The following is a 116,160-nucleotide window of genomic DNA, read 5'->3' as shown; positions in this document are numbered from 1 at the left end:
GCTGGAGACTCATTGCTCCTGCCCCAATTTGTCTCTGGACCAGCGGGTCTCTGGTCCTACACGGCTGTCCGCTTCCCCAGTAGGGGCTCTATACACCCACTTACTACTAATATTGCGGCCAGGCGCATTGTCCTGGCTGCACCTTTTATTAGAATGACTGGAGACCTACAGCTGCAACAGTGGGTCTTCGGTCCCACGCGGCCGATTGCGTCCTCACTGCACGCACACAGCCCGCTTACTACAATTATGTTGCGGTTAGGCGCAGTGTCCTGGCCACGTTCTTTATAGGCTGACCAGAGACCTACAACTGCAGGCAGCAGGTTTTCGGTCCCACGTGGCCGACCGCGTTCTTTACTGCGGGCACACCAACCCGCTTACTGCTCGATCCCTTAGAACCTATCAGGGATATATTCAGTGACTGTTCTCCCCTACCACTGAGTGCCATACCATGCCTGTCTTGCCCACGGCCGACTTCCACTCCCTCCCTTCCGAGACAAGATGCTGGTCGAGAGCCCTTGTAGAGCTTTTGCATCCTGGCGGACGCTCTGTCAGGTTTGCCGATCATCCATCAAGGGGTGTTCTTGGCGTCTCATAAACTATGATTCCTCCTCCACAGAATGCCGCGGCTAGTGCTCCAGATCCCAACGTCTAGTGCAAGGTCTTCGTGGAAGTGTCCCTGCGTGGGCATGGATTGCACCTGATATCATTATGCCAGACTGTAGTCTCATCTGTCACTCAGGCACTCCGATACCCCACTGCTAGTGCAAGGTGTCCACTGTAGTGACCCATTGTCTACTATGAACCCATACCAGTAAGCCAGACAGTGGTCTGTGTGATTCCTCCACCACCTGTCACTTATCACATTGCTGATGTATCTGCGGATGGAGTTCTGGTACCCCACTGCTGTGCGAGGTATCCGAAGGAGTGACCGTTGTATACTATGGACCCATACTAGTAAGCCAGACAGTGGTCTGCTTGGTTTCCTCTGTCGCCTGTCACTCATCTCATGGCTGATGTATCTGCGGCTGGAGTTCCGGTACCCCACTGCTGTGCGAGGCGTACGAAGAAGTAACCCAGGGTGTCTTATACAGAGTAACTGGGGATACAATCCACAGCTACTTGGCCTCCCCCGATCTCCCAGGGTGGCAGGGATACTATCCATGGCTCCTAGGCCTCTTTTTCCCTCCCACAGGCGACAGAGGGGCACAGTGATCGCTTATCTGGCTGTCCCCTTTTGCCAGCGCCTGGAGGTGTACTTAGCCAGCCAGACTGTTGTCTGCATGGTCACCGCCGTTGGTCTCCCATCTCTGGTCTGTCACAGGCATGGTTAGGTTTCCCGTACCTCCCTGCTGGTGTAAGGAATCTGACTTAGGGTCCCTGCAGATCCTCGGGACTGATGCCAGTCAGCCGGACTTTTGTCTGCTGGGTCTCCTGCACCGCCAGATCGCCAGTTAGTTCAGTCACACTCCTGTACCTCGCTGTCCGTATGAGGTTTTGAATTTGTGACCATGAGTGTTCAGGAACTCTTTACCAGTCAACCAGATGGTTGTCTGCATGGTTTACTACTATGTCGGGTCAACTACCATACACTTCCCACACCGTGGACGGAAGTTATGGTAACTCACTACCAAGGTGCAATTCCAAGCGAGTCTCCCCATGTTGCTCCATGGGCCCTATTCAATGCTCCTTATACTGGTTTGCAGGGTTCCCTCCTTTACCAGGTCCCATTCTACATGCTGGCCGCTCTCTCGACTGAAAGCTGGTAACTCACTTTCTGTGTGTGGTTCTGAATGCAGGACCCGGTGTGGCCATGGTCCCTATGCCAGATAGCCAGACTGTGTCTGCATGGTTTTCTGATCCACCAGGTCACCTTCCCCATTCTTGTCGCTCCCACGACTGCAGTCCGGTGACTCATTTTCCACGTGAAGTTCCAACAGTGTGTCTCGGTGGGTTCATTGGACCTTTTATACCTGTCTGTCAGACTGTGTCTGCATGTTTCCTTTCCCACGTACTGTACATCCTTCATCTCTTACGTCTGCTACCACAGTCCTGGTGTGTGCACCATTAGGAGATGGGGTGTGGGTGTTTCCAGCAGGTTCCAGGGACTTTCACAGCAACAGCAGCACTCTGTTCCCCTTTCCAAGGGTGCAAGGTTGGTCTGCTAGGGGCATGGTTGCGACACACCTTTGGGTGCTGAGCCGGTCTTCCATACTGCCGGACTTTTTTCTTTCGCATCTGCAGCCTGGGTTCCCCACTACTCTTGTGCCGTAATAATGTCTGTGTCCCTACGTGTTCTAGGCCACTCTGCATGTGTAGAGCCCACCTTATCTCTGGCGGTTGAGCACCTCTGTTTTGGCATGGGGCCTGATGGGGCAACTCAGTTGGTTCAGCCCCTCCCCTATTCCTCCAGGTATCTGTCCTGGGTTCCTGTGCATGGTGGTTCAGTCACTGGCTCTGTTGCCTTAGACAACAACCAGGATGGCTTCATTGTGGCCCATCTGGTCCAGGGTTTCACAATGTTGGGGTGTTCCTCTCAAGGCTTTGGTTGCTGTGTGTGTGCTTCTTACTTGTATTCGCAGTCACGTCTTTGTACCTTTTGCCCAGCGCCACTGTCAATGGGGACACAACTTGGCCTCTCCGTACCTCAATATGTTGTTGCAGGGTTCCTGGGGGCTTCATCCACCCAGCTGGTCAGGCACGTCTGTGTTTTGGTTCCTGCCATTGCTTTCCTCCGTGCTTTCTCTCTGGAGGGGTGTGTTCATCTTTCCCTTTGTCAGTGTTGGCTGTGCTACACTGACTCTACGGTCTTCTGGAGCAAGACTGGATGCTGCTTCGGTCCACTCATGAATGGTTAGTCTCCTTGTCTTGGACACTATCCCAGTATGCTGTGGAATGCCTTCTTTTCTAGGTAGGCCCTTCTGGTTGTTTGGGCCTTAGTGATGGTTGAGGTCTGGGGGAGGTTAGCCCTCCTGCTCAGACTTCTCCACGATCCCATTTTTGGGGCAGTCTTTCTGTACCGCGCTTCTTCTTGTCTCGACATAGAAGTTTGACACCTGGAGCGTTTTGCGGACTTTGGGTTTACTTCCCATACAGATGTTAATCTTCCAGGCGACTCGGGAACCTCCAGTTCCCATGTCGGTCGCCCCGAGGTTCTGGTATGCCCCTTTTCAGGCCGTTCCGCTCCCTTTTTGCCCGTTATTCCTCCCGTCTCCTCCTTCTGGGTCCATGTTTTTCCGAGGTGGAGGGTGTTCCGGTCTTCTGGATCACGCTACTTGAGCATCTTTCGCCTCCCAGGTTTTCGGGCCCCTGGGACAGGGGTTTTGGGGCAGCTGTTTTTGGGCACAAGCCCTCTAGAGCTGATCTCCCATTTTTAATTTTTTTTTTCCCCCAGTGGTTTTCTGGTCTCCACCTCTTGTGTTTGCCTTTTTCTCGGTGTACGCTGCTCTCCCTGATGTTGTTTCCGCCATGTTCTCTTGAATCGGTTGAATCTGGATGGGGCTCTCTTGTGCCCTTTTCCATTTTAGTTTCTCAGCCGGACTAGCCCCCTGTCTGGTTCTCTGTTCCTTGGAGTTGATTTCCTACCTCCTGCCGTGATGGTTCTGGTCCATCTGACTTCCTAGTCCCCTTTTTCTTGTATCTCTATGAACCATAGGTTTAGAGTATCTACATAGGACGGTATCTTCCTTTTTGGCGTCCTAGTCCATTTCCATGGACGGGGGTTCTTCTGGGAGCTCAGTTTCTGGGCCTCTGTTGTCTCTGACCCGGGATCTCATCCGCGGGCCTTATGGTCGAGCGGGTTTGGTCTCTGGACTGTTTCCCTTTCTCTGGTGGTTGTTTTTCCCACCCTAGTCCACTGCTTTCCGTCCCATCAGTATGGTGTCCCCCAATGAAGAGCGACAGAGAAAAGGAGATTTTTTTTGGACCGTAAAATCTTTCTCGTAGCCTTCATTTGGGGACACCGCATCCACTCAATTCTTCATTTTTTGTCTGGATTATCTTTTTCTGTTTTTTTTTTTTTTATCTGGGATTCTTTCTGGGGTCCTTCTGATATGTTATTTGTTGGCTTCTCCTACTGCTTTGTGACAAAACTGGTTACCTTACTTCCAGTGGGCGGGTATATCCTGCCAGGGAGGAGCTGACTTTTTATCCTTGTGTCAGCGCCTCCTAGTGGCAAGAGCATATACCAATCAGTAAGGTTTCCCCCAATGAAGGCTACGAGAGAGATATTACGGTACTAAAAGAAAAACTCCTTATTGTTTGGACATTTACTCACGCGGCAATACCAAATATGTAATTTTTTGTAAAATGGGAAAATACGGGTAATTTAGTTTATTAGGGGAGGCTTTTTTTTAATATAATTTTAGAAACTTTACTTCATTTTAATTATTTAAACTTAAGTCCCCATAGGGGACTTTGATATGCAATCATTGGATTGCATTTAATGTACAATGCTATGCCTATGGTATAGCATTATACAGTGTGATCGCGATCCACTAAGAGTCTGGCTACATCTGTGAATCGGCGGCAGGAGGTGGGTGAGGGTACCCTCATTCGCCATTTTAGCTCACAACCCCCACGTTCACGTTGCTGGGGTTCCGTGAGCCCATCTGAGTTACTGCAGATGTTTCACTTTCACCTTAGATGTCGTGATTAGCATTGAGTGCCGCTGTGTGTCATTAGCAGTGAGTGTCTGGCTACTGATAGTAGCAGACACTCACTGTTCTGAAGCAAGCACAGCTCCTGCACTCAACACTTCAAAGCTGCTTAACCCCTTAGGGACTCAGCCCATTTTCACCTTAAAGGGTTACTCCGCTCCCCAGCGTCCGGAACGCAATGTTCCGAACGCTGGGTGCGGGCTTCCATGTTCACGCCCGCCCCCTCGTGACACACTTTCTGCCCTGTGATGTCACAGCCCGTCACCTCAGTGAAAGTCTATGGGAAGGGGCGCGACGGCAGTCATGCCCTTTCCCATAGACTTGCATTGAGGGGGCGGGATGTGACGTCACTTGGCGTGATGTCATGAGGGGGCGGGCGTCAACACAGAAGCCCGCACCCAGCGTTTGGAACATTTAGTTCCGGACGCTGGGGAGTGGAATAACTCTTTAAGCACTCAGGCCATTTTTTACCTTAAGGACTCAGCCCTTTTTTGCAATTTTGACCACTGTCACTTTATGCATTAATAACTCTGAGATGCTTTTATCTTTTTATTCTGATGCCGAGAGAGGTTTTTTGTGACATTCTACTTTAACATAGTGGGAAATTTTCGTCGTTGCTTGCATCCTTTCTTGGTGAAAAATCCCCACATTTCATGAAAATTTAAAAAATTTTACCTTTTTCCCCAAAATTTTGAAACTTTCTGCTTGTAAGGAAATTAGACATTCCAAATAAATTATATAGTGATTCACAAATACAATATGTCTACTTTATGTTGGCATCATAAAGTTGATATGTTTTTACTTTTTGAGGACATTAGAGGGCTTCAAAGTATGCAGCAATTTTTTCAAAATTTTCACAAAAAATTAAAAATCTGAATTTTTCAGGGACCAGTTAAGTTTGAAGTGGATTTGAGGGGTCTTTCTGTGAGAAATGCACCATAAATGACCCAATTATAAAAACTGCACCCCTCAAAGTATTCAAAATAACATTCAGAAAGTTTAACCCTTTAGGTGTTTCACAGGAATAGCAGCAAGCTGGTGGAGAAAAATCTAAATCTTCATTTTTTACACTCGCATGTTCTTGTAGAACCATTTTTTTTTACATTTTTACAAGGGGTAAAAACCCAATTTTTTTTCCATTAAAATGCAGTTTTTTTAATCCCAAATTTTTAATATTTACAAGGGATAATAGAAGAAATTAAGTTACAAATTTTGGAAGGCATTTTCTCCTATTACCCCTTGTAAAAATGTAAAATTTGGGGAAAAAACAGCATTTAAAAAAAAAAAAAAAAAAAACATTTATTTTACACATCCGACTTTAACAAAAAGTCATCAAACACCTGTGGGGCATTAAGGCTTACTGTACCCCTTGTTACTTTCCTTGAGGGGGGTGTAGTTTTGCTGTTCTGGCACCATAGGGGCTTACTAAATGGCACACGCCTCCCAAATACCATTTCAGCAAAATTTGCTTTCCAAAATCCAAATGTGACGACTCCTCTTCTGAGCATTGTACTGTGCCTGCAGTGCACTTGACGTCCACACATGGGGTATTTCCATACTGAGAAGAGATGGGGTTACAAATTTTGTGGGGCAATTTTGTATGGAAATACTCCATGGGGGACATGTATGAAAGATTTTACCCGTTATGTGTATTTTTTTGTGCAAAATTTTGCACAAGCCCTTTTTTTTTGCGCACGTTTTGGTAGAGCATGTCCTCCAGATGTGGCCGAATTGGGGTACCTTGGAGTGACATCTATAGTAAACATGGATTTATTAACTGCGTACTTTTCCTTTACACCAAAAATTTTGCCGCAGGGGCTGGTTTTTTTTGCGCAAATATAAGCCATCTTGGACTTAACGTAGCAAGATGCTCTAAATCATCTATTCTATTTTCCAAAGAGTGGATTGAGGAGATTACTATATTTACCCGCAATTTATGAAGCTCATTGCACTTGATTGATAAATTTAGCGCTTCTGCGCATAATTTAGAATTTGGGAAAAGGGGTAAACTGCTTCTACCATACACAAATAATGATACATGTACCCCATGTGTGGATGTCAAGTGCTCTGCTGGCGAACTACAATGCTCAGAAGAAAAGGAGTCACATTCGGCTTTTGGAAAGCAAATTTTGCTGAAATGGCTTTTGGGGGGTATGTCACATTTAGGAAGCCCCTATGGTGCCAGAACAGCAAAAAACAAACAAACACATGACTACTATTTTGTAGTGAGCCTTAACACCCCACAGGTGTTAAACGAAAAGTTGTCAAAGTCGGATATATATATTTTTTTTTTTTTACTAAAATGCAGTTTTTTTCCCCAAATTGTAAATTTTTACAAGGGGAATAGAAGAAATGATTTTACAAATTTTGGGGGACATTTTCTCCTGAGTATGGAAATACACCATATGTGAATGTAAAGTGCTCTGTGGGCAAACTACAATGCTCAGAAGAGGAGCGCCATTCAGCTTTTGGAGAGAGAATTTGTTTGGAATAGAAGTCGGGGGCCAGAACAGTGAACACATGTGACCCCATTTTGGAAACTACACCCCTCTCAGACTTTAATAAGGGGTGCAGTGAGCATTTACACCACACTGGCATTTGACAGATTTTTGGAACAGTGGGCTGCACAAATGAAAAATTACATTTTTTCATTTTCACGGATCACTGTTCCAAAAATCTGTCAGACACCTGTGGGACGTAAATGCTCACTGTACCCCTTATTACATTACGTGAGGGGTGTAGTTTCCAAAATGGGGTCACATGTGGGGGGTCCATTGTTCTGGCACCATGGGGGCTTTGTAAACACACATGGCCTTCAAGGGTGTAAGGGTGCGGGTATATGCAGTGTTTTACCCTTTATTTTGTGTAGTGTTTTTAGGGTATATTCGCACTGGCGGGGGTTTACGGTGAGTTACCCCACTAGGAGTTTGAGCTGCAGCGGAAAATTTGCCGCAGCTCAAACTTGAAGCAGGAAACTCACTGTAAACCCTTGCCCCTGTGAATGTACCCTGTACATTCACATATGGGGGAGGGGGCAAAACTTGTTGCTAGGCAACTACTCAGCAGCAGGATCACCGCACCATCTGAAGGATCTGATCGCCGCTGATTGGTAAGTGATTTCTGCTCACAGCACAGTTATCCCGCTCTGCCAGGACTACCGGGGGTGGGAAGGGTGGGGGAACCAAACTTTAACCCCCGATCTGCTATTGGTCGGTCGCTTCTGACCGACCAATAGGAGGGGTGGCACCCCTGCCACCTCACTCTTATCCTTTCAGGGGGATTGGGGCTGTCTTGGACAGCCCCAATCCTCCTTATTTTCTGGGTCTCCGGAGACCCGTATGAGCCGGAATCGCCGCAGATCACTGGTCTGAATTGCCCACAGGTGTTGGCACGGGATGCCTGCTAAATGATTTCAGCAGGCATCCTGGTCCGGTCTGCGAGCGGTGGGGACCAAAATTCCCACGGGCATACATGTATACCCTGGGTCCTTTAAGGATCGGGGGGATGCAGGGCGTACCTGTATGCCCTGCATCCCCAAGAGGTTAAGGATTTAGGGCGTTCAGGTATGCCCATGTTCTTTTAGTACCAGGACACAAGTGTGCACACCCTTTTAGAACGGGTTGTGGCTATGTTCAGAATTAACCAAATGCATTCAAACTTTTGAAAATATGGCATACCAGAGACATTACCAAGATGTGCACATCTCTCTAAGATGGGTGAATAAAGAGATGAAAACTGATTAGAGAGGCTTCCAAGAGGCATACGGCAACATTAAGGGTCTACTCATATGTACAGTATTCTGCACAGATTTGATGCGCAGGATTTCAAGCTATGTTCAGTCTTTAGTTTACATTGAAATCTGTACAGACTACTGTACGTGTGAATAGACCATAAAGGTACTGCAGGAGTTTCTGGAAACAATCGCTGTGATACGTACGACAACAATGAATGGCCCATGGGGTAGGGTCTGCAAAAACATCAAGCACTTTGGAAAATGTGTCAGGGTTGCAATACTATGCAAGTCTGGCACAAAACCTTTAGGAGTCGTTAGAAGAAAATGTTCATCTTTCAGCACAACAACCCAAAGCACGCATCCAAATCCACAAAAGCATGGCTTCACCAGCAGAAGATTAAAGTTCAGGAATGGCTCAGACCTTAATCTGGTTGAACATCTGTTGGGTGATCTGAAGCACAGGAGATGTCCTCACAATCTGACAGATTTGGATCGCTTTTGCTTGGTAGAGGGGGTAAATATTTCCACGTGAAGATGTCCCATGGTAATAGATTCTTACCCAAAAAGGTACTTCAACAAAGTATTAGCTTAAAGAGGCACTTCGGTGGAAAACTATATATATATATATATATATATATATTTTTTTTTTTTCATATCAACTGGCTCCAGAAAATTTGTAAATTACTTCTATTAAAAATCTTAATCCTTCCAGTACTTATAAGCTGCTACATACTACAGGGGAAGTTGAGTTATTATCTGTCTGACCACGGTGCTCTCTGCTGACACCGCTGTCTATGTCAGGAACTGTCCAGAGTAGGAGCAAATCCTCATAGCAAACCTCTCCTGCTCTGGACAGTTCCTGACATGGACAGAGGTATTAGCAGAGAGCACTGTGGTCAGACAGAAAATAACGACTCTGGAGCATACAGCAGCTGGAAGGGTTAAGATTTCTTAATGGAAGTAATTTACAAGTCTCGCCCCCTCCCATAGGCTTGCATTGAGGGGGCGGAGCCGTGACATCACAATGCTCCGGCCCCGTGATCGACAGTAATCAGACCCGGAGCGAACATGCTCTGGGGACTGATTATAACGGGGGTCTGTGTGCAAGATCACGGGGGTCCCGCCGCTGGGGATCAGGCATCTTATCCCCTATCCTTTGGATAAGATGTCTTGGCGCCGGAGTACCCCTTTAAGTATGATATCTGAAAGCTTCATAGGCATTTTATTACATCCTGAAACTGCTTTTCTGGATCTTAGCAGAATAATTGAAAATACAGCTTTATTTCCTGCTACAGTGGAGTCTTGCATACCTCGTGCACTATGTAAGACAATGGGGTTTATTTACTAAGAGTGGAGTGTAGTTTTCTTTGTGGGTTTTTCCTCTGAAATCCACCACATTTTCTGTGGAAACCTTAGTAAATATGTTGGGATTTTTCAAAACTGTCGGGGACACGCCCCCTTTTGTCAGGACCACGCCCACTTTCTCCTGTGACCACTTCCCCCTTTTCGGGTTTTTCATGTAAAATGGAGGGTTTTGTTTTCTTTGGTCGCAAATTGTGCGGCATGGAACGTGTGACACAATTTGGGCGCAAAACCCGAGAACAAAGAGTCCGGATCACGTTAGTAAATAAATCCCAGTGTCCTCATCTTTATAATGTAAAAATTTGACTAGATTAAGTTTAGCACCTACCGTGCACTAGCACTGTATGTACCCTCAACAAACGGTGAAGTACATTTCTCTTTGGCATACAGTATCTGTCTTGCAGCCAGGAGTAAAGTAAGATGGGATTTTCTACATTTTTTTTCTGGGACATCTACAACTGCATTTATTTTTTTTTATTTTTTTGTGCAATCTATTTTCTAAATCATTCATTTTGGCCAGAAAATGTAATTATCGCTTAGGGAATCTCATTGTATAGGTGGCAGTTGGTCTCCTAGATCACAGACTTGTTCTACTGCAGTGAAAACTTTTTGCAAACTTTTGGTCAAAGACATCTTAACCCCTATCCAAAGAATAAGGGATAAGATGTCTGATCGCTGTGCGCGATGTTCGTGCAGCACCCGCATTCTATGTGGGGCTGCGTCTCCAGTCCCAGAAACAAAGAGCTTTCCATGACTGGAGACGCAGCCCCGCACAGAATGAGGGTGCTGCTCTTTGGCAAGATAACTCCTTCAGTGAAGTCTTTCAAAACCCCAACTTGTATGTTCAAGGAGAATAGGGCTTCATTACATTGGTTAATGGCCTCAAACACACAAAGCTGCATGCCTGGGGTTGCAATATTTTTGACTTAAAGGGTAGCTCCCACCATCCTATTTTTTTTTCTGTCCCTGCCTATTGCCAATCTATCCCTCACCCCCTCCCTGCTTTTAATTTTTATTTTTACTATATTAAAAATAACTTTTTTTCTGCCTGGTAGTGTGCTCACTACCAGGTAGACTTCCCCAGCAGGTACCACGTCACTGATGCCTGCTGGGGGGGGGGGGGACTTCCGCCCTTAGTTTATCTACACAGGGTGCCTCCAGCTGTTTCACCACTACAACTCCCAGCTTGCCCTGACATCTATTGGCTGTCAGGGCATGCTAGGAGTTGTAGTAGTGAAACAGCTGGAGGCACCCTGTGTAGATAAACTATAAGTTAGTGCCATGCGGCACTACGGCACTAGCCCGTTCCCTCCATCAAACCCCCTCCCCGCCATACCCCGTTCCCTCCATCTCAACCCCCCCCCCCCGCCCGCATAAACCCTGTTCCCTCCATCACAAACCCCCGCCCGCATACCTCGTTCCCTACGTTATACTTACCGGCAGCTGGCGTGCAGGGAAAGCGGCGGCGACGAGGCGGTGGCGATGTACGGGAGGAGTGGCCGGGGAGCCAATACACTCGCTCCCGCTTGTCTGATTGACAGGCAGGGAGCGAGAGCAGCCTAAATGAAAAAGGACTGATTGCCAGGCCAAAATCAGTCCTTTTTCAGGCATGACGTCACACCAGGCTGCAGCCGGCCACTAGGAGGGAGACCCCCTAGTGGCCGGTTTTTAAATGTAAATTACACCTTTATAATAAAAATAAATAAATAATGAAACTATGTTAGAGATATGTTGTAGTACATATGTACTACAACATATCAAAAGAAAAAAAAAAGTAGGTGACAGTGCCCATTTAAGGCTTAATTGTGGTGCAGGGTTGAAGAGATTTTTACAAGACTGCTTAAGGGAATTCCTGGGTAGATTCACAATAGTCTCTTTAAAGAGAATCTGACATCCTGTTCACCCACAGTAAACTCAATATACCTGGTTATAGTGCAAGCGAACAACTTTACAAAGGGGTCACTTACTTAATTCCGTTGAGTATATGCAGAGTTATTGCATTGTAATCTTGCTGCTGCATTGCACCTCGACACGCAATTGAGGCAGGGAGCTGGCTCACTCAGCTCCCCTGTCTCCTCCATATTCTGCCATCTGCAGAAGGGGTGATGAATTCCCCTTAAAAATGTTATGTTACATGGCTGTATATTTTTAGGTGTAATAATAAATGTAAGTTGCTGTGAGGATCTGAGTAGCACCATTTCTATTATTTGAACGGCCAAGAATCGGGACCTTTTCATTGGTCCTCCATATTCTCAGTCTGCCCCTGTAATTAATATGCTAATGGAACCCCCCCCCCCCCCCCCCAAAAAAAAAGGCCAAAAAGCCCCGCAAATGCTGCACAGTGTTTTTTGGTGAAAAAAATGCCATGGCCAGATATAAGCTGCAACTCAATAGGGATTTATGAAATGCCAAACCCAATTTGGCATTTTTCAGTGGTTTTGGGCTCAGGGGCAGTTTTCCAAAATTGCAGCGTGCTAAGACTTCGGCTTTTTTCAGGCAATATCTTGTCAATGGTGTGGGTTTAGCATTGGTTTTTTGTTCTGCTATTTTCCCCCCATTTCTTAAATAGAAATTCTTAAATCGCATGATTAAAGAATCACATGACTTTTCATGATAACAAAAGCAGTGAAAAGAACGCCAAGACTAAAACCCACTATTTTTGAAAAAAACTTAAGAACTTCATCTTGAGAGTACAAAATAACGGATGGATGCTCTAAAGCAGAAAATCTAAAGTAGAACATTGCAGTGTTTTGGTACAAAAACATTGTGAATTTTCTGTCGCAGAAAATACGCAGCATATACGCATATGTAAGAATACCCTTAACTTTGATGAAAGCCCCATTAAACCTATGGTTTAAGACAAAAAATAGTAGATATTAAAAAAAGAATAGGCAAATGTTACTGTATATCAGGTGTTCTCACAGCATGTGCGTCTGCATATCGCCAGCCAACTGTTTATGTACACTCATGGCCGTAAATGTTGGCACAGTTTCAATAGTGAGAAAAGAGAGAATTCTAGAGATGTTTTTGAGGTACAGGTGACAAGAACATGAAAGGGACTGAATATACAGTCATGGCCGTAAATGTTGGCACCCCTGAAATTTTTCTAGAAAATGAACTATTTTTCACAGAAAAGGATTGCAGTAACACACGTTTTGCTATACACATGTTTATTCCCTTTGTGTGTATTGGAACTAAACCAAAATAGGGAGGAAAAAAAGCAAATTGGACATAATGTCACAACAAACTCCAAAAATGGGCTGGACAAAATTATTGGCACCCTTTCAAAATTGGGAAAAAATAAGATTGTTTCAGGCATGTGATGCTCCTTTAAACTCCCCTGGGGCAAGTAACAGGTGTGGGCAATATAAAAAGCACACCTGAAAGCAGATATAAAGGAGAGAAGTTCACTTAGTCTTTGCATTGTGTGTCTGTGTGTGCCACACCAAGCATTGACAACAGAAAGAGGAGAAGAGAACTGTCTGAGGACTTGAGAACCAAAATTGTTGAAAAATATAAACAATCTCAAGGTTACAAGTCTATCTTCAGAGATCTAGATTTGCCTTTGTCCACAGTGCGCAACATTATCAAGAAGTTTGCAACCCATGGCACTGTAGCTAATCTCCCTGGGTGTGGATGTAAGAGAAAAATTGATGAAAGGTGTCAATGCAGGATAGTCCGGATGATGGATAAGCAGCCCCAAACAAGTTCCAAATATATTCAAGCTGTCCTGCAGGCTCAGGGAGGATCAGTGTCAGCGCAAACTATCTGTCGACATTTAAATGAAATGAAATGCTATGGCAGGAGACCCAGGAGGACCCCACTGCTGACACAGAGACATAAAAAAGCAAGACTACATTTTGCCAAAATGAACTTGAGTAAGCCAAAATCCTTCTGGAAATACATCTTGTGGACAGATAAGACCAAGATAGAGCTTTTTGGTAAAACGCATCATTCTACTGTTTACCAAAAACAGAATGAGGCCTACAAAGAAAAGAACACAGTGCCTACAGTGAAATATGGTGGAGGATCAATGATGTTTTGCTGCCTCTGGCACTGGGTACCTTGAATGTGTGCAAGGCATCATGAAATCTGAGGATAACCAACGGATTTTGGGTTGTTCAGAAAGCTGGGTTTACGTCCGAGATCTCCCAGCAGGACAATGACCCCAAACATATGTCAAAAAGCACCCAGAAATGGATGGCAACAAAGCGCTAGAGAGTTCTGAAGTGGCAGCAATGAGTCCAGATCTAAATCCCATCGAACACCTGTGGAGAGATTTTTCCAAAGGGTGTGCAACCAAATATTAAGGGTGCCAATTTTGTCCAGCCCATTTTGGAGTTTGGTGTGACATTAAGTCCAATTAGCTTTTTTTCCCTCCCTTTTTTGGTTTAGATCCAATACACACAAAGGGAATAAACATGTGTATAGCAAAACATGTGTTACTGCAATCCTTTTCTGTGAGAAATACTTCATTTTCTTGAAAAATTTCAGGGGTGCCAACATTTACCGCCATGACGGTATAAGTGTAATATTTACTAATGTTAAAAGGGGTGTCCTACAAGTTTCCTTTCATGTCACAATTGTGCCATCTACCTGTCACTTTTTGATCACATTGAAGATGATTTGATTATTGTTTTACATATTATATTTAATTTTCCTATGACTTGACAAAAGGGCTGGAGTGCTAGACCACATATTCCTAATGGAACAGGAGCAAGACGTTTCCACAATTTTAGCTACTCCTGGGTCCAGATTAAAAGGGGCTTTTCCACAATGGGGTTTTACTAAATATCACTGGAGGGATCAGGACTCAGTCGGACCACCACCATTGTGCCAGCTTTCTCTCTGACTGCCTGTGTGGAGCAGATGGTCATTCTCTATTCTTTATATGTCAGAAATATGTTTTAAACTCTGCCCAGCAGTACAATGTCATGTGCGATTTCCTATTAAGAACCCACAAAATACAATAAGACTTGGAAAGAGGTTAGAACAATTTTACCATCAAAAGAACTTGGCTAATAAATATATATAGAGGTGTTTCATTATAGAATGAGCGGCATCTTAATATTCTTCATGTCAGAGGGATTTTTAATATATAAAAGCCAAATATAATTAGAAATGTGTCCTAGAGGTAAAAGTATTAGTTTCTTGGCATTAGCATGAGCATAGATTCCAGGCTGCACACATCCTGTCCACAGATGTTACTTCTTCGGAGCAATAATTCCTTCTAACTGTGCCTGCAATAGTAAACAATATTTCAGTCAATCCTGAATGCATGGATATGCCAATGAAAAGGATTAGTAGTCTTCACATATAAGTCGATAAAACACTGGATTTAAGAGGTACTTTGGAGGAAAAATTATTTACAAATCAACTGGTGCCAGAAAGCTATACACATTTGTAAATTACTTCTATCTAAAAATCTTTCAGTACTTATCAGCTGCTGTATGCTCCAAAGGAAGTTGAATTGTTCTTTTCTGTCTGACCACAGTGCTCTCTGCTGACAGCTCTGTTCATGTCAGGAACTGTCCAGTGCAGGAGAGGTTTGCTATAGGGATTTGTGGCAGCTACACAACTTTCTCTGAGGCATACAGAAGTACTGGAAGGCTTAAAGTGTACCTGTTAGCAAACATTTTTATATAATGTAGATAATACCATTATATGTATGTTTGTAATTGGTTTAAACGTGTATAATTTGGGGTGAAACAATGCTGTCCCTGCAGCTATAGCCTGTGTGTCTCTGTGAGGAGACCAAATACAGGAAGTGAGGGCAGGACAAGCATATCACATATCGCAAGCATATCACAGAGACTCACTGTACAGAGCCCTGCTTGTCTTCAGTGCGCAGAGCCCTGCTTGTCCTCAGTGCGCAGAGCCCTGCTTGTCCTCAGTGCGCAGAGCCCTGCTTGTCCTCAGTGCGCAGAGCCCTGCTTGTCCTCAGTGAGCAGAGCCCTGCTTGTCCTCATTGTGCAGAGCCCTGCTTGTCCTCAGTGCGCAGAGCCCTGCTTGTCCTCACTGCCCAGAGCCCTGCTTGTCCTCACTGCCCAGAGCCCTGCTTGTCCTCACTGCCCAGAGCCCTGCTTGTCCTCACTGCCCAGAGCCCTGCTTGTCCTCACTGCCCAGAGCCCTGCTTGTCCTCACTGCCCAGAGCCCTGCTTGTCCTCACTACCCAGAGCCCTGCTTGTCCTCACTGCCCAGAGCCCTGCTTGTCCTCACTGCCCAGAGCCCTGCTTGTCCACCCACACTTTTGGTCACCTCACAGAGACACACGGACAATAGCTGCAGGGACCAAAATATACATTTTTTTTAAATTTTTTTTACCTATGTATATTACAAATATACTTATAATGTTATTTTTTACATTATATAAAAAGTTTTTGCTGATGACAGGTACATTAAGATTTTTTAATAGAAGTAGTTCAAATATCTGTAACTTTTTAGCACCAACTGATTTAAAAGCATTTTTTTCCTTTTCCTCTGGAGCACCCCTTTAATGATGGATACATCAGATTCTATTAGGACTTTTTTTTTATATACCCTGCAGATATGGTAAGTATTTTACATCACAACTCTTAAATGGGCACTGTCAGATTCAAAAGATTTTACCTTTTTAATATACTTCATAAGAAAAGGTTATTTCCTTTTTATAGAAATCATGGCTTATAAAAAACACTACTAGTGTTCCCCATACCATCCAGAACATAAGCCTATCCAGCTGCAGCATCATTTTTGTTCAAGCTGAAGCACAGGCATTGACAAAGTCCAGTAAGTGAGGGTGGGACTAGCACTCTGTGCTTACAAACAGAGAGGAGGGGGTTACAGAGCAGCCTTCAGTGATTGGATGAAGAGTCTCAGCCTCAGCACAGCACAGCACAGCACACTCAGGAAAGAAGATTAGTCATGCAGAGTGTGGGGACATGCCCCCTCCAGAGCACAGAATGACAAACCAAGCAAACAACCAATAGAAGGTATTTGTGAGAGACATATAGTTGCTGGGCACGTAAACATTATATGAACATATTTAGGATTAGGTAATGAGCAACAAAATTAGATGTGAATGCAAAGAATAATAACCTTTCCATAATTTTTCCCCATCAAGGGTGCATATTTGTGCAGCTAGACCCAGCGGGAGACTGCAGCCGTATCCCTGGTGGATCTGTGCCGTACCCCAAACAATCCAATGGTTAGGGTCCAACAGAGTCAGTTCGGTCAAAAGCCGGATAAGGTTGGAAAATGAGCCGACCGGAGTCACTAGCTGACTTTGTTCCGCTCATAGGATTGAATGGGGTATGGAACAGATCTGGAAGGGATACAGCAGGTGGTTTTGAAATTCTCTTCCGGATACACAAAACATGATGTGCATGCATGCATCTCTGTTTGGATGTACTAGTTTTTGTTTACAAAACGTATAACTGATTTAAAATACTGACCAAATCTGTGTACAGTAAAAACTAAGCTATACTGTAGCTAAAATTTACACAAACTCATAGCTGGTGAAAAATGTTATTTGTGGTGCACAGACAGCACTAATAAGAAAAATGTATTACGATGTAAATGCATACACATTGGACATGTTTTGGCTAAACCCACAATTTTCACTGGGTCAGATGGACACCCTTAATGTTTGAGGGCCTTCTGACTCCTCCATAGTGGCAGATGTCAGGGGAGATAAAGATCAGACATGTTGAATTTCAGCTGCTTCATCCATTTGTTCTGAGAGATATGCCACCACAAGAGGTGTCTGGCAGTGGCTCTTTCCCCTCTACACATTCAGAAAACATGCATGCTTGGCCGAGGTGAACATGCATGTATATGTGCTGATCAGAGAAGATAGCTGTTGCCCAAATGAGCTGACAGATATTTTGTGTGTATGTCCAGCTTTACTTTCAAATATTTTACCTTGAGCCAAGATATAAAACGCCAGCCTTTAGTGAATTCCCCTCTTTGTATTGTATACTGCTCTATGCCCTTTAGTTCATACAAAACATCTGGAGCGGTGATAACTAGGTTGTGATTCCCTGCCTTTTAGTAAACACAGGGTGAAATCTACCCATAAATATAGAACATCATTCTTTATTATATTAGGCTATGCCCTTAGCTGAATCTAATTAATGGAAGTTAAATGCTTGGCATTTTATTTTTAAAAAAGGCAGATGGTGAGTTGGCTTGTTGCTTATTTCATGGAATAAGTTGACTTTGTTCTAGGTTTAAGGTATTTTTGTATATCTTGCTTATTTGATATTCAACACCACAGATCTGTACATTCATTATTGAATGATTTATCACAGTCCTGTTTGTTTGATAGAAACACTTATTGGCAGCTGCACCTGCAGTAGCTTTAGGCTATGTTCACACGACGGAATGTCCGCATTCCACAAACTGTGGGGCGCCAGCATAATATGCCAGCATTAGAACCGCACAGGAATGCACCATCTCATAGATGGCTATGCATTTCATGGATGAATGGAATTTCCATGCCGGAAACATCTGGCGCGGAAATTCCGCCCTGTGCACAGTGCAGCAGAGTCTGCCAGGGCCCTGTACGGGAGATCGCGGGGGTCCTAGCGGTCTGACCCCCTGTGATCTGAAACTTATCCCCTATCCTTAGGATAGGGGATACATTTTCCAGTTCTGGAGTACTCCTTTAATACACCAACAGTCCACATTTCAAATTTTTTGTAAGTAGTAATGACTGCTACAATGTAAAGAAGTGGGTGCACAGCCTATATAAAATAACTCAACACAGACATTAATGTCTAAACCTTGGCAACAAAAGTAAGTACACCTCTAAGTGGATAGGGGATACCGTAATTTATTTTTGGCTGGATAACCCAGTCAATAAAAAAATACAAAAAAAATACCACCAAAGTGCTTCTGTAAATGGGTATTCTGGGTATGTAACATTTTTGATATGTTGATTGGCGGAGAGGACCATCACTGCTGAGGCGAGTAATATTAAAAGAGACAAGCTCTCGGATGTAATATTAAAAGAGACAAGCTGAGAGCACTAGGATATTCCAGGTGCCAGTTTTTCCACCAAGCCTTAGAACTCTAGCAGACACAGTAGCCGGCACTACTAATATAACATACGGTTGGGGTACTCTGTTCCAGTATAAGTCCACGATAACTCCAAACATATAGAAAAAGAATGAGCAAGCACTAACCACTCCTGTAGTCTTCTGTTCATTTTACTCAAACTGACAAGGAGGTTGGCATGAACATGCAGCGGAGCTCCGAGGCAAACGTCCGTTTTTGTGCACAGCCGTGCACTTCTTTTGAGCGCTCTTGCATGTCTACGCCAGCCTCCCTGCCGGTTCAAGGGAAATGACCAGAAGACTACAAGAGTGGTGAGTGCTTGCTCATTCTTTTTCTATATGTTTGGAGCCATCTAGGAAGTAGATGGCAGATCAGTGAATGGGGGACTGAATAATTTCAGTGGGAGCTGCGGTGGACCCAGCTAGCTGACTATGACTTTTTATTATTTTTATAGCAGCCGAAAAAACACATAAAAATTCTATAAACCCAGAATACTTCTTTAAGGGTCTATTCACGTGCACAGTATTTTGCTCAGATTTGATGTGCAGGATTTCAAGCTGTATTCAGTTAGGCTGGGTTCACACCACGTTTTTCAAATACGGTTACCTTATACGGATTTCAGCTAAAAAACGTATGGCAAAAACCGTATGCAACCGTATACAACCGTATGACTCCAAGTTAAAACGTATACGGTTTTTCCCCGTACGGTTCTATCCGTTTGCATCAGTTTTTGCCAACGGTTTTGCTATTTTGTTGGAATTAGTTTTCCAGCAATTTAATAAAGTTACTATTGTTCTATTGAAATTCTAATCTGCGCATGTGTCAACTCCAAAAACGGATTAGAAAAACTGTGTGCAACCGTATTCTGAAATTCTGTGTACGGTTCTCATAGACAACAATGTTAAAAGAACCGCATACGGTTCGCATACGGTTTTCCAACCGGAGGCAAAAACGTGGTCGACAGCGTTTTTGCCTACGGTTGAAAAATTGGCAAAACCGTATCCGAGGCAAAACGGATGCAACCGTAAACAACATTTGGAATACGGTTTACAATGCATTCTCTATGCATGCGGTTTCGGATACAGTCGCATATGTTTTTTTGCGGAAAACCGTATACGGTTATCGTATTTGAAAAACGTGGTGTGAACTTGAAATCTGCAGCAGAAAATCCTGCGCATCAAATCGGTGCAGAATACTGTACGTGTGAATAGACCATGAAGGTAAAAACTGACCTTAAATCATACAATAAACACATGAATGGAAAAAAAAATCTAGTACCAGAAGAAAACTGAAAAATTGATATTTCTTACCTTCAGTTGCTGGTTAGTCCGCTTCAAGAACTGTATTTCCTCTGCATGCTTTTTCTCTTCTACTTGCCGCCTCTCTGCTTCTCGCTTTTCAATGGCCTCACACTTGGCTTTCTGTTCATTAATCTGTCTTTCTAGATCCTTCTTCTCTTGCTCTAAATCTGCAATCTAAAGACAATAAAAAACAAGCAAAATAAATGATAACATTCTTACAACATGGAGATAAAGACAGAGAAATAATAAAATACCATGCCATTATTCACATTGAGAAAGATACGTGCCACTATCCACTATCTGTATTTGGCTACATAAATGTCTTGCTTTTATTTTTAACCACATTTTCATTGACACTATATATACGGTTGGTAGCTTACTTTTTCACCTCCACTGTAAATGTTATCGGCCAGGAAGCTTCTGCGGTGCTGACACCGGGAAGGTAGCACCACCACCATTTGATATATTTGATGTAACCATAAGTCATTGTGTCTGTAACACAATGCTACAAGGTGAGCAACATACCATTTGAACTTCACCAATGCCATGCCAGAATGGTATTACCCTATGGGAAGCTTTATCTTTTAAAGTGCAACTGTCATGAAATCTGGGTGCACTAACCTGCATACAGCCTTTGTACTGTGTGCAGGTGGTGGGTATAGCAATGTTTTTACCTAATATTTGCAGGCTTTCATCACCCCAAAAAATGCTTTTGATCAAAGCCACTGATGGTCAGATAGGCATGGTATGAGGTAAGCGATGCCCTGCTGCTGCTGCCATGCCCACCCCCTGTATGTCAGCGCTGGGACCGCTGTGTGATTGACACACAGGTCCCAGAGCATGCGCCCTTCAGCTCACCTTTTTTGGCTGGTTATTATACTCATGCCCGTTATTTTCTTTCTTCTCTATGGTGGAGACGCACGCGCAAGCAGGACAGTTCCTGATACTAGGGGCAGAGAGGAAGCACGCTCTCTGCACCTAGCACTGCGCAGGCGCACTGAGGAGGAAGACTGCGGCGGGAGAGAACACTCGCTGGGGGAGCACACGTTAGATTAGCTGAAGGGCGCATGCACTGGGACCTGTGTGTCAATCACACAGCGGTCCCAGCGCTGACATACAGGGGGTGGGCGTGGCGGCGGTGGGGCATAACTTACCTTGCACCATGCCTATCCGACAGTCAGTGGCTTTGATCAAAAGCATTTTTTGGGGTCCTGAAAGCCTGCAAAAACATTGCTGTACACACCACCTGCACACAGTACACAGGCTGTATGCTGTTTATTGCTCCCAGATTTCATGACAATTGCGCTTTAAGTACTATGGAGGAGATTTATCAAAACCTGTCCAGAGGAAAAGTTGTTGAGTTGCCCATAGCAACCAATCAGATCACTTCTTTCATTTTTGAAAAGGCCTCTGAAAAATGAAAGAAGCGATCTGATTGGTTGCTATGGGCAACTCAGCAACTTTTCCTCTGCACAGCTTTTGATAAATCTTCCCCCATATTTCTTCAGAGTTATCACTTGAAAAGGTATAATAAAATATTTACAAAAATGTGAGGGGTGGACTCACTTATGTTAGATACTGTACATATCAAACAAATGTCATATTAGTAGCACATATCTGCTTTTCCGATTTACATTTTTCTGAATTTCCATATGGCACTGTTGCTTGACTTCAGCAGACTTTAAAGTGTACCCGTTAGATCCAACAAATTTTTTTTTTAATACATCATTCAGTACCTAATCCTGACCATGTACATCTAATTTTTAGGTGTCTAGCACCTTTTATTTATTTTTTTATTACACTTTTTATTTAGCTCATTAGTCTGAATTCCTCTCAAAGGGAGGGGGAGTGGCCTCACTGTGCAGGTCTCCGCCCCCTCCCTCAGTATGCTGTCTGCTCACATCTCCCCTAGCATTAGCAAAACTACAACTCCCAGCTTGTCCTCACTGACAGTAGCGGGACACAAGCTGACAGTGGGAGGATTTTTCTTCCAGCTGTGAGCCCTGCACTCACAGCTGTCAATCAAGGAAGTGTGTCCATGACATGGTGATGATGCATGGACACAGCAGGACTAGTATGTGTTCAAGCAGGCAGGGGGGCAGTTGTTTGACTTTTTTTCAGTATGAAACACTGAATATTATCCAATGAAAGCAATTGCAAAACCTATTGGTTATACATGCTTTACAACATATCAAAAGTTTTTGTATCTGACAGTGCCCATTTAATGGCTAAAAATAAATGCCCCCCCCCCCCCCCCCCCCCAGTTACTGAAGTTCAGGATGATATCTGTCTGAAGGACAATTATTGGTTTTCCCCAACACACAAGAAAAATTCCTTAAACATTACTTCCGTCTACAACAGGGTTTTCCAACCAGGGTGCCTCCAGCGGTTGCAAAACTAAAACTCCCAGCATGCCTGGACAGCCAAAGGCTGTCCAGGCATGCTGGGAGTTGTAGTTTTGCAACAACTGTTGGCACCCTGGTTGGGAAACACCAGTCTACAGGTAAAGGCACCTCAATGAAAAGCTGTGTCACTATTCCCTCACAATACCATAAAATATAGCATTATCTGTAGCTTGGGCACAATTGGTTGTACAAAGGATTCTGAAGGTGTTATTCCAAAATTAAAAGCTATCCCCTTTCTAGGTTAGGGTATATCTAGCTGATAGGTGAGGGTCTGACTGCTGGAACCCCCACTGATCCCAAGAACAGAGATCAACTGTCACCCCAGTTAATGGAGTGACAGCACACATGCTTCACTGCTGCTCCATTCACACATTTATGTTCCTTGTTTAACCCCTTAAGGTCTCAGGGTTTTTCCGTTTTTGCACTTTCGTTTTTTCCTCCTTACCTTTAAAAAATCATAATTCTTTAAATTTAGCACCTAAAAATCCAAATCTTATTTGCACCACCAATTCTACTTTCTAATGACATCAGTCAATTTACCCAAAAATCTACGGCGAAACGGGAACAAAAATCATTTGTGTGCCAAATTGAAGAAAAAACACCATTTTGTACATTTTGGGGGATTACGTTTCTACGCAGTACATTTTTCGGTAAAAATTACACTTCATCTTTATTCTGAAGCTCCATACGATTAAAATGATACCCTACTTATATAGGTTGGATTTTGTCGTACTTCGGGAAAAAATCATAACTACATGCAGGAAAATTAATACGTTTAAAATTGTCATCTTCTGACCCCTATAACTTTTTTATTTTTCTGTGTGTGGGGCGCATTTTGTTGTGTCGTGATCTGAAGTTTTTAGCGGTACTGATCAGACTTTGATATGCCATTGACAGTGAGGTTTAATTAACAATATATTTTTATAATTCAGACATTTCCGCACGCGGTGATACCACATATGTTTATTTACACAGTTTTTGTATTTTTTTTTAAGGGAAAAGGGGGGTGATTCAAACTTTTATTAAGGAAGGGGTAAATGATCTTTATTAAAAAAAAAAAAAAATTCCACTCTATTTTTTCTTATTTTTTTATGCAATGTTATAGCTCCCATAGGGGGCTATAACACTGCACACATTGATCTTTTACATTGATCATTGTTATCCCATAGGATAACATTGATCAATGATTCTGCCGCTTCACTGCTCATGCCTGGATCTCAGGCATGGAGCAGTCATTTGGCGATCGGACACAGAGGAGGAAGGTAGGGACCCTCTTTGTGTCCTCCAGCTCCAGCGCTTTTGCGCGGCAGTCCCGAACAGCCCACTGAGCTAGCCGGGAGTAGTTTACTTTCACTTTAGACACGGTGATCAACTTTGAACGCTGTGTCTGCAGGGTTAATAGCGCCGGGGCCCGTTGTTAGAAGCCGGGCCCGACCCGCCGTGGGCCCGTGTTATAGAAAGGGAGTGGACTCAGGGCGTACAGGTGCCTCCATGGTGCCCTACTAGGTAAAAAAACCACCACATGGAACCCTGGTGTAAGTATTTTTTTTTTTTTTATAACAAGTTTTCTAAAGTCTGTAATGTAACATGACCATATTGTGTGAATAAACCCCATGTATAAGAATGGCTTTAGTGAGTGTACACCTAAGGTAGGAAAATAAGAAATCTCAGGTGCGAACACATATATCCTTGGTACATTGTTGCTGATGCTGGAGCAGCATTAATAAATAATCCACCATTACTTTCATATATCATTAACCACACAACCAGCGGGAATAGTGCGCCATTATTTGTCCTTACCATCTGAAGTAAAAGTGGCAGGTAGCACTCGCTACTAGTGTGACTGATAGGATGCCTTAATGCTTTTTATCCACATTTGCTCAGACCCTATTTCTGGATATTGCACTTTAATATTATTATACGGCTAAAAGGAAAATTAACATTCATGGAGACAGTGGCTGTCGTTGTTCCTCTCTAGCAGACAGTTAATGTCATTTCTGTCTTTTAAATCATATTAGGCAAGATTGTGTTTGCGGCATGATAGAAGGAAACACACCCACCACCGTCTATCCAGGATGCAATTTGTTTATAACTGCTGGGCAATTTTCTAAAAAGCTGTTCCAGTGCTGTTCCATATTTATAAAACTTTGATAATGTGATTAAAATCCAAGTTTGTTGACCATGAAATTAGAGATTCAAGTACAAAATCGGTGGAAAAAAAAATAAAACGTGAAATTATCTTTAATGCAATGACCGATCTATGCTAAAGCTATGAAGTCACTGTCGAGATATGAAACGGTTTTAGAGCATGGAAAATGCAATTTCTTTGTGTATTAGCTATGGTTGAAGACGTTACTATTCCAGATCCTGGCTTTGCTTGCAGAGATTCACAGCACTTAACCAGAAAGATTAGACATAGTGGCCGTCCAGCGCTGAAGGCTGAAAAACTGTGTTGTTTGTTCCATAGTGACAGCTGATCATTCATTCTACATGCCATAGCCAAATAATGGATTATGTGGAGAGCTCCATAGTTTCAGAAAAGTTTCCAAATTACCGTATTTTTCGCCGTATAAGACGCACTTTTTCTTCCCCAAAACTGGGGGGGAAAAGTCGGTGCGTCTTATACGGCGAATACACACCGATCGGGTCGGTCCCGCGGCTAATACAGGACATCACTGATCGCGGTGATGCCCTGTATTAACCCTTCAGACGCGGCCATCAAAGCTGACCGCCGCATCTGAAGCGACAGTGATACTAACCCGGCTGCTCAGTCGGGCTGTTCGGGACCACCGCGGTGAAATCGCGGCGTCCCGAACAGCTTACAGGACACCGAGAGGGACCTTACCTGCCTCCTCGGTGTCTGCTCAGAGCTGGGATCCCCTGCATGGACGGCGCTCTCCTTCAACGTCATCGCGCTCGCTGTCCCGTCATCCAATAGAAGCGGCGTGCGTAGCAAAGTGATGATGGCGATGGAGAGCGTGGATCATGGGGAAGAAGACGTCCGGAGCGTCGGGGACACCACGGGGTCGCGGCGACAGTGATGGAGCGACATCCAGGGCAGCGGTGACGAGCGGCGGGGACACGTGAGTATAACTTCCAATACCAGTCAGTGGTCTGCAACCTGCGGACCTCCAGATGTTGCAAAACTACAACTCCCAGCATGCCCGGACAGCCAACGGCTGTCCGGGCATGTTGGGAGTTGTAGTTTTGCAGCATCTGGAGGTCTGCAGGTTGAAAATCACTGTTGGGTTCAGAATCTTTTTTTTCTAGATTTTGCACCTTTAAAATTGGGTGCGTCTTATATGCCGGTGTGTCCTATAGGGCGAAAAATACGGTAGATGACCTAATCCAACACTGGCGATGCTCACACATTATGGATTTGCTATAGGCAAATCCGACATGTTTTTCTTTTGATGACATGCATCGTAAATCCAAGGATGAATTTGCCGAAGATGCTTCTTGAATCTGCATCCCCGGCTTACCTGCGGAATCTACTGCAAATAATTGAAATCAATGTTTTTTTTTTTCTGTCTCCTGAATGGTAATCCACATGGAAAATTTCCAACAGATATGAATGGGAGCGGTTGTGGAAACTCCATTCACTTGCAATGGAGGTGGAGCTTCATCAGGTTAGATGACTTTGGCGAGGAATCCAAGCCAAAATGTGTCTAATATCCCTCTGGATGTGTTCTGTTCTTCCTTTCCTCTTACTTCTGCTAATCAAATGAAAAACGAAAATTTCACATGGACATAAGTATTCAGACCCTTTTCTATGACACTTGACATTTAGCTCTGGATCCTCCCATTTCTCTCGATCATCTTGATCATTTGTTTCTACACCTTGATCAGAGGCACCTGTGGTAAATTCAGTTCATTGAACATAACTTGAAAAGACACACCCCTGTCTATATTAAGTCTCGCAGCTGACAATATATATCAGAGCAAAAACTAAGCCATGAGGGAGAAAGAACTGCCTGTAGAGCTCAGAGATTGCGTGGAGCCAGATCTGAAGAAGGAAACAAAAAAGACATCTGATGTACTGAAAGTCCTGAAGAGTACAGTGGCCTCCATAATTCTTATATGGATGACGTTTGGAACAACTAGAACTCTCCCCAGAGCTGGCCGTCCCACCAAACTAATATCTGGAGAGAAGGGCCTTGGTAAGAAAGGTAACCAAGAACTCAATACAGAGTAAATGATTAAAGGGTCTGAATACTTAAGTCAATGCAATTTTTCGTTTTTCCTTTTCAATAAACTAGCAAAGATTTCTAACATTCTGTTTTCACTTGATCATTATGGGGTATTGATTACAGAATCATGATAAATTTGAATTTATTTTTTCCCTTGAGCACAAGGCCGTGGACTTCTTAGTGAAGATGGTCAATATTCATAATATACGTGGGGATCAAAGGTGTTTCTTCTTGCGGAGAGCACCATAAAAATGTGTGGAGACTTATGGGCCATTAATGCTCTAATGGGATTCCTGGAAAGAAGGATATGCAAAGCAGCTCTCTGACACAGCTTTTTGGAGGTGGCTTTCCTTTCAGTCAGAGAGCTGTTTTGCTTATCCTTTCCAAAATCTATCTTTGTCACAGGAAATCTGTGTAAAGGGGTGGTCTTCTATGAGAGTAACATTTTTTGGGGATTTGCTGGTTCATTTCTATCTTGCACATTTGCAGTTTGTTTCAATGTATCGGTTCCTGAATGGGGTTGTTTTTCAGCCACAACAAAATTCTGCAACAAATTTAGAAATGTGTGAATGCACCCTAAAGGCCTATGGGGTACACAGTGCAGAACCTTATTTTTTTTTAATCTTCGAAATCTGACTATTGTAACATTAGCCCAGCTTTATGAATCTGTGTGACATAAAAGCACTATCTATACATTTTTGTTTTTAACATGGCCCATGGCTTTTCTACATCCTGGGGTGAAGGACATAGAAAATATCTGTACTGCAGCTGTAGGACATATGGCCCCGTCTCCTTCTGCTGCCGGCGGGGCTGGGATTCGCTTCGCGGGACGCGCCCGCATGCGAATCCCAGCCCGTCACTCACCTCTTGCTCCTCCTGTCTCCTCCTCTGCCTCTCTGCTCCAGCACGCGTGACCCCGTCCTCTAGGGCACGGGCGCGCCGGAGCTCTGAGATTTAAAGGGCCAGTGCACCCATTACTTAAGTAACAACTGTGGCTCAGTTAATACATTCCTCCACCTCCCACACTTCCCTGACGGATCTTTGTTGCCCTAGTTCCTGAGAGAAAGCGTTTCTGAGTATTGCCTTGCTGTGTATCGTACCCTTTGCTCTTTGACCTGACCTTGCTCCTTTGCTGCCTGCCCACTGACTACCTGCTACGTTCCTGACTACGCTATTGTGCCGCCTGCCCTGACCTTCTGCTATCCTGACCACGAGTTGCCGTATCCTAACTGTACCTAGAATTTCCTCACCCGCCTGTGTGGTCGAGCCATGCCAGGGGTAGTGACCTTGGTGCCGCCTGCCACAGCAAGTTCATCCCGCTTTACGGCGGGCATTGGTGAAAACCAGCGGCACCTTAGACTCTGCTCCCTGGTACGGTCCTGTCATCTGCCACACAGGTCCAGCGGATCCACTACCACCAGAGTTCCTGTCTACTGAAACGTGAGTGTTACATATATATTATACTTATGCTGACTGTCACTTGACATCCATAAGCACTATTCTTTAGATAAAATACTTTAGACAGCATCTTGCTGGCAAGCATGCTAAGAGATTAACTCTTTATATTGTACAATGTTTCCCACAATGCACAACTGCAGACCATTCCCTGTGCAGACAGGTCCGTAGCGGGGACACCGATAAGAATGAGATCATGCAGCGAACAATAGCCATAGATATTAGATGTGAGTCAGTAGGTGCTGCCAGTTTTAATAAAGTCCACTGTCATTCTGCTGACAGGGAAAACAAGCAGAGTTTTTCTTTTGTCATCCTATTATTACCCCAGATAGGGATGCCTGGCAGCCAGTCCTCCCTGGTAATATTTTAATAGACTGAATATTTGAGGGAGAAGGACATGCGTAGATACGGAGGAAACAAACACACAATTGGGCGCTCAGATTAAGGAAGGCTATGCAGTTACAACTAAAGAATAAAGCATCACTTTGAGAAGAAGAACTAATTCTACTTCCATTTATTTTATACTAGGTAAATGCTAAGTATCTGCAGCTACTTACCCCTTAGGCTAACTTTCACTTGTTTTTTTTTCTGGCAGTTTTTGGAAAACAGCCACTGCAGTTTTTGAGCCAAAGTCAGAAGTGGATCCATAAGGGAGAAGTGTAAGTCCTTCCTTTATATGTCCTATCCCTTTTGAAAAACTGTTTTCCAAAAACTGCCAGGAAAAAAACCAAGTGGAAACTTAGCCTTAAAGGGGTACTTGCCTTGCAGTGCTGGGGACTTGGGTTCAAATCCCACTAAGGACAACAATAAATAAAGTGTTATTATTATTATAATAACGTCAGCAGAGAAAACTGTGCTCGTGATGTCATCAGAGAGCATTCCAAAAAGAAAAGAATTTCCTCTGTAGTATTCAGCAGCTACAAAATAGTGCATTTTTGGTCACTATCAATGCAAAAATGTTACCGCTAAAAACTTCAGATCACGGCGCAAAAAATGAGCCCTCATACCGCCCCATACGCGGAAAAATAAAAAAGTTATAGGGGTCAGAATATGACAATTTTAAACGTATAAATTTTCCTGCATGAAGTTATGATTTTTTCCAGAAGTACGACAAAATCAAACCTACATAAGTAGGGTATCATTTTAACCATATGGACCTACAGAATAAAGAGAAGGTGGAGAAACGGAAGCCCCCAAAAGTTACAAAATGGCGTTTTTTTTTTTCAATTTTGTCTCACATTGAATTTTTTTTCCGTTTCGCCGTAGATTTTTGGGTAAAATGACTGACGTCATTCCAAAGTAGAATTGGTGGTGCAAAAAATAAGCCATCATATGGATTTTTAGGTGAAAGATTGAAAGAGTTATGATTTTTTAAAGGTAAGGAGGAAAAAACGAAAATGCAAAAACGAAAAAAAACCCCGGTCCTTAAGGGGTTCAAGGGATTTTTCATTTTTACACTTTCGTTGTATCCTCCTCACCTACTAATAGCTAGAACGCTTTCAATTTTCCACCTAGAGAACCCTATGAGGGCCTGTTTTTTTTTTTTTTTTTTGTGCCAGAAATTGTACTTTGTAATGACATCACTCATTTTACTAAATATATCATAAAATAAAAATAAAAATTCTGGGGCAAAATAAAAAAAACTGTATTTTCCAACTTTTTTGGCTTCTGATTCTATGCAGAACACTCAAGTGCAGTCCTATGAAAAAAAAAGTTACACAAAACAGCATACAGTATCATGTACATCACTATCCAAGCAATATAGATATGGACATTGATGCACGTTGAGAGATATGCTGTCTGAGCCTATGCTGTCAAGCTGTTTTGATGTTTTGTGCGCTACCTTATGACATGGGCACCAGAACTCTGCCACCATCTAGTGGACATTATAAGAATTGTAATGTATAATATGTCATTTACTAGATTTCACAGCTAAGCTGAGTGGATTTGTAACTATTTGAGCACTGAAGCATTATTGAGGCTCAGTGATGAGGCCTATCTAACTATTGCCAGGATTGAAGTCTAGGCTCTGTGCAGTCAAGCTCTTCTCAACCAAATTACGACCAAAATTCCATTGCTTCAGGTGCAAGGGATACACTTTTGTAGCCATAGTACAATGCAAGACAATCCGGCACTCAATAAAGAGTAAGTAAAATGTAAAAATCCTTTATTCAATCCATAACAGACTTTACATACGTTTTATATGTGTAGTCCGTCTGGACATTTAACTGTTATGGATTAAATAAAGGATTTTTAAATTTTACTTACTCTCCTTTGTGTGTCGAATCACGTTTGGACTTCCTCCTTCAAGTTTTGCTCCTGATGTGTACGAAAGCCCGCTGACTAGCCTGCAAAATCAGATCTTAAAGGGAAACTCCGGTACATAAGTACTTATCCCCTACCATAGGATCCTGGGTCTGATTGCTGGGGCCCCCCTGCGATCTCCTATCCAGCACCCCAGCTCTCCCCATGCACAGAGAGACCTCCGCTCCGTGCACAGATTACTGTCAACCACCGCACCGAGCAAATAATGCAAATAGTCTTCAAACCCACCTCCATTGAAGTTAAGAGTTCATTTGCATATTACAAGATTGTGCTATATCTTGGGAACGGCTGAATGGATCCAAGTGAGAAATACATAATATTACTCAGGATCATCAACACTAACCTATAAGTCTATTCACAGTTTTTTTATTGTTTCATTGTTTTTGTAAATCTTTAAAAAGTACCTGTCACCAAATAAACTTTTCTAAACTACCTCAGGCTATGTTCCCTAACTACTCCTAACACTCCTCCCACCCTTAAAAAAATGTCAGTGCTTTAAAAAGCTCTGTATCTTACCTTTTATTCTTGCTCACATAGTGCAATCTCCCAGCAGGAGAAAGTGGACATTTCCCAGCAGGCATGACATCACTGAAGCCTGCTGAGGGACCACTTCCGCCCTCACATGGTTGCAGTGCTGTGATGAATAGAAGACCTCAGGTTCTGTGCAGCTTTCAGCGAGGCTTTGTGCATGTTTCAGTGAGGCTTTTTGCAGCTTTCAGTGAGGCTCTTTGCAGCTTTCAGTGAGGCTCTGTGCAGCTGTCAATCTAGCTCAGTGCATAGAGAAGCACTTCCTGAGTTTGGTCTCCTGCCAGTCTGGGAGGAGACTAAACTCACTATATTAATTGTAGGAGGGGGCAGAAAAGCACCACCTAGTGGCCATTTTTTCTGTTATATTTTAAACATATTTTTGTTGATAATTTTCAAAGCAAGTGAATGGGAAAGTGTCTGCTAATTGCACAAGGAATACTATATTAACATTTTTTGGTGACAGGTCCTCTTTAAATATAGTATGGTGATATCCGCATTCCCTCCTAATAATGTAATATAAGGATGGCAGGTCTTTGACCAAGAGATGTGTGGCTACGGAAAGGATGATCTGGGACAAGCAATGCACAAGGGCGTCTGTGGTTGGCATTTATGGGGGTCTCCTTGGAAAACCAAGTATAAAGGCCTCTGAGGCGGGTACACATTTCTTGAATTGTCTACGGTAGAAACACTCTGATGGAGAGCATATGTAACAGGTACATACTATTATGGGAGATGTAATAAGGCTTACCACTGGCGAGGCCAGTAAAAAAAAAAGTTTTAAAACAACCCCACAAATGTTTGAGAATATACACATTTTCCACACATTGTAAAGAATGTTATGAAGCAGACCTAAAAGGCAGCTGATAAGGAAGAAATGAATTAAAATGTCCCAGTGAGCTTCCGATAATTCATTATAGTTAGAGTAATAAAAAGCAGTATTCAGCCACCAACCCTTTTCTCCATGTCCGATTTGCCTTGCTCCGCCTGTAAGGCCTTCCTCATGCCAAAAGCCACACTGCTTTCGTATAGGGTCTGGTATGCAGAGATGGTCATGTGTATTTCATCACGTACTCTCAGGAGAAGGACACCACGCTCAGCACAGTTGATGGTCACCTGTCTGATAATCTCATCTAAAAGGCACAAAAGTAATACATTATATTTATTAGGCACTTTTCTTGGCAGTAACACTTTGTAGAACAAGGTATATGATAGCAAAAAAAAAAAGACAACTAATAAAGCCAATACTGAGTCAAACAATACAAAGAGTTACAGTATGAATAGGGAAGAAGTAGTCAATGACTGGTAAGGTGGCTTCACCCCTCTGTTGAGTTGTTAACAGTATTGGTGAGCAGCAATGACCACTGTAGCAGCAGCAATGGATTGCAGCAAGTTCTGTTTTTTTCCATTTATTTAGTCCAACCTATTTATATATAGAGATAAATAAATATCGCTGTTCAACCCATTTAAGCTGCCACATTTGCTAAAGAATACATACTTCTTCCAGGAGGTTCAGGAACATGTTATAGCTCTCCATGTACAGCGAGGCAAAAAAGTATTTAGTCAGCCACCAATTGTGCAAGTTCTCCCTTTTAAAAAGATGAGAGAGGCCTGTAATTTTCATCATAGGTATACCTCAACTATGAGAGATATAATGAGAAAAAAATCCATAAAATAATTTATTTGCAAATTATGGTGGAAAATAAGTATTTGGTCACCTACAAACAAGCAAGATTTCTGGCTCTCACAGACCTGTAACTTCTTCTGTAAAAGTTTCCTCTGTCCTCCACTCGTTACCTGTATTAATGGCATCTGCTTGAACTTGTTATCAGTATAAAAGGCACCTGTCCACAACCTCAAACAATCACACTCCAAACTCTACTATGGCCAAGACCAAAGAGCTGTAGAGGTACACCAGAAACAAAATTGTAGACCTGCACCAGGCTGGGAAGACTGAATCTGCAATAGGCAAGCAGCTTGGTGTGAAGAAATCAACTGTGGGAGCAATTATTAGAAAATGGAAGACATTCAAGACCACTGATAATCTCCCTCGATCTGGGGCTCCATGCAAGATCTCACCCCGTGGTGTCAAAATGATCACAAGAACGATGAGCAAAAATGCCAGAACCACACGGGGGGACCTAGTGAATGACCTGCAGAGAGCTGGGACCAAAGTAACAAAGGCTACTATCAGTAACACACTACGCTGCCAGGGACTCAAATCATGCAGTGCCAGACGTATCCCCCTGCTTAAGCCAGTACATGCCCGGCCTGCCCAGATGAGTATTGGGAGATTGTCATATGGTCAGATGAAGCCAAAGTAGAACTTTTTGGCAAAAACTTAACTTGTGTTTGGAGGAGAAAGAATGCTGAGTTGCATCCAAAGAACACACCTACTGAAGCATGGGGGTGGAAACATCATTCTTTAGGGCTGTTTTTCTGCTAAGGGACCAGGATGACTGATCTGTGTAAAGGAAAGAATGAATGGGGCCATGTATTGTGAGATTTTGAGTGAAAACCTCCTTCCATCAGCAAGCGCATTGAAGATGAAATGTGGCTGGGTCTTTCAGCATGACAATGATCCCAAACACATTGCCCGGCCAACGAAGGAGTGGCTTTGTAAGAGCATTTCAAGGTCCTGGAGTGGCCTAGCCAGTCTCCAGATCTCAACCCCATAGAAAACCTTTGGAGGGAGTTGAAAGTCGGTGTTATCCAGCAACAGCCCTAAAACATCACTGCTCTAGAGGAAATCTGCATGCAGGGATGGGCCAAAATACCAGCAACAGTGTGTGAAAACCTTGTGAAGACTTACAATAAATGTTTGACCTCTGTCATGCCAACAAAGGGTATATAACAAAGTATTGAGATACATTTTTGTTATTGACCAAATACTTATTTTCCACCATAATTTGCAAATAAATTCTTTAAAAATCAGACAATGTGACTTTATGGATTTTTTTTCTCATTATGTCTCTCATAGTTTAGGTATACCTATGATGAAGATTACAGGCCTCTCTCATCTTTTTAAGTTGGAGAACTTGTACAATTGGTTGCTGACTAAAAAATGTTTTGCTCCACTTGTATCACCATTTGAGTAAAGGGTTTGCTGGGCATTTAACATTATGGCCTATGCAAAGAATAGCCCATCAATGTCTGATCAGCAGGATGCTGACACCCGGAAAAAACTTGCCAATCAGCTATTGGGCAGAGCCATTGGTTCTGGAACATAACGCAAAGAACTGCCAAAATCAGAAGGCTCAGTTCATTGTGCAGTGGTGGCCAACAGTAATTTCGTGCAGCTCTATCTGAAGTGAATGGGAACTGCAGCAACTCAATGCAACTACTACGCAATGAATGGAGTAAACTGCTTTAGGCCATTGGGGGAGATTTATCATTGAGTTTACTCCTTTTTCTTGAGTATTTTTTGTGCAAAAATTTGTGCAGTGACTTTCATTGCATCTTTTTTGATAGAGAACATAGGAAAATATTTTATCTCTACGTGCTCGTGTACCGTAGAAAGAAAAATGCTTTACACACTAATTTACTATTGCGCATTTTTTTTTTAGATATTAAAACTTTGCGCAAAGGCAACAGATTTTGCACAAATATAGAACACCGAAGAGTGCACGTACGAATATGTCGGACGGTAGAAACATGAAGGAATGTCTATGTTTGAGCAAAATTTATCAACAAGCCTGCGCACCCTGCCAATCAGACATTGATGGCCTATCCTTTGAATAAATGCCCAGTATACCCCTTTAATGCCCCATTCCACTTAAATCATAAACTGTCATGGATGACTGCAGTTTTCCTTACAGCCCTCTCCTCACACTCCTTGGGGGAAGATTTATCAAAACCTGTCCATAGGAAAAGTTGCCCAGTTGTCCTTAGCAACCAATCAGATTGCTTCTTTCATTTTTATGAGGCCTTTTCAGAAATGAAAGATGCAATCTGATTGGTTGCTATGGGCAACTCAGTAACATTTCCTCTGGACAGGTTTTGATAAATACGGTATCCCTGATTGTATGCAGTAATAATAAAAATCATTCAACTGTAGAAACATATTCTGCAGAACTTTATTAATACAAAAGGTATACCATATTTTTCGCCGTATAAGACGCACTTTTTCTTCCCCAAAACTGTGGGGAAAAAGTCGGTGCGTCTTATACGGCGAATACACCGATATCGCAGCGGTCCCTGCGGCCATCAACGGCCGGGACCCGCGGCTTATACAGGACATCACCGATCACGGTGATGCCCTGTATTAACCCTTCAGATGCGGCGATCAAAGCTGACCGCCGTGTCTGAAGGGAAAGTGACACTAACCCGGCTGTTCAGTCGGGCTGTTCGGGACCGCCACGATTTCACCGCAGCGGTCCCGAACAGCCCGACTGAATAGCCGGGTTAGTGCTTACAGAACACCGGGAGGGACCTTACCTGCCTCCTCGGTGTCTTCTCCGTTTAGGGATCCCCTGTATGGCCGGCGCTCTCCTTCCTCGTCATCACGTCGTCGCATACGTGCGTTGGCGTGCGTAACGACGTGATGGCGGCGACGGCGAGCGAGGATACCCGGCCGGCAGCAGAGACATTCTGGAGCGACGGGGACAGTGATGGAGCGACATCCAGGGCAGCGGTGACGGGTCCGGAGCGGCGGGGACACGTGAGTATTACCTCCTATGCAGTGGTCTTCAATCTGCGGACCTCCAGATGTTGCAAAACTACAACTCCCAGCATGCCCGGACAGCCAACGGCTGTCCGGGCATGCTGGGAGTTGTAGTTTTGCAACATCAGGAGGTCCGCAGGTTGAAGACCACTATTGGGTTCAAAATCTTTATTTTTTTTAGATTTTGCACCTATAAATTGGGTGCGTCTTATACGCCGGTGCGTCCTATAGGACGAAAAATACGGTATGTACAGATACATTCAGACATTACACAATAACAAATTAATCAACAGTTCAAACAAGAGAACTGAGGGTTCTGTTCACAAGAGCTTACAATCTATGAGGAAATAGGGGTGATGCAAAAGGTAAGAGGGCTTGTTTTGTACAGTGGTGTAGCCATTTAATTATTAGGGCAGTGCACACAATGATGGATGAAACCTTTGGAAGCTTTGTAGCATCAAAATATCATAACCATATTTTCTTTAATGTTGCAAAAATGTTTTCTTCAGAAAAATAACATGACTAATGGTCAATGTTCATCATATGACCAGCTGTAGGTTGACCTTTCCGATGTTGGGGTTAACTCCAGTCAAATCTGAACAGTGGTATACCTACAATAGATACAGATAATGCAACTGGTATGGAACCTGATGTCAGACCGGCCCAGAACTGATTGTTCCCGTACAGTCATATTGTTTGCCAGAAGCTACCATGAGGAGTCGACTGCATATAACTTTTTACAGCTCCCATTATGTTTAAAGGGGTACTCCGCCCCTTGACATCTTGGAATCCCCTAGCCAAAGAATAGGGGATAAGATGTCTGATCCCGGCCGCTGGGGACCCCCCACGATCTCCCGGCTGCACCCAGCATTCTTTAGAGCGTGGGGTGCAGCACAAGAGGTAACGTCATGGCCATGCCCCGCTCGTGACGTCACGGCCACGCCCCCTCTATGCAAGTCTATGGGAGGGGGTGTGACAGCCCCCTCCCATAACTTGCATAGAGGAGGCAAAACCGTGAAGTCACGAGCGGGCCATGATTGTGTCGTCACAAGCCTCCGCCCCTCATCGCCAGTCATCCGGCACGTTCGCTCCGTGCACCGGATGTCTGGGGTGCCGCAGCCAAGATCAGACATCTTATCCCCTATCCTTTGGATAGGGGATAAGATGTCTAGGGGCAGAGTATCCCTTTAATACTAGAGGTATAAGGCAGGGAGTTTCTCCTAAGGGTACGATTTGATGCACAGGATTTTCTGCTTTAGATTTCAATGTAAACTAAATGACTGAGCACAGCTTCTAATCTGCAGTTACAAATCCTGCGCATGAAATCTGCACAGGATCCTGTATGTGTGAATGTACCCTAAGGGTGCGTTCCCACAGGGCGTATACGCAGCGTATTTGACGCTGCGCAAAATTTATGGCAGCAGCGGGAAATACGCTGCGTATCCCTTGCTCACTATACACACAGGGCTTTCCGGCGGCAGCCCTATGTGTGTAGTGAGTTTTGGAGGCGGAGCCGCGCGTCACAGACACGCCGGCATATGGCTCCGCCTCCAAAACTCACTACACACATAGGGCTGCCGCCGGAAAGCCCTGTGTGTATAGTGAGCAAGGGATACGCAGCGTATTTCCCGCTGCTGCCATAAATTTTGCGCAGCGTCAAATACGCTGCGTATACGCCCTGTGGGAACGCACCCTAAGGGAGCATTCACACTACCGAATATACTGTATGAGGAAAAATATTCAGCTCGGAAATTCCGATGCAGCAGCGTCCCAGTGTTTTCAATTGGTTGTTGCTGCACAGTGCATACCACTGACTTTTTTTGTGGTGAAATCTTCAAATTCTGGACTTTAAACTGGTTCATTCTTTCGGCGTATCTGCTCAAATATGCATTTTCGTCAATGGTGCCAACTGAAAAGACAGTGTATGCTGTGCACAGGTTGTCCACCCGGAATTTCTCCGGGCAGACATTCCTTCGTGTGAATGCACTCTAAGGGTATGTTCACATGTGCGTATTTTTGTTGCAGATCTGCAGCAGATTTTGCTTGCCATTGACTTCAAGAAAATCTGCAGCAGATCTGCAACAGAAAATATGCACGTGTGAATGCACCCTATGACTAAGTTTCCACATAAGTTTTTCCTGGTATTTTTTTTTTAACTGCCACTGCAGTTTTTAAGCCAAAGTCAGAAGTGAATCCAGTAGGAGAAAATTAAGTCCTTCTTATACAGTATATTTTCCATTCCCTTTTGAATACACTTCTGCCTTTAGCTCAAAAACTGCAGTGGCAGTTTTCCCCAAAAAATGGCAAAAAATTAATATTTGTGTGGAAACCTGGCCTAAAGGTGGTTGTGGAAGCCAAAATGTAATCATGTAACCCCAGAACTGTGAAAAGATAAGTCCCCTTTCACATTATAAAATCCATCCGTTAAAAGATCCGTTATAAATGTACGTTAGAAAAGCTTTAAGAACGGATGTATATGTCTGCCCCCCCCCGCAGCGCATTTATATATGCGCTGCTGAAAGAATACTTTTCCTTCATAGCGCTGCGAAGGCATATGATTATAGAAGCACTGTGGGGGCCAGACATATGGATATATGTCTGACCCCTGCAGCGCATCTATATACAGATGCCTTTGCAGCGCTATGAATGACAAGTATTCTTTCAGCAGCACATCATGCCGGCCAGATGCGCTGCTGTAGAATACTTTTCATTCATAGCGCTGCTGGGGGGGGGGGGAACATATATAAATGCACTGCGGGGGGAACATATATAAATGCGATGCGGGCGGGTAAGATATATACAAGCACTGTGGGGGCCAGATATATTACCCCCCCAGCGATTCTATATATCTTTCCCCACTGCAGCGCTTCTATTTGAAAACCCAGCCGGGAGCCCTGAATGGCTCCTCAGTATCGGCCATTCAGGGTTCCCGGCGGCAAATTAAAAAATTAAAGTAAATACATCGTACATCGCAGGGGAGTGGAGCATGCCGCCCGCTCCCCTGCTTAACAACTTCTGATCGGATGGGGTCTCAGAAGTGAGACCCGGTGTGATCATTCCCTCAGCCCCTGTACTACAACCCCCATCATGGAACAGAGTCTGTTCCATGATGGGGATTGTAGTACAAACACTAATGTAGGCTCCCCAGCCACCGGCAGACTCCCGCAGCTGGGGAACTACTACCATCATGAAAACAAGTCTGTTCCATGATGGGAGTAGTAGTAGTAGTCCCAGCTGTGGGAGTCTGTAGGCAGAGGTGTTAAAAGGCCATACATGAGGGATGTTATAACGTGTCTTAACGAATGAATATGCCCGTTATTTTGATGGACATTATTCAGCCGTTAGCACCCGTTATTTAATCCGTTGTTATACATCCGTTTTTACACAGAAAACGGATGTTTAATAACGGATGAATACTCATAGTGTGAAAGGAGCCTAAGCATGGGCTTTCGATCTCTATAGAGATTTAAACAAAAATTGTAATAAAAAACAAATACATTTGTCTGAGAGTACTGAGGGAGCATTCTGAGCATTGATGTCAGGTGCTATGATTTCATGTTCTGATTTTAGGTAAAGAAGATTCCTTTTTTTCTCTTTTCCTGGATCAGTTCATGTTTGTGGAATAGTGAAAATGAATATTCAATACCTCTGTTATTTTGAAAGCAGCAAAGGTTTTAAAAGGGGTACTCCGATGGAAAATATTTTTTTTCAAATCCATTGGTTCCAGAAAGTTAAACAGATTTCTTAATAACTTCTATTAAAAAATCTTAATCCTTCCAGTACTTATCATCTGCTGTATACTACAGAGGAAGTTGAGTTGTTCTTTTCAGTCTGATCACAGTGCTCTCTGCTGACACCTCTGTCCATGTCAGGAACTGTCCAGAGCAGGAGCAGATGCCCATAGCAAACCTATCCTGATCTGGATAGTTCCAGACATGGACAGAGGTGGACAGAAAATAACTAAACAACTTCCTCTGTAGCATACAGCAGCTGATAAGTACAGGATGAATTAAAGGGGTTGTCTTGGAATAGAAAAACAGAGCTACTTTCTTTCAAAAACAGCTCCCTGTCTGTCTCCAGGTTGGGTGTGGTTCTGCAGCTCAGTTCCATTAAAGTGCATGGAGCCAAGTTGTAAAACCTCACCCAACCTACCTGGAGACAGACGTGGAGCTGTTTTTGAAATAAAATAAGCTGTGTTTTCCTATTCCTGGATAGCCCCTTTAAGATTTTTTCATTGAAGTAATTTACAAATCGATAACATTTTTTGGCACCAGTTGATTTGAAAAAAATTAAATAAAATTTTTTCCACCGGAGTACCCCTTTAAAGCAGACTAACATACTTAAAGGGGGTACTTCCCATTTAGTTCCGAACACTGTGTGCATGCTGCAGGGGCCATCCACGTCCCCTCGTAACGTCACGCTAGGTCCCCTCAATGCAAGTTTATGGGAGGAGGAGTGTGATGGCTGCCACGCCCCCTCCCATAGACTTGCATTTAGGAGGCGTGGCGTGACATCACGAGGGGGTGTGGCCAGCCCGCACTGTGCGCACACAGTGTTCGGAATTGATTTTGTCTTGTCTGCTTGATTTTCATTTGTTTGGCAATCTGGCATTAGAATAACAGAAAGGAACTGATCTGCTGGTTTCAGTAGGTCGTTTTTAGTATCAGCTCATGTCAGTATAAAAGTGGCATGCACGGAAATTCACATTTTTACGGTGAGATTTATGGTTATGGACGTAAATTAAAGAGTTCTCCTTTTGTGTCTGTTTGCTATGAATTGTTTAAGGATCCATTCATGTAAATGAACATATCTATTCAAAATGGATGACAAAACTCACATGTGAACCTACCCTAATAACAATCCTATACTGTAAAGTAGTTTAGTAGAAAAACTGTAATGACAAACATACCAAAGCATTGTGAATAGAGCTCTCTGCGCACAGGACAGATCCCAGTTTCCCGGGCTTGCCTTTGCTGTAATTTCATATCCAGTTCTTCCTGTAAATGAACAACATCCATCCGAGTACTGGGGGTGCTCGACACCTGCTGGATCCAAAGCTGACTGTTCTCCATCCATTCCCTATGAGAAGCACATAAAAACCATAATAATACAAAGATGTGTACAATGGTGAATCACATGGCAATCATTCTTTAGGCAGACTAAGGATAATATATAAACTCTATAAAATATATTCATAATTTAATAAAATATTATCTCTATATTAAAGTTTTATTCTAGTTAAAACACTACTAAAATCTTGTCCTGTATCCCTTTCTAACACAGCTATAGAACCAACTCCCGAGAGTCCATCTAGCATATACCACTTGCTATGGAGCTGTTTTGGGTTCTATCCTTCATAGACAACAACACAGTGAGGCCATGTTCACACGTTCGGAATCTCCATGCGGAATTCTGCCGAAGATTCCGGAGCAGCAGAGTCCCATTAATTTTAATTGGATTCTGCTGCGCTGAGCACGTGTCTGGAATTTCCGTGCCAGATGTTGCTGGCATAGAAATTCGGTTTTCCGTGCCTGCACAAGGAATGAGCCTGTTCATTCTTTGTGCGGACACAGCACAGAAAGTATAGGTGTCTATGTGACGTGCATTCCTGTGCGGTCCTAATGCCGGCATATTCTGCCGGCGATTACACTCTCCAAAATGTCCACATGAAGATTTCGGACATGTGAACATAACCTTAGAAGCTCTAGCAACACCCTGAGGCAATGTTTCCACAAATTTGGTTCAATTGGATTTAGTTAAAAGGGGTTCTCCAGTGCTTAGACATCTTAACCCCTATCCAAAGGATAGGAGATAAGATGCCTGATCGCGGGAGTCCCGCCGCTGGGGACCCCCGTGATCTTGCACGCGGCACCCTGTTTATAATCAGTCCCTGGAGCGTGTTCGCTCCGGGTCTGATTACCGGCGACCACAGGCTTGCACTGAGGGGCGGAGCCTGACATCACACGGGGGCGGAGGCGTAACGTCACACGCCGTCGGCCCTGTGGTCACCGGTAATCAGACCCGGAGCGAACACGCTACGGGACTGATTATAAACGGGGTGCCGCGTGCAAGATCCCCGGGGTTCCCAGTGGCGGGACTCCCATGATCAGGCATCTTATCCCCTATCCTTTGGATAGGGGATAAGATGTCTAAGCACCGGAGTACCCCTTTAATGGGATTTCACTGTCCCATTCACAAAGCGGAAGCATTCGGCAAAAATATAAAACCTGTCTTTGCAGCTGAATCCCATTAGAGTCAATTGGGCTTTGAATTTCGTCGGAATTCTGTGTTTTGAACGCACAGGAATTCCATCGGAATTCCGTCTAAATGCTGCAAAACTGCCATAAATCTGCAGCCTGCTTATCTGCAGAATTTTGCGTAGAATAGCAGAAATTCTGCCGTGAGAACATAGCCTTATGTTGGAGACATCCTACAATGTGGAGCTCATATGGTATTTAGCCAAACAGGGAGAATTTATAAATAGTTGTGTGTTTAAGAAGGTTTTTTTATTTGTTTTTGTCCCTGTGATTCTGCGCCAAAATTATGAAAAGTCGCACAGGCTTTAATACTTAACTGAGCGTCTCATTTTGTCTGTGTGTGGTGGCTGTTTGCGTCTGATTCGCCTTTTGAAACAGGGATGTTCCCTGAAAGTGCGACATTTCACATCATAAACCACTGCAAAAACACATTGGTGGAGATTCCAAACCTGTGCAGAGGAGAAGTGGAGCAGTTGCCCATAGCAACCTTTCTTTTGTTATTTACCTGGATGACATATCTTACCTTGGTGGTAGAATGGCATTCAAAATCTCTTCTGCTGGCTTAGAGGGGTCTAGAGGAGGAGACTTGGGCTTTGGAGGAGGTGGGACGGGTGCGGATGTAATGGGTTGCTGAGGAATTGCTTTCAAGGCTCGTGACTACAAGAAAAATTATGCAATATTCTTAATTACTTTCTTAACGTTACCTCAATGGTTCCCTAGCAGAATGTACTATAGGAAGTATTAGGCCGGGTTCACACCACGGAATCTCCGGTTGGAATTTCCGCCACAGATCTTGAGGTCGGCACTAGGACAGGGCAAACTGCATTGCCGTTCCCATAGACCGCAAAACATTTCTAAGTGCATCCGCTGAAAGTATGTTCATGTATATAAAATCTTTTGGTGGAGCCGTTCAGAAATACATTGCCGTCTATAGGGAGGGCAATGCAGTCCGTGCGGTACTAGTGCCACCCTTGGGATCTCTGGCGGAAATTCCAGACAGAGGGGGAGATTTATCAAAACCTGTCCAGTGGTAAAGTTGCTGAGTTGCCCATAGCAACCAATCAGATCGCTTCTTTCATTTTTCAGAGGCCTTTTCAAAAATAAAAGAAGTGATCTGATTGGTTGCTATGGGCAACTCAGCAACTTTACCACTGGACATGTTTTGATAAATCTCCCCCAGAGATTCTGTGGTGTGAACCTGCCCCTACTAGTCACTAGGCAAGTTATTATGTATTTACCTCATGCAGCTTTATAATGTCAGCTTTATGCCTGGATCACTCAGTGACCTATGGACTGTGCTATCACACTTTATGTAGCCCTGCACTTTAGCCTCTGATGTTTAAATGCATATGTGGTAACTGGGTGGTGCAGGTAATAGTGTAGGGTATGTTGGTATTAACCCTATGTTGTCGTGACGCCAGGGTGCGGTTTCCTTAGGGCAATGGTCCTACTGCCAACCGTCCCAGAAACGGTAGGGAGAAATAATTGAATGTCCACAGCAGATATTGATGAAAACCGGAATAAACTTTACTGCATATTTTATGCAACTGCAGGAAACAAAACAGTCTTTGTATAGAGTTCCGTAGTTCAGGTTCCTCACAGGTTTGCTGGGACATCTAAGTACAATGAGCTTTGATTTGCTAGCCACTGTGCTACTGGTTGGATTTTAGTAGTTTTGAGCTGGGTAACTCACAGTTTAGTGGCTGCGGAAGATAAGGCTTCAGGCCTAGCTTGAATTGATGATGAGCTATGAGATTAGTGCTGCTTGATAGTCCGGAACTAAGAGCGTGAATTAAGTGGCATTAGCCCCTTATATATTAAGGGGGTGGGACAAAGCTCATTGGCTAAACAAACCTGTCAGTCCTGACCCATGGAACTTTGGGTATAGCACATGACCCAAAGGTCCTTAAACCATAGCATAACATAAATCAAAGGCATGTGACCTCTAAAGTCCTATACAGAGGTATCCTAGATTAATTAAATATATACATTAAATATTACCATATTAAGAGGCAACTAGGGGTTAGCCCATTAGCATGGAGGGACTCTGGCTGAGGGGACTCCAGACAAAGGGACAGGACCAAGTCCTGTACCGGGACACCACACATATCTGCTTACAATTGGGCGTATTGATGCTGTACATTGTTTAGGCCTCCTTTCCCTACTGGGTTATTCCCTCAGCTATACATGTTCATTACATTGGACTATCATTTTCTCATTTCTCTGTGTTTTTAATGCATGTAATTGCATATACGTTAATAAACTTTGATTTCATTTGATTCATATACGCTTGTCCTTGTTGTATTACGTATTTGAGTGCGTATGATCTCATACTTAAAATGGACAGAGGTGTCAGCAGAGAGCACTGTGGTCAGGCAGAAAGGAAATTCAAAAAAGAAAAGAACTTCCTGTGGATCATAACAGCAGCTGATAAGTACTGGAAGGATTAAGATTTTTTTTAATAGAAGAACATTTACAAATCTGTTTTATCTTTCTGGAACCAATTGATTTAAAAATATATATATATGTTTTTCAGTGGAGTACCCCTTTAATAGGTTATAGGTAATCCAACAATATTCCAAAGCTAGCACTTTTGTTTTACATGCAGTTCTACAATCTGTTGCTTTGCAGTTGTTGCGAAACTACAACTCCCAGCATGCCCGGACAGCCGTTGGCTGTCCGGGCACGCTGGGAGTTGTAGTTTCGCAACTTGAAAACCATTGAGAGAAAGGTATTTTTTATATCCTTTCTGCTCACCTGCTTACATAGTAATACACTTTATTAAGCTTACTTTAGGCGATCTTCTTTCTGTGTTCCTGCTGATCAGCACCGGGTTGTCATACTTGAGGAGAGAATCTGCTGGGGGGATCATGGTGACCAGAGCCGCTTTAAAGTTAGGCGAACACAAGGCTTTCACTGTGTCTCTATGTACAGCCGTATCCTAGGCAACAAGACGCTGTCTAGTAGGCCTGCACTGCGCATGCGTCGTTCCTCCTCCCCCTCCCCAGCTAAGTAGGAGACGCGCCACTATGCATTTGTTCTCGTAAAACAAACATACAGCCATTTATTACAAATCCGTGTGGAAACGAAAACTACAATCTCTAACGTGGCGTTATACGAATCACCACCAGCGTTAATGGGTGTGGTTGGCAACACGGAACGTTCGACATCCACAACATGGCCGCTCTCTATTCCTATTGACGTGTCACAGAGGGCGGTCACCTGATGAGCACGTGACGTACCTGAGGGCAGCAATTGGCTGCGCGTTGGCGGCGGATGAGTTTGAATCCTTCTGTTTGGTTTCCGGCTTTGCTGAACGGCTCGGTGAGGTGAGTACCCGGGGTTCTCAAACAGGGTGTCTCCAGCTGTTACAAAACTACAGCTCCCAAAGCCAAAGTCTGTCCGGGCATGCTGGGAGTTGTAGTTTTGAAACAACTGGGGGCACCGTGGTTGGGAAACACTGACATATGTAATGCCAGGGTGTATTGGGACACCATAAAGACATCAAGTGATAGGATAGCAGGGCCGCTATTGGATGTGGGGTCAGCTGACAGAATGGGGGCCCAGAGAGGCATAAAGAGAGAAATATTAGACAAATAAGTTCAGGATCAAGTACAGTACTTCTTTAGTGTCCTGTTCAGTAACCCCTTCCTGCCCAATTTTCATTTCTTGCTTCAATAGTGCCCCTCTGTGGTTGAAGAGTAGGGGTAATCTCTGGCAAAAGGGTGACATGTAAAGTGGGCCATCCTGGTGGTCTACGTCCATCAGTATACCATGTATGTCCTGTGGTCTGTAGACCCTCATAGGTTTTATAAGTACGTCCCAAAGTTCAACATTTTGTAGAAACTGATGGTCTAAATAAAAATAAAATTGCAATGCAATAAAAATAGTCTGTCAGGCGTACAGTAGTATGTTATGTTTCTTGACATTTCAAGACTTTTCTAATGTCTAGAAACCAGATCGAAATAAAGTAATGATTTAAAGGGGTACTCTGGAAAACTTTTTTTTTTAATCAACTGGTGTCAGAAAGTTAAACAGATTTGTAAATTACTTCTATACATTTTTTTTAATCCTTCCAGTACTTATTAGCTGCTGGATACTACAGAGGGCCTTCTTTTCTTTTTGGCACACAGTGCTTTCTGCTGACATCACGACCACAGTGCTCTGACATCTCTGTCCATTTTCGGAACTGTCCAGAGCAGCATATGTTTTCTTTGGGGATTTTCTCCTACTCTGGACAGTTCTTAAAATGAACAGAGATGTCAGCAGATGCGCAGTGTACTCGCACACATCGCTGCCCCTGCTCTATGAGCTAGGCCGAGAGCTGCCGAGATGTGCGTGTATACTGCGCATGTGCACGGCAACTCGCACATGGCAGTGTGTCTGCTTGTAGCGGTGGATTGCCACTCTGAGCAGGCACCTGTAAAGGCAGCATACAACGGTCTTTCAGAGGCAGATCTGCAGCGTAATACGCGCTGGGGATCTGCTCGTGTGAACATACCCTTACTGTTGTCCCTTCTCAATCTCAGCAGATACAGAGAAGAGGGCTTGCTTGGGCTGCCTTCACATCACGTTTGCTGCCTACGGCTGCCGGATCCTGCGGGGGATGGGAAAACCGGGCCTGCCCCAGCCGGACCGGCGCTTAAACCCATTCACTTTAATGAGCCAACCGGAGTCAAACAGTCAATAGGGTCCAGCTGGGGTATGGGAGTGCCCAGTTTTCCCATCCCCCAGCAAGATCCGGCAGCCGTAGCCTGCAAACGTGACGTGAATGCAGCCTTAGCCAGTGCCCTCGCCCAGTCAGCACCCTTTTAGTAGGTGGTAAAACCCAGAGCTTTGTCAGGTGTGAGAGATTTGTTGATTCTGTAATTCTTAGGGACCTTGGTTATCATCATGGCGCCAGGAAAGAAAAGAACCAACCGTGGTCAGAAGACTCGTGCTATGAAAAATGTGAAGCTGGCTTCCTTCATCAAGGACTTTGATAGTCAAGGTAAAGATGGAAAGAGAAAAGCTGTTAGTTTTTATCAAAAACAAAAATCTAGTAGAAAAACATTTTTTGCTGCCCAAATCAACCAACTACACGTTTTCTGAAAGCAGTTTAACAAATAAAAACAGAGTTGTGATGCGATAGGCAACAGAAGGGGTTGTCTGTGTCTCCAGAAGAATAGTGTGCACCGACCCTACTATTGGAGTACAGTGCCATTGCCATTTATCTGTGCCTGGTATTCACCTCGTCCTAGTCACTTGCATAGCAATAGGTTGAAATACCTTCCATTGATAGGAGTGGAGATATTTTTGCCCAGAAAGAAAATTCTGTGCATGACAGGATTATGGGAAAAATGTAGTATTATGTTTTGCAGGTTATTTTCCATCAGTTTTTGTCACAATAGTTTGGCGCAGTCATTTTCTGTGGTAAAAGTGTCTCTTTTCATATAGAAGACTTCCAGAGCTGATGACTATATGGCTGTGTTTGGATAGGCAGTGCAGTGGGAATGTGTTATGTGGGATTTTTGGTAACTGGCCTGCAAACCCACCACATCTCCGACCACACTTAGAAAACTGCCTGTGCTGCCTCCAGGAAGTTATAACAGCCAATGTAACCATATGGCATGCAACAAAATGCTAACTTTGGCGCACAACACACAGAATTCCAACCAGAAAACATGCTAAACACACAGGTTGACAAAAACCTGTTCTAATAAATTCCCCTCAATGTTCTCACAAAACCATTTTTCTTAAATTCCACACCTCTTATGATAGAATTACCCACCCAAAACTGCTTTCCTTTCTCAGACATCACCTTAGCCTTTTGGTCTTTGGCTGCAGTCTTGATTACCTTAGACATAAGAGATTATGGCTTCTCACTGCCATAAGAACCAACCGTGGTCAGAAGGACCCAACTTTATGCTCAAAGTGCTGCAAAGGAATTCTGAAAAACCACAGACTGTAGGACATGCCTTCTATGCACAACTCTAAGGCCATGTTCACACGGCAGAATGTCTTCATGTATGCTGCATGAATCTTACGTACGCGCAGACATTCTGCAGCAGCACAGTCTCTTTGATTTTAATGGGATTCTGCTGCTCTGTTCACATGGCAGGATTTCCGCAGCAGATGTTGCTGATCCTGATTCTGACATCTGCAAAAACATTTAACATGTTCAGTGTTTTTGCAGGTTCCGCAATGCCGTCTATGAAACAACACATTTCCTAGCAGTCCCAGCTGACATGTTCTGTAGGCTATGTTCACATGGTGAAATGTCTGCACGGAAAATTTCAGTGCGGACATTCCATCATGTGAACATAGTCTAAGTTTACCAGATAATATCCGGCATTGTGTGACAACATTTTTTTGAAATGCATGGGCTGTAACTGGTCTTAAAGGACAACTGCAGCGCAATATACACAAGATAGGGGATAATTGTTTGATCGCGGGGGGTCCGACCGTTGGGACCCCCCACCATCTCCTGTACGGGGCCGCGGCTGTGCCGTGGCTCTCCCGTGCTGGGGGCGTGGAGGCGGGGAGGCAGCATTCGTGCCTCCCCGGCTCCCCCATAGAACTGTATGGGGAGGAGACGGGGCACCACCGTCGACCTCTAGGTCGACGCTACGCGCCTTAGCGCTCACTATGAGCGCTAATGGCGGCGCCCCGTTAGGGAGATCTCGGGGTGGTCCCAGCGGTCGGACCCCCCGCGATCAAACACTTATCCCCTATCTTGTAGATAGGGGATAAGTGTATATTGCGCTGCAGTTGTCCTTTAAAGTTTACTTGTTAACAAAAACATTTTATATAATGTAGATAATACCATTTGTACTACAAACGGGGCTCACACAGCAGGATGACGGACAAGCCAGGAGCCTGCTTGTCTCGCCCATATTTGGACTCCTCAAAAAAGGCACACATGCCACAGCTGCAGGGACAAAAAATTTTCACCCAAAAATATAAACATTAGCCCAGATTTATCAAACTGTGTGGGTGAAAAACTGGAGTGATTTCCCCGTAGCAACCAATCACAGCTCAGCTAACGAGCTCTGGTAAAGTGAAAGCTGAGCTGTGATTGGTTGTTATGGGACAATCTCTCCAGTTTTTGTCTCATAGTTTGATAAATCAGGGCCAATTTGTATTCAATGTATATTACAAATATACATATGGTATTATCTACATAATATAAAAAGTTTTTGGTAATGACCGGTACACTTTAAATACTCTGCTGTAAATACTTTGTTTTCCTTTACAGTGAAGAAAATAGTAGAAGAATTAAAAGCCAATGTTGTGAGCACTCTGAAGGAAGTTGATGGCTTGTACAATATTGAACTCATCAAGCTCCCCGTAGCTATCAGAGAGATGTGCTGGCTGGATGTTTTCGGTAAGACTCCGGTCCAAATGATTTTCTTTCTTTTCACACCTCCTTGTAATGTCCAAACTGTGACTTCTGATTCATCTAATGGGGTGCTTAGGTTTGCGTTACAATGTATACTTGTATATATAAGATACTGTTCTTCAGTGGTTTTATGTCTTTACATGTTAAACATCATGCATATGGACTACATGTTCTAACCATAGAAATAATGTTATGATGAAATGTGTTAAAGATGCATGCTTGAGGCAATATTCACACACTTGGAATATAAAATAATCTTTGTTACTTATGGATTTTATACGTTGCTGCATTTATGCCACATCTTTCCCACTGCGTAGGTGTGCTTACCAATCCTCCTGGCTTTTTCTCTGCTTCGTCTTAGTACAGTTTCCCGAAACCTCATTTATATTGTGCAAATTTTTAATATAGCATCTGCATGTAACAGTTTTTAGACATAAGACTTGCTGTTTTACATTGTTAAATACTTGCTGTAAATGCTGTATTTTCATTTTTGTTCAGGCTCATGTCCGTAAAGTACAGTAAAAGTGAATGGAATTTTAACTAATCCTATTCAATTCATCTACTGTGACTGCTTGGCTTCCTGTGGGTTCTTAAATACAGTGCAATCTATAGTGGGAATGTCATAGGTTTAATTCATTGGTATGCAAAGTGTTACAAATGCAGATTTTTAGGTTGTGGAGACTCCACAACTAGGTTTGGCTCACAACACAGTATTTTGGTCCTAATGGAGGTGCGCGTGGTGAGTGACGTCATTGCACGCACCTACGCTGGGACGTCGACACCCTGTGCGGCTCGCAATAGGCTGTAGCACACAGCTGTAGTCTATAAGAGTTTAGTGATGGGGTGAGAATGATTGCCCCCTTATATGTGAATTCCTCAGGTGTTTTGCTCTGCTAGCCCGAAGCAGGGCTAAATGCCTGAAGAATTCACCCGCCCGGCGCCCGGAACTGCATGTCCCGGGCTTCGGGCGATACAATTTCCACATCCCTGTATTGTGATATCGATATGCAATTGCGATATAATAAACAAGGGGTGAAATTACACCATTTCTTGTCCAGTCCCCTGCTTTTTTTATTTTTTTTTTATATTGCTTTTTTTTAGACCCCATAGGACAGTTTTTTCCAAACAGTGTCTCCATTTGTTGCAATACTAAAACTCCCAGCATGCCCGAACAACCAAAGGCTGGCTGCGCATGCTGGGAGTTGTAGTTTTGCAACAGCTGGAGGCACACTGTAAGGTAAAACTGTCATTGGGACTACTACTTGCAATCTTGTGATTGCAGACACTGATCAATGTTCTGCCATAGCAAAGCATTGTGCGGCTTATACCGCGGGTGTCCCGATAAGCTCCACTGAGCTACCGGCATGTGTTTTCGGCATTTTAGACGCTGCAATCAACTTTGAATGTGGCATCTAAAGGGTTAATGCCGGACATCACTCGGATCGGTAATGTCCTGCATTAGCCATTATGAAGCGAGCTCAGCTCCTGGGCTCACTGCATAGATCGCTTTGCCATTTATAAACGGCGAACAGCCGTGGAGGGGTTAACCTCCTCCCAGAACTTGGCACTGTTGGGAGGGGAAACAGTGAGACTCATGCCGGGACAAGAGCCAGGATCGGCAGCTCCCGTGCTGCCCCTCTCATCCCCCTCCTGGCATGAGTCTCACGGTTTCCCCTCCCAGCATAATCGCAATTTTTTTTTATTGTTATATCGCAATCCGGAATTATCGCGATTCTATTGGGATTACGATATATCGTTCAGCCCTAATACTGTCCCACATATGGTCTCAGCCTTAGGCTGAGGATACATACGTATTGAGACTGTGATGTGACCCAAACTATGTTGTCAGTGTGACAGTTTTCGGGATCAGCAGGGTTCCCACCGATTTTCTTGTTTTCCCTTCTGTCAGTAAGGGATGACTTTATAAAATGGGGAAAGTCCCTTTAACATGTCCCCTCTGCTGTTTGACATGGCTAGCGGGTGTGCTACTTTCCACTGCAATATGGGTATATGTATTATCTGTGACCTACTGCAGTGACTACATCATAGTGTGAAAAGAGAAAACTGGTCAAGAAGTGGATATATTTCTTAGTGTGAACAGATCCAGACTTGTGATATACTTCCTGACAAATGAACTTTGATAACTCCTATTTAACCCCTTAAGGACGCAGCTCATTTTCACCTTAAGGACCCGGCCATTTTTTGCACATCTGACCACTGTCACTTTAAACATTAATAACTCTGGGATGCTTTTACTTTTCATTCTGATTACGAGAGAGTTTTTTCGTGACATATTCTACTTTGTTAGTGGTAAAATTTTGTCAATACTTGCTAGGGATCGACCGATTATCGGTATGGCCGATATTATCAGCCGATAATCACGATTTTGGGCATTATCGGTATCGGCAATTACCTTGCCGACATGCGGGGGTCTCGGGACTCCCCCTGGGCATATGCACGGGATGCCTGCTGATAGATATCAGCAGTTATCCCGGTCCGGTCCCCGACCGGCTAGCGGCGGGGACTGGAATTCCCACGGGCATATCCATACGCCCTGCGTCCTGAAGAGGTTAAGTGATGACTTCACATGCACCGCTCAATCCCTGTACAACCACATACAGTTCTTGTTTTTTTTTTTCTTTTCATAATTTTTATAAAGGTTATGAAGTAAGAAAAATGCTTATGCTATACAACTTTCATTTTTTTTTTTTCTTTCTCAGCAAAAGGAGGCAGCCTTAAAGCTCTGGAGGCAGCTGCAATGGTAAGTCAAAGGCAAACTGTAACTCTGATACATAGCTTGTGATTTATTTCTCCCACTATGTAGATTCCTTGCAACAGTTTTTCATGCTGACATTCTTTTTCATAGTTGGTATATATTGTTACAACCCATACTTAGGCAGTAATTGAAAGTTTCTCAAATGCTGACATTAGGGCACCTATATAGAAAGCATATGAATATGATGGTCACAAATGCTAGGTTTGTTAATAGACCTGTACAGAGAAATTAAATGGGCACTGTCATTAAAATTATTTTTCTTGCATATGATTCTGCAGGTAAAATAAATAAGATTTGTAATTTATTCCCTGTTAAAAAAAAAAAAAAAAAAAAAAAAAAAAAAAAAAGTACCGTATATACTCGAGTATAAGCCGACCCGAATATAAGCCGAGGCCCCTAATTTCACCCCAAAAACCCAGGAAAAGTTATTGACTCGATTATAAGCCTAGGGTGGGAAATACATCATCCCCCTCATGTCATCATCCCCCCTGTCATTTCCATCCTCACCCCCGTCATCATCACCCTGTCATCACCCCCCCCCCCCCCCCCACTTCATCATCACTGCCTGCCAATCCCTTCATCAGTGGTCTTCAACCTGTGGACCTCCAGATGTTGCAAAACTACAACTCCCAGCATGCCCGGACAGCCATCGGCTGTCCGGGCATGCTGGGATTTGTAGTTTTGAAACATCTGGAGGTCCGCAGGTTGAAGACCACCGCGGCCTTCGTCATCATCCAGACCCCCTTTAGCTGGTCTGGACCATCTATGCTGCAGGTACCATCCAGTGGGGAGGGTTAGTCATTGCAGGCTGTCCATCTTCACCGGGAGGCCCTCTTCTCCACTCCAGGCCGGCCCCGGACTAGTGACGTTGCCTTGACGATGACACACAGGGACATTCATGCGCAGGGTTGGATGTCCCTGTGTGTTGTTGTCAAGGCAACGTCACTAGTCCAGGGCCGGCCCGGAGAAGAGGGCCTCCCAGTGAAGATGGACAGCCCGGAACGACTAACCCTCCCCACTGGACAGTCCCTGCAGCATAGATGGCACGGAACAGCTCACACTTCCTACCCACCAAGGGGAGGTGAGTAGAAAACTAAAGGGGGTCTGAATGATGACGAAGATCGCAGTGGTCTTCCACCTGCGGACCTCCAGAGGTTTCAAAACGACAACTCCCAGCATGCCCGGACAGTCGATGGCTGTCCGGGCGTGCTGGGAGTTGTAGTTTTGCAACATCTGGAGGTCCGCAGGTTGAAGACCACTGAGAAGGGATTGACAGGCGGAGAGTTCACTCAAGTACAAGCCGAGGGGGGCATTTTCAGCACGAAAAATTGTGTAGAAAAACTAGGCTTATACTTGAGTATATACGGTATATTTGTCGCTTTCATGGCCTTATTAATCTGACCACTAGGTGTCTCCCTACGGGTCCAGACTGCATTCCGTCTCCTGCTGGATAGGCAGGAGACCAAACTCGAAGTGCGGTGTAGACCAGAGGGGAGACCCCCTAGTTGCCAGATTTATAAGGCAATGGAAGTGACAGACACACACACACTCACACAAAAATAATATATTGCTCAAAAAAATTAAGGGAACATTAAGATAACGCAGCCTAGATCTGAATGAATGAACTAGTCATATGAAATACTTTCGTCTTTACATAGTTGAATGTGCTGACAACAAAATCACACAAAAATGATCAATGGAAATCAAATTTATCAACCCATGGAGGTCTGGATATGGAGTCAAACTCAAAATCAAAGTGGAAAACCACCCTACAGGCTGATCCAACTTTGATGTAATGTCCTTAAAACAAGTCAAAATGAGGCTCAGTAGTGTGTGTGGCCTCCACGTGCCCGTATGACCTCCCTACAACGCCTGGGCATGCTCCTGATGAGGTGGCAGATGGTCTCCTGAGCGATGTCCTCCCAGACCTGGACTACAGCATCCGCCAACTCTTGGACAGTCTGTGGTGCAACGTGGTGTTGGTGGATGGAGCGAGACACTGTCCCAGATGTGCTCAACCGGATTCAGGTCTGAGCAACGGGTGGGCCAGTCCATAGCATCAATGCCTTCCTCTTGCAGGAACTGCTGACACACTCTAGCCACATGAGCTAGCATTGTCTTGCATTAGGAGGAACCCAGGGCCAACCGCACCAGCATATGGTCTCACAAGGGGTCTGAGGATCTCATCTCGGTACCTAATGGCAGTCAGGCTACCTCTGGCAAGCACATGGAGGGCTGTGAAGCCGCCCCCCCCCCCCCCAAAGAAATGCCAGCCCACACCATTACTGACCCACTGCCAAAACGGTCATGCTGGAGGATGTTGCAGTCAGCAGAACGTTCTCCACGGCATCTCCACGGCTGTCACATGTGCTCAGTGTGAACCTGCTTTCATCTGTGAAGAGCACAGGGTGCCAGTGGCGAATTTGCCAATCTTGGTGTTCTCTGGCAAAAGCCAAAGGTCCTGCAGGGTGTTGGGCTGTAAGCACAACCCCCACCTGTAGACATCAGGCCCTCATACCACCCTCATGGAGTCTGTTTCTGACAGTTTGAGTGGACACATGAACATCTATGGCCTGCTGGAGGTCATTTTGCAGGGCTCTGGCAGTGCTCCTCCTTGCACAAAGGTAGAGGTAGCGGTCCTGCTGCTGGGTTGCTGCTACGGCCTCCTCTACATTTTCCTATGTACTGGCCTGTCTCCTGGTATACTTTAATTAAAAAATGTGATTTTAAAACAGTTTAAAATCACTTTTAAATTCGGCCACTAGGTGTCGCCCTCCTAGTGGCCGAATGCATTGGGCAGTGACGTCACTAATGAATTTCGACTCGTTGAAGCCTGGCAACGAGTCGGAATTCATTCACTGCGGTGCTCGCTCCTGCCTGTCAATCAGACAGGCGGGAGCGAGTGCTTTGGATGTAGAGGACGAGCGCAGGCTCCCTGGCAGGCCCCGGCGACAGGTAAGATTATCTATGTTGTGTCTGTTACTAAATGTTTTTGCGGGGGGAGGGGAGGGGGGGTAGTGGGTTGTGCGGCGCAGCGGGGCCAGGGGGGTTGCGGGCTGCGCGGCGGGAGCGGCATGGGCCATCACGGTGTGCCTTCAGTTGTTTCCCCACCACAACTCCCAGCATGCCCTGACAGCCAGTAGATGTCAGGGCATGCTTGGAGTTGTAGTGGTGAAACAGCTGGAGACGCCCTGTTAGGAGAACTAAGGGCGGAAGTTGGCCCCCCAGCAGGCATCAGTGACGTGGTGCCTGGTGGGGAAGTCTGCCTGGTAGTGAGCACACTACCAGGCAGACTAAATGCCATTTTTAAAATGGTAACAAAAAAAAAAAAAAAAAGACAGGGAGGGTGTTAGGGATAGAAGGGCAATAGGCAGGGACAGAAAGAAATAAAAATAAAACATGATGGTGGGGGCTACCCTTTAAGTGTTCCCTTTATTTTTTGAGCAGTGTGCGTATATAATATATATATATATATATATATATATATATATATATATATATATATATATATATATATATATATATATATATATATATATATATTTTTTTTTTTAACAGGGAACAAATCTTATTAATTTTAACCTGCTGTATCATATGTAAGAAAATTTTAATGACAGTGCCCATTTAAGTTTGTTCAGCGGGCAGCCAGTATGTCTGATCTTTCCATTTTGAGCAGTGATTTGTGCTCTTATATTCTGCATAACTTGATTCAGAATTCAGTCTGTCCGTTTCCATTTAAAAGGCTTAACAGAGCATGAGCACGTGCCCAAACAGTAAGTACATAAGTGATACAATATGCTGTCCTCAATCAATATGGTCCTGGATATAAATACCGTATTTATCGGCGTATAACACGCACTTTTTAGGCTAAAATTTTTAGCCTAAAGTCTGTGTGCGTGTTATACGCCGATACACCCCCAGGAAAGGCAGGGGGAGAGAGGCCGTCGCTGCCCGCTTCTCTCCCCCTGCCTTTCCTGGGGTCTAGAGCGCTGCTGTCGGCCCTTCTCACCCCCTGGCTATCGGCGCCGCTGCCCGTTCTGTCCCCCTGACTATCGGTGCCGGCGCCCCATTGCCGGCACCGATAGCCAGGGGGAGAGAAGCGGCGCCGACAGCCAGGGGGAGAGAAGGAGCAGCGGCACCCATTGCCGGCGCCGCTGCCCCGTTGCCTCCCCCCATCCCCGGTGGCATAATTACCTGAGTCGGGTCCGCGCTGCTGCAGGCCTCCGGCGTGCGTCCCCGGCGTCGTTGCTATGCGCTGAACGGCGCGGCGCATGGCGTCAGTGCGCCGCGCCGTGCATACCAACGACGCAGGGGACGCGCGCCGGAGGCCTGCAGCAGTGCGGACCCGACTCGGGTAATTATGCCACCGGGGATGGGGGGAGGCAACGGGGCAGCGGCACCGGCAATGGGTGCCGCTGCCCCTTCTCTCCCCCTGGCTGTCGGCGCCGCTTCTCTCCCCCTGGCTATCGGTGCCGGCAATGGGGCGCCGGCACCGATAGTCAGGGGGACAGAACGGGCAGCGGCGCCGATAGCCAGGGGGGTGAGAAGGGCAGACAGCAGCGCTCTAGACCCCAGGAAAGGCAGGGGGAGAGAAGCGGGCAGCGACGGCCTCTCTCCCCCTGCCTTTCCTGGGGGTATATCGGGGTAGACACGCGCACACAAGCACCCTCATTTTACCATGGATATTTTTAGGTAAAAAACTTTTTTTACCCAAATATCCTTGGTAAAATGAGGGTGCCTGTTATAGGCCGGTGCGTGGTATACCCCGATAAATACGGTAGTCAATGCATAAACAGTAAAGTTAGCTAAATATTCAAAAAACAGCAGCAACAACATGCACAATAGGCTATTAGATTAGTGAATGAGGAGCAAAATCGGAAAATTTTGTGGTACACAAAATAATTTTAACCAAATTAGTCTGTAAAAAAGGTCTTTATTAGTTTTTTTTAGTTTTTGCACTTTTGTTTATTCTTCCTCGTCCTATTATAGCCATAACGCCTATTTTTACAGACCCATATGAGGGCTTGTTTTTTGCGGGACCAACTGTACTTTGTAATGACACCTTTCATTTTTCCATAATGTATGTTCCAAAAAAAAATTTGTTTGCAAATTTGTGTTTTTCGATCAAACCCGCGGTACAGTGATACCTTCCATTGTACAGGAAGTGCCTCTATTAAAAGTTTAGTGTAGCTGGAATTCTGTTGTGGGTTATTGAATAGAAAATGCCGTCGGTAGCAGATTGTCCTAACTTCCTTCTGTAACTCCCAGCCCCTCCCCCGTGCAGGCTTTTACACAGTGCGGTATGAGGTTTGACAATAATTAAGGTTGATACCGGCCAATTATGAGCTATTATGATGTGGGCAGCTAATCTTAGTTCCTGCTAATAATGGATATAATGTTCCCTGGCATGCTCAGGACAGATCTTAAGTTATAATGTAGCTGCCTTAGAAGCTATTACAATCACACATTACTTGTCTGAAGTAATTAGCCTTCTTTAGATAATCCTGGTATCCTTGTACTAGAAAATGCTGTGTGCGCCAAGCATAGCCAATTAAATGTCTTTTTCGTTGGACTCTATATTGAGATTTTGGGTAATAGTTTATTTTTTGTACTCTTTATTGAAACCTTTTGAACTGCTGGATTGCTATGAAGTAGCATATCTAGCAAATAGTTTAAATAAACACTAAATTGTCTTGGTCTCTTTGGAATAGGTCAATGCTGACATGGAGCAAGTTACAACAAGTGTTTCTCAAACACCTTTCAAGCCTGCCAAAAAAGGTCAGTCTATTATTTTCTGTGCATGCTGGTATCTCTGGTGGAGAGAGATCAAAACCGGAGGGGAGCAATTGCCCAGAGCAACCAATTCCATTTTGTCAGGGATATCTTTGACACTAGGGCCTAATATGTAGGAGATATCATCTCCCTAAGGCATCCATTTTGTCAGAAGATATATCAAAACTCTTATGAATTATTTATGGTCAACAACAATATTTAAAATATTATGACCATTTTGAATTGCCAAAAATAGCCAAACAATGCAATTCACCATACTTGGGCCCGACCATTTTCCCAGATAAGAGTTCTATGAAGTAGTGGTAGAAGGTTACTAATAACTAGAGATGAGCGAACTTACAGTAAATTCGATTCGTCACGAACTTCTCGGCTCGGCAGTTGATACTTATCCTGCATAAATTAGTTCAGCCTTCAGGTGCTCCCATGGGCTGGAAAAGGTGGATACAGTCCTAGGAAAGAGTCTCCTAGGACTGTATCCACCTTTTCCAGCCCATCGGAGCACCTGAAAGCTGAACTATTTTATGCAGGATAAGTAATCAACTGCCGAGCTGAGAAGTTCGTGACGAATCGAATTTACTGTAAGTTCGCTCATCTCTACTAATAACATAACAAACATTATTAAAAAAAATATGCAGGTTTATTGGTCATATTTGATTAACATAAAAGAGTCATATAAACACACCATGATATATATCAAGTAATATAAAGGACAGATGGCTGCCCGTGGTCCATGGAAATGCCTTTAGTTATGACCAGTCATCAGAGAAGAGGGAACTATGGGAAACCTTTTTCCCCCTGACTTTTCATGGCTCCAGCCCTTCAGGATGCTTCTAGGGACTTCTGTGAGGAATCTTGTGATGATCTTATGATGTTTTCTCGAGCTCTTCCCTGTGTCTACCTTACACGTGCTTTTAGCGTGTTCCTTATCTTAAAGGGGTACTCCGCTGCTCAGCACGCGCTCCAGGCTCTAGCGTTCGGAACAAATTGTTCCGAAACACTGAACAGCGGAGTAGCCCTTTAAACATCCACCCAAACAAGTATGCCGTCCAATGATGGTATGTTGGTGTTGACTATGTAGATCAGGGTCTAGTCACATGACATGATGGCTAAACATGAATTCACTATAATAGCTATATGGATATGAATGTCATGTGACTATATTATGGCTTTTATAATCACCCGTACCATCATTAAATGTCTTTTAATCCAGTATAATCATAGACTACCTTCTCAGCCATCTCAAATAGACAAATACTAGTCACAATAGACCAATAAAACCCAAGTGTTATCTACACACATGTATCCAGACTGTTAAGTCAGTCGCTTAGTATGCCTAAGCTATATAAATCACTACAATAGTATTATAACATAATATTGCATAGCCATACCAATGGCTTCTAACTATTTAAAAAGTGTAAGACACAGATATCTTTAAGTATCTGACTATACTAACATTCCGCTGCAAGTTTGTATGGGACACATGGAGACTTCTCTTGGTTTACAGCGCAGACCCCCCTTCTATTGGAGTCATATAATGATAACAGTGAGTATCACACTCACACCTGTTCACTTAGGTACTTGAGACCTATTTTCTTAAGCCTCATTCACATTGCCGTTGGACTTTGCTATTCGGAGTCCCGTCGGCAATCCTGCCAGAGGGATTTTAGCAGGAGTTTAGTGGAGAAAACAATAGTTCAAGCTCTTTTTTTTTTTTTGTCCTGCTAGAATCCTGTAAAATTACCTGGTCACCGATTGACCCCATGTCAGTGAATGGGGTCCGTCATGATCCGGTGGTAGCCATTTGCATTCGACCCGTTTCAGTGTCTGATCAGCTAAAAAAATTAAAAAATCTGACCCTTAACGGGTTGGATGCAAACGGGTGTGTGAACCTAGCCTTATGTGTGTCCTGTCTAATCCACTTTCTGTTTCTCAAACATACCACACTTTATGGCCATGTTTTGACTCTTTCTAGTAGTGGAATTAAGAATCATTTTGATTCAAAATGGAAGCCATATATACCAGCCTAGTAGATTATTTTAGTACTTATGCATTCTATCATTTCAGTGTGTCCCCTTTTGAGTATTTCTAACCTCTTCCTGGAGAATGAACTGTCCTGACATTTAAATGTATGGCTGCACTACCATAAACGACCACTGGAGGTCACTTTTGCATCACTCGTAGGAAATTGCATTTGTTTCAAAGAACTTCCAACTATCCCCTTTGTGTTGAGAAGACTTGGGCTATGTTCAGTTTGTTTTTAATGGCAGTTATCGAAAACAAAGCCAGAAATGGTTTCGAGAGGAGGAAAAAAGCCTCTTTCTATTAATAATTGTCCTTACGGTATGATCTGTTCCTGGCTTTGTATTCAATAAATGCAATAAAAAGCCTTAACATGTGAATACTTTTTAACAGTTTAACCAGTCCAATTTCAAAGAAAAGGGCACACAAGGAAGCAAAATATTCAATACTCTAGGACTCTGACACTGAGCTAACAGCCCGGCTTGCATCACATTAAACTTACTGCCGACCTTCTCAGGAATATGTTAGTTTCCTTGCCTAGGGACATTAAAGGAGAAGTAACGTGCACAAAAACATATTCCTATTCAGAGGATTGGGGAGAAGTTGTAGAACGCAGGTGGCCTGGTGGTCCCTCCTGCATGGGACCCTGGCTCTTCCAGGGAACGGAGCATGTCGACCTGGCATGAAGCCACGGCTGACATGTCCCTCCATGTATCTCCACGGCAGAGATAGCCGAATGGTCTGTCCCAGTGGTTGGCCCCCCCCACAATCTAAAACTTATGCCCTATCCTTTGCTTAGGTGATAAGTTTTTGTGCATGATGGTAGACCAGTGCCAGGGCTGAAACTGTCACCCTGCCGCTCAGCTTATTGCTGGCCGAGGCAGGGCTTTGCTGTGACCGGTGATTGGCTGAGTGCAGTATGACTCACCGACAACCAGGAACAGGATCACGGGGGAGGCATTGGGTGAGTGGCGGCAGGTATGTATTTTATTTATTTATTTAACTGCTGGCAGTCTGAAACAAAATTTTACATCCCGGAGTAATCTAAGTATAAATGGGGAGTTCCCCTGATTGTAAGTAATTGTTACATGCAATGGAGTTAACTATGCGATCACCTCCCTTGAAGATGGGAATTGAGGTGTAACACAAGAGTGGAAAACAACCTTCATGGTCATGAATGTGAGACACGATTCCCTGTTAAGTGCTGCAGTGGTATGCCCATGTTTTCTTATACCCCATAAGGACCTAGTCCCTTTTGGTGGTGTTAGTATCGGGTGGCTCTCTCCTAAGGGGGCTTCTGCCTCCTTTTTTATGTGATTTTTTTTTTTTTATATATATATTAAAAAGTGACTACATTTTTGTTTTAGATTTTGTTGACTGTATAGCATGCGTTGCGATGCCTTGTTCTGCAGAGCAATGCCTGGAAAACTCTCCAGAGGGCAAGTTGCGCCTGCTGTTTGTGCCCTGTAATGCTGTCCAGTCAGAACCCACTTTTAAGATTAATGTGCCATCTCCATAATGGCAATTAATTGCAGAAGTTTCTGCCAGGACAATAACCTGCACTATCCTGATTTAGAAACTAACCAACCACTTGGCACATTATCCAAAGCCAAAAAGGAATATGTAATATTTTAAGTTTTGATTTTCTTAAACATTTAATGGATTTAAATTGGTCAGACCTGATAATTTATATCTAGGTCCTTCGATTTTATGTGTCTTTTCTTTCCACTATTTTGCTACTTACAGCAAAGAAAGCAAAGGCCAGCTCTATTGAGGAAATGGTGGAAAATATCCCAGTGACTAGTGCACTCCGACAAAGAACAAATGTGAGTTTGAAATGTTTTTTGCTTTCTTTGTTCTGCACAATAAAGATTTCCTTATCAGAAAGCATAATGACATGGGACATAGGGAGAGATTTATCAAATGCAAGGCACATGAAAATAGGAAACGTGTAAACTCCTATATATTTTAGACCGCAATTGACCAGGGCCGCCTTCCCAAAGAGGGGTCCACTGCAGCTATTATGCTTGTTAGTAGGAACAGGGGCTCACTAGCAGCATTCTGCCCCATCTAAAAGTGAACCACGCTGCAACTTATTATCTATATTCTAAAAAATCCTGGCATTGCTGTTTCCATTCTGGCCACTAGGCCTAAAACTAAGCTGGAATTTCCTGTTCTGTACAGCTCGCCTCCCAGCAGTGCTCTTCTTAACACACGGGCGTACAGTGGAAAGTAACACACTCTAAATTGATAACAGGGGTACAAAATTGCTGTTGCTCTCAACCATGCTCCCCTTCCCTGTAGAATGCCTCTGAGAAAGACAGAGCACAACTTGACCCCTTTCCCATTCATCTGATTGGGGGCACTTTCAGTCCTTTGTTGCTTATGTCCATGGAACCTGCTGCAAGGCATATCTGGCAGACCCTATAATGTACAAAAATGAATTGACATGGGGCCCTCCTAGATGATATTATAATTAATACCCATTTAAAATCTTAGGATTCCTGTAGTCTAGGGGTGTATTTACTTTAATTCATGCCCCCATTCCCATACAAGTATAGTGGATGATGGGTGTAGTAGTACCTGCCAAATCCTCTGCTCTTCAGATCCCTCATGTTGTGTTATAGGGGTACTCTGCTGGAAAACTTTATTTTTTTTTAATCTAGTGGTGCCAGAAAGTTAAACAGATATGTAAATTACTTCTATTTAAAAATCTTCATCCTTCCAGTAATTATCAGTTGCTGATACTACAGAGGAAATTTTCTTTTTGAATTTCCTTTCAGTCTGACCACAGTGCTCTCTGCTGACACCTCTGTCCATGTCAGGAACAGGCCAGAGTAGGAGCAAATCCCCATAGCAAACCTCTCCTGCTCTGGACAGTTCCTGACAATGGCAGAGGTGTCAGCAGAGAGCACTGTGGTCAGACAGAAAGGAAATTCAAAAAGAAAAGAACTTCCTCTGTAATATGCAGGAGCTGATCAGTACTGGAAGAATTAAGATTTTGAAATGGAATTAATTTACAAATCTTTTTAACTTTCTGACATCAGTTGATTTGACATCTTTTGGCATCAGTTGGTGGGGGGAAAGAAAAAAAAAGTTTTCCAGCAGAGTACCCCTTTTAGCTTCCCAGAGACGAGCAAGTGCAGCACCAAATTCACGCTCACAGTTCAGTGCTAAAATAGCTCTGTGCTGCCAGGACCTTAGGGACTTGTAGTGTAAAGGTCCTGACAGTACAAATCTGACATTGTGTACATTTCAGTGCACAGCTATTGCACTTGCTCTGCGCACCTACAAGGACCTGCAGCCCTCTACACTACATTCCTCTCTTAGCACAGGATTGTGAGCTGGTATCTGATGCTGCACTCTTGTCTCTGGGTTGCTGAAACATCATGGGAGATCTGAAGAGCAAAGGATTCTGCATGTACTACTACCCCTATCATTTACACTTGCAGGATGGTATGAGAGGTTTCATACCATCCTGCTGCCTGAGATCCCACAGCCAGCTCCAGCACGTCCCTTAGTAAATCACAGCAGCATCTTCACACAGTAGTATAATAAAGGTCTTCTGACCGATGGGGTAGAAACACTTTCATTTCTCAGGAATGGGAGGAGGGGGGGATTATTTAAAATAATAATTTCTGGGGAGGCCCCATGTCCTCTTTAAGAATATTTTCTCCCCCCTCGACTCATTGGAGCCTCTGGTTGAAGTGTCTGAGTAGGTTTCTGTCACCTCAACAGATAGTATGGTGGTTTGGCGAATATGCCTGCAGGTACGTAAGGCCCCCAGTCTAACCTCTGCCACCACCGTCAGCATAATCACCCTGTGGGTTTTGCACCTATGGTCAAAATCTACACTGCACCCAGCTAGTTATCATAAAAAGAAAAGTATATTTAGGTGTAAAGTGAAAAGGTGTGTCTGATGTGTTTTAAGGTCTTTTGTTAATGTAGTCTAATTTTTAATTGGATAATTTTGTATGGCAAGTGAATGATCTTATGCATATCCAAATGGCCCTTGGTAGAAAAAAAGGTTCCCCACCCCTGTTATACATTTGTATTATATATTTTTGGGGTTGACAGGGGGTAGGTAGAGATGAGCGAACAGTATTTCAATTAATCACAAACCTCACGGCTCGGCAGTTGCTGACTTTAGCCTGCATAAATTAGTCCAGCTTTCAGGTGCTCCGGTAGGCTGGAAAAGATGGATACTGTCCAAGGAGACTCTCTCCTAGGACTGTATCCACCTTTTCCAGACCACCGGAGCACCCTAAAGCTGAACTAATTTATGCAGACTAAAGTCAGCAACCGCCGAGCTGAGAAGTTTGTGACGAATCGAATCACTGTATGTTCGATCATCTCTAGTGGTAGGTGTGTAGAGTATTTTCTTCCCCTGTCTGAGCACATTTAATTCTAAATAATTTGCCATACATATACAGTCATGGCCATAAATGTTGGCATCCCTGAAATTTTTCTAGAAAATGAAGTATTTCTCACAGAAAAGGATTGCAGCAATGCATGTTTTGCTATACACATGTTTTAGTCCCTTTTGTGTTTATTGGAACTAAACAAAAAAAGGGGGGGGGAAGCAAATTGGACATAATGTCACACCAAACTCCAAAAAATGGGCTAGACAAAATTTTGTGAAAAAAATAAGATTGTTTCAAGCATGTGATGGTCCTATAAACTCAACTGGGGCAGGTAACAGGTGTGGGCAATATAAAAATCACACCTGAAAGCAGATAAAAAGGAGAGAAGTTCACTTAGTCTTTGCATTGTGTGTCTGTGTGTGCCACACTAAGCATGGAACACAGAAAGAGAAGAGAACTGTCTGAGGACTTGAGAACCAAAATTGTGGAAAAATATCAACAATCTCAAGGTTACAAGCCCATCTCCAGACGTCTAGATTTGCCTTTGTCCACAGTGCGCAACATTGTCAAGAAGTTTGCAACTCATGGCACTGTAGCTAATCTCCCTGGGCATGGACGGAAGAGAAGAATTAATGAAAGTTGTGAACGCAGGATAGTCCGGATGGTGGAGAAGCAGCCCCAAACAAGTTCCAAAGATATACAAGCTGTCCTGCAGGCTCAGGGAGCATCAGTGTCAGTGCAAACTATCCATCGACATTTAAATGAAACGCTATGGCAGGAGACCCAGGAGGACCCCACTGCTGACACAGAGACTACATTTTGCCAAAATGGTGGAGGTTCAATGATGTTTTGGGGTTGTTTTGCTGTCTCTGACACTGGGTGCCTTGAATGTGTGCAAGGCATTATGTAATCTGAGGATTACATACGGGATTTGTGTCGCACTGTACAGTCCAGTGTCAGAAAGCTGGGTTTCCGTCCGAGATCTTGGGTCTTCCAGCAGGACAATAACGCCAAACATATGTCAAAAAGCACCCAGATATGGATGGCAACAAAGCGCTGGAGAGTTCTGAAGTGGCCAGCAATGAGTCCAGATCTAAATCCCATTGAACACCCTGGGAGAGATCTTAAAATTGCTGTTGGGAAAAGGCGCCTTCCAATAAGAGAGACCTGGAGCAGTTTGCAAAGGAAGAGTGGTCCAACATTCCGGCTGAGAGGCGTAAGAAACTTAGGGATGGTTACAGGAAGCGACTGATTGAATTTTTCCCAAAGGGTGTGTAACCAAATATTAAGCTAAGGGTGCCAATAATTTTGTCCAGCTCATTTTTGGAGTTTGGTGTGACATTATGTCCAATTAGCTTTTTTTTTGCTTCCTTTTTTTTGGTTAAGTTCCAATACACACAAAGGGAATAAACATGTATATAGCAAAACATGTGTTACTGCAATCCTTTTCTGTGAGAGATACTTCATTTTCTAGAAAAATTTCAGGGGTGCCAACATTTACGGCCATGACTGTATATGTTGCCTACCTGGAGCACTGAATAATGGTGCATTATTCCAGTACATTATACAGTACTCCAGTTTTTTTTTCTGTATCTTGGTATTTATCATGAGGTTTATTCATGCAAGTCACTTGTTTTTTTTTTCTGTGCTTTTGTCAGAGTAAGGTTTCCACTAAAAAACTTGGTACTGCAAGGAAAGCCAGAGTTTCTGCTGCAAGTACCACTACCAAGAGGTAAGTGTTTTAACAATGTTCCTTTTAAAAATCCACATATCTAATAATTATGTTTTAGAGATTAATGGGTTTTCTGGGTCCACAGTTTGGTGGTTTGTGTTTTTATTTTCATTTTTTTTGCATGTTTAGTAAAAATACTCACCTGCCTACATTAAATGCTGCTGACATTTTGATGGTCCCTGCTGGTTTCTGATAGACATGTCAAAATAGTTTTATAGTGACAAAGGCTTTAACCCCTTAAGGACGCAGGACATAAATGTACGTCCTGGTGAGGTGGAACTTAACGCACCAGGACGTACATTTACGTCCTGTACATAACCGCGGGCATCGGAGCGATGCCCGTGTCATGCGCGGCTGATCCCGGCTGCTGATCGCAGCCAGGGACCCGCCGGCAATGGCGGACGCCCGCGATCTCGCGGGCGTCCGCCATTAACCCCTCAGGTGCCGGGATCAATACAGATCCCGGCATCTGCGGCAGTGCGCGATTTGAATGAATGATCGGATCGCCCCCAGCGCTGCTGCGGGGATCCGATCATTCATAACGCCGCACGGAGGTCCCCTCTCCTTCCTCCGTCCGGCTCCCGGCGTCTCCTGCTCTGGTCTGTGATAGAGATCGCCGATAACACTGATCTGTTCTATGTCCTATACATAGAACAGATCAGTATTAGCAATCATGGTATTGTTATGAATAGTCCCCTATGGGGACTATTCAAGTGTAAAAAAAAAAAAAAAATGTAAAAGTAAAAGTATAAAAAAAGTGAAAAATCCCCTCCCCCAATAAAAAAGTAAAACGTCTGTTTTTTCCTATTTTACCCCCAAAAAGCGTAAAAAATTTTTTTAGAGACATATTTGGTATCGCCGCGTGCGTAAATGTCCGAACTATTAAAATAAAATGTTAATGATCCCGTACGGTGAACGGCGTGAACGAAAAAAAAAAAGTCCAAAATTCCTACTTTTTTAATACATTTTATTTAAAAAAAAATTATAAAAAATGTATTAAGTTTTTTATATGCAAATGTGGTATCAAAAAAAAGTACAGATCATGGCGCAAAAAATGAGCCCCCATACCGCCGCTTATACGGAAAAATAAAAAAGTTATAGGTCATCAAAATAAAGGGATTATAAACGTACTAATTTGGTTAAAAAGTTTGTGATTTTTTTTTAAGCGCAACAATAATAGCAAAGTATGTAATAATGGGTATCATTTTAATCGTATTGACCCTCAGAATAAAGAACACACGTCATTTTTACCATAAATTGTACGGCGTGAAAACAAAACCTTCCAAAATTAGCCAAATTGCGTTTTTCGTTTTAATTTCCCCACAAAAATAGTGTTTTTTGGTTGCGCCATACATTTTATGATATAATGAGTTATGTAATTACAAAGGACAACTGGTCGCGCAAAAAACAAGCCCTCATACTAGTCTGTGGATGAAAATATAAAAGAGTTATGATTTTTAGAAGGCGAGGAGGAAAAAATGAAAACGTAAAAATTAAGGCCAAAATGGGCTGAGTCCTTAAGGGGTTAAAATTGCAGGTGAAAGTACACTTTTGAAGTTTTAGGGAAACATGCAGACCGCTGGGCCCAGCGGTCAGACCCCCTGAGATCATACACGTTTATGGTGGGAAAACACTAATAGTTTAAATATTTTGACTGTATTTTTATTTTTATATTTTTCAGAACAAGCAAAAGGACCCGTGCAACCCCCTCCAACAGCAGATTGGCAGATTCTTCAATGGTGGGCTACACTCCTTTATTAACACCAAAAATTGATACCAGGTAAATAACAAGCATGAAAGCATAATTTACTTTGATCGCCGCATCTAAAGTAAAAAAAGGAAGCACGAGGAGGGTCCCTTACCTGCCTCCTGTGCGTCCAATCGCCGATTGATTGCTCCAAGCCTGAGATCCAGGCTTGAGCAATCAACCGCCGATAACACTGATCTATGCTATGGCATAGCAGTGATCAGTGCCTGCAATCAATGTACTGCATGTTATAGTCCCCTATGGGGGATATAACATTGCAAAAAAAATTCCCTAATAAGTTTGAGTCACCCCATTTTCCCATAAAAAAAAATTTGGGATCTTTGCGTGCGTAAATGTCCAAACTATAAAAATATATCATTAATTAAACTGCACGGCCAATGGCGTGCACGTAAAATTTTTTTTTCAAAAGTACAAAATAGCGTATTTTTGGTCACTTTTTATACCATAAAAAATTTGTAAAAAATGATCAAAACAAACATTTTACTGATAAAAACTTCAGATCACGGTACAAAAAATTAGCCCTCATACATTCCTGTATGCGGAAAAATAAGTTATAGGGGTCAGAAGAGGACATTTTTTAAACGTATAATTTTCCTGCATGTAGTTATGATTTTTTTTTTTCCATAAGGAAGACAAAATCAGTAGGGTATTCTTTTTAATTGTATGGACATAGAGAATAAAGAAAAGGTTGTAATATTTTCCCCAAAAAATTACTGCGCAGAAATGGAAGCCCCCAAAAGTAACAAAATAGCGGTTTTCTTCAATTTTGTCGCACAATTATGTATTTTTTTTTTTTTTTGTTTCGCCATAGATTTTTGGGTAAATTAATTTGTCATTACAAAGTAGAATTGGTGGTGCAAAAAATAAGACCTTATATGGATTTTTAGGTGGAAAATTGAAAGGGTTTGGATTTTTAAAATGTAAGGAGGAAAAAACGTAAATGCAAAAACTGAAACAGAGTCCTTAACCCCTTAAGGACTCAGCCCATTTTGGCCTTAAGGACTCAGACAATTTAATTTTTACGTTTTCATTTTTTCCTCCTCGCCTTCTAAAAATCATAACTCTTTTATATTTTCATCCACAGACTAGTATGAGGGCTTGTTTTTTGCGCGACCAGTTGTCCTTTGTAATTACATAACTCATTATATCATAAAATGTATGGCGCAACCAAAAAACACTATTTTTGTGGGGAAATTAAAACGAAAAACGCAATTTGGCTAATTTTGGAAGGTTTTGTTTTCACGCCGTACAATTTATGGTAAAAATGACGTGTGTTCTTTATTCTGAGGGTCAATACGATTAAAATGATACCCATTATTACATACTTTGCTATTATTGTTGCGCTAAAAAAAAATCACAAACTTTTTAACCAAATTAGTACGTTTATAATCCCTTTATTTTGATGACCTATAACTTTTTTATTTTTCAGTATAAGCGGCGGTATGGGGGCTCATTTTTTGCGCCATGATCTGTACTTTTTTTTGATACCACATTTGCATATAAAAAACTTCTAATACATTTTTTATAATTTTTTTTTTAATAAAATGTATTAAAAAAGTAGGAATTTTGGACTTTTTTTTTTTTTCGTTCACGCCGTTAACCGTACGGGATCATTAACATTTTATTTTAATAGTTCGGACATTTACGCACGCGGCGATACCAAATATGTCTATAAAAAAAAAATTTACGCTTTTTGGGGGTAAAATAGGAAAAAACGGACGTTTTACTTTTTTATTGGGGGAGGGGATTTTTCACTTTTTTTTTTACTTTTACATTTTTTTATATTTTTTTTTACACTTGAATAGTCCCCATAGGGGACTATTCATAGCAATACCATGATTGCTAATACTGATCTGTTCTATGTATAGGACATAGAACAGATCAGTGTTTTCGGTTATCTTCTGCTCTGGTCTGCTCGATCTCAGACCAGAGCAGGAGACGCCGGGAGCCGCACGGAGGAAGGAGAGGGAACCTCCGTGCGGCGCTATGAATGATCGGATCCCCGCAGCAGCGCTGCGGACGATCCGATCATTCATTCAAATCGCGCACTGCCGCAGATGCCGGGATCTGTATTGATCCCGGCACCTGAGGGGTTAATGGCGGACGCCCGCGAGATCGCGGGCGTCGGCCATTGCCGGCGGGTCCCTGGCTGCGATCAGCAGCCGGGATCAGCCGCGCATGACACGGGCATCGCTCCGATGCCCGCGGTTATGCTTAGGACGTAAATGTACGTCCTGGTGCGTTAAGTACCACCGCACCAGGACGTACATTTACGTCCTGCGTCCTTAAGGGGTTAAAGGGGTACTCTGGTGGAAGACAAATATTTTAAAATCAATTGGTGTCAAAATGTTAAACATATTTGTAAATCCTTCAATTAGAAAAATCTTAATACTTCCAGTACTTATCAGCTGCTGTATGTTCCAGAGGAAGTTGTATTGTTCTTTTCTGCCTGATCACAATGCTCTCTGCTGACATCTGTCTTTGTCAGGAACTGTCCAGATCAGGAGAGGTTTGCTATGGGAGTTTTTTCCTGCTCTGGACAGTTCCTGCCACAGACAGAGCTGTCAGCAGAGAGCACTGTGATCGGGTAGAAAATAACTATACAACTTCCTCTGGAGCATACAGTAGTCCCTAGCATCTTATCCCCTATCCAAAGGATAGGGGATAAGATGTCAGATCGAGGGCGTCCCACCGCTGGGGACCCCGGGATCTCCGCTGCAGCACCCCCCCGCTATCATTACTTCACAGAGCAAACTTGCTCTGTGCGTAATGATGGGCAATACAGGGGCTGGAGCATCGTTACGTCACTGCTCCGCGCCGTCGCGGCCTGCCCACTCAATACAAGTCTATGGGAGGGGGTGTGACGGCCATCACGAGGGGGCGGAGCTGTGACATCTGCACAGAGCGAGTTTGCTCTGTGCAGTAATGATAGCGGGGTGCTGCAGCCGAGATCCTGGGGGTCCCCAGCAGCGGGACCCCGGCGATCTGACATCTTATCCCCTATTCTTTGGATAGGGGATAAGATGCTAGGAGCGGAGTACCCCTTTAAGGACACAATCTGCTTCGTTTTTTTTTTTTCCTCTTATCTCCTAAGTGTCATAAATTTATTTCTATCATATGCAGGCTTGTTTTTTTGCAAGTATGGAAATTGCAAAGACACCTGATATCTTGCAAATTTTGGAGGGTTTAATTTTTACACAGTAAAACTGACTCTTTATGCTGTGGGGCAATACGATTAAAATGATACCCATGGTTACATTGAGAGGAGCGAAGTTACAGTGATTCGATTCGTCACGAACCTCGCGGCTCGGCAGTTAATGACTTTAGCCTGCATAAATTCAGCTATCAGGTGCTCCGGAGAGTTTCCTAGGACTGTATCCACCTTTTCCAGCCCACCAGAGCACCTGAATGCTGAACTAATTTATGCAGCCTAAAGCCACTGCTGAGCCGAGAAGTTTGTGATGAATCGAATCACTGTAACGTCGCTCATTTCTAGTTTCATTTCTATTATAGTAGTACTTTAACCCCTTAAGGACCAGGCCATTTTACACCTTAAGGACCAGAGCGTTTTTTTCAATTCTGACCACTGTCACTTTAAACATTAATAACTCTGGAATGCTTTTAGTTATCATTCTGATTCTGAGATTGTTTTTTCGTGACATATTCTACTTTAACTTAGTGGTAAAATTTTATGGTAACTTGCATCCTTTCTTGATGAAAAATCCCAAAATTTGATGAAAAAATGAAAATTTAGCATTTTTCTAACTTTGAAGCTCTCTGCTTGTAAGGAAAATGGATATTCAAAATAAAACATTTTTGGGTTCACATATACAATATGTCTACTTTATGTTTGCATCATAAAATTGATGAGTTTTTACTTTTGGAAGACGCCAGAGGGCTTCAAAGTTAAGCAGCAATTTGGAAATTTTTCACAAAATTTTCAAACTCGCTATTTTTCATGGACCAGTTCAGGTTTGAAGTGGATTTGAAGGGTCTTCATATTAGAAATACCCCATTAATAACCCCATTATAAAAACTACACCCCCCAAAGTATTCAAAATGACATTCAATAAGTGTATTAACCCTTTAGGTGTTTCACAGGAATAGCAGAAAAGTGAAGGAGAAAATTCACAATCTTCATTTTTTACACTCGCATGTTCTTGTAGACCCAATTTTTGAATTTTTGCAATTGGTAGAAAGGAGAAAATGTATACTTGTATTTGAAACCCAATTTCTCTCGAGTAAGCACATACCTCATATGTCTATGTTAATTGTTCGGCGGGCGCAGTAGAGGGCTCAGAAGGGAAGGAGCGACAAATGGTTTTTGGGGGGCATGTCACCTTTAGGAAGCCCCTATGGTGCCAGGACAGCAAAAAAAAAACCCACATGGCATACCATTTTGGAAACTAGACCCCTCGGGGAACGTAGCAAGGGGTAAAGTGAACCTTAATACCCCACAGGTGATTCACGACTTTTGCATATGTAAAAAAAAAAAAAAAAAAATGTTTTACCTAAAATGCTTGGTTTCCCAAAAATTTTACATTTTTAAAAAGGATAATAGCAGAAAATACCCCCCAAAATTTGAAGCCCAATTTCTCCCGATTCAGAAAACACCCCATATGGGGGTGAAAAGTGCTCTGCTGGTGCACTACAGGTCTCAGAAGAGAAGGAGTCACATTTGGCTTTTTGAAAGCAAATTTTGCTCTGGGGGCATGCCGCATTTAGGAAGCCCCTATGGTGCCAGGACAGCAAAAAAAAAAAACACATGGCATACCATTTTGGAAACTAGACCCCTCGGGGAACGTAACAAGGGGTAATGTGAACCTTAATACCCCACAGGTGATTCACAACTTTTGCATATGTAAAAAAAAAAAAAAAAATTTTTACCTAAAATGCTTGGTTTCACAAAAATTTTACATTTTTACAAAGGGTAATAGCAGAAAATACCCCCCAAAATTTGTAACACAATTTCTCCCGAGTACGGCGATACCCCATATGTGGCCCTAAACTGTTGCCCTGAAATACGACAGGGCTCCAAAGTGAGAGCGCCATGCTCATTTGAGGCCTAAATTAGGGACTTGCATAGGGGTGGGCATAGGGGTATTCTACGCCAGTGATTCCCAAACAGGGTGCCTCCAGCTGTTGTAAAAGTCCCAGCATGCCTGGACAGTCAGTGGCTGTCTGGTAATACAGGGAGTAGTTGTTTTGCAACAGCTGGAGGCTCCGTTTTGGAAACAGTGGCGTACCAGACGTTTTTCATTTTTATTGGGGAGGGGAGGGGGGCTGTGTAGGGGAATGTGTATATGTAGTGTTTTTTACTTTTTATTTTATTTTGTGGTAGTGTAGTGTAGTGTTTTTATGCTACAGTCACACGGGCCAGTAGTTTCTCGCTGGCAGTTTGAGCTGCGGCAGAAAATTTGCCGCAGCTCAAACTGGCAGTCGGATACTTACTGTAATCCTCCGCCCATGTGAGTGTACCCTGTACATTCACATTGGGGGGAGGGGGGGGGGCATCCAGCTGTTGCAAAACTACAACTCCCAGCATGCACGGTCTATCAGTGCATGCTGGGAGTTGTAGTTTTGCAACAGCTGGAGGCACACTGGTTGTGAAACACAGAGTTTGACAACAAACTCAGTGTTTTGCAACCAGTGTGCCTTCAGCTGTTGCAAAAGATACAACCCCCAGCATGTACGGACAGCGGAAGGGCATGCTGGGTGTTGTAATTATGCAACAGCGGGAGGCTTACTACTTTGGCTGGGGATGCTGGGGATTGTAGTTATGCAACAGCTGGAGACACACTGGTTTGCTACTTAACTCAGTGTGCCTTCAGCTGTTGCAAAACTACAACTTTCAGCAGTGACCGACAGCCTACGGGCATGCTGGGAGTTGTAGTTATGCAACCAGCAGATGCACCACTACAACTCCCAGCATGCACTTTAGCTGCTTGTGCAAGCTGGGAGTTGTAGTTACACAACAGCTGAAGGTACACTTTTCCATAGAAAGAATGTGCCTCCAGCTGTTGCAAAACCATAAGTCCCAGCATGCCCATAAGGGAATGCTGGGAGTTGTGGTGGTCTGCCTCCTCCTGTTGCATAACTACAGCTCCCAGCATGCCCTTTTTGCATGCTGGGAGCTGTTGCTAAGCAACAGCAGGAGGCGGTCACTCACCTCCTGCTGCTGCTGATCGACGCTGCAGGTCAGTCCCGCCGCCGCCGTCGCTCCTGGGGCCCCAATCCCAACATTAACGCTGGGGATCGGGGTGCACGTCCCGCACCCGCTCACGTCCTCCGGAAGAGGAGCGGGTGCGGGAGTGACACCCGCAGCAGGCGCCCTGATTGGTCGGCCGGGAATCCGGCTGACGAATCAGGGCGATCGTGAGGTGGCACCAGTGCCACCTCACCCCTGCAGGCTCTGGCTGTCACAGACGGCCCCGATCAGCCAGTAATTCCGGATCACCGGGTCACTGGAGACCCGATTGACCCGGAATCGCCTCAGATCGCTGGACTGAATTGTCCAGCGATCTGCGGCCATCGCCGACATGTGGGGGCATAATGACCCCCCTGGGCGATATGCCGCGATGCCTGCTGAACGATTTCAGCAGGCATCGGGCACCGGCTCCCCTCTGGCTAGCGGCGGGGGGCCGGGAATGGACAGGACGTACTCCTACGTCCTCGGTCCTTAAGGAATCGGAAACGGGGGCGTAGGAGTACGTCCATTGTCCTTAAGGGGTTAAAAAGAAAAAGCCTATTTTTTTTAAAACAAAATAGGTATGTTTAAAATTGCCTTCTCACCCCTAAAACCTTCAAATTCTTCCGTATACAGCCTCATTTTTGTACCGTAATTTGTTGGTTTTGTTGGTATCACCTTACTATATATATGTGTTTTATTGCATTTAATCCTTTTGGCTGGCCAGCGAGGCATGACTTACCTGTTAACTTTCACATAAGTGTTTTGTTTAATCCCCTTTTTTCTAACCATATCATGACTAATATAGACTTTTTTTCTATATATAAAGGGTATTTAAAACTCCAGCACTGAGGACACCGGCTATGCGAGAACCAGTCTACACCTTCTCAGCTAATGGCAGTCCATTGGCAGGAATGAATGACTTGTTCATCAATTTACCAACAGAAGATGGAAAGGTAAACCTATCTCTAATGTTGGCCAACATGGTCAGTGACTGGAGTTTGAAGAGATCTTTGTTTTAAACACCCAGGTTATAGTCATAGATTTGGGCTTAACACAATATTTCTTTACTTGCAGAATATTCGGCTGACTGCTGATGCCATGGATGGTATAAACATGCGCAATCTTGACCAGAAAGCATTTGAAAATATTAAACTTTTATCAGTAAGTACCCTTTTTTTTCATGTTTCAATAGTTTAATAGATTGTGAAAGAAATGAAACAATTACATGTTATCTTTATAATAAAGAAAATTATTTATTTTTCTTTCAGAGTCGCCTAGAAAAAATCTGTAAGACGCTAAAATAACAAGTCACTTTTTTTTATATATACTTTTTTTATTAGTTTGATTTTATATTTTGGTGCTGTTTTTTTGAGTACTGCTGTAAATACTTTTATTTCCTATATTTTATGACTGTAGAACTATTGTGTTAAGCCACTTTCTGTTGGAATTGAAAATACATTGTTTCGCTTGTAACTGCTTTGCTGTATATCTTAACACTTGTAAACTAATAAAAGCCCACATATCACCTGGGCGAAAGTTTGACTGTAATTCACTGGCTAATACCTTTTGTATGAGGTATATAAAATGTCTAGTTTTGAAAGAAATATTTTGTCTTTTTTCCATCTGATGTCTACAGACATAGGGTTTATAGCCATACAAAAACATTTTAACCCCTTAAAGGGGTACTCCGCACCCCTAGACATCTTATCCCCTATCCAAAGGATTGCCGGGGTCCCGCTGCTGGGGACCCCCGGGATCTCGGCAGCAGCACCCACCTGTGCGGCTTCCACCTCACACCTGCAACGCTGCAGGCTTCGGATCCCGACCACAATGGCAAACGAGCGTGACGTCACGACTCCGCCCCGGTTGACGGACCTCCCATAGACTTGCATTGAGGGGGCGGGGCGTGACGTCACACGGGGCAGAGTCGGGACGTCACACTCGTCCGGTCTTCCTCCTCAGTGCGCCTGCGCAGTGCTAGGTGCAGAGAGCGCGCTTCCTCTCTGCACCTAGTATCGAAAACTAACCTGATTGCGTGCTGCTCTGCGCAGGCGCACTGAGGAGGAAGACGGCGGCGGGAGTGAGTGCTTGCTGGATGACACACAGCGGCCTGCAGGTTAGATTAGTTGAAGGGAGCATGTGCTGGGACCTGTGTGTCAATCACACAGTGGTCCCAGCGCGGACATACATGGTAGGCCAGTGGGTGTGGCGGCGGCGGGGCATCGCGTACCTCGCGCCACGCCTATCCGACCGTCAGTGGCTTTGAATAAAAGCCTTTTTTGCAGTCATGAAAGCCTGAAAATTTCAAGTAAAAATATTGCTATACCCACCACCTGCACACAGTACAAAGGCTGTGTGCAGGTTATTGCACCAAAATTTCGTGACAGTTGCTCTTTAATGATTCATTAATATTTTAATAGTTCAGACAGTTAGCCACGCGGTAGTATCAAATACGTAAAAGAAAAGTATTTTTTTGTATAGCAATAGGAAAAGGGGAGGTAAATGTTATTGGGGGGAGCAGTAAATAAAAAAAAATTTTTCTTTACTTTCTTTTTATATAGCACTCCTATACACGTGTGTGTGTGTGTGTGTGTGTGTGCAGACTGCAGACCATTGCTTTTACAGACCCCCTTTGGACAGCAGGGCCCCCCCCTCCCCTTTGGACAGCAGGGCCCCCCCTCCCCTTTGGACAGCAGGGCCCCCCTCCCCTTTGGACAGCAGCCCCCACCCTTGTAGACAGCTCACCTGCAGCTGTCCTCTGTCGGGGGCTGCCGCTCCGCTGCCCCGTTCTCCCGTCCGCATCACGTTGTGCTATGGAGGACCATGTGACAAACACGTCACTCTGCTTCCTCCGTAACGTTATGCCGGGCGCAGGGGGGAGGTGAAGTGACGTGTATGTAACATGGTCCTCCATAGCACAACGTGATTCTGCCGGGAGAACAGGGCAGCGGAGCAGCAGCACCAGCTGTAGGTGAGCTGTCTACAAGGGTGGGGGCTGCGGTCTAAAGGGGGGCCCTGCTGCCGCCGCCCGACATGTCCCCGCTGCTGCCTTGCTCCTAGTGCGTTCGGAAGTCTCACCTCACACCGGCAGTGCGCTGATTGCACTAGGAGCAGGGCAGCGGCGGAGACATGTCGGCTTCATTCATTCACTGCACTACTGACGGCAGACAACGAATCGGGCGATTATTCTATAACGGGATTCGTCGTCAATGAATCCAGTTATCAATTTTAATCGATTACATCGATTAATCGTTGCAGCCCTAAGATTTATATATATATATTTTTTTTTCACAAAAATGCATTTTTCCCCCCAAAATTTTACATTTTTACAAGGGGTAATAGGAGAAAATGCCCCCCCAAAATTTGTAACCCCATTTCTTCTGAGTAAGAACATACCACATGTGTGGACGTCAAGTGCTCTGCTGGCGGACTACAATGCTCAGAAGAGAAAGGAGCACCATTGAGCTTTTGGAGAGAGAATTTGGTTGAAATAGAAGTCGGAGGCCTTGTGCATTTACAAAGCCCCCGTGGTGCCAGAACAGTGGACACCCCACATTGGGGGGGGGTTCATTGTTCTGGCACTATGGGAGCTTTGTAAACACATGTGGCCTTCAATTCCAGACAAATTTTCTGTTCAAAAGCCCAATGGCGCTCCTTCTCTTCTGAGCATTATAGTGCGCCCGCAGAGCACTTTACATCCACATATGGGGTATGTTCTTACTCAGAAGAAATGGGGTTACAAATTTTGGTGACCTTTTTTTTTCCTATTCTCCCTTGTGAAAATGAAAAATTTTGGGTAACGCCAGCATTTTAGTAATAAAAATATATATTTTTTTTCATTTTCCCATCCAACTTTAACGTAAATACGTCAAACACCTGTATGGTGTTAAGGCTCACTATACCCCTTGTTACGTTCCGTGAGGGTTGTAGTTTCCAAAATGGGGTCACATGTGGGTATTTATTTTTTTGCGTATGTCAGAACCGCTGTAAAATCAGCCACCCCTGTGCAAATCACCAATTTTAGGCCTCAAATGTACATAGTGCGGTCTCGCTCCTGAGCCTTGTTGTGCGCCCGCAGAGCATTTTACGCCCACATATGGGATATTTCCGTACTCAGGAGTTAATGGGTTACAAATTTTGGTGGTCTTTGTTTCCTTTTATCTCTTGTGAAAATATAAAGTATGGGGCAACACCAGCATGTTAGTGTAATTAGAGTAAAAGGGAGAAATTGCACTACAAATTTTGGAGGGCTTTTTCTCAGAGTACGCAAATACCCCATATGTGGCCCTAAACTGTTTCCTTGAAATACGACATGGCTCTGATGTGAGAGAGCGCCATGCCCATATGAGGACTATATAAGGCATTGCATAGGGGTGGACATAGGGGTAGTCTACGCCAGTGATTCCTAAACATGGGGCCTCCAGCTGTTGCTAAACTCCCAATATGCCTGGACAGTCAGTGACTGTCCGGAAATCCTGGGAGTTGTTGCTTTGCAACAGCTGGATGCTCTGTTTTGGAAACACTGCCGTATATTTTTATTGATGGGGGGGGGGGGGGAGAGACAGTGTAAGGGGGTGTATATGTAGTGTTTTACCCTTTATTTTGTGGTAGTGTAGTGGTGTTAGGGTACATTCACATGGGCGGGAGTTTGCGGTGAGTTTCCCGCTAGGAGTTTGCGCCGTGGCGGAAAATTTGCCGCAGCTCAAACTTGAAGCAGGAAACTCGCTGTAAACCCACCCGTGTGAATGTACCCTGTACATTCACATTGGGGGGCAAACCTCCAGCTGTTGCAGAACTACAACTCCCAGCATACACAGACAGCATGTGCATGCTGGGAGTTGTAATTTTGCAACAGCTGGAGGCACACTGGTTGGAAAACCTTTTTAGTTAGGTTCTGTTACCTGATTCAGTATGTTCCAACCAGTGTGCCTCCAGCTGTTGCAAAACTACAACTCACAGCATGTACTGATTGCCGAAGGGCATGCTGGGAGATGTAGTTATGCAACAGCTGGAGGTACGCAACTACAACTCCCAGCATGCCGAGACAGCCTTTGCTGATCGTGCATGCTGGGAGTTGTAGTTTTGCAAGATCTAGAGAGCCACAGTTTGGAGATCACTATGCAGTCGTCTGTAAACTGTACCCCTCTAAATCTTGCAAAACTACAAATCCCAGCATGCCCAAACTGTTCTCTGGGCATGCTGGGAGTTGGTTTTGCAACATCTGGAGGGCTACAGTTTAGAGAACGCTATATAGTGGGCTCTAAACTGTAGCCCTCCAAATGTTGCTAGGCAACTACTCACCGGCTTCCGTAGTCTGTACGAGGAGCCGCATGTCATTGCCGCCTGTCGCCTTGCAGGTAAGTGACCTCCACCACCGGTCACGCTACAGTTCCCCCGTTCTGCCCGGATTATCATTGGTGGGCAGAATGGGGGAACCGAACTTTAACCCCTCCGCCCCCGATCTGCTAGTGGTCGTTTCTGACCAACCAATAGCGGGGATAGAAGGGGTGCCACCTCACTCCTGCCACCTCACTCCTATCCCTTTAAGGGGATCGGGGGTTTCTTGGACACACTGATCCCCCTTATTTTCCGGGTCACTGGAGACCTGTATGACCTGGAATTGCCTAAAATCGCCGGTCTGAATTGACGGGCGTTTTCTGGCGATCGCCGACATGGGGGGGATGTCTGCTGAATGATTTCAGCAGGCACCCCGATCCGGTTCCCGACCGGCTTGCGGTGGGGACCGGAATTCCCATGGGTGTATCCCTACGTCCTTAAGGACTCAGGATGCAGGGCTTATGCGTCCTGAACAGGTTAAAGGGGTATTCTAGCCTACAATTCTCATAAACTTTATAAATACTGTGTTTCTCCGAAAATAAGACCGGGTCTTATATAAATTTTAGTGACAAAAAACACACTAGGGCATATTTTCAGGGTAGGGCTTATTTATTTACGGTATGTACCGTAACAACATACATTGTCCCCCAACATCCCTCCCGTCTACCCCCCCCCCGGACGGTTTATCAGCCCAGCGCTGCACCCCACATCAGGGGACTAATCTTACCGTATGTCACCCACGAGTGCTGCTTCTCTCCCCCCCCCCCCCCCCCCCGCCAAATAATTACCAGCTGCTGCACTGTACTTTGTATTTCTGTGCCCGGGCTGCAAATATTAAAAAACAAACTTTACCTTACCTTTGGCATCTGTTCCCCCGTTGCTAAGGAACCGGCCTCATGGTCCCTCCGCTGTTCTTGCTGCTTCCTGGGGATGGGAACGTCACAGAGCCTTCAGCCCATCACCGGCCGCAGCGATGTCCCACCTCTGCCGATGATAGGCTGAGCCCACTGTCATGTAAGAAGCCGGCCGGCCGGCTCCTTACATGACAATGCGCTCAGCCTATCATTGGCCGAGGTGGGACATCGCTGCGGCCGGTGATGGGCTGAAGGTTCTGTGACGTCCCAACACCAGGAAGCAGCAAGAGCAGCGGAGAACAGTGAGGCCGGTTCTTTAGCAACAGGGGAATGGAGGACGAAGGTAAGCTAAAGTTTGTGCTTTAATATTTGCAACCTGGGCATTGCCTAGGTCTAATTTTGGGGGTAGGGCTTATATTGCAGCCCACCCCGATAATCCAGCTAGGGCTTATTTTTGGGGTAGGGTGTATTTTGTGGGACCTGCATAATATAGAGAGCAGGAACAGGGGATAAGCCATCTGCTTGGGGGGCAAGGGTTAGGTGGCTGGCCTCTGAGACCCTCCCCGACACCCCAGTAATCTGCTGCATGGAGCATCTCCACTCCGTGCCGGATTACAAGGAACCACAGTCTTCACGCCCCCTCCCATAGAGACACTGGGTGGGGCCCCAGGAAGCAAAGTTCGTAAAATCAGGTGGGGGTGAGGACAAGCGAGTAGGTGTGCCAGGTTTGTGGCACCTGAGAAGCTTATCTCCAACTCCTTGCTGAACAAATAAAAAGGTGGTATTATAAGCTTGGCAACTAGATTTAAATTTTTTTTTTTTTTTTAATACACCAATACCTATCATCATATGGGGTTTGCAGCTCTTGGCAGCATATAGGTCACACACAATTCCTTTAAAACTTATGGGTTTATTGGAGGTTTTTCGAAAGTTGGTTTAGGACTCTATCCCCCTTCTTACCCTTTGTCTCTGGTTTATTTCAGTAGCCGGGGGGCTTCCACTAATAGCCAGCATGCCCTGATTAACCCTTTAGATGCTGCTTTCAAAGTTAACAATGGCACTGAAATAATACAGGCATCATAGGTGGTGCATGGTGTCGGAGCTCTTTGCCACAATGCTATTGTTGTCCTGGAGCCAGTGTGCTTACACAAGCTTCCATGACTGCCGAGGATCTTCTGTATCAATTTAGAGCAGATCTGATGGTTAATGCAGGACACACACTCACTGGCCATTTTATTAGGTACACCTGTTCAATTGTTTACATATAGCCAATCATATGGCAGCAATTTAATGCATCTAGACATGTATATGATTAGACAAATTGTTCAAAAAAGTTTAATTGGAGCATCAGAAGCAGGAAGAAAGGGAATTTAAGTGACTTTGAATGTGGAATGGTTGCTAGGCTTCTCTGAGTATTTCAAAAACTGCTGAGCTACTGGGATTTTCACACACAACCATTTCTAGTGTTTACAGAAAATGGGCTTATCAATAAAATATCCAGTGAGGAGCAGTGGTGTGGATGAAAATGCATTGGTGATGTCAAAACAATAGACAGACTGGGTCGAGATGACAGCCAATAGTAATGCAAATAGTTACTATTCTGCATAACTTGGTTGTAGCTAATATCATTTAATGCACAACATTGGTGAACCTTGAAGCAGATGAAGATCACATTGGGGTGCCACTCCTGTCAGCTAAGATCAGAAAACTGCGGCTATTATTCACACAGGCTCACCAACATTGGACAATGGTAGAACATTACCTGGTCTGACGGGTTTAATCCAGCTGCGGCAATCACATGCCAGGGTCAAAATTTATTGTAAACCACATGAAACTGCAGATTTATCTGGCCTTGTATAAACACTTCAGGCTGCTGGTGATGGTGTTATGGTTTACGGGACATTTTTCTTGGCCCTCTTTGGGCCCCCCTTTAGTAATAATTGAGCATTGTTTAAACACCAGGATCTTGTTTAAATACCATGAGTATTGTTGCTGACCATGTCCATCATGTTATGACCAGCATAATGCACCATGTCACATCATCTCAAACTGGTTTCATGAACATGACAAGGAGTTCAATGTACTCCAAAGTCACCAGATCTGCTGCCAAATCTGAGGCAACTGTGATGTGATGCCATAATGTCCACATGAACCAAATTCCCTGAGGAATGTTTCCACCTCCTAGAAGAAAATATGCCAAGAAGAAAAAAAAAAGGGGTCCAACCTTGAACTAGCAAGGTGTTAAAAATAAATGGTCAGGGAGTGTATGCCCTGCATTGTATGCATCAAATGATAGTCCCATAGGCACGAACTCTTCACCCCTTCCAAGTAATAGAAGGATTTATACTTCTCCTTTCTACTCCATCCATTTGTGGCTCAAAAACTGCATTGTCATTGACCCCCCCAAAAAAAAAAAAAACAAGTGCCAGAAAAAAAAATCTGTGTGGAAACTTTGGCTTAGGCTGTTAAAATGCTAAAACACACAAATGAAATTTGTCCCTGGACTGAAGGAGCTAAAACTGCTCCTGAATATCCCACCACTACGGGTCCCCATACCTACTGGGACACTAACCAGTCCTGCTGCAGCAGTAACTGTACGTCCTGGTGAGGTGGTACTTAATGCACCAGGACGTGCATTTATGTCCTGTACATGATCCAGTGCTCGCGTCATGCATGGCAGGTCCAAGCTGCTATCCATAGCCAGGGACCCGCCGGTAATGGCGGACATGTGCTATCGCGTTTATGTCCGCCATTAACCCCTCAGATGCCGTGATCAATACAGATCAGATGCGGCAATGCGGTCAGAAAAATGGATGATCGGATCACCCGCATCGCTGCCATGGGGATCCGGTCATCCATAATGGTGGACTGAGGTCCCCTCAACTTCCTCCGTCCATGTCCCGAGGTCTTCTGGTCTGAGTTCGACCAGAGCAGGAGATGACTGATCAATACTGATCAGTGCTGTGCCCTTTGTATAGCACTGAACAGTACTAGCAATAAAGTGATTGCTATAAATAGTCCCCTATGTGGACATAAAAAGTGTAAAATAAATAAAATCGCCTCCCTATTAAAAATGTAAATTGTCCCTTTTTCCCACTTTACCCCCAAAAAGTGTAAAAAAATAAAAAAATACACATATTTGGTATCGCCTCGTGCATAAATGTCCAAACTATCAAAATGTATAATTTTAATGATCCCGTGTAAACGTAATAAAAAAAGTGCAAAATTTATGTCACATTATATAAAAAAAAAATGTATGTCACATTATATAAAAAAAATTACGTTTTATATACGCAAATGTGGTATCAATAAAGTAAAGATCACTGCGCAAAAAATTGAGCCCTCATACCGCCGCTTATAGGGGAAAATGAAAAAATTATAGGTCGGCAAAATAGAGGGATTTTAAATGTACTACCCTATTTTCCGGTGTATAAGACTACTTTTTAACCTCGTAAAATGTTCTCAAAAGATGTCGGTCATCTTATACACCGGGTGGTGAAGTCAGCCGGGACGCCCGGGGTATGGATTATCTATAACCCGGCCGTCCCGGCTGAGATTAACTATCCCAGTCACATTCGGGACATACCGGATGTCCCGGTTACCTTTCTGCGGCCCCGCGTTAACTTTAAAAGCGTAGGGGCTGCCGGGAGGTAGCGCACGCAGGGACGTCACGTGCGTGTGCCCATAGCAACAGCAGAGCGGAGACTTGCGGGCATGGTAAGTTACCAGCATGTCATCATCGGTGCTCCAACCACTGCTCCTCCGGTCCCGGGACCTACTGCTATGGCCTATAGGCTATAGCAGTAGATCGGAGGACCGGCAGACGGAGCACTGAAGTGGGGCAGTACACAGACATTCAGCCTCCAGCCATACACTGTATATGGCTGAAGGCTGTATGTCTGTGGGGGAACTATACTGCCAACCTACTATTGGGGGAACTATACTGACAACCTACTATTGGGGGAACTATACTGACAACCTAATGTGGGGAAAACTATACTGCCCAACCTAATGTGGGGGAACTATACTGCCAACCTAATGTGGGGGAAACTATACTGCCAACCTAATGTGGGGGAACTACAACCAAATGTGGGGAAAACTATACTGCCAACCTAGTGTGGGGGAACAGTGGTAAGGTACTGTATCGCAGAAGAGGGGTAGAGTCTCCTAGGATTTTATCCACCTTTTCCAGCACACCGGAGCACCTGAAAGCTGAACAAATTTATGCAGACTAAAGTCAGCAACTGCCGAGCCGAGAAGTATGTGACGAATCGAATCACTGTAACTTCACGCATCTCTAAAGGCAGCATCAGGTAAGTTTTGTGGGGACAGGTCTGGTATCGGGACCAGTTTACTACCCATGCTACGTTTAGCAGCTGCCTTACCGGTTCCCCGTCTTTTGTTATGGCGGTGGTTTGCGGAACGCGCGTCTTCCGGTGAATGGTGACTACTTCCGGTTCAACGGCGGGGTGTGCAGGATGTGACGTAGCGCCGGCGGGACTTGATCAGCGCTGGATGAAGGTATTTAGGTCTGGTATTCTGTACGTCTCATCCCAGCCTTGTCGGGTTCGTATCCTTGCCAGCCACCGGGTATGTTTTTCTCCTTATCCAGTATGCAGCAGGTATCCCTGCGACTTATCCTGTGTGGTTTTCGTCAGGGCGTGCTACACTGAGGTGAAGCATATTATATATATATATATATATATATATATATATATATATATAGACAAAGAATATAGGTGCAACATGAATATGCAGTTAAAACATGGAGAGCTATACAGCTATGGTGTAATAGATGCAAATGTGAAACTATGAAATAGTGAGGCACTTAGCTCGCAAATTTGTCTCCGCCGGCGGTCAAATAGCTTGGACCGTCCCACCGCGATAAGGTAGCCTCCTGCGAGCTAAGTGCCTCACTATTTCATAGTTTCACATTTGCATCTATTACACCATAGCTGTATAGCTCTCCATGTTTTAACTGCATATTCATGTTGCACCTATATCCTTGTGCTGGCAGTGTGCTGCTGCATTCTTCTGTTGCTGTATATCTAGCCTAGTAGCGTGCACCTGTAGGCCAGGTCCATATAATAGTTTGGTATCAACTAAAGTGCTGGCTGACTTATTCTTTGTCTGTATTGCACATACGGGGGAGTGGCTACCTCCATGTTGGCCTTGCACCCCACCCACCTCTATCAGGTGTGTATATAAGGTGGCTTGGATGTTCCAGATCCTGCCATGCTTACTGAACTGTTCACACAGAGGCATATTCACAGTGTAGGGTCTGTCCCAGGAGGCTACCTTATCGCGGTGGGACGGTCCAAGCTATTTGACCGCCGGCGGAGACAAATTTGCGAGCTAAGTGCCTCACTATTTCATAGTTTCACATTTGCATCTATTACACTATAGCTGTATAGCTCTCCATGTTTTAACTGCATATTCATGTTTCACCTATATCCTTGTGCTGGCAGTGTGCTGCTGCATTCTTCTGTTGCTGTATATCTAGCCTAGTAGCGTGCACCTGTAGGCCAGGTCCATATAATAGTTTGGTATCAACTAAAGTGCTGGCTGATTTATTCTTTGTCTGTATTGCACATACGGGGGAGTGGCTACCTCCATGTTGGCCTTGCACCCCACCCACCTCTATCAGGTGTGTATATAAGGTGGCTTGGATGTTCCAGATCCTGCCATGCTTACTGAACTGTTCACACAGAGGCATATTCACAGTGTAGGGTCTGTCCCAGGAGGCTACCTTATCGCGGTGGGACGGTCCAAGCTATTTGACCGCCGGCGGAGACAAATTTGCGAGCTAAGTGCCTCACTATTTCATAGTTTCACATTTGCATCTATTACACTATAGCTGTATAGCTCTCCATGTTTTAACTGCATATTCATGTTTCACCTATATCCTTGTGCTGGCAGTGTGCTGCTGCATTCTTCTGTTGCTGTATATATATATATATATATATATATATATATATATATAGCAACAACTTGGAGATAGGAGCAGCACACCATAGAATGTGCGTGTGCAAGCGGGCCCAATCGCAGCCCGGGTCACTGGCAGCAATAGTGAAACACAGAAAAGGGTCCACAGCACTCCAAAATAGTGAACAAACAAAGATTTATTTCCTTATGGTAGGATACAACGTTTCGACTGCCACCACAGTCATTTTCAAGGAGTGACACACTCCTCCCATATTTATATGGGGTACAATAAAAAAACGATTTAGTGCTCAATAAATACAATATTGTAATATTTGGCATAATGATGCAATTACATACAAAATAAACATACCGACAAGTGGTATACAGTGCACAATAATATTCATGGGTGCAGCAGTGATGTACAGTATATACATTTAGACCGATCTAGTATACAGTGTTAATAGCATAACTAGTGTACAGGTGCTAAAACTTTAAAAGCAATCGGGGGACGCTCCATGTGATCAAACACTCACCAGTCTGTTTGCAATGGCTGCCATTCCCTGATGCCGTGTGTGTACACGGCTGTACAGGATTCCGCAGACCAGCCGGAGTGCAGCCAATCACGGGACAGCTAGGTGACAGCTACGTGGCGCGGTCTGCGCACACTTTTTTGTGCTTTCGAATCACACGCACGCCATGGCATTCAAGGGCAAGCAATGCCCGTAGTTTGCGCATGCATATATTGAATTAATGAAGTTACGGCAGCCATATTTGGACCGGGCTATAGCACCAAATGTGTATAATAAAAGGAAGCGGCAAATAGATGTATGTGTCAACTATGAGGGACAATAAATTAGTGGGGATGGGTGTGTTTTAGCATGGAGCAGTGCAGAATTCTGAGGAGTTATGTATGGAACAAAGAAAGAAAGTTTGTGTATGGATAAACTAAAACACTTGAAACACTTTGTCCGTTCTTTATGTGCAATACATTTTTGTTATTTTAACAAACCGTGCCTCTTCCATTCTAATCAGTGGAACAATACCCATTCCAAGGAGAGCGCCCCATTGCATCATTTTGCCGGTGCCACGGCAATTTCTCTGTTGCTCTTCTATTTATCAAATAGTCGCACAGCCTTTATGGCACATAAGCTTTCCCTTATGTTAATAGCTGAAGTTCTTTATCTATCCTTTATTACTAGTAGCGTTGCTAGAGAGTGACTGGGAGGGGGGGGGGGGGGGGGGCGTACTGCATCGGTTGACACCCTGTTTGGCCTGCCTGGCACTAAACAGCTGCACTTCAACTATCGTGCAACAACCCATCCACCCGCCTCAGAAAAAAAAAAATATTAAAAACATACTATGCCGCATCATGAATATCCGTACTCCTGGAGGCTTTTTTTGTTTAAATTTGAGCCCCCATTTTGTGACGTTGACAGGCGGGAGGCAGGAGGGAAGACAGTGCAGCACCAACAGGCACATAAACAATAGTGAAACCACAAAAAAAAAAAAAAAACTGCTCTGTATGTTACCCACCCCAAAATGTGCATGAAGCGGTATTACTATGGATGTTTCTTTTTTTTTTTTTTTTTTTTTTAAGGAAAAATGTTAGTGCCAGATATGGGTTATTCACGTAGTCTGTAAAAATTCTTACACAATTATTTTGTGCCGTATTCTATTTTGGCACAACATTAATTTTAAAATTTGGTGGGTACACCAGCATGTAGGTGTCCTAAAATGAACAAGGTGTGCAGTGTGTATTTTCAACCTTACAATTAAGTTATTAGTTATATAATAATTTTTTTCTATAATTGACATTAATGTAGTAGCTTTTTTTCAAGATGCAGAACAAGAACAGTTGTTAAAGTGGGTATTAATTTCCTTTTCATGCGGACATATGCACTTTCTGTAAGCCAGGTTGGACCTGGAATACATATGCAACTTTTAAATGGAGATGCAAGTAAAGAAAAGTTGCATGTGCAACTTTTTTACGCAAAAAAAAATCAACGGAGCTTGATAAATCTCATTCTATCCGAGTACAGTTTTCAGCTATCAACGATTTTCTTCAAGGATCTCTTTCTAACAATCCCTTAGTGAATAGTTCTGAAGATCCTGATGTCATAATTTTGAGCCTGTTTATGAAGCTAATGTCAAGTTTCTGTCCTTGAAACTTATTTTTCTTGTGGCCATTACTTCGACAAAAAGGGTTTCTGAGCTTGAGGCTTTGTCTATCCAGACTCCTTATTTAAGAGTGCTTCAGGACTGTTTCGTTTTACGCCTGGATCCAACCTTCAGACCTAAGGTCTGTTCAGTGGAGAATTCCAATCAAGAGATATTTTTGCCAGATTTTTTTCCTCAGCCGGAACACTATCTTCAGTCATCATTGCATATGCTGGATGTCAAAAGAGCAGTGCTGTGTTTCATCAACAAGACACAGTTCTTCAGGTTGTCTAAAGCTCTTTTTCTTCAGTTTGTGGGTCCTAATAAAGGAAAACCAGCGTCTAAAGCATCCCTCTCAGTAGCCTTCTGCTATTCTGCCTTGGGTAAAGAATGCCCTATTCAAGTGCATGCCCACTCTACCAGAGCAATGTCCACTTCTTGGGCCAATTTAGCGCAAGTATCCTTGGACCAGATCTGCCGAGCAGCGATGTGGTCATCCTCTGACACCTTCGTCCATCACTATAAGCTGGATCTCATGGCTGGCAAGGAGGTGTCCTTTGGCAGACAAGTGCTGGAAATGGCCCCCTATGGGGGCTATAACATTGCAAAAAAAAAGTGTAAAAAAATAAGTTAATAAATGTGATTTAACCCCTTCCCTAATAAAAGTTTGAATCACCCCCCTTTTCTCATTTAAAAATAAAAACTATGTAAATAAAAAATAAATGTAAACATATGTGGTATTGCCGCGTGTGTAAATGTCCAAACTATAAAAATATATCATTAATTAACCCTTTAGGGACTCAGCCCTTTTTTGCAATTCTGACCACTCTCACTTTATGCATTAATAACTCTGAGATGCTTTTACCTTTTACTCTGATTCTGAGAGTTTTTTGTGACATATTCTACTTTAACATACTGGTAAATTTTGCATCCTTTCTTGGTGAAAAATCCCCAAATTTGATGAAAATTTAGCATTTTTCTAACTTAGAAACTTTTCAAATAAATTATATATTGATTCACAAATACAATATGTCTACTTTATGTTGGCATCATAAAGTTGAAATGTTTTTACTTTTTGAAGACATTAGGGGGCTTCAAAGTATAGCAGCAATTTTCAAAATTTTTACGAAAAATTCAAAATCTGAATTTTCAGGGACCAATTGAGTTTGAAGTGGATTTGAGGGGCTTTTCTGTGAGAAATACCCCATAAATGATACCATTATAGAAACTGCACCCCTCAAAGCATTCAAAATGACATTCAGAAAGTTTAACCCTTTAGGTGTTTCACAGGAATAGCAGCAAAGTGAAGGAGAAAAAAAAAAAAATTTACACTCGCATGATCTTGTAGGGTCATTTTATTTTTTATTTTTACAAGGGGTAAAAGTAGAGGAATCACCCCAAAATTTGTAACCCAATTTCTCTCGTAAAGTGCTCTGTGGGTACACTAGAGGGCTCAGAAGGGAAGGAGCGACAATGTTATTTTGGAGAGTGAATTTAGCTGAAATGGCTTTTGGGGGGGCATGTCGCATTTATGAAGTTCCTATGGTGCCATAACAGCAAAAAAAGAAAAACACACATGGCATTCAACTTTGGAAACTACACCCCTCAAGGAAAGTAAAAAGGGGTACAGTGAGCCTTAACACCCCACAGGTTTTTGATGACTTTTCGTTAAAGTCATATGTGTAAATTTTTTCACTAAAATGCTGGTTTATCCCCAAATTTTTCATTTTTACAAGGGGTAATAGGAGAAAATGCCCTCCAAAATTTGTAACCCCATTTCTTCTGAGTATGGAAATACCCCATGAGTGGACGTCATATGCTCTGCTGGTGCACTACAATGCTCAGAAGGGAAGGAGTCACATTTGGCTTTTGTAAAGCAAATTTTGCTGAAATGGTTTTGGGGGGGGGGGGGGGCATGTCGCAATTATGAAGCCCCAATGGTGCCAGAACAGCAAAAAAAAAGTCGGTAAAGTCAGATGTGTAGATGGAAAAAAAATTTTTTATCACTAAAATGCTGCTTTTCCCCAGTTTTTTTTATTTTTACAAGGGGTAGTATAAGAAATTGCCCCCCATAATTTGTAACCCCATCTCTCCCGAGTATGGAAATACCCCATGTGTGGATGTAAAGTGCTCTGCAGGCAAACTACAATGCTCAGAAGAGGAGGAGCGCCATTGAGCTTTTGGATAGAGAATTTGTTCCCCTCACGGAATGTAACAAGGGGTTCAGTGAGCATTTACGCCCACTGCTGTCTGACAGATTTTTTTTGTGGTCCATGAAAATGAAAAATTTTATTTTTCAATTGCACAGCCCACTGTTCCAAACGTCTGTCAAATGCCAGTGGGGTGTAAATGATCACTGCACCCCTTATTACATTCTTTGAGGGGTGTATTTTCTGAAATAGGATCATGTGGGAGGGCGCTACTCCTCTTTTGAGCATTGTAGTTCGCCCACAGAGCACTTTACATCCACATATGGGGTATTTCCATACAAATTTTGAGGGGGATTTTCTCTTCTTAGCTCTTGTAAAAATGGTAAATTTGGGGAAAAAACTGCATTTTAGTGAAAAAAACATTTCATTTATACATCCGACTTTAACGAAAAGTCGTCAAACACCTGTGGGGTGTTAAGGCTCACTGTACCCCTTGTTACGTGCCTTGAGGGGTGTAGTTTCCAAAATATTATGCCATGTGGTTTATTTTTTTTGCTGTTCTGGCACCACAGAGGCTTCCTGAATGAGACATGCCCTCCAAAAACCATTTCAGCAAAATTAACTCTCCAAAATCCCATTGTCGCTCCTTCGGTTCTGAGCCTTCGCTTCTGTGCACCCACAGAGCCCTTTATGTTTTTGTCCTTCTCTTCTGAGCATTGCAGTGTGCATGCAGAGCACTTTCCCAAGTCGTCTCCATGACAGCACCCGGAGATTGCACCTGCCTAATTGGGACAGGAAAAACACCTGAGAGTTTAAAACCCCACCCCTTTCTCTCCATTCCCAGTGTTTTTCCTGTCTCGATTAGGGAAGGGACCTCTGAGAGTGCAGGAGAGCTCTCTTCTGCTAAATACCTATTTTATACTGGCGGTTCCCGTCCGAGATTAAGATGATTTTTCTTTTTTCTGTCTCCCCTTGCGGCACCCAGGTGGGCTTATGCAGGGGAGACGCGATAGGGGCCCGGATCGCGGTTCTCAGGTCCTGCCTTCCGGTCCCGTGCCCGGTGACATAGGAGTCCTCCGGAGCGCACATCTGGCCTCGTGTATGGCGTCTGACGTCACACCTGGCCGGAAGTGAAGCGGGGATTTCAAAAATCCCCATGTATACAGCTCCGCTACCGAAGCACGATGTCGCAGGGACCAGCTACAGCACTGAAGTTGCCATGTCCTGTTACCCACCACAGGATATATTGTGCTATCTGTCACAGCCGAAGCAATTTCTGCTGCTACAGTTGTTTTTTCCAGTATGTCTACACCAGTCAGAGCCGCTCAGGTTGAACCCGTGCAGATCAGAGTAACCGTGAGTAATGAGGGCCTATAGGGTTTATACCCTGGCCTATCTTCAGAATTAGTGTCTGATCCTTTCCTCCCTTTTATATATGGAGAAAGGGATACTCCTTTGATTTCCGTAGAAAATGTGTAATCTGTAATAAGGAACCTCAGTTGTCTTCAAAAATACAGTTATGCAAAAAATGTGTTGCCAATTTAGTCTCGGAGGAAACTCCTGATACTATGAAAGATATTAGATTTATGATTCAGTCTGAAATCCAGGCTTTTAAATCCTCTTCTTTAAGTCAGGCCGTTCCGTCTGGATCTCAAAAGATCCAATCAAAAAACTAAAATGATCTCTTTCTCCGACTCTGATGATAATATGTCTCATCAGGATATTTAGGAGGGTGAATGTGTAGACATGTAAAACAGTAAGATAAGCAGGACCGTCTTGGCAGCACAGTGGAATGGGAGACCACCATTGGTTCGAGTGCCGAGGTGGGACAGAGTGTTACAGTGTTATGGTTAAACTCTACTTTCCTGGAAAAGCTGCTGAGTTGCCCATAGCAACCAATCAGATAGCTTTTTCATAAAAAAAAAAAAAAAAAATTCTGTTTAATCCGGAGGACATTGAGGAACTTATTAAAGCGGTTAGAGCCACCCTTAACCTTGAGGAGGTATAAGAGGTTAAAACCATTCAGGATGAGTTATTCGGAGGCCTAGGTGACTGTAATCTCTCTCCTTCCCTGTTCATCCGAACATTCATAAGATCATTAATGACTAATGTAGCTCCACTTGTGTAGCTAGAACCTCGGGTGTGTTGATTGACCAACTTCAGCTACACTTAGAGGGCGATACCCCTTAAGAGGATATAATTGCAAGTCTCCCTATTCTTAAAAAGGCTACCAATTTTCTTGCAGATGCATCTGCAGAATCTGTCAGATTATCTGCCTGCACTGCTTTCCTGTCAAATATTTGAAGAAGGGTGCTCTGGTTAAAATCCTGGACAGAGGATGTTAACTCCAAAAAATAATTGGCCGTCCTTCCATTTCATGGACAATTTGTTTTTGGAGCTGACTTAGATAATATCCTGGCTAAAGCCTCGGACAATAAAAAGGTTTCCCAAAGAGAAAGCTCAACCAAAAAGACCCCCTTTTCGCCTCTTTTTTCAAACTAATCAGCCCTATGGAGGTAAGGGCAAAACAGGCTGTTGTTCCTATGGAAAAGGAGGTAGAGGGAGAGGCTTCTTTTTAACCCCAACCAGTCTAGCGCTGGTGGAGGTAAACCATTTCGGTAGGGGCGAGATTGTCATCCTTCACCCACATTTGGGAATCAATGATTCCCAACCCTTGGATAGTCAACATAATCCAAGAGGGTTACAGGGTAGAGTTCTTCTCTCCCCCTCCCCAAAGATTTGTGATAACCAAATCCCCAGGTTCCCTAGTCCTAATCATTCATGGGGTCCAGAATCTATTGGGTTTAGGGGCGGTCATAGAGGTCCCAAGAAACCAGAGAGGTTCAGGTCATTTTTCCCATCTGTGTCTAATCAAGAAGCCAAATGGGAAATTCAGGACTATCATCATTCTGAAACCCTTAAACAGATTAGTTACATACAGGAAATTCAGGATGGAGACAGTGAGGTCAGCCATTCATCTCATAAAAGACAGTGCAGTCATGGCCACAATAGATCTCAGGGACGCGTATTACCACCTCCCTATCCACATAGACTCACAACCCTTTCTAAGATTTGCCGTCCAGTGGGACGGAAGAATCCGCCATTTTCAATTTGTTTGTCTGCCCTTAGGGCTCTCCTCGGCCCCCGCAATTTCACAAAAGTGATAGTGGTGTTGGTGGCAGTTCTCAGAAAGGAGAAAATTCTGGTAATACCTTATTTGGACCGCATGTTGATTGTGGTGGACTCTGTTCTTTACCTAAAAGAACATATAAAAAGAACGGCTCAGGCCCTTCAGGATCTCGGCTGGATCTTGAACCTAGAGATATCCGACTTGCTACCAAGTTGCAGGAAGGTCTTTTTAGGAATATTCTTGGATTCAGTAGCCCAACAGTCCTCTCTTGCCAGAGAAAAGATCCAAAAGATACAGGATCAGATTCATCTACTTCTTACTTTCAAAAGTTGTACTCTAAGATTTGCCATGTCGGTCCTAGGATTGTTAACATCTTCAATCCCGATGGTGGCTTGGGCTCAGTACCACTCCAGACCCCTCCAGAAGTGGATTCTAGGGGTATCTGACAAAAAGCAAACCTCCTTAGACAAAAATTTATCTTCCATTGGAATTAAAGACCCAGCTAAGATGGTGGGTTCCCTCCAAGATCTTGTAAAGGGCACTGGCATCAAACAGACCCCAGGATCATTACCACGGATGCCAGCGCTCATGGTTGAGGAGCCCACTCAGAAAAGCTTTCGGTACAAGGGAGATGGAGTCCCGCTCTAGCGAACAGGTCAGGGAATCTGAAAGAGTTGTTAGCCATCTGGATGGCTCTACAGGACTTGAAACTTTATTGAAAAGACAGACACGTCCTCATTTACTCAGACAACACATACCGCGGTGGCGTTCATTCGTCATCAAGGGGGGCCTCGCCACTCAGCCCTACAGTCAGTCTCAGGTCAAATATTCTGTTCAGCAGAACAGAATGTACTTTCTACCTCAGCAGTTCATCTCAGGGGGATATGGAACATCAGAGCAGACTTTCTAAGTCTACACTTTATAGATCCGAGGGAATGGACGTTAGCCGACTGGGCTTTTTCGTCAATAGTCAACGCCTGGGGGTTTACCCCAGATAGACCTGTTTGCCAGCAGGAAGAAGCGCAAAGTGAGCAGTTTCTTCTCTCTGAATCCCAGAGACTCTCTAGTGGCAGTGGATGCTCTAGTGCAGGAATGGTCTTTCAGCCTGGGATATGCCTTCCCTCCAATAGTCCTAATACCCAGAGTACTACACAAGCTGATGATCCACTCTTGCACGTTAATCCTCATCACCCCCTTTTGGCCCAAAAGAAGTTGATTTACTCTTCTAAAATCTGAGTGTGGAAGATCCAATGCGGTTTCCTCCTAATCCAGATCTACTACCCCAAGGTCCAGTCCAGCACAGTCAGGTTCATACCCTCAGCTTAGTGGCCTGGAAACTGAGAAGCTCCTACTAGAAAGAAAAGGTTTTTGTCTGAAAGAGTAATTTACACCCTACTAGCCAGTCGCAAGTCTTCCACCTGTAAAAATTATTCTAAGGTTTGGGCAAAAATATGTTTTCTGGTGTGGGTCTTCCTTTTCACTTGAATCCCCTAACATTCCTCAGATACTTAATTTTCTGCAAGATGGTTTTGACTTAGGTTTTTCTCCAAACACCTTAAAGGTGCAGGTTTCATCCCTCAGTGCTCTTTTCCAAATGAAATTAGGAGATGATTGTTGGGTGTCTAGGTTTATTAAAGCCTCTGAGAAACGTAGGCCTAGGATTACAAACCTCTACCCTCTGTGGATCCTTAATGTAGTCCTTGAGGCCCTTACTGAAGCTCCCTTTGAGCCAATAGAGTCCATCTCTATCAAATTACTTACCTTAAAAACTGTATTTTTGGTAGCAATAACATCTGCACGTAGAGTCAGTGAGATTCTGGCTCTCTACTTGACAGCCTTTTTTTTATAGTCAGAGATGATAGAATCATTCTCAAATTAGACCCTAAATTTGTACCAAAAGTATCTTCATCTTTTCATAGATCCCTGGATATTGTTATTCCTTCCTTCTGCTCAGCCCCTGAGAATGATCAAGAAAGATCATTCAACTGTTTAGATGTAAGGAGAGCAGTAATACAAAATGTTGAATCCTCCCGTCCCTGGAGGAAAGACTAGAACCTTTTTCTCCAGTTTGCAGGTCCTAACAAAGGGAAAAAGGCTTCCAAGAGTTCTATTGCGAGATGGATCTGTATGGCCATCTCAGACGCCTATTCGTCAAAGGGAAAAAATCCCCCTCTTGAATTAAAGGCTCATTCTACCCGTGCGGTCTCTTCTTCATGGGCAGAGAGAGCATCTGCTTCTGTGGAGCAGATTTGTCGTGCAGCCACTTGGAAAAATGTACATACGTTTCCAAGCATTATAGATTAGATGTTCTTTCTAATCAGGACATGGCGTTCAGACGCAAAGTCTTGAGTGCTGTGGTCCCTCCCTGAATACTATTCTTTGGTATTATCTACGGGTGCTGTCATGGAGACGACTTGGGAAATGGTGAATTATACTCACCGATAATTGTATTTCCTGGAAGTCTCCATGACAGCACCCATAATACCCACCCTTTGGTTTTTCTTTCTGGTTTGGTCATTCGGTGATCACTTTTCCTTTCTACTCGGTGTTCTTTATAATACACTGGGAATGGAGAGGAAGGGGTGGGGTTTTAAACTCTCAGGTGTTTTTCCTGTCCCAATTAGGCAGGTGCAATCTCGGGGTGCTGTCATGGAGACTTCCAGGAAATACAATTATCAGTGAGTATAATTCACCATTTATGTCCACACATGGGGTGTTTCCATACCCAGAAGAAATGGGGTTACAACGTTTGGGGGGCATTTTCTTCTATTACCTCTTGTAAAAATGGTAAATTTGGGGGAAAAAAAGATTTTTTGTGAATTTTTTTTTTTTTTTTTTACACATCTGACTTTACCGAAAAGTCATCAAACACCTGTGGGGTGTTAAGGCTCACTGTACCCCTTGTTACGTGCCATGAGGGGTGTAGTTTCCAAAATACTATGCCATGTTTTTTTTTTTTTTTTTTTTTTTTGCTGTCCTGACACCGTAGAGGCTTCCTAAATGCTACATGCCCCACAAAAACCATTTCAGCAAAATTAACTCTCCCTTCGCTTCTGTGCACCCACAGAGCACTACTTTATGTTTTTGTCTTTATGCTTTTGTCTTTATGTTTTTGTATTTCCTTACTCAAGAGAATTTGGGTTACACATTTTGTGGGGCATTTTCTCTTTTCACCTCTTGTAAAGAGTCTACAAGAACATGTTAGTGTAAAAAATTGAGATTTTGAATTTTCTCCTTCACTTTGCTGCTATTCCTGTGAAACACCTAAAGGGTTAACAAACTTTCTGAATGTCATCTTGTATACTTTGAGGGTTCAGTTTTTATAATGGGGTCATTTATGGGGTATTTCTAATATGAAGGCCCTTCAAATCCACTTCAAAACTGAACTCCTATTCCGATTTTTAAAATTTTGTGGAAAATTGGTGATAAACTTTGAAGCCCTTTGATGTCTTCCAAGAGTAAAAACTTGTCAACTTTATGATGCAAACATAAAGTAGACATATTGTTTATGTGAATCAATATATAATTTATTTTGGATGTCAATTTTCCTTATAAGCAGAGAGTTTCAAAGTAATAAAAATGCAAATTTTTCAAATTTTTCATCAAATTTAGTAATTTTTCACCAAAAAATTATGCAAGTATCGTCAAATTTACCACTAACATAAAGTAGAATATGTCACAAAAAAACAATCTCAGAATCAAATTCATAAGTAAAAGCATCCCAGAGTTATTAATGCTTAAAGGGACAGGGGTCAGATTTGCAAAAAATGCTTGAGTCCTTAAAGGGGTTATCCAGCATAAGGGGATTTTAGTACCTACCTGGCAGACAGTAATGGACATGCTTAAGAAAGATCTGCGCTTGTCTTGGGGATAAATGGCTATGTTGTGAGATTACTATAACACTGTGGCTAGCTGTTTGTGAACTAGTATTTCCTGTTTGACTTTTCTTTTTTTGACTACAAATCCCACAATTCCATTTTCCTCCCTCCCATACATCAGCCACCCCACCCATTGAAACATAAATGAGCTGCATCCATTCAAATCAGTGCGGTTTTCAATCAGGGTGCCTATAGCTGTTGCATTAGTTGCAGATTGATCCCTCCACCCATTGAAGCAGACAGGCTCCCTGTCATCAGCTGACTAGTGAGTCAGGTCTCGGCCGCATTGCAAGGGAAAAATCTGAGACAACAGTCATTTTGTATGCTGGTAAAAATAAATATTGGGGTGAAAATCACAGAAGAATTGTGAGAAAACCGTCACACACAGGTACAGACACTATATTATGAACTACACTAACTTCACAGCCACTGTAGCATAGTCAAATAAAAAAAATTCCTGGAATACCCTTTTAAGGTGAAAATGGGCTGGGTCCTTAACGAGTTAAATTAAACATTCAAAGCTTGATACACAGTTTCGCAGTACCAACCGTGCTTACTTACACGTGCATGGCTTGATATTTTCGACAAGCATTTGATGCTGGCAGGATCTACACAGCAGCCCTCCCGGGACAGGCCTGCACCATTGAGAGGGAGTACAAACTGAGACACTGCTCGAAAATTGTGCTGCTCTGTTGTCTACATACTGTTCCCACCTCCAGACTGTGTCATTGTGCCACCATATGGTCTTCTCATACTGCTGCCACATCCAGGCTCTATCATAGTGCCGCCCTATGGTCTCGTCGTGCTGCTGCCACCTCTAGGCTCTTTCATTGGGCCACTATGGGATCTTGTTATATTGATCTTGTGGTTTGACAGTATTTTTTCAAAGTAAACATTTCGGGCACCCAGGACACTCAGTCATAAGCATGAGGGGTGGGGGGTGCTGAGAGGCAGGGGCTGGGACAGGCGGTAGCTGGCCTTGTAGCGGAACGTCAGCTCGATTTTAAGATACAAGTACAAGCTTTTTCACTGCTGCAACTTATAGCAGTATGCGCCCACTCATCCAACGGTGCAGAAGGTGAATATGCTCCTGTCTAAGTTGCTGGTACTGCAGTCCCTCCCTTTTCAAGTGGACACTCAGTCATGAGCATGGGGGTGTGCTGAGAGGCAGGGGCTGGGACAGGCGGTAGCTGGATACGCAGCGGACCGCCAGCTCGATTTTAAGATACGGCTAGGAACTTTTCCATAGGGATCGACCGATTATCGGTTTGGCCGTGGCAGTGATAGGACTCAGGACCCCCGGACAGGCAGGAGGAGAGAAGCGGGTGGCGGCGGCGGTCTATGGCACCGCAAAAGCCGCTGCAGTTCATTGATTTAAAGCGCCCGCTTTAAATCAATGATCTGCAGCGGTGTGGGGGGGGTTGTAAATAGCCGATAACTTATACCGGAATATCGGTATAACTTATCGTCTATCGGCCCTAACCTCCACAGATTATCGGTATCGGCCCTAAAAAAACGATATCGGTCGATCCCTAGTTTACACTGCAGCAATTATACACTATTGAAACTGGAATTTTCACGGCTGATGGCACCAGACTTGCCTTCTAATGGGTCCTCAAAAAAGGATTTAAAGTTTGCTCCTTCCAATTACCAGGCTCTGTCATTGTGATGCCTGTAATCTGCATGTCATACTAACAGAATTATTTCACTAACACAGCACACTCCCTATGCATGTTATGACAAGGCAAAGTGTTCTACACCCCTACATATTAATAAACGGAACTAGCCGTTTGTAATAGCGATTCGCTGCAAATAAATTAGGATCAAACCAAATTTGAGGGGAAAATTTGGCGTATCGGCCAAATCGGATTTTCCAAAAATTTGCTCATCTGTAGTTACTAACCACTGTGTATCATCACTGTACAAGACCTGCTGTTTTATAAATACTCTGAGCCAGTTGTCTAGCTAACACAATCTGTTTTTTTTAAACCATTTATTTTTTATTTTTTTATTTTGTCAAATTTTTAATTATGCTTGTTGCAAAACCTTTCGGGTTTTGCCCATAGCATCTAATCACTCCTCAGTGTTCATTTCACAGAGCTCATTAAGAAATTAAAGCTGATCTATGATAGTTTTTTCAGGCAGATTGATACATCTGGGTCATTGTGTAGAATAGGCCAAAATTAAATCTTTGAAGAGTAGCTCCCACCATCTTTGTTGTTAAAGTCTTTTTTTTTTTTTCTGCCTCATTCTGCTTACTCTGGCTGAGCAGGAAGCCGTCTTACCCAGCAGGCGTGACGTCACTGAAGCCTCCGGCTTCCCCCCTTACCTCATCTATGCAGCGCTCCCGTCAGGAGTGCGCATAGATGAGCGGCCTATAGCACGGCAGGCTGCTTCGGGGTCTCCTCCTCCCTGTTTTTCACTGCATGTGCTATCCAGGGAGGAGGAGTATAGTAGCTATACCGGACCTGCCGTGTAAGATTTCACTGCCGAGGCCCGGGGCCGATAAAAAAAAATTAAAAATCATGTACAGTCCTGGAGCATCAGTGAGGCACTGTGAATCAGTGCATGCTTCCTGCCACCAGTCCTACAATTCCCCGGCATTCACTCCTGCCTGTCTGATTGACAGGCAGGGAGCCAGCGCTGGCTGACAGAATTTGGACTGATGCCCATCCAGAATCAGTCCGAATTCAGCGGTGACATCAGCCGCTCTACAGCCGGCCACTAGGAGGGAGACCCTTAGTGGCTGGATTTTCAAGGGCAAAAATAAGCTATTTAGACATAAAAAAATAAATGAAAGTATATTAGGAATATGTTGTACTACATTACCAGTACAACATATAAAAAAATAAAGATGATGACAGTGCCCATTTAATGAGAAACAAATGCCCTAAGGCCGGGTTCATGCTGCGTAATCTCCAGATGGATGAAATACGTCCAGAGATTCTGAGTGCGGCCTGCAATAACTGAATCAGTCGGTGCCAGGTCCATGCAGATATTGCCATCCACATGCAGAGCGGAAATTTTTTAAGGGAATTTTCCGGGTGGAAAGTCCGCCTCGAAAACTCTGCAGTATACACTGTGCAGCAGAATCCTATTGCCAGCAATAGGATTCTGCTGCACACTTGATTGAACACTAATTTGCATAATTTCATGCTTGACTGCTTGCTTGATTGTGTGCTTGCTCACTTGATTGCATGATTGTTTGCATAATTGCTAGTTTGCCGCTTGGTTTGGCACTTGATCGCTTGATTGCATGCTTGCTTGATTACATACCTGTTTGCTTAATTGCGTGCTTGTTCTGTTGATTGCATGCTTGCTTTGCTCGCTTTTACACTTGATTGCTAGCTTATTTGTTTAATTGCATGCTTGATTGCATGCTTGTTCACATAATTCCTTGTTTGCTCGCTTGATTTTGTACTTGCTCACTTGATCGCTCGCTTTTACGCTTGAATACATGCTTAATTGCTCACTGGATTGCTCAATTGTTCTCTTGATTGTGTACTTGCTACCTTGATTTCGTGCTAGTTCGCATAATTGCTTGTGTGCTCTCTATTGATTTTGTGCTTTTTGTGCTACGCTTTATTGCATGCTTATTTGCTTAGTTGCTCGCTGTATTACTCAATTGTTCACTTGATTGTGCACTTGCTCCCTTAATTTCAATTGCACTCTTGATTTTGTGCTTGCTCATTTGATCGCTTCCTTGATTGTGCAATTGTTTGCATAATTGATCGCTTGTGCTTATGCACACTTAATTGCTAGCTTGTTTAATCACTTGCTTGCTCGCTTCATTGCACGCTTGATTGAGTGCTTGCCCACTAGATTGCTCGCTTCTCGGCCTTTTGGCTAAGATCAAGTGTAGTATCTCTTCTTATCAGTTTCATACTGGTGGAGAAGTCCCACCCTTGTGGAGCTGGTGGGGATGGGTGCTACATGGAGGAGGCAGGTGTACCGGGGCTGGTTCTGAGGAATCAGCTCGACGTCTGTCCTGATGTGACCTGTTTCCTCCGGGTCTCGCCATGAGGTTGGGGGTGTAGAGCCGAGGTACTTCTGTGCCTCGGGGAGTGGTGACCCTGAGGTGCCGAAATTCACTGGGTGTTATAACTCACTGAGTGAAAGCACTGCACAATTACTCTTCACCTTTGGCACTCAACCTTTGTATTACGGCCTTCTGGCTAGGATCAGGGAAATTTTCATAGATCCGGCCGGATGGCCGGGCAGTATATCTGCACTCGTCCACTTATTTATAATTTTTTTGTTTGTCACTGTGCCACTTTTATGTGTCTGTTTTTGTACACAGTATTGTCAGGATCCGGTAGCCCTTCTGGGTGTCCCTCCTGGTGGTCTAGGGGAGGTGTGTGTTCCTCACCTCCCTGCAACCCCTGGGTATCTTGGCTTCGGTCAAAATGCCATCAGTATACGACTCCTGGATTGATACCTCGGTTAACGCCTAGGTTGAAGCCAGGAGCATTTTCAGCCCCTTAGTAGCTTCGGCAAAAAGGGGCATCGAACCTGGATCCTGGCAGGTGCCTCTTGGCCCGGAGGTGAAGGGTAGGTTTGTTGGGGGGCCTCTCTCCTGTTGGAGAAGGGCTTAGCGATAGACCACATCCTTTGTGCACTTTTTTTTGTGTGACACGTTTGCACTTTGGGTGATAGAGAGCACTTGCCTCGGGTCTTAAAAAAAAAAAGTAAACATTCTCCTCAGCTCTTCAGTTGCTCCACTCCTATTTGGCTGGCAGCAGGGAAGGACATATCAGCGGTAACATCAAGGGCATCGCAGCAGATGTGCCAAGCTCTCAAACAGCCCTGCTCTTAAAGTAGCAGAGCAGTCTAAAAGTGGCTACTGGTGGCCTGACTGGCCAGGGGCCCCTTGTTCTGCTGGGTGCAAAGGCAGGGCCTAGAGCAGGAGCGCCAATGTTAATCTGGCCCCTTGCTGTTCTGGTTTCTCTGTTACTAGAGACAGCTTTTCCCTAACAGGCAGTAAACAGCAGACTGCAGAAAATGGAGACCAAGATTTCAGAACCTTTTTTTTTTTTTCCCGGGAAAAGGATTAATTTTCGATTAATGAAGAGATTTATGTATATGGTATAGATCACATAGACAGCATCAAGTTGTTTTATAATTCTCTTCCCCACCCCCTCAGCCCAATCCTATATAAGTAGTAGTTAGCTACACATGGGCCTTTTCTTTCATGGCAGCCTCCCAGTTTGACTGGGAGAGCATGGTAAGTGTGCTATAACATCCTGTTCACACTTGTGTGGTGCTGTGCGGCGTCCGTTGCTGCCATGGCGCCGTGTCTGCGGGGAGGTGTGACCCATGGACTGGTTTGAGTGGCGTTGGGGCCGCTCTGCCAGTGGGTCGTTCCCCCTGTGGGAACTGGTGTTGCGGTGGTGGTGGTCGCCGCCCAGTGCTACGCCATTTTATGCTAGGGACGTTAGGGACCCACTCTAAATAGGTGGCCTTGACGTGGCGAGTGGGCTTTGTACTTTTTGATCAAAACGTATATACTAACAACCTGTTAGTTTTTGAAATTATGCTGAGAAGCAATTGGATCATTGTGCAAGATTGTAGATGTGCACCATGTCTGTTTTCTACTTGAGTACACATTGTGTTTTCTATCCCCTCTTTATTTTTTGTTTGAACATGTTGTCTGCACTCTTCCCCATCCCCTCAGCCCAACCCTATATAAGTAGTAGTTAGCTACACATGGGCCTTTTCTTTCCTGGCAGCCTCCCAGTTTGACTGGGAGAGCATGGTAAATTTGCTATAACATCATGTTCACACTGGTGTGGTGCTGTGTGGCGTCCGTTGCTGCCGTGGTGCCGTGTCTGTGGGGAGGTGCGACCCATGGACTGGTTTGAGTGGCGTTGGGGCCGCTCTGCCAGTGGGTCGTTCCCCCTGTGGGCACTGGTGTCGCGGCGGTGGTGGTCGCCGCCCAGTGCTACGCCATTTTATGCTAGGGACGTTAAGGACCCACTTTAAATAGGTGGCCTTGACGTGGCGAGTGGGCTTGTACTTTTTGATCAAAGCGTATATACTAACAACCTGTTAGTTTTTGAAATTATGCTGAGAAACAATTGGATCATTGTGCAAGATTGTAGATGTGCGACCATGTCTGTCTTCTACTTGAGTACACATTGTTTTATAATAACCTTGACCATTTTTCTGCACTTGTTTAGCCTTAAAGTGTACCTGTCATTTGCAAAAAAAAATTTATGTAAGGTAGATAAAAACATTATATGTGTATTTGTAATATACATTGGTTAGAAAATGTTTATATTTTTGGGTGAAAAATTCCTGTCTTGTACCTCCAGCTGTGTCTCTGTGCAGAGATCAAATACAGTAAGTGTAGGTGGACAAGCAGGGCTCTGTGCAGTAAGGCTCTATGACACTCTCCTGGCACATGAGGATGATTGACAAGCCAGGAGCCTGCACAGAGCCCTGCTTGTCCTGCCCTCACTTCCTGTATTTTGTCTCCGCACAGAGACTCACAGGCAATAGCTGCAGTGACAGCATTTTTGTGATTGGTAGCAAACGTGCCTTATATACCGATGCAAATGTGAGTAAATATGCAGCGGTAGCTGCTTTTTATACATTTGTGTGGGTAGATATATGGTGTACATGTACCGTTACTGTTCTTAGGTGTACATACATTTATTATACCTGTTACTCACTTGATTTAAATCCCTATTAATAAGGTGTCAATATATCACTCTTATTGTTACACTTTATATGTGCATATATATGAGGCACTATTCATTTTCCCATTCCACATAATACATAGTCCAGATTTGTTGCTTCCATTTACATCTATGCTAATATCTCAAATATTGCCCACATATGTAATTATTATTCAACCCATTATCCTTGATATGATATGTAATTATTATTCCACCCATTGTCCTTGCTATGATTCTGTGTGTTGTGCATATGCACCAATGTAAATCCAATGAACACAACATGTGTCCACAACATGTTCACCATCAGGGAAATGGGAAAATGGCGATGACCATTACCTTGATATCACATTTACAGCGTTACTGGTTATATTTTTATGTATACAAAACATCTAAATAACTTTTTTACTTTAAATATTTATATTCAAAATGTACCTGCAGTATCCAGGAACATTGAAAAAAAAACAGCACAATAAGAACATATGTGTATCATAATCTTATTACTGATGTTATGAGGTTTAAGGGGGCTGTGTAGCTCTGTGTCCCTCTAAAACTATATAATCCTAATAAAATCTACAGTTTACCATTTTGGTTCTCACATTTTGGTATTGTAGGCGTATGTAATGAAACTACATGCTAAATTAATGAACTATGCAATTATTAGATTAGAAACCATGCAAACACTTCAAAAATCATAGTTCTGAAGCATCATGTTATATAATATTTAGGGAAATTTGTATGTACTGCTAAAAGTAGTGTTTATGAAGAAGTCCCACAATTTGTCCTGCAGGGGGAGCTGTTGGCAAGTGATCCATTTAATCAACTTCTTTATTTCTTTATTTCTTGCATTCCATATTACCTTCTAAATGCAACAAGAAAATAGCTATTGTTGACCCAGCATGTAATAATAACAAAAGGAAGAAGTCTACCTATTGCAATGAAATGGACCTTCTTAACTAAATATCTCTCCCCATTTATTTTCTTTAGATTTCATTGTGCATGGACAAACAAGTTCACAGAACTGTTCTCAGAGTTCAGAGTGATTGTAGCACAAAATCACTGGCTTATAAAACACACTTTTTGTTTTGTTTTGTTATTTGTGCTAAAAAATAGTTGAACTATTATGACAACCACTGTCCAAGACACTATGAGGGCACATGGAGGGCCATTGCACAGATAAGCTTTCTTTTTGCATTGTTACATAGTTCTTAAAGTAAAAAAAAAAAAGTTTAACCTGTATCCCTATTGTGTCCCTACTCCTACTGTGTTGATCTAAAACTAAAAACCATTATAAGGCTGATGCCAATTGCCCCATACCAGGGATAAAAATTATTTTCCAACTCCAATTATGGCAATCAGAATAAATCCCTGGATCAATGCTCTGTTCCAATAAATCTAGTAATGTTATTACTTTCCAGAAATGCATCCAGGCCCCTTTTGGATTATTTTTTGAATTCACCATGACCACTACCTTTTGTTTAGCTCCCTAATCTACTGTTGCCCCTCTGCTATGAATATAACATATACATTAAAAAAAAAATACCACCTTGGAGGTCTTTGCCTTAAAGGAAATCTGTCACTAGTTTCACCTGCACTAACCAGCGGTACTGGCTAGTAGTGTGGGTCACACTCATTAAAATTATACCTACCGTTCCCGGTTCCGTCGTGATATAATTTATTCTTTTGAACATGTAAATGAGCATCCTGGGGTACAGGCAGGGTTACGATTGCAGCCTCAGGCACGGTTATGTCAGCGCTGTTCCTTCAATATTCACTTGATTCTCTGCTCTGTCTTAGTGCCTACTGCACAAAGCAAAACTACAACTTCCAGAATAACCGCTAGTTAGTGTGGTTGAATCAAGTGATAGTCTTCCTTTAAAGGGGTACTCTGTTGGAAGCATCTTATCCCCTGAGCTGGCTGCGGTGGCATCCGGAACACGGGAGCTTTGAGCCACGCCCCCTCCATTCATGTCTTTGGGAGGGGGCGTGACGACTAGTAAAATGCCATCATGCCTCCTCCCATGGAAGGGAATGGAGAGGGTGTGACAGCTTGCATCGCCAGTCATCGGACATGGAGCAGAGTTTGCTCCATTCACCCAATGACGGGGTGCCGCAGCGGAGATAGCGTGGGTCCCCAGTGGTGAGAACCCCCCGATCTAACATCTTATCCCCTATGCTTTTTTAGACTTTGGATTAGGATTTAAGATTTGACTTGAGACTAAGATTATGCACTAGATCAGCTTCTCCCTTTTCAACTCATGCTGACTCAAGGGGTTTCTGCCCTGGCTTGTTTCTCATGGTTCTCAGGATACACTTGTCTAAGGTAATTTAGGATTTGGTGTAAGGCTGTCCTTCTGCGCTAAGTCCAGTATGTGAGTGCATGCTTCAGGGGGTGAGTGTTGTGGTGAAATATACATATCACCTCCCTTATCTAAAATTCCTTGGGTTGCTCTGAGACACTACTATATTTGAGGGCATCCAGAAGGAGATCCCCTGCCCAGAGGATATCTGTAACTTAGTCCTTACTTTTCAAAAGAGTCCATCGGTTCTGCCATTGCCTCTTATGCTATCTCTTGGTGTGGTAATACCCCTGTAGCAGGGCACGCTAGATAGGTTGCAGTTTTGTTGCCTTGTGCTAGAATGTTGTTACTTTGGGAAAACTCCCACTCCCATACTATATACAAGTGCTTATACTGTCCCTCTGTTACACAGGCAAATCTATGCTGACCTTGTGCCAGTTGTAACTCCTGACACTAGTCCATATCTACGGGATTTCTGTGCTATATGTTCCTTGATAAATCCCGTCATCTAGGGAGGAAACACGTCGGAACTATTGGACTACAAAACTGTAAAGTAGATTTTATCACTATTTTTTCATATCAATTTCTGCACATGAGGTGAATGTGGATGAACTGTATCCTATTTATGGTGAGTTTAATTCAATATAGCCATACCTGAGTTAGGGTTAATTGCATAAAAGGGCGTTAAGATATATTAAAATACATCACACTAGTTGATATTGGGGAATTGAGGAAATAAGGTGTTACGCTTTTTCCTGTCTGTGCAGCCTGGAGGACAGTAATGCGTCAGCCTCTCACCATTTTTATGACTCCGTTAAATATTGCCCATTATTGACTTTAATTATTGTTAAATAGGTACAGAATAATCATTGGTCCAGCACCTCAGCATTAGTATGATTATTTGATTTTGGTGTTCACGAGTGATTATCACAATTTGGTGTTAAAACATTTTTAATGCATACCAATAAAATGTTGTTTTTAAATATCATTTAAAACAAGGGTTTCAACAGGGCTGTGATTAAATATTCAGTGATCCTTTGAATTATCATTCTGAAGTGCTATATACAGGAAATTTAAATGAAAACCACAATTTTGCACATTTTGGAGGGTTATGTTTTCACACTGTACACTTTACGGTAGAATTGACATGTGTTCTTTATTCTGTGGGTCAATACAATTAAAATGATACCCATGGCTAGATACTTTTATATTTTTGTACCGCTTACATACAGCTTAGCTAAAACTTTTTGTACAAACTCAGTAGTCTAAAATCACCCTATTTTGTCCACCTATAACTTTTAAATTTTTCCGTATATAGGGCAGTATGAGGGCTCATTTTTTGTGCCGTCATCTGTACTTTTGATTGATACCACATTTGTATATATAAAACTTTTAGATCATTTTTAAGACATTTTTTATTTTTTTAATAAATTGTGACAAAAAAGCTGCATTTTTGGACTTTTTTTATTTTTAAGTTTACGCCATTCACCGTACGGGATCATTAACATTATATTTTGATAGATCGGACATTTACGCATGCGGAGATACCAAATATGTTTATAAAATTTTTAAGCTTTTTGGGGGTAAAATGGGAAAAACGGACAATTGAAATTTTTATTGGGGAAGGGGATTTTTCCCTTTTTTTTTTTTTATTTTTATTTTTATTTTTTTTTACACTTTTACACTTTTTATGTCCCCATAGGGGACGATCTATAGCAATCCTTTGATTGCTAATACTGTTCAGTGCTATGTATAGGACATAGCACTGATCAGTATTATCGGTGATCTTCTGCTCTGGTCTGCTCGATCTCAGACCAGAGCAGAAGACCCCAGGAGACGGCCAGCGATGCGGGCGATCCGATCATCCATTCAAAGTGCCGCAATGCCGCAGATGCCGTGATCTGTATTGATCACGGCATCTGAGGGGTTAATGGCGGACATCCGAGCGATTGCGGATGTCGGCCATTACCGGCGGGTCCCCGGCTGCTTGCAGCCGGAACCTACCGTGTATGATGCGAGCACCGTTCCGATGCTCGCGGTAATACACAGGACGTAAATGTACGTTCTGGTGCGCGAGGTCCCGTCAAACCAGGACGTACATTTACGTCCGTGGTCGTTAAGGGGTTAAAGACATACAGTGGGGCAAAAAAGTATTTAGTCAGCCACCAATTGTGCAAGTTCTCCAGCTTAAAAAGATGAAAGAGGCCTGTAATTTTTATCATAGGTATACCTTAACTATGATAGACATAATGAGAAGAAAAAAATAATCCATAAATTCACATTGTCTGATTTTTTTAAGAATTTATTTTAAAATTATGGTGAAAAATAAGTATTTAGTCAATCACAAAAGTTAATCTTAATGCTTTGTTAAATACCCTTTCTTGGTAATGACAGAGATCAAACGTTTTCTGTAAGTCTTCACAAGGTTTTCACACACTGTTGCTGGTATTTTGGCCCATTCCTCCATGCAGATCTCATCTAGAGCAGTGATGTTTTGGGGCTGTTGCTAGGCAACACAGACTTTCAACTCCCTCCAAAGGTTTTCTATGGGGTTGAGATCTGGAGACTGGCTAGGCCACTCCAGAACCTTGAAATGCTTCTTACGAAGCCACTACTTCATTGCCCGGGTGGTGTGTTTGGGATCATTGTCATGCTGAAAGACCCAGCCATGTTTCATCTTCAATGCCCTTGCTGATGGAAGGAGGTTTTCACTCAAAATCTCACTTAACATGACCCCATTCATTCTTTCCTTTACACAGATCAGTCATCCTGGTCCCTTTGCTGAAAAACAGCCACAAAGCATGATGTTTCCACCCCCATGCTTCACAGTAGGTATGGTGTTCTTTGGATTCAACTCAGCATTCTTTCTTCTCCCTACATATGACGAGTTGAGTTTTTACCAAAAAGTTCTACTTTGGTTTCATCTAGCCAAATGACATTCTCCCAATCCTCTTCTGCATCATCCAAATGCTCTCTAGCAAACTACAGACGGGCCCAGACATGTACTGGCTTAAGCAGGGGACATGTCTGGCACTGCATGATTTGAGTCCCTAGCGGCGTAGTGTGTTACTGATGGTATCTTTTGTTATTTTGGTCCCAGCTCTCTGCAGGTCATTCACTAGGTCCCCCTGTGTGGTTCTGGCATTTTTGCTCACCGTTCTTGTGATCATCTTGACACCACAGTATGAGATCTTGCTTGGAGCCGCAGATTGAGGGAGATTATCAGTGGTCTTGTATGTCTTCCATTTTCTAATAATTGCTCCCACAGTTGATTTCTTCACACCAAGCTGCTTGCCTATTTCAGATTCAGTCTTCCCAGCCTGGTGCAGGTCTACACTTATCAATACTTATTTTCCACCATAATTTGCAAGTAAATTCTTTAACTCCTTAAGGACACATGACGTACCGCTACGTCATGTGTCCCGGTCCTGCGATATAACACGGTAACCCCGCATCATATCGTGGCGGGCCCAGCGTCATAGTGAAGCCGGGACTCGCCGCTAATAGCGCGTGGCACTGATCGCGGTGCCGCACGCTATTAACCCTTTAGCCGCGTGCTCAAAGCTGAGCCACGCGGCTAAAAACGAAAGTGAAAGTGCCCGGCTAGCTCAGGGAGCTGTTCGGGATCGCAGCGGTATAATTGCGGCATCCCGAACAGCTGTACTACAGGAGGAAGGTCTCTTACCTTCCTTCCTGCAGTCCGATCATTGATTGAATGCTTCAAGCCTGAGATCCAGGCTTGAGCAATCAATCACCGATTTCACTGATTGTTGCCATGCAATGGCAAGGCAACAGTCTGTGAATGAAATCAGCCATTGCAAGCTGATAGGTCTCTATGGCACCTATCAGCTTGCAAAAAAAGTGTAAAAAAAAAAAGTTAACCCTTTCAGGTATTCCCTTCTGAAGTAAAAGTTTGAATCACCCGGCATTTCCTAGTAACAAAATAAAACAGTGTAAATAAAAATAAAAATACACATATGTGGTATCAGCGCATGCGGAAATGTCCGAATTATAAAAATATACGACTTTAAACCGCACGTTCAATGGCGTACGCGCAAAAAAATTCCAAAATCCAAAATATTGCATTTTTGATCACTTTTTACACAACAAAAAAGTGAATAAAAAGTGATCAAAAAGTCTGATCAGAACAAATATGGTACCGCTAAAAACATCAGATTTTGGCGCAAAAAATGAGCCCTCATAGCGCCCTGAACACAGAAAAACAAAAAAGTTATAGGGGTCAGAAGATGACAATTTTAAACGTATAAATTTTCCTGCATGTATTCATGATTTTTTTCTGAAGTGACATAAAATCAAACCTATATAAGTAGGGTATAATTTTAACCGTATGGACCTACATAATAAAGATAAGGTGTCATTTTTGCCGAAAAATGTACTGCGTAAAAACAGAAGCCCCCAAAACTTACAAAATAATGTTTTTTCATCAATTTTGTCGCACATTGATTTTTTTTCCCGTTTCTCCGTAGATTTTTGGGTAAAATGACTTATGTCATTACAAAGTAGAATTAGTGATAAGTCATCATATAGAATTTTAGGTGAAAATTTTAAAGAGTTATGATTTTTTAAAGTTAAGGAGGAAAAATTGAAAATGAAAAAATGGAAAAAGCCCCGGTCCTTAAGGGGTTAAAAATCAGACAATGGGACTTTCTGGATTTTTTTTCTCATTATGTCTCTCATAGTTGAGGTATACCTATGATGAAAATTACAGGCCTCTCTCATCTTTTTAAGTGGGAGAACTTGCACAATTGGTGACTGACTAAATACTTTTTTGCCCCATTGTAGATAAAAATATTTCCATTGTAATACATTTAAAGAGATAATCAAAACATAGCTAGAGACCTTTGAGGCTACAGCCAACCAAACAGTGTTCGGAGTAGAAAAAGGTGACCCCACTCTGGGATACCACATGTATTTTAATCATAAGGGATAAAGACAGTTTATTTTGAATGCCTTGCAATATATTTTCAAATATATCCAAGGTGTACATTTTTTCCTCATATTGGTGAACATTGTTACAGTCATAGTTACTTTTATATTATTCTGGTTTCTGAGATGTAGATGCAAATATACCACATGTGGAGTTTATAGAATGTTAAATTACAGATTTAATGTGACATAAAAGAAACATTCCAGCAGAGAGACAAAATGTTTCATGACAGTTCCTCAACTGTGCCCATTTATTAATTGCTTGTACAAAAAGAAAAAAAGTTAAAAATAATTTAAAATACAATTGTATTAGCATCATGAGTGTTGACAGGCATCTTCTGTAAAATCATAAATGTGAACGGCTAGTTGTCTGTCACCAATGCACTGCACTTTTGTAGACTGGTTGTTGATGGTGCTGATTTTTGGAGTAATGGCCTCCAACACTGGCAACATACCCCTAATAAATATGGGATTTACTGAGGAGCTGAGTATTTATCAATGTGTCATTGCTAAAGGATGACAGCTTTCCAGTAAATCACTTTGCCATATTTTTGGCCTGTTAGAGCTGCCTCAGTTGACCATAGTGCTGTTATTGTAAAATAAAACATCTAAAACTGTAAGAATTTTCAATATCTTTAAAGGGGTATTCCAGGAATTTATTTGTATTTGACTGTGCTACAGGGGTTGTAAAGTTAGTGTAGTTCATAATATAGTGTCTGTACCTGTGTGTGACGGTTTTCTCACAATTCTTGTGATTTTTGTCCCAAAATTTATTTTTAACAGCATACAAAAGACTGTTGTCTCAGATTTTTCCCAGGTTGCAATGTGGCCGAGACCTGACTAACTAGTCAGCTGATGACAGGGAGCCTGTCTACTTCAATGGGTGGAGGGATTGCTTGGTGGGAGAGAGATCAATTTACAACTAATGCAACAGCTGTAGGCACCCTGATTGAAGACTACAGGTCTTGTTTCAATGGCTGGGGTGGCTGATGTGTGGGAGGGAGGAAAATGGAAATATGGGATTTGTAGGCAAAAAAGAAAAACTCAAACAGGAAATACCAGTTCACAAAAAGCTAGTCACAGTATTATGGTAATCTCACAACATAGCCATTAAGCCCCAAGACAAGCTCAGATCCTTCCTAAGTATGTCCATTACTGTCTGGCAGGTATGCACTAAAATCACCTTATGGTGGATAACCCCTTTAAACAAAAAAAAAACAAAAAAAACTGCCTCTAAAAAATTATTTCAGTAGTCCTGACAAAGTATGTTGCAGTTACTTTCAGACTAATGCTTCTTTTACTAGCAAGTTAGGGGAGATGTAGAGAAAGACTGGGTCTTAAAGGGAATCTGTCATCAGCATCACCAGCACTACAAGGCTACTAAGAGTGATGCTGATGAACAATACTTGCTATTCCCAGATCTGTGCCTTTGTTCCGGCAAGGCAATATCCCTGATTTTCTTTATAGCCTTAGGAGCTGGGTGACGTCCTGCTTAAATCTTAATAGGAAACACTTTCTCCACTGTGCTGAGCCTCCTATGCTGCAAAATGGAGCTTCAGTGTGCAGCTACATCCCAGGAGACATGAGAGATTTCACAGCGGAGGAAAGCTGCAAAGTGTAGCTCCAATCTTCCTTTGAAGATTCAAACTGGACATCACTGAGCACCCAGAGCTTGGGAATGTCTCCTGTGCATAAAGGTACCTCATTAACATAGAAAACCAGGAATATCGGAGGCAAATTTGTCACCCGCACTACAAGCTACAAGCCTGCTTGTCCTCACTGCACAGAGACCTGCTTGTCTTCACTGCACAGAGCCCTGCTTGTCCTCCCTGCGCAGAGCCCTGCTTGTCCTCACTGCACAGAGACCTGCTTGTCCTCAGTGTACAGAGCCCTGCTTGTCCTCAGTGTACAGAGCCCTGTTTGTCCTCAGTGTACAGATCCCTGCTTGTCCTCAGTGCACAGAGCCCTGCTTGTCCTCAGTGTACAGAGCCCTGCTTGACCTCAGTGTACAGAGCCCTGCTTGTCCTCAGTGTACAGAGCCCTGCTTGTCCTCAATGTACAGAGCCCTGCTTGTCCTCAGTGTACAGACCTCTTCTTGTCCTCAGTGTACAGAGCCCTGCTTGTCCTCACTGCACAGAGCCCTGCTTGTCCTCATTGCACAGATACCTGCTTGTCATCACTGCACAGAGCCCTGCTAGTCCTCACTGCACAGAGCCCTGCTTGTCCTCAGTGTGCAGAGCCCTGCTTGTCCTCAGTGCTCAGAGCCCTGCTTGTCCTCAGTGCGCAGAGCCCTGCTCGTCCTCAGTGCGCAGAGCCCTGCTCGTCCTCAGTGCGCAGAGCCCTGCTCGTCCTCAGTGCGCAGAGCCCTGCTTGTCCTAAGTGTGCAGAGCCCTGCTTGTCCTCAGTGCGCAGAGCCCTGCTTGCCCTCAGTGCGCAGAGCCCTTCTTTACCTCAGTGCACAGAGCCCTGCTTGTCCTCACTGCACAGAACCCTGCTTGTCCACCTACACTTCCTGTATTTGGACTCACAGAGACACACAGACAATAATTATAGAGACAAAAATATACACAGTTTTTAACCAATGTATATTACAAATATTATCTACATTATATAAAAATGTTTTTTAAATGACAGGTACACTTTAAACATTTTTTTTTAAATAACAGTAATGCTAGGAAGGTAGTTTTGCAATATAATAAAATAATATGCAGTTATAAAAAAAATGCAGATTTATTGATTATAATTAATAAACATAAATGAGTTAATAATAAAAACAATGATATATAATACTGAATATATAAAGATATTAACCCATCCAGGACACAGGGTGTACAGGTACATCCTGGCGTCCTGGGACTTAAGGACCCAGGGCCTACCTGTATGTCCTGGATGTTTCCGTTCACTGCCGGTAACTGGGCGGTCAACTGAACAGGATGCCTACTGAAATCATTCAGCAGGCACCCAGTGTCAACGCGTGGGGGGGGGCCTGAGTCAATGTCGGCGATTGACGCAGATTGCCAATTAATTCAGACCGGCAATCTGCGGCGATTCCGGTCATACGGGTCATGTATGACCCGGAATCAGAAGGTGATCGGTGATGTACTATACACCACCAATCACCTCCCCAGGAGAGTCACCTCCCCAGGAGAGCTGCTATCAGCCGACCAATAGCTGCCAGCAGAGGAGTGGTTAATTTCCCTTTCTCTCTGAGAGAAGGTGCCACCCTCAGACCGGATCTGTTCCCCTCAGGGCAGAGAAAGTGGCCTCCTGCCACTCTTAGTGCAGGGAGAGATATAGTGAGGAACAGTTATAAAAAAAAAATCCCCCCTAATAGGTCTCCAAGGGTCTGCTACACATTTTTTCTGCGTGACCGGGCCCTTTTAGGGCTTCAGGGCGCTGCGATTTGCCACTTTTTTTTTCTGTCCTCAGCGTTTTTTTTGTTGTTGTAATATAACCGTTATATAATTTGCACCCCAGCACACACACACACTCCCCCTCCCCCACCTGCACACACATTTTCCAGCAGTACATTCCCATGAAGCGGGCGTGGTACGGCATGAAACTCTACAAACTTTGCGAGAGTACCTCAGGGTACACTTGTAAGTTTAAAGTATACAAGGGACGAGATTCCAGTATTGAACCCCCAGAAGTCCCCCCACTCTGGGTGTTAGCGGGAAACTCGTGTGGGACCTTGTGCACCCACTGCTGGATAAGGGTTACCACGTGTACGTGGACAACTTTTTATACCAGTATCCCTCTGTTCACATCCCTCGCCGCCAGATCTACATCCCCTTGTGGGTCCGTGCGGAAGAACCAGAGAGGCCTCCCTCTAAGAGGGATGTCCTTATGCTAACCACAATTCATGGTAACAGCAGCTCACCTGTCCCTGTGCGAGGTACCACAACAACGGTCCTCATGCCTGATTGTATTCTGGACTACAATCGGTATATGGGGGGAGTTGATCTCTCTGATCATATCCTGAAGCCATACAATGCCATGCTGAAAACACGCGTATGGTACAAAAAAGTTGCGGTCTACACATTACAGGTTGCCATGTAAAACTCTTTTGTACTGTCCTAGTACGCTGGCAACACAGGGACATTCCTCCAGTTCCAAGAAGAAGTCCAAAAGGCTCTGATCTTTGGCAACCGGGAAAGAACAGGCCGGAGTCCCCAAAGAACTGGAAATATAGGTGCCAAGATTCCAAGAAGTCCTAAAGGCCCTGATCTTTGGCAACCAGGAAAGAGCAGGCCAGAGTCCCCAAGGAACTGAAAATATAGGTGCCAAGATCGTCCCAGGCCAGCACTTTCCAGGTGAGGTCCCCATCACGGGAAAGAAGGGACGATCCCAGAAAAAATGCAGAGTGTGTAACAAGAGGGGGATACGGAAGGACACCACCACTCAGTGACACTTGCCCAGATCATCCGGGCCTCTGCATTAAGGATTGCTTCAGGGAGTATCAACCCTTCCATGGAGTACTACATTTTCCCTTTTCATTTTAATTTCCCATAATTTGACCCCAATGTTCCAAGAGTACATTCCAATTTTTAACCCCATAAACCACTAAATTGCCCAGAAAACCCTTTCCTAAAAAAAAAAATTATAAGACCTCTGGGGGTATTTTTTTCCAAATATGGGTCATGGGTCACTGAGTCACTATCAACGTTTTTTTTTTTTTTTAATGTTGCCTCAAATGCACAGTGTTCTCTCTCCACCTGAGCAGGGTGCGCATTTGAGGCAACAGGTTAGGGACGGCCACACACACATCACATTCCCAGAATGATGATTCAGAGCATAGGGTTTGGGGTGGGCATATTTTTTACTTTTGGCTATGCTCTGAGTCATCATTCTGGGAACATAATTAGCATATCA

At 43.6% G+C, this 116,160-nt stretch overlaps 2 protein-coding genes and 1 pseudogene across 3 annotated transcripts; 2 read left to right on the top strand and 1 right to left on the bottom strand.

Annotated features, from left to right (window-relative positions):
* Window positions 1–14,731: 14,731 nt before the first annotated feature.
* On the bottom strand, window positions 14,732–44,921 carry DNALI1 (dynein axonemal light intermediate chain 1). The gene is made up of 6 exons (XM_056557126.1): window positions 44,702–44,921; window positions 42,434–42,567; window positions 40,563–40,732; window positions 31,945–32,123; window positions 20,100–20,264; window positions 14,732–14,990 (listed from the first exon to the last, which is right to left on the bottom strand). The coding sequence occupies exons 1-6, from the start codon at window positions 44,780–44,782 to the stop codon at window positions 14,955–14,957; spliced, it is 765 nt and encodes a 254-aa protein (XP_056413101.1). The 5' UTR covers window positions 44,783–44,921; the 3' UTR covers window positions 14,732–14,954.
* Window positions 44,922–45,089: 168 nt separating this feature from the next.
* On the top strand, window positions 45,090–75,512 carry CDCA8 (cell division cycle associated 8). Of its 2 annotated transcripts, none has more exons than XM_056557123.1 (11): window positions 45,090–45,239; window positions 46,787–46,900; window positions 49,148–49,276; window positions 52,012–52,052; window positions 57,779–57,845; window positions 61,626–61,705; window positions 65,902–65,975; window positions 67,657–67,755; window positions 74,760–74,886; window positions 75,008–75,094; window positions 75,202–75,511. In XM_056557123.1, exons 2-11 carry the CDS (start codon window positions 46,804–46,806, stop codon window positions 75,235–75,237), a joined length of 837 nt encoding a protein of 278 aa, XP_056413098.1. In that variant the 5' UTR covers window positions 45,090–45,239; window positions 46,787–46,803; the 3' UTR covers window positions 75,238–75,511. The 2 variants fall into 2 exon arrangements, with proteins under 2 accessions (XP_056413098.1, XP_056413100.1); XM_056557125.1 differs by having other exon boundaries at window positions 45,147–45,234; window positions 75,202–75,512.
* Window positions 75,513–101,190: 25,678 nt separating this feature from the next.
* Window positions 101,191–101,272, top strand: LOC130359810 (U2 spliceosomal RNA; annotated as a pseudogene).
* The last annotated feature ends 14,888 nt before the right edge of the window (window positions 101,273–116,160 follow it).

Source organism: Hyla sarda, chromosome 2 (genome assembly GCF_029499605.1).
Source record: "Hyla sarda isolate aHylSar1 chromosome 2, aHylSar1.hap1, whole genome shotgun sequence".
NCBI classification, from domain to species: domain Eukaryota; kingdom Metazoa; phylum Chordata; class Amphibia; order Anura; family Hylidae; genus Hyla; species Hyla sarda.
Note: the sequence above shows the minus strand (reverse complement) of the source record. Positions and strands in the feature narration are given on the sequence as shown.

Excerpts from the sequence above, each read along its gene's own strand:
- DNALI1 (XM_056557126.1), bottom strand. The coding sequence starts at position 44,782 with ATGATCCCCCCAGCAGATTCTCTCCTCAAGTATGACAACCCGGTGCTG. Across the intron at positions 32,124-40,562 it reads GCTCTATTCACAATGCTTTG|ATGAGATTATCAGACAGGTG; the intron begins GTATGTTTGTCA and ends TGTGCCTTTTAG. Across the intron at positions 14,991-20,099 it reads GGACTAACCAGCAACTGAAG|GCACAGTTAGAAGGAATTAT; the intron begins GTAAGAAATATC and ends TTACTATTGCAG.
- CDCA8 (XM_056557125.1), top strand. The coding sequence starts at position 46,804 with ATGGCGCCAGGAAAGAAAAGAACCAACCGTGGTCAGAAGACTCGTGCT. Across the intron at positions 52,053-57,778 it reads CTCTGGAGGCAGCTGCAATG|GTCAATGCTGACATGGAGCA; the intron begins GTAAGTCAAAGG and ends TCTTTGGAATAG. Across the intron at positions 75,095-75,201 it reads AAAATATTAAACTTTTATCA|AGTCGCCTAGAAAAAATCTG; the intron begins GTAAGTACCCTT and ends TTTTTCTTTCAG.